Source organism: Ochotona curzoniae, unplaced genomic scaffold (assembly GCF_017591425.1).
Source record: "Ochotona curzoniae isolate NIBS_2020 unplaced genomic scaffold, NIBS_Ocur_1.0 contig_3498, whole genome shotgun sequence".
Classification (NCBI taxonomy): Eukaryota; Metazoa; Chordata; class Mammalia; order Lagomorpha; family Ochotonidae; genus Ochotona; species Ochotona curzoniae.
The window spans coordinates 42,499,411-42,642,921 of record NW_024465885.1 but is presented as its reverse complement, the minus strand read 5'-3'; the positions used below and the strand labels follow the sequence as shown (position 1 = coordinate 42,642,921).

Here is a 143,511-nt window from a genome sequence, read left to right as displayed (position 1 = left end):
AAACTCCACAGACAACTCCCCAGTGTATTTCCCCCAGCTTTCATTTTTTTTATTTTTTTTTTTTATTTTTTATTGGAAAGGCGGATATACAGAGAGGAGAGACAGAGAGGAAGATCTTCCGTCCGATGATTCAATCCCCAAGTGAGCCGCAACGGCCGATACTATGCCTATCCGAAGCCAGGAGCCTCTTCCGGGTCTCCCACGCGGGTGCAGGTTCCCAAAGCTTTGGGCCGTCCTCGACTGCTTTCCCAGGCCACAGGCAGGGAGCTGGAAGGGAAGCGGGGCTGCCGGGATTAGAACCGGCGCCCATATGGGATCCCGGGCGTGCGTGCAAAGCGAGGACTTAACCACTTGCGCCACCGCACCGGGCCCCCCCACCCCCACCCCCCAGCTTTCATTTTAACTCCAGGCTTGGAGTTAAGACTTTGGAACAAATCCAATCTTTTTTCTTCTATTTTTAAATCACCTTTGCGTGAAAATTTTCTTCTGACTTACTTAACTTTCCTGAGACTGTTTCTGTTGGTATGTCATTTTGGAGGTCTATTTCACGTGTATTTCGTATGATGTTACAAGATACATGTAGATAATAAAATGGCTATGGAAGTGGGGAAATGATCTGAGGACAGAAGTCTCACGTGGTGACCATCAGCCACGTTTATGCTGGTTTCATTGATCATTAATAACACTTCCATATTAGGAAGCCCGGTATTTGCCAAGAGAGCAACCTTGAGTGAAAAACAATAAAGCACTTTGATATTAGACACTTACTCTTCCCTGCAGCTAATTGCTCACACCCAGACACAGTCCTCAAAAGACCGGGCCGTCTGTCGCATGGCTTTATAAAAAAAAAAAAAGGTGAAAAATATCTAAACCTTCATCACGTTAAACAGAGATGGCACATGCAACCGGCTGTCTGCCATTTCAGATGCACTTGAGAAATCAAGTCATTCTTAACAGTGGTTGGTGCTGATATAAATGTATAAAAAGAGGGACATGAAAGTAGGCAGCAAGAATTTGTGTATTTACTTGAAATTCACAGTTTCAGAGAGAGAGGGAGAAAGAGAAGGAAGAAGCTCTCTGTCTACTGGTTCACTCCCAGGTGGCCACAACAACCAGGGCTGAGCCCATCCGAAGCCAGGGACAGGAGCTCCCACATGGGTGCCAAGAGCCCAAACACTTGAGCCATCTTCTGCTTTACCCAGACACATTAGCAGGGAGTTGTATCAGAAGTGGAGCAGCCGGGACTCGAACCAGCACCTTTCTGGGGTGCTGGCAGCAGCATTACCCGAGGTGCCACAATGCCAGTCCAACAACAAACACTTCCACAGCATTTCACAGCTTTCAGGCACTCCTCTATGCTTTGGCTCATAATTTCACAGCAGTCTCATAAAGTCCTTGATGAGGCAGAAGTTGCAGAAATAAATGACGAATGTGCCAGAGAAGGCAGTATCCTGGAACTTGGGGAGTTCTCAATGGCTGGAGAGCCATGACCAGAAGCTAGCTGGAAGGTCACCCGCAGTAAGACTGGCTGAAGGCCTCTGGCACCAGCCTTTTGTGCCATGAACTGAACAGTGATATGCATGGGCAAGCAGATTTGAGCTTTAGAGAATGTTCCAGAAGGCGTGTGTAGTGAACTAGAAAAAAGGGAAGAGACAAATTAGAGAATGGCCAATGTGGGAATCTCTTACAAGTGTTTGTAGAAATCACCAGATGCTGTACTGGGGAATCCTAAGTGGAAAAGTCAAATACAGAGTTATGGAAGACAGAGGGGAAAGAAAGAAACATGGCTGGGAGAAGGGAGGAAGCACGGCATGGATCCCTACCCAGAAACCCGGAGCAGTCAGTTCCATGTTTAATCAAGCAAGCAGCCACAGTACCTCTTGTACTTTTCTGCCTCTTCACTTTCCATTTTCATTTGCCCTGAGGGCTGCCTGGCTGGTTCCTGGCTGCCTCCAGGCCTGGGACCTATCCCAGTCTCAGGCGGGTGACATATAAGGGTCAACCAGGAACCTTAGTATCCCCTAAAGAACTTCTGAAAACTTCCCAGAGTCACTTTTTGCCTTCCTAAAATGGCTTAGCAAGGTTATTGGCATTTATGGGGGGGTGGGGAGAGGGAAGCAAGGAGCCAAGTGACCTGTTGATAGAATTCTACATGAGGCACGTGTGAATAATCTAGCCTCTGAGAGAGGTTCTACGGAGAAGCAATGACCACAGCTTCCCAATGGTGTCCATTGGCTTTCCCCCAATATTGCTCCATGTACTGGCTTCTATCTTACTTCTGCCCGTCTCTTCAAATGACCAGTGTCCACGGTACAGGGTTCCCTGGGGCTAGTGCCTGACCTTCCAGCTGCTGGTCCTGCTGCCCAGAGGTCATTCTCTCCATGCCTGTTGGATATTACCAACCCCCTTAGCATGCTCCATGGAAGATGTTCCGCCTCTGGTCACCACCTACCTTTTACCCACCCTGACAATCATAAGGGCTGATCCTGCATTAGTATTTTCCCATGACCTGTCTCAGCCCAGCTATCAGACTCAGATTTAGATCCCAGATATGTCCAAACTGCCCTGGTCCAGAACAGTTAACGAGAAAAACACGGCAATTTTCTGAGGCATGTACAGGCCAACATTTCCTGCAAAATGGCAACCACTTCTTGCTGTGATCTGAGTGTGAGTCTCAGCAGCAGGGTCAGTGATGTAGGGCCTGATGGGAAGTGTCAGGGCCATGGACCCAGAGCCCTCGTGACTAGACCAATGTCTTCCTTACGTGAGATCTCACGGCATTCAATTATTGACCACCAGACCTGGTTGTGATACAGCAAGGTCACCCCTGGTATTTTGCATCTTAGACATACAGCGTTCAAGCCACCTTCTTGCTGCCTGAGCTGAAGCCTCAAGAATCCCTCAGCAGAAGAAAGAAAGATGGCAGCACCTGCTCTTGGTCCTCTCAGAGTCCAGGAGCATGAGCCAGAATGAACTTTTCTTTACAAATGAGCCAGCTTCAGGCAACCTGATAAAGCAATAGGGAATGGACTGATTTCTCCCATAAACCTAAAAACAAAGGTTTTCACAGTGTCTGTAAACCCGGGGAGAGCCATGGCCCCCTCCTGTTGGATCCTCCCTGCAGATTTCCTTGGCCTTAGGACTTCTGAGGTCTCCTAGGAAGGAGCCAGTTGCTCTGCCCTAAATTATGTTCCTGGATCCCCTCTTCAGCTTCTTCTGTCCCACTGCCCAAATTTCCTTAAAGTTAGTGGAATATACTAGATAGACTGATGGTTCCCAGAGATGTTCATATCTCAGAACCTGTGGCTACATTGTCTTCCACAGCAAAAGGATCATTGCAGATGTAACTCAAGATAAGGAGGTTGAGATGGCAAGATTATGCTGGTGGACTCAATCTGACCTCTATCTTTTATTTTTCAATTCCTTTATCTTTATTTTTATTTATATAAAAGGCAGAGCTTTTCCCTTCTCTTAGTTCACTCCCCAAATGTGCACAACAGCAGGGACTGGACCAGGACAAACCCAGAAGCCAGAAATTCCATTCGCCATGAGTGGCAAGGGTTCAAGCATTTGAGGCATCACCACATCCCACAGCACACATTAGCAGGAAGCTGTAGAGGTGAATAAAGCCACTGCCTGTGATTTCGGCATCCCATATAAATGCTGCTTCAAGTCTCAGCTATTCCACTTCCAACTCAGCTCCCTGCTAATGGCATGGGAAAAACAGCAGGAGATGGCCCAGCTTGTTGGGCCCCTACCACCCACATGGATGACCCAGATGAAGCTTCTGGATTCTGGCCCTGAATTGGCACAGTAGTGGTTGGCTGTTTAGGTCACCTGAAGAGTAAACCAGCAGATGCGAGTGCACTCTCCTCCCTGTTACTCTTTCTAAATAAATAAATATTTTGAAAATGTATTTAGTTGCAGACACTTTGAAATAGGCTGAGAGTGCACTAAGTATCATCAACCATCCTTTAAGGAAAGATGGCAGGGCCCGGCGCTGTGGCCTAGTGGCTAAAGTCCTTGCCCTAAATGTGCTGGGATCCTATAGGGGTGCCAGTTCTAATCCCAGCAGCCCTGCTTCCCATCCAGCTTCCCTGCGGCCTGGGAAATCAGTTGAGGACAGCCCAAAGCCTTGGGTTCCTGTACCTGCATGGGAGACCCAGATGAAGTTCCAGGCTCCTGGCTTCAGATCAGCACAGCACCAGCCATTGCAGTCACTTGGGGAGTGTATCACTGGATGGAAGATCTTCCTCTCTGTCATTCCTCTTCTCTCTGTATATCTCATTTTGCCATAAAAATAAGTAAATCAGAAAGAAAGAAAGAAAGAAAGAAAGAAAGAAAGAAAGAAAGAAAGAAAGAAAGAAAGAAAGAAAGAAAGAAAGAAAGAAAGAAAGAAAGAAAGAAGGAAGGAAGGAAGGAAGGAAGGAAGAAAGAAAGAAAGAAAGAAAGAAAGAAAGAAAGAAAGAAAGAAAGAAAGAAAGAAAGAAAGAAAGAAAGATAGATAGATAGATAGATGGATGGCAGGATCAAGACTCAACTGCTCATGTTGACTTTGAACGAGAACAGGGACCAGGAGCCAAGATCCTCATATTTCCAGAGACCAGAAAGGGCGAGGAGACAGTGGCTAGGCGAGGAACTTGATTCTGCCACACCTGGGTGTGTGCCACACCTTGATGCTGGGCCCTCCAAGACCCAGATCAGGGACCAGCACTGCAGTATAGCAGGTAAAGCTTCCCATGTGAGCACTGGTTTGAGCCCCAGTTGCTCTACTTCCCATCCAGCTCCCTGCTAATGTGTCTGGGATGACAGCCAAAGTCCTTGAATCCCTGTACTCATGTGGGAGATCCAGAAGAAGCTCCTGCATGTTGGCTTCAGCCTAACCCAGCCTTGTTGTTGCAGCCATTTGGAGAGTGAACCAAGGGGTGGACAATTCTCTGCAAAATGTAACCTGAAGGCTATAGGAAGGTGGAAATCCTAAAAGTAGAGTCCTTTTTAAAATATTTAAAAGTTAGACCCACATCCTAATCCTCTGATTAGGATGGAGAGTGGCAGGGTCTAAGGGAAGGGCCATGGGTGAGATGAACGCTTCAGCTTTCCCTCCTGTGTTTGTAGGAAATAATGCTTTCAGGGTTTATTTGAGTGGGTTTGACTGTTCTGGGAGGTTGTGGGTTTTGTTACACCAGAAGTGTGGGATCCTTTCTAAGGCCTGTAAGCTGTCCTCTACCTCGGTGTGCTGTAGTAGACCCTGGCCTGGGATGTTGTTCAAACTGTGCTTTCCATTTTTTTTTAAAAAAGATTTATTTATTTTTATTGGAATGTCAGATCTACAAAGAGAAGGAGAGACAGAAAGAAAGAACCATCCACTGGTTCACTCCCCAAGTGGCCACAACAGCCAGAGCTAAGCTCTGATCTGAATCTAGGACCCAGGAACTTCGTCCGGGTCTCTCATGTGTGTGCAGGGTACCAAGGCCTTGGGCTGTCCTCTACTGCTTTTCCAGGCCACAGGAAGGGAGCTGGAAGGAAAGCAGAGCCAACAGGATACCAACTGGTATCCATACGGGATCCCGGTGCATGCAAAGTGAGGACTTCAGCCACTAGGCTATCAGACTGGGCCTCCTTCCCACCTTTGGCTGAGATACTCAAAAGTGTTTTATTGGTTTAGATGGCTGTCTTTTTTTTTTTTTTTAAGATTTATTTATTTTTATTGTAAAGTCAGACATACAGAGAGGAGGAGAGACAGAGAGAAAGACCTTCCATCCAATGATTCACTCCCCAAGAGGCCGCCAACTACCCAAGCTGAGCCAATCCAAAGGCAGGAGCCCAGAGCTTCTTTGGGGTCTCCCATGTGGGTGCAGGGTATCAAGGCTTTGGGGCATCCTCAACTGCCTTCCCAGGCCACAAGCAGGGAGCTGGATAGGAAGTGGGGTTACTGGGATTAGAACTGGCCCCTATATGGTATCTCAGCACATATGAGGTGAGGACTTTAGCTGCTAGGCTACCGCACCGGGTCCAGATGGCTCTCTTGTCTTTGTGTTCATCTTGGTATGCTTTCCACTCTTGCAGGAGGGTCAGCAGCACGTGCTCCAGGGTCAGACTGCCTGTCTATGTGATTTTCTCTGATGTGGTTGAAAGCCAAAGCGTAAGGGAAAAGCTTGTGACAATTTGCTCTATAAACATCAGCAGCTTCCATCACACAAGGCTTCTAATACCTCCATACATGTCTACAAAAAGAAAAGGAAGAGGCTGCGTTATAACTTCGTTCACTGTGAAGTTAGACATTTCAACATTTCTCTGATGTGGATGCTTACAAGGGGAGGACTAACCAAAAGAGCCATTACACCGGGCCCTGTTGTCCACCTTGATGGTGCAGTACGAGGAGGAGACCCAGAGGAGCCAACCACTTCCACTCACTTGAGGGGGCTCTGAGCATGTGACCCACGCAAGATCCTTCCCCAGGCTCTCATCTGCCCGTAAGACAGGATGATGCCTGCTCCTCAGCCCCGTGGGCTCCTGGCAGCCTTCTCCTCAGCAGGTGCACACTGCGGTCCCGTGCCGTTTCTGTACAGTCTAGCAAGGACTTTTCCACTAAGCACGATGCCTTGCTGCAGCCAACTCCCTCCTCAAGGACACAGGTGACACCCTTGGAAAGGAGATACGCAGTGACTTCTGAGCAAAGCCATCTGTGCTTTGCTGGGAGTCCTCACTCAGTAAACAGGGGAGGAACCAGCACTTAGTGCAGCAGGTTAAGCCACAGCCTGCGACACCAGCATCCTATATGACAAAAGGAGGTGGCTACTGAATCCATAGCAATCAAGAGGACAGCAGAGCAATCAAGAGCAATCAAGAGGGCAATCACTCCATAGCAGAGGGCCTGTGTTCAAGTGCCGGCTCTGCTTCCAGAGTCCAGTCTCCTGCTAACGTGCACCCTGGGAGGCAACAGGCTCAAATAGTTGGGTCCCCTTTACTTTCTCGGGAGGCCCAAGTGCAGTTTCCAGCTTCCAGCTTCTGCCTCGCCCAGGTCCTGCTGCTGCTGCAGACATTGGTGGGGAGTGAACCAGGGTCTGACTGCTTGGCTTCTGCCTCTGTGTTCAGCCACACCAGTCAGCCAGACCCTCTTTGTAGCACCAGAGTCAGAGATGCACAAAGCCAGCCACATCCCACACCTCAGGTCAGAGCCAACTTTTCTGCTTTTTCCAGCTGTCCATGGTGTGTTGACTGATGCTTCCTGCCCTGGGAACCTATCTGCTGCAAGATTCTCTCAAAAACCGTTCTGCCCCTCACCTGTCAATTTCAGGCCTGAGAGACACAACGAAAGTCTCAGAAGGCATATTTGCATCTTGTCTACACCAACAGGGAGCAAAGCAGTGGTTACAAACAAGTAGTTACAGGCAGAAAGTGTTGCAAAAAAAAAAAAAAGAGAGAGAGAGAGAGAGAGAGAAGGAAGAATTATCCAGACACAGCTAAATATAGATGCCACCTTGGGCACATGTTACAGAGGTGCAGAGGCACACAGCAGGTGTTCTGCTTTGCTTCATGCAACACCCGAGACTCAGTCATCTCAGCAAGGGCTCCCTTGGGAAACAACCACCCCCTGGCTTTGCAAATACACAGGACTTGGAAGCAGAGAGCTGAAGCAGGCCACCTGGCTAAGCTAGGTACTAAGCTCGCCTACGGCTGCTAAGTGCCAGGGCTGGGACTCGGTCCTGGAGCTCCCAACATCATCTCTCATCTTTTTTTCAATGACCCCAATGACATCTCAGCAAAACTGTGAGAAAGGGCAGATGACAGATCAGCTTGCGTAACAAACAGTTCTACCGGATGCTAATTAAGAAACAGGAACAGAAACCCGGGGAAAATGTGCTCACCTATCAGCAGCAGTGAAAAGAAAGTCAAACCCTGAAAATAGAAAATTTTGACCACTTGTGTGACAGAAAGCCTCATTTCCATTTTGAAAGTTTCGAGAGGCTGCTTGTCAAGAAGTGTCATTTTTTAGGCATAGAAACGTTGAAGTTGAATGTCAGCTTCCTCGGGAGGCTAGCATGGCCCTTCTTTGTAGGGCTGACTAGTTGGCAAGGCACCAGCATCCCCGGCCTTCTGTTGCTTGGTTTTCATGGGCATCTAGTGAGGAGGTCCGTGTCATCTGTACCCCCATTTCACACCTGAGAACACTCAGGCTCAGAGAAATTCATTGATGGCCAACCCTTGAACCTGAGCCTGCTGTACTCTTTCACCAGGGGCCATGGCGGAAGACTCCGGTTTGGAGTTGAGAAGTTTCCAGTTTGAAGTCTGACTGCCTGACTGCCTCATAGTCTGCTACTGGCCAGCTGCCATACCTCACAAAGCCGCAGCTTATTCACCTGGCATACAGAACAAATAGGAGCCCTGGGGCTGCCTCTGTAGTGCAGAGTTAAGCCACCACGTGCAGTACTGGCATCCCAAATGCCCACCATTTCAAGTCCTGGCTGCTCCACTTCCAATCCAGATCACCATTAATGGCCTGGGAAAGCAGCAAAGGAAGGCCCAAGCCTGGGCCCCTGTACTCATGTAGGAGAGCAGGAAGAAGTTTCTGGCTCCTGGCTTTGGCCTGACCCAGCACCTGCCTTTTGAGGAATAGAGCAGTGGAGGGAAGCCTCTTTTTCTCCAAAAACAAAAAGCTGGAGGGAGTATTTCAGTGTGATGGATCAATTGGTTAACCATCCACCAACAAGCACTGGCATCCCATATAGGTGTCGGTTTGCGTTCCAGCTGCTCCACTTCTGAACCAACTTTGTATGACTTAGGAAGGCAGAGGAGGATGGCCAAAGTCCTTGAGGCCCTGAACCCCTATGGGAGACCTAGAAGAAGCTCTGGCTCCTAGCTCCAGATTGGTTCAGTTCTGACCATTACAGCATTTGGGGAGTGGACCAGGAGATAGAAGATGTATCTCTTCTCTCTGTAAATCTGTCTTTCCAATGAAAATACATAAATCTTCAAAAAAAAAAAAATAGTAAGGACAACGCCGATGTGGCAACTCTTGCAAGGATTCAGCAAGAGCATGTCTACTTAGCACCCAGCTCGAGGCCTGGCACAATGCACATTCTCCTCCAAGGAGTCTTCATAGTTTCCAACACTCATCGGTATGGGTCATTTTATCCTTGTTTCACTGCCTTTCTAGGTACTAGTTGCATGATGAATGACTGACAGGCCTCAATCATAGATTCATCAGCTTGGTTTCTCACTAATCAGCTCTTTAAGCAGGGATTCACCTACCAAAACATTCAAAGGATTTCTAGGGTCACCAGAAAGTAAATGTGAAGGAGGAGATGGCCAGGACTTCACTCGTTCATGCAGCAAGTCAGAAACATCAACTGCTAGCCAAGCTTCAGGGAGCCGGCGGTGAGCTGCACAGGCAGTCGGCCCGGTCTCAGGGCTCTTAGAGCTGTGGTGAAGACAGGGCCCAGCACGATGGTTCAGTGCTTAAATCCTCACCTTGAATGCCCAAGATCCCACAGGGGCACTGGTTTGTATTCCAGCTGTTCCATTTCCATTCCAGCTCCCTACCTGTGGCCTAGGAAAGCAATAGAAGACAGCCCAAAGCCTTAGGACCCTGTACCCACATGGGAGACCCAGAGGAAGTTCCTGGCTCCTGGCTTCTGGCTCAGCTCCGGCCATCACAACCATTTAGGAAGTGAATCAGTTGAAGGAAGATCTTTATCTCTGTCTGCCCTTCCCTCTGTAAATCTTGCCTTTCCAAGTCTCAAACCTGACTGTCTTTGCAACTTTGTTTAAGATTTATTTTTATTTATTTATTTATATGGAAAGTCAGATATATAGAGAGGAGGAAAGACAGAGATTGATTCCATCCATTGATTCACTACCCAAGTGGCCACAATGGCGGGAGCTGAGTTGATCTGAAGCCAGGAGCCCAGAGCCTCTTCTGGGTCTCCCATGTGGTTGCAGAGTCCCAAGGCTTTGAGCACTCCTCAACTGCTTTCCCAGGTCACAGGAAGGGAGTTGGATCGGAAGTGGGGCTGTTGGGATTAGAACCAGTGCCCAATTGGAATCCCAGTGCATGCAAGGTGAGGACTTTAGCCACTACCATGCCAAGCCCATGTCTTTGTAATTTAAACAAGCATCATTTCTGGCAGAGGTCAAATCTTACAAATCCTTTCTCCAAAAGTCATGTAGAAGGAAAGATTCCATTTCAGTTTTGCACTGCAGATACTAGACAACACTTCCATCCTAGACAAGTGCATACCATGTGTGGACAAGTCTTTGGGTTGACAGTCAAGCCCATGTATCAGTTTGTACTTCACAGCCTGCAAAGGATTTCCATAAGCCCCATCTCCTAGGGACCAGGTAGGATAAAAACTGTAACCATCTCAGCTTCAAGAATGAGCACCTGAGGGTTGCAGAGGGTCATGAAGCTAGGGAGCAAGGATGGAGATGCCATTATTGGGTTTCTCACATTCTACTTCTCAATGCCAGGAACCTTCGGTTAACACACCCGACTCACAGCTGCCAAGGACTGACACCAGCTGGCCACTTTCCTTTTTAAGGATTTATTTGTTTATTTGAAAGTTAGAGTTACAGAGAGACAGGGGAGAGAAAGGTATTCTATCGCCTAATTCACTCCTCAGAAGGCCAAAACAGCTGGGACTGGACCAGGCCAATGCCAGGAACCAGGAACTAGGTTTCCCATGTGGGTGTAGGGTCCAAGCACTTGAAATGTCCTCTTCTGCTTTTCTCAGGCACATTATCAGGGAGCTGGACCGGAAGTGGAGCAGCTAGGACACAAACCAGTCCTCTAGGAAGATGACAGCATCACAGGCAGTGGTTTTACAGCACCACAAAGCTGAACCCTGATTTCCCCTTTAACAGATCTGAGCCCCAAGTGCTAACCAATGCTAGGCTAGGTTAAACATTCAATAGAAGATAAGGAAGTTGGGGAAAAAAGAGATAAGACTGAAGACAAACGTTGCCAAGCGCAATCCCTGCCCAGATCCTGTCTAATAAGTAACACTCCAGTTGTGCCTACTGCATGCCAGGGAATCTTCTAAGTATCTATGTCTGGAAACACCTTTAGCCCTCAGGAAAAATGCTCATGAACTGTCAATATTGTTTCTTTTTACCATTTATCTGGTTCATATATTTGGAAGGCTGAGTTACAGGGAGAAAGAGAGAGAGCGATTCTATCTGCTTGTTCCCTTGCCAAATGGTTACAAAGGCCATGTGACCACAATGGCCAGGGCTGGTCCAGGCTAATGCCGGAGTCTCCGACTGCATTGAAGTTTTTCACATGAGTGTCAGGGGCTCAAGCATTTGGACAATCTACTGCTGCTTTCCCAGGCACACTAACAAGAGAGTTGGATTGAAAATAGAGCAGCTGAGACTCGAGCTGGTGCTCATATGGGACTCCAGCATCACAGGTAGTGGTTTAAACCTCTGCACCACAGTGCTGGCCCCCAAGTTGTCATCACTATCATACATCCCCTTCCCCACTTGATAGATAAGAAAGCTGAGACACACAAATGTCAAGTTAACATCTCTAAGATAGAATTGGTAAGTGGTAACATTAGGATTCAAATTCAGGCAATGGAACCAAGACTGGAGGCAGACCAGGTCAGGCTAGGCTACAGCTCCCATCAGCATTCACGTGGGTCAGGTCTGAGGGTTGACCAGCTGGGCCAGTCTGCAATACCCACTTTCAGGAGCAAGAGCCAGGACAGGATGCAGGCCAGGCCAGGTTGGGACACAGTATCCACCAGGTCACATTAGGGCTGGCTCTGAGGGCTAACTGGGCTGGGCTGGGCTGCAATACCCCCTGTATGAGCTAGGACTTGGGACAGACGAGGCAGAGCCAGGCTGCAGTACTCGCTGACAAATTTTGAAGCAAAACAGGCCATGCCAGACTGGGCAGCAACACCCATTGGCACACACAAGATGCCAGCATAGGAGCAAACCCAGTTGGGGGGTGCGAAAGATGGTAGGTGGTTCCCCTCCTGAGCCACTGCTCCCACTGCTAAATATGAGAAGTGGGATTGGGGGAGGGCCAGGCTAGGTGCACACAAGGAGAAGTGCCAGCTAGATCCACTAGCAAGCACCAGGACAGGCTGTAAGTCATGTTAGACTGGACCATGGTATATCCTGGAAAAATGCAAGATCTGGGACTAGAAATGAGCCTAGTAAGAAAACTGGACACTTGTATGCTAGGCTGCAACTCCCCCTGGAATACATGAGAGCCCAGGGCTGGATAAGGCAGCAGCACCCGTCAGCATAAATGTACAATGGGCCATGAGATGAGGTATGCTGAGTCAAGCTGCATATCCATAAATGTATATAAGACCTAGATTGGGACGCAGCACAGATCAGACTAGTCTGCTGTACATACTAGCACATATAGGAAGTAGGGCCTGGGATGGGTCTAGTGGAGGTTACTGAAGATTGCCCCAACTATGCTGTACTTCCCGCTGGTGTGTGCAAGGACCAGGACTGTGGCAGGCTGGGTTGGGCTGGGCTGCAACACCCATCAGTTTGCCTGGGATGTAGGATTGGGGACTGAATTGAGCAGGTAACAACCACCAGTGTGTTCATAGTCTGATATGGGTGATGGACTGAACCAGATTCTGTGCTCACTGGCACATGCAAGAGTCAGGTCTGGGGTCATGCCAGGTAAGGTTTCTTGGGGGACTTCTTAACTGGACCACTGAACTCAAAACCTGGGACAGGGAAAACCATAAGATCTTTTTTTTTTTTTTTTTGAACCTAGAAAGCTTTTATTTTTATTTTTAATTTTTTAAATTAATCACATTGCATTATGTGACACAGTTTCATAGGCTCTGAGATTCCCACAACCCCTCCCGTACCCTCACCCCATGGTGGATTCCTCCTCCTTGGTGAAGTATTACAGTTCAAATTCTGTCAAGATCCTTTCATTGCAAGCATATACCAAGCATAGAATCCAGTATCTTATTGTCCAGATAAATTCAATGGCTTCTTGGGGAGACTATCTCTGGTCTGAAGGCAGAGCTGGCAGAATATCATCCCGATCAATTCAAAGCCACAACATAACATCAATGACAATTTACGTCATTATGGTATTGAGTAACCAATATGTTTTAAAAAAATGCAAGTTCTTAACCACATCCTGTGACTACTTCATTGACATTTCAATTTCAGTTTATACACCGAACTGGCTGCTATACACCTTAAAATGGCTATAGGGTACTATTCAGATGTCTCGTATCTATTTTCATTTTAGTATTTAGCAGTTTATAGTGTTGAAGCATAATTTTGCTGAACTTGGAAGATATTAGAATAATCTAAACTGGCTTATAACTCTAACAAGGCATATGTCAATAGTTGAGGTGCAGAACAGTTTTAGGAGGGTTGTGCAGAGAAATCTTCAATACCCTAGTGAAGAGTAACTAATCTTTATGTCCTACCTAGTAAGGTATGTGTGAGTCCACACTGACTGTTTCCTGTCTGGTTCTAAGCTTTCCTTGTTGTTCTCTGTCTAACTATTCTAATTTTTTGGGGGGGGGGAGGGGCCTCTGGAGCGACCCTGATGGTCATTGCAAGAGAGGGTGGGATCCAAAGTTGGAACTAAGTAAGAACCAGAGAAAGCTCCTCTCCCTAGGAACCATAAGATCTGTGATCCGACCTTGGAATATGATTCTGTCTCCTTGATTGCAGATACCTGTGCAGTGGATGGCATACCCAGCTGCATATGGGGGACAAGATGGCCAGTTCATTTAGGCCTGCACTGGATGTCAGCGCCATGTCAGAAGATGGAGAGCAGAAAAGGTTGAACAACTCACTCGGCCGAGCTTTGGCACCAAGTGTCTGGGTGAGTGGGTGCACTAGGGTAGACTTTTCAGCCAAAGGACCCTCAAAGGATTTTCTCAACCTTGGAGCAACAAAACCAACAGTATCTTGGAACTCTCAAAACCACTCAGGCCTGGCGTGGTGGCCTAGAGACTCAAAGTTCTCACCTTGAATGCACTGGGATCCTATATGGGCACCAGTTCTAATCCCAGCAGATCCACTAACCATCCAGCTCCCTATTTGTGGCCTGGGAAAGCAGTCAAGGATGGCCCAAAGCCTTGAGACCCTGCACCCGCGTGGGAGACCTGGAGAAGCTCCTGGCTTCTTGCCTCCGGATTGGCACAGCACCAGCCGTTGTGGTCACTTGGGGGGGTTAATCATCAGACGGAAGATCTTCCTCTCTTGTTTCTTCTCCTGTATGTGTATCTGACTTTCCAATAAAAATAAATAAATCTTAAAAAAAAAAAACACTCAAGCAGAACGCTCAGAACATACTTTTCCACACTGAGTTTCAAAGATGACATCATGTGGATACCCCCATTCCCAGGTACTGATGTAGTTTGGCAGCTGGGAGCAGCCCTCTCCCTTTCACCCACTCCCTGCACCCCTGTACAAAAGAAAAGGAAAATTGGAAACATTTGTCCCACCCACGTTCCCCCCATACCTCAATCCTCCCCACCCTATTCTGTGATCCTCATGGGTGTGCATTCTTTTTTTTTTTTTTTTAAAGATTTATTTTTATTATTTTTTCATTGGAAAGGCGGATATACAGAGAGGAGAGACAGAGAGGAAGATCTTCCGTCCGATGATTCACTCCCCAAGTGAGCGCAATGGGCCGATACTATGCCGGTCCAAAGCCAGGAGCCTCTTGCGGGTCTCCCACGCGGGTGCAGGTTCCCAAAGCTTTGGGCCGTCCTCGACTGCTTTCCCAGGCCACAGGCAGGGAGCTGGAAGGGAAGAGGGGCTGCCGGGATTAGAACCGGCCCCCATATGGGATCACGGGCGTGCAAGGCGAGGACCTTTAACCACTTGCGCCACCGCGCCGGGCCCCATGGGTGTGCATTCTTGCTAACTATGTCAATAATATGAAAAATCAAATTAAATTGAAAATAAAATCCACATAGCAGGTTCTAGTCTTCACATATGAGCACTACCTTTGAGTTTGCTTAAATTAATGCCTGGTTCTTCTTGCAAGAGAAAGCAGGGATCAACTTGCTGTGTGTGTGATATAAAATTAATACCACTGGGCAGGCATTTGGCAAAGCAATTAAGATACCACTTGAAATGCCCACATCCAAGGACCTAGCTTTAAATTTCTACTGCACGCTTGGTTCTAGCTTCCTGTTATGGCCATCCTGGGAGGCAGCAGGAGATGACTCAAGTCTATGGGTCCTGCTAGCCACGTAGAAGCTCCAGACTGTGTTCTTGGCTCCCGGGTTTGGCCTCGCCTAATCTCAACTGCTGCAGACATGAGGGGAGTGAGTGGGCAGAGGGAAGCCCCTACCATTCTCTCTTTTCTCTCTGCTTCTCAAATAAATACTAATAAATGAAGATAATACCAATAATAGAAAAAAAATTATCCTTTTTGTTCGTCTAGGGTTTTTTTTGTTTTGTTTTGTTTGGGGTTTTTGGTTTTTTGTTTTTTTACTATTGTACGAGGCCAAGAAGGGGGGAAAAGCTTAACACATATGCACACAAGCTTAGAAACATTCATTTTTGTTAAGTAGCTGCTGTGCTGCTTCCTAAAAATAGACCTCACCCACAAAAGTAAAGGAAGCAGTACTCTCCCAGCGTGTTTCCTTTACCCCGTGACCCCGCATACTCAGTTGGGGTCAACAGAGCCATAAACGGAATTCACAGAAAACTCCGACTGCCCAGTGGGGAGGGAACCTTGTAGAAGTGTTCCTCGTATTTCGCAGACTTCAATGCGTAATCCATGTCTCAGCCCTCCAAGCTTCTTTTATGTATATCCCGGTCCCTTCTTCCATTGTTTTCCATCGCCCTGGGCTGCTTCTGGACCTAGCTGGCACTTTGATAGGCCTGTCTCTCGAGCCTATAAGTGTGGGTGTGAGAAGTGACTCAAACATTGGTCCTGAAGGCCCCCACCATTTTGTACCTTTTTTTTTTTTAGCTGATTTGTGCACCCATGGGATGGAAGAAGCCCATACCCTGCCTTGCAGGATCCAAGGTCATCGGAACGACAACCAGGAGCACTGAGCGGTCCACAGAAACAGAACAGTAAACTTCCTGCGGGACTAGGGGGAGGAGCTTTCTCTGGTTCTTGCTTGGTGCCGACTTTGGGTCCCCACCGTCTCTCGTAATGACCATCAGGATCGCTCCAGAAGCCCCCCAAAACAAACTAACAAATAAACAAACAAACAAAAACCCTAGAATAGATAGAAAACAACAAGGAAAGCTTAGAAACAGGAAACGGGCAGTGGGGATGCACTTATAACTCACTGGGTGGAACAAAGATTAGTTACTCCTCACTAGGGTTTTGAAGATTTCTCTGCACACCCCTCCTAAAACTGTTCACCTAAAGTGTTGACTTATGTCTTGTTAGAGTTATAGAGTTAGACTACCTGAAAAACAGCCAGGTTCTGCAAAATCATGCTTCAACGCTATGAACTGCTAAATACTAAAATTAAAATAGACATGAGACAGCTGAATAGTAATCTATAGCCATTTTAAGGTGTATAGAACCTGGTTGTATATAAATTAATAATTGTAATGTCAATGTAGAAGTCACAGGATGTGGTTCAGAACTTGCACTCTTTCTCTCTCTCTCTCTTTTAACATGCTGGTTACACAATACCATGTCAACTAATTTCATTACGTTATAAATTGTTACTGATGTAATGTTGGGGATTTTAATTGATTGAGATGATACTCTGTCGGCTCTACTTTCAGACCAAAGACAGTCTCCCCAAGAAACTGCTGAACTTATCTGGACAATAAGATGCTGGACTCTATGCTTTGTAGATGCTTGCAAGGAAAGAATCTCAACTGAATCTGAACTGTAGTAATGCAACAAGAATCCACCATTGGGGGGAGAAGGGGTTTTGGGGAGGGAAGGGGAGAATTCCAGAGCCTATAGAACTGTGTCACATAATGCAATGTAATCAATAAAAAATAAATTTAAAAAAAAAAAAGATTTGAGTGCCTTTCAGGTTCAAATTTCATTGTCTGCCAATCTGCTGTAATTTCGTAATCTGGCACCCACAAGTCCATTGTAACCTCATGGCACCATACCTGACAGCCCTCTCCACCAGCCCCTCATGGCCATTCCCCATTATCCCTGCCCACCTACCAATCCCCTGCAGCCTTGACAGTCCTCTCCACCAATCTCTCATGGCCCCATGATGCCCCATTCCCGGCCACAAAACGGGCACAATGCCGCAGGTGTGCTGCCCATTCCGCTGCCCGGCCCTTCCCTGTCTTCCTTCCTCTTGACCAGGCCCTTTCTCCTTCCCTTGCTACCCTTGCTTCCCTCCTGCCACCATGGCACAAGACACTTCCCTTCCCTCTCTTGCTCCTGTCCTTATCCTGATGGAATGAAAGACCTCCTTGGTGCCTTACCGCATCTGGTATTTTGATGTATTGCGACAAATTTATGCCTTTCGGGCCCGGCGCGGTGGCGCAGTGGTTAAGGTCCTCACCTTGCACGCCCGGGATCCCATATGGGCGCTGGTTCTAATCCCGGCAGCCCCTCTTCCCTTTCAGCTCCCTGCCTGTGGCCCGGGAAAGCAGTCGAGGATGGCCCAAGGCTTTGGGACCCTGCACCCGTGTGGGAGACCCGGAAGAGGCTCCTGGCTTCGGATTGGCATAGCATCGGCCATTGCTCACTTGGGGAGTGAATCATTGGAGGGAAGATCTTCCTCTCTGTCTCTCCTCTCTGTATATCCGCCTTTCTAATAAAAGTAAAAAATAAATCTTTAAAAAAAAATTTATGCCGAAGAGAGCTTAGTTGCATGAAAGGACTAATTGTGGGAGTGTGGACTTAGACCATCCCAGCTCCACATTCACATGGACCTGCTGGAGATGACCCACATAGAATTAGGCTACTTTGTATAACCTGCTCCTTCTTCCTGGCATAGCTTTGCCCAGAATTCAGGTAGCCCTCCCAGAAGACAGTATTACCTATGAGCCGGTAAACTTGGGTAGAACCCAACTGAACTAGAAGCTCCTCCCATGTTGTCATTTTGTTTTTTTCAGTTTCACAAACTCACCTGAAGTTGCAAGATTCTTGAGGGCAAGAACCATCCAAATCTGTGTCTCTACTGCCTCTGGGTTAAGAAATAAATTCATGGGCTTGGCACAATAGCTCAACTGACTAATTTTCCATCTCCAAGCATTAGCGTCCCTAATGGGTGCCAGGTCATGTCCCAGCTGCTCCACCTCCCAGTTCGTGGCTTGTGAAAGTTGTAGAGGATGGCCCAAAGGCTCGGGACCCTGCACTTGTGACTCCTGGGTCATGACTCCAGATCAGCTCAGCTCCCGGTGGCCATTGTGGGCACTTGGAGAGTGAACCAGCAGATGGAAGATCTCTCTGTCTCTCCTTCTCTCTGTAGATCTGCCTTTCCAATAAAAATAAATAAATCTTTTTAAAAATTTGTAAATACTCAACAAAGCATGATGCAGACAGGGATTGGGACAGCTGCGTTTTTACTTGCTAGTATCTCTTTAATAAAGTGATTCCTTAAAGGAGAAATCTTTGAATCAATACTTTATGTAAGAGAGAGGGAAGAAGCTCTGAATGATTCTGACAAGCGAATGGAGGAAGGAAAAATCAGGAAAGAAATGTTACCTGGTCTGGGATAATAATAAAGTCACTTTGCAAAGAAAGTCAATGGAAATGTCACAGATAATAAGCCCCAAATCTGTCAGTCTGAATCAAAACATACATTACAGATTTATGAAACGATGTCACTGCATTAGCAAATGATGTGAGCCAGGTCTAGGGAGACAGACGACTAGAGAGGCAAAAACTGCTGAATACTAGCATCATTTCAAGAAGCTTGAGATTCAAACTGCCTGCAACCATCTTTGTGGATGGGGGTCCCTGGGAAAAGCATTGCACTGCAAGAACTAAGTGAGTGACAAGTCTGAGGCAACCGCTGCCCAATAGATCACTGTAGAATATCAAACATGAGAACAGCGTGGCCAGCCTTGTGGGGTGGCCAGTAAAGCCACTACCTGCAATGCCAACATCCCACAGGGCTGCCAGTTCGAGTCCTGGCTACTCTGCTTCCCATTCAGCTCCCTGCCAAAAGCCTAGGAAAAGCAGCTAAAGATGGCCCAAGTGCTTGGGTCCTTTGCACCCATGTGATAGACCTAGAAGAAGCTTTTGAGTCCTGACTTTAGCTTGGAACAATCCCAGCCATTGTAGCCATCTAGGGAGTGAACCAGTGAATGGAAGTGACTCTGAGTTTCAAATAAAAAAGAAAAAAATCCTTTAAAAAAATGCATACCTAGGGACTCACCTCTGTGCCAAGTTATTGCATTGCTTAGATATTTGTCATGCATCTCAGTTTCCCTCAGGGACCTGATTGTGACCTGATCTACCCAAATTCTTGACTTTTTCACAGGCATAGATTTAGGAGACACATGCCCACGAGCAAGGAAATGAAACATAGCTGTGAAAGAGTAGAAAGTGCTTGCTCGGTACACGCAAAACCCAAACCCAGGAGTTGCTGTTCTGCAGGTGGTTATCAGGGAGCTGGAGTGGGGACCAGGCAAGACCTAGGCTGAGGGGTTCTAATCTGATGCCTGAGGGTGGGGAAGGGAGGGACTCCTTTGAACTCCAAGGAGAGCCACACAGAGGAAAGTCCAGTGTGGGGAGAAGAAAGAGCCCTCCTCCAAGACAAAAAAAAAAAAAAGAAAAATAACTGAAGCAGGCCTGCACTGTCTAGCGATATCATGACAGATTAGCAAGAATACAATGATTGTCCCTTATCTGAGTTATATGTGATGTGGTTAAAGTGGGGGAAGAGTTTCATAAGAGTTGTCTTTGTTATCCAGTAAGAAGAAAGGAGATATTTATCTTTGCGTTTTACTACTTATTTACAGTTCAGATTTATTTACTTAAGAGGCAGAATTACAAGGAGAGAGGGAGAGACACAAAGAGAGAGATCTTTCATTTGCTGCTTCACTCGTCTAAGTGGCTGCAATGACTAGGCCAGGTCAATGCCAGGAGCCTGGAAAGACATCTGGGCCTCCCACCTGGGAGGCAGGGACCCAAGTCCTTGGGCAATTTTTTGGTCCTTTTCAGTGTGTTAGCAGGGAGCTGGATTGGAAGTGAAGCAACCAAAACATGACATGGCACTCATACACGATGCTGGCATCACAGAGTGCCTTAACTCATTGCACCATAGCACTACCCTCTCTTTCAATTTAAAAAGAGCACAGTGTACTTTCTCTTGAAGGTCTTAAAATTCCCAGTATGGTCCAAAAAACAAAAATACATATTTGAGACAGCGATCAGCAAATTACATGTGTAAAGAATTCAAGCTAGATAATGGATATTCACATTTTGTGAACTGATTGCTCTCTGCTTTTAATATTCAAATGATTCAGGTGTCTGTGTTTCAATAAAACTTTATTTATAAAAACAATATGTGAGATGGATTTGGCTATAGCTATATCAACCTCTGATCTACAATTCTGTATGAGGGAGTGGGGATTTAGTCCGGCAGTTAAGATGCCCACTTCCCATATCAGATATATGAGTTCTATGCTCTGTCCTAGTTCCAACTTCATGCTAATCCAGACCAAAGGCCTGGTATAGGAGGAGCAGCAACGATGTTCCCAAGTAACTGGATTCCTGCCTTTCATGTGGAAGACCTGGGGTTAAAGTCCCAGGTCCTATTTTTAGGCCCAACCCAGCCCTGCTACACTTCAGCTGCTGCAAGCATTTAGAAAGTAAACCAGGGCCCAGCGCAATAGCCTAGTGGTTAAAGTTCTCCCCTTAAATGCACCAGGATCCCATATGGGAACCGGTTCTAATCCTAGTGGCCCTGCTTCCTATCCAGCTCCCTGTTTGTGGCCTAGGAAAGCAGTGGAGGGTGGCCTAAGGCCTTGGGACCCTGCATGCATGTGGGAGACTCAGAAGAGGCTCCTGGCTCCTGGCTCCAGATTATCTCAGCTCCAGCCGTTGCGGTCACTTGGGGAGTGATCCATTGGATGGAAGATCTTCCTCTCTGTCTTTCCTGCTCTCTGTATATCTGCCTTTCCAATAAAAATAAATAAATCTTAAAAGAAAGAAAGTAAACCAGTGGGCAGAAGCTCCCTGCCTTTATCCCTGCCTATCTCAAACTAAGGAATTAAAAAACAACGACAGGGCCCGGCGCGGTGGCGCAAGTGGTTAAAGGTCCTCGCCTTGCATGCCCCGGATCCCATATGGGCGCCGGTTCTAATCCCGGCAGCCCCGCTTCCCTTCCAGCTCCCTGCTTGTGGCCTGGGAAAGCAGTTGAGGACGGCCCAAAGCTTTGGGAACCTGCACCCGCGTGGGAGACCCGGAAGAGGCTCCTGGCTTTGGATTGGCATAGTATCGGCCCGTTGCGCTCACTTGGGGAGTGAATCATCGGACGGAAGATCTTCCTCTCTGTCTCTCCTCTCTGTATATCTGCCTTTCCAATAAAAAAATAATAAAAATAAATCTTTAAAAAAAAAAAAACAACAATAAATACCCATGGTTTATCCTTCAGAATTGCCGGAGTCCAGCTCCAGCTGAGTTCGGAACTCGAGAAGGGTGCGTGGATGAGGCGCAAAGAAAGAAAGAGACCGACCACTAGGACTTCATGATCATAATGGACAACGCACAAAAGCTGTCCGCTTTATTTATACAAAATCAGTCAAACTCTGGCCCAGACTTTTTGCATCATGGTCAAGTGGGTGTTTCTAAAGATAACTCTGCCATAGTATTACCTAGAAGTTCCTGCTGCCAGTACCTAGAAGTTCCTGCTACAATTCTTATTCTACAACTCAATCTTGTATCACAAAGAAAAGGAGAACTTAAAGATCAAGGAAAGAATGAAAGCCTAAATACAGGTCCCTTGATTAGCATAGGTTCAATGGGGACAGCCAAGACAGTGGGAATGATAAAGGGCCCTTTTTGCAAGATATTGACCTCCAAGCTCAGGCTGAGCAAAAGGTTAACCTCACAGTAGCAAATGCCAGGATGGATTAGAATTATTCCACAGGGTGGTCCGGTGTCCATGCAAAACAAGGTGGAGCTGCATTCAGGTGGTTGTAGAGACATCCGCCGGGTGGGCCCTGCCAAACAGCGGGAAATTCCTTGTGGCCCTGCCTGCAATGGAACACTCTTCACCCACTCATGTCCCCCACATCTACTGCACGGACTCCAACACAGAATTAACATAAGGACGTGTTTGCGTTTTCACTCCCCTCCAATCTGAGCTGGCCTTGCAGGACCCAAGACAAGTCAAGCACCCGGGGCCTTGAAGGATGCTCATTTTACATTCTTGTCATCAAGCTTTTTCTGTGCTGCAGCTGATGCAGTGAATGAATTCCTCACATCTTGGGGGAAAAGCCTTAGGTGTCTTCTGCTGTCTTTACTGCAGCTTATTAAAAACTCCACGGGACAGGTAGGCACCACGGCATGCAGGTAAAGCAGCCCACATGGGTGCTGGTACATATACCAGTAGATGGAAAATCTTTCTGTCTCTCCTTCTCACTGTAACTCTTTACAGTAAAAATGAATGTCTTTTACCCCTGAATGAACTATGGGACATCCAGAAGGAGCTTCTGCCTCCCAGATTGGCTCAGCCATTTGTGGAGTGAACCAATGGATGGAAGAGCTGTCTCTCCTCTCTGTCTCCCCTTCTCTCTGTGTAACCCTGCCTTTCAAATCAAAATAAGATAAACTAAACAAAATAAGCAAAAAAAACATAAAAACCTGTTCTTTCACTGCTTTGACCTTTATGGTGATTTTTTTTTTCATATGTATGAGTTAATTTGAAAGGCATGGAAATTCTTTTGCAGACTGAAAGCCTTACGGACTCAAAGGAGGCAATATCACAAAGCTGTTCTGCCTCTTTCTGCCTCCTCATACTAAGGCAGCTCCCTGGGCGGGCAAGGGTGAGGCAGCAGAGAAGTGTGTATCATCCTGCTATAGTGGGTAAGTAATGGCTCTTTAATAAGAGCCATTTGTGTATATAACATAAACTGGAAACAAATTTAAACTTCTTATAGCTAAGGTTTATCATTTCCATTACTGAAACTATCCAATGTAATTATTCTTTCACTTAGTATTTGCTTGCTTTCCCATTGATGCTTACATCTGTTACCCAGCCATCTTACCCTATATTCCACACTTGATCTTAACCAATACATTTCCAGCCACACCCATATCTCAGGACAACAGGCCTTGTGACAAAGAAATATCAGCTCCAGGGAACATCATAAGGAGTCATAAACATAGAAAATTTCACCAGAAATCAGTTAGGATCCATTCAGTCCCAAATGCCAGAAAGCCCAGATCAAATCAGCACAAACAAACAAACAAAATCCATTGGCTATCCCTACTGCAAGGACGGAAATGGAGCAGGTCCTGGGGCTAGCCTGAGTCAGCAGATGGGTCTAGTTTTCCTGGGATCCTCCAGCCCTTCCCAACCTCCTGAGGCAGCAGCAAGCTAATATTGGTACCAGGAGGGCTGGGGTGTCACATACAGAAGATACGATTGTCTTTCTTTCCCCAGTTCTCTGGAAGGTAAAAAACTCAACACCCCCCTCTCTGACCCCATTCCCAATCCAAGAACCGCCCACAATAGACCATCTTGCTTGTCATTAGACCAAAAAGGATTAGTGCCTAACCAATCACTGAGCCAGAGAAACGCCACTGTTGATTGACTGGCTTAGGGAGGGCTCTCAACAAATCACTTAGCAAAAGGTATTGCCTTATTCAATTTGGCTTGGGTAAAGCATGGGATACCTTTGCCCCTGGCATTCCTCTCCTAAAACTCATAGTAGTGAAACCACAAGAGAGTTAGATGGATTAAGGAACAGACATTTTTCATTGCTTTTAGTTGAATGGTCTCAGAATCTTTTTGTATGTCTGGAAGAAAATTTTGGATTTACTGCCCAATTTTAAATTCTTGACCAAGACTGAAAATGCCACATGTGTGACATCCTGGAATGTTTTGCAGTTAAGTTATGGACAAGGCCACCACTATCACCAAAACTCAGGAGTCAATCATTTAAGGAAGTGGGCCTGGAATATAATCTGAAGAGTCTGTGTGCCAAGGGTCTTTTACCATGGCTGACTGATCAGGCTGTTAGGGCCTGGAATCATTAAGAAGCTCCAGCGGGGCCTCATAATCAGGCAGAGATTGAGCCAGTGGGCTGGAGAATCACAATTCCATGACCTTAATTAGATCATAGATCCAGAGCCTCCAAGTGAAAGAAGAACATTATTATCAGATCACAAATATAGACTGGAAATCTGCATCTTCATCCTCCCACCAAAAACAGCTGCCTCACTTAGTGTAAAAATGCGCTAGGACCAGGCAAACGCTTGGCTCTTTGGAGGATTATTACAAACGCTATCTCCTGTGGACTCTGAAGAGTCGGGGTTGTCCTCAGTCATAGAAGCGATTTATTGCAAAACTTTTGCCTATGCTTTGTCTTCATAAGGCTCAAAGAGCCCTCAAATCTGCATTTGTACCCCCAGCTTGTAAGCGTCCCAGTGGGAGAGACACACTAAACAGCAAATGCCCACCTTGGCTCTCTGTGGAATAAGGGCTCTGATGATTGATAAGGCTGACCACATGTAAATACAAGGTCGTCTAAGATACCGCAGCTCCCAGAGAATTTCAGAGCTCTGTAGACTTGAGGGATTCAGAGGATCTGATTGCTGTCACATTTGCATGATAACTCTAGCTGGGCCAGTGAAGAAAACCAAACAGGCCATAGGAAATAACAGTGAGGCATCACAAAACTGCTGTTACACTTGCTTCACTCAACGTGTGCCAATACACAGGGCTGCTGGCACTTGGTGTGCATGGAGGCATTTGCCAGTGTTCTTTAATCTAACACTCCAGGAACACCAGAAGCAGATTGTGTGTGTGTTTGCTTGCTTTATCTGCCAATGACAATTCTTATGTTATCCATCTGGTGCTGTGCTCTGGTGGGGTCTGTGAGAACTATGGTTGTCGCAACGGACACACAAGCAGATAGATCCCAGGGAACTGCAGCAGCAGACCCCAGGATGCCTAAGTGAGACCAAGTGCACCCAACGGTGAAAGAAAATCTTACAACCTTTCAGCAGATTGCAGACAGTGGCCTTGGGACAGGGATGGAGGACACGTTCAGGAAGCAGCTCATATAGGGCTTGCTCTTCAAGCTGCTAGACATTAGACCCTTTCACAAGGACTCGGGAGTGAGACATCGTGAACATCTATCATATCCTTGGGCGTGCTTTCTGACTTGATGGTTACGCCAATGAGTCTCAGTTTTGACACCCAAGAGGCCCAGCAGTGTTCAGGCCACAGTATTAGCAAGGGTGCCTAATAGAGTCTCCGGACATTTAGGACACGGTAAGGAATGCATGGCAGGTCCTGAGGGGGAAGCCAAAGTAGACAACCCTTGGATTCCAAGGGAAGTCAAAACCTCTCAGCGAATAGCAACATCCAGAGAAGAGCCCTTGGCAGCATGGCTGTGGGAGGCCCTTTGTATCTGTGTGTTTTGCATCTGTCATGGTTTGAGCATGGCTTCTTTTTTTTTTTAAAGATTTATTTTTATTATTTTTTATTGGAAAGGCGGATATACAGAGAGGAGAGACAGAGAGGAAGATCTTCCGTCCGATGATTCACTCCCCAAGTGAGCACAACGGGCCGATCCGAAGCCAGGAGCCTCTTCCGGGTCTCCCAGGCGGGTGCAGGGTCCCAAAGCCTTGGGCCGTCCTCGACTGCTTTCCAGGGCCACAGGCAGGGAGCTGGAAGGGAAGAGGGGCTGCCGGGATTAGAACCGGCGCCTATATGGGATCACGGGCGTGCAAGGCGAGGACTTAACCACTTGCGCCACCGCGCCGGGCCCTGAGCATGGCTTCTTGAACTCAGGTATATAATTACCTCCAGAGTCTTAATGTTAGCAGTTAATGGGTGCATGTGCCTTAGTAGGGCGTTGGAGAGCGTTTAGGTTAGATTAAGCTGCTAAGGGAGAGCCACATGACCAACTTTTGATGGCATTAAAAGGGGAGCATGGAGAGCAGATGGGGTGAACAACTTGGTCCCTGAATCTGCCTGCTTCCTGGTTCAGCATGGGACTTTCCTGCCACCGTCTTCCAGATGCCTGGTCCAGTGGGGATGCCCAATCTACAACTGTAAACCTCCAAACTGGAGGCTTGCTCAGAAGCCCCTCTTGGGTATTTTAAAGTAATGAGAAGCAAATGCAATGCTGTTTGATGTGAGGGACTTGGCCATCCACAGGCTTTGGTATCCAGAGGAGAGGGAGGAGCATCCAGAACCCATCCCCTGTGAATAGTGAAGGACGATGGTAGTGTCTAGGAAAGAGATCTGGGTTTGATTCTTGGCTGTACCACATACTAGCTGTAAGGCTCTGGTCCTTAGCCTATACTGCACTTTTGTATAAATGCCCTCAGAGCAGAGGCTTATTGGGAAGTTGCCCATGCTAATTCATGACAGGATTTGGCATAGCTTTGACACATGTTAGTGATTAACACACATTACTTATTGGGAACCAGTTTGTTGAGTGAACACAAATCATGCCACAAACCAAACCTGTTTCCCTCTTACAGTCTCTTCAGTGGACTCTGCCACAAGTCTGGCAGAAACCCTCGCAGGTCCTGAAGCTTTCTACTCAACTTATTGCTAGATAACAAAATGACAGTTTCAATTTGGTTTCTAATTTAGTAAATAGAATATCAAAACGCCAAACTCCACAAGTTTCTGTATCTTCTTGGCTGGGTGCCTGCAGTGGCAAAAATGTTCTGGCCTGCCTTCTTCCTTCTCCCGTGTTCCCCAACCTGCCAGTGGTTGGTGCAGTGGTACCCGAATAAAACAGGAGTGCAGAATAGAGTGAGTAGGGCCTAGGCCAGCTCTCACATGGCTGTCAGCTTCCACTTGGGTCTCAGGGATGGCGGACATCCAGCGCTGTCTCTGTCTCTGTCTCTTTCTGTCTCTCTCTCTCAGATGCTATGTTGAACTTTTCAGAGATTCTTTTCTGGATCCTTTTCTCCTCCCTATCTCTCTTTGACCACAAAAGATGCACTTTCTCTGGGTAGTCTCCTGCCATTCCTTCTTAAATCCTTGGGCAACCAGTAGCCAGTCTCTGCTGAAGACCCTAGGAGGCCACTCAAGGTTGAGTGGAAGAGTGAGCACAATGGCACAGTTCCTCAGGCAATACTCAGCATTATTTCTTGTGTTCACCATAGGTGCCAATGTCACAGCACTGGTTCTGCCACAAGCACAGGTACACATCTTTTCTTACTATCTGGATTTCCTAGGGTGCTGGGGCCCACACAGTGGCAAGGTGGGTGAAGCTGCTGCCTATGACACCAGCATCCATATAAGCACCAGTTCCAACTCTGGTCACTGTACCAGCTCCCTGCTAAGACACCGGGGAAAGCAGCAACAGATAGTACGAGTGTTTGGGCTCTTGCCACTCAAGTGGAAGACCTGGATGGAGTTCCAGCCTCCTGGCTTTGTCTTGGCCCGGCCCCAGACTATGGCAGCCATATGAGGGAGTGAACCAGTGAATGGAAGATCTCTGTCTGCCTTTCAGATAAATACATAAATCTTTTAAAAGAGGGTTGGAGGAGCATCCAGTAGACAGGTGAAAACTATACCTTGAAAGTCACAAGGATGGGGGATGGCACTGTGGCTCAATAGGCTAACCCTCTGTCTGGTAGCACCAGCATCCCATATAATACCGGTTCATGTCTTGGCTGCTGCACTTTGCATCCAGCTCCCTGCTTATGGTTTGGGAGGGCACAGTATGATTCAAGCCCTTAGGACCTTGTGTTCAAGTGGGAGACCTGGAAAAAGTTTCTGGCTCCTGGCTTAGGGCTAGCTCAACTCCACCTGTTGAAGCCATTTGGGGAGAGAACCAGTGGATGAAAGATACTCTCTCTTTCTCTCTCTCCCTCCTTTTCTCTGTAAGTCTATATTTCAAATACAAATAAATAAATCTTTTAAAAAAAATCATGAGGGTAACCTGGGTCCTGGCTCACACAGGCATAGACCTTGTCCTCCATGCCACCATGCACTGCCTGGATTTCAGGGATGTGGCATGGACTCTCATGTCCCTTGTTAAGTGTGGTCTATCATTTATAACAGCCTTACCATGACTTGCTGTAAAACGCACGGCACTTGCAGGTAGGAAAGCGGCTTGGACTCCTGTTAGTTGAACTGTCTGGGTCAGGCAGTTTTACCTTTGTGGGTCCTCATGGCGGCTTCCTTTCTCTTCCCTCCCTGTCTGCCTGTCGGTAGCCATCATCCTGCTGGCTTTTACCACCTCCTTGGGAATCTTGCTACTTTTAATCTGCTTGGACTTAGAAGAGAGACTCAGGGTGCTTGAACTGTCAAATAGTGATACTAAGAGTGAAGTGGCTATCTACCAGGTAACATGCGATCTTTATGTGTGGGCAAGAGCTGCAAAGGCCAATTTGTTTGCTTAAACAGGGCATAAGGCATCCTGTGTGGCTGCTTACAGAAGTTTTTGTTCCACCCTTCATCATTTAAAAAATATTTCTGGACCTGGCATAACAGCCTAGTGGCTGAATCCCTGCCTTGCATCTGCTGGGAACCCATGTGGGTGCTGGTTCATATCCCAGCTGCTTTGCTTCCTGTCTGGCTCCCTGCTTGTGGCCTGAGAGAGAAGTGAAGGTTGGAGCAAGGCCTTAGGACCCTGCACCCAGGGGAGGCTCCTGGCTCCTGGCTTCAGACTGGCTCAGCTCTGGCTATAGCAGTCACTTGGGGAATGAGCCAGTGGATGGGGGCTTTCTCTCTATATCTCCTTCTCCTTTTGGGGTTGCCTTTCAAATAAAAAAATAAAAAGTAAATGCAGGGCCTGGCACAGTGGCGCAAGTGGTTAAGGTCCTTGCCTTGTACGCCTGGGATCCCATATGGGCGCCGGTTCTAATCCTGGCAGCCCCGCTTCCCTTCCAGCTCCCTGCCTGTGGCCCAGGAAAGCAGTCGAGGACGGCCCAAAGCTTTGGGAACCTGCACCCGCGTGGGAGACCCGGGAGAGTCTCCTGGCTTCGGTTCGGCATAGCATCGGCCGTTGCGCTCACTTGGGGAATGAATCATCAGACGGAAGATCTTCCTCTCTGTCTCTCCTCTCTGTATATCTGCCTTTCCAATAAAAAAAATAATAAAAATAAAATCTTTTAAAAAATTTTAAAAAAGTAAATCTTTAAAAATATATGTTTTTGTTTGCATACAGGTGCTCAGCCATGATGCTGATACATCGCCAAAATGAACTTTATTTCAGATGAAGTTGAGATACCATTTTTAAATCAAATTTTGACAGTGACATATCTCACTCACTGGCTAACTGCCTAAATGCCCACAGTGGCTAGGACCTGACCAGGCCAGGCCAAAGCCAGGATCTAGGAACTGCATGGAAATCTTCTACAGGGACCCAATCATCCCAGCCACCACCTGTGGCCTCCCAGAATGCACACACAGGGTGGGAAGCTGGAATCAGAAACAGAGCTAAGACCTGAAACCAAGCATTTCCAGCTGAAAAATGGCCCTCCCAATCAGAAGCTTAACTGTTGGCCAAACACCTGTCCCAGTGGAGTTTATTGCTCTGTTTTTCATTATTACTTTGAAAGGCAGAGAAGCCAAGAGAGCTCTTCCATCTGATGGTTCACTCCCCAAATGCCTGATAACCACAGCTTCAGCCAGACAGAATGCCATGTCAGTCTCTCATGTGGTAACTGGTATCCAAGCACTTGAGCCATTTTCTGCAATCTCCTCAGCAGACATTAACAGGAAGCTGGATAGGAAGTGGAGGCAGGATTTGAACCAGGCACTCCGATATGGGAAAAAGGCATACCAAGCTATGATTTAATCACTGCACTGAATGTCCCCCCGATTAGTTTTTTTTTTTTAAAGATTTATTTATTTTTATTACAAAGTCAGATATACAGAGAGGAAGATCTTCCGTCCGATGATGCACTCCCCAAGTGAGCTGCAACAGCCAGTACTGCACCAATCCGAAGCCGGGAACCAGGAACCTCTTCCGGGTCTCCCATGTGGGTGCAGGGTCCCAAAGCTTTGGGCCATCTTTGACTGCTTTCCCAGGCCACAAGCAGGGAGCTGGATGGGAAGTGGAGCTGCAGGGATTAGAATCGGTGCCCATATGGGTTCCCGGGGGGTGCAAGGCGAGGACTTTAGCCGCTAGGCCACGGCGCCGGGCCCCTCCCCCTGATTAGTTTTAAGGAAGAGGTACCATGCTCTTTTCCTAGATTTAGGGATGAGCAGGTGGCTCAATTCTGTTCAATCAGAAGTGAGGATAACTGTGAAGAAGTTTCTGGAATACTTTTCTTTTCCACACAGACTTTACAGGTGCCACTTTACTCTCTTTATTCATGCTTTGAAATGGATTGTGATGCCTGTGCCTGTAGCAACATCTTGTAACCAGGCAGATACAAAACAGTCCAAAAATTAACACATTAAGAAAATTCAAGCAGAGAGCTTTTGTCCTGGGCTATATCAGCAGAAAACTAAAAACCACCTATTCTAGACTTTTTGTTTGTTTGTTTTAAAGATTTATTTCATGGAAGGACAGTTACAGAGAGGGAGAGAGAATCAATCTTTCACATCCTAGATGATTGCAGCGACAAGGACTGGGTTAGGTCAAGGCCAAGAGCTTTGTCCAGGTCTTCCATGTGGGTTTAAGGTTCCCAGCACTGGGACCATCCATCCTCTGCTGCTATCCCGGACATATCAGAAGGGAGCTGGATTGGAAGTGAAGCAGCTGGGACTCAAACCCGCACCTATATGGGTTGCTGGCATTTTAAGTGGTGGCTTAACACATTATGCCATAACAATAGCCTCTATTTATTTGGAAGGCAAAATATATAGAGAGAGACACACAGAGAGTGTCCATCTGCTGGTTCACTCCCAATATGGCCACAACAGGAGGGGCTAGGCCAGGGTGAATCTAAGTCTTCTTTCATCCAAGTCTCTCTGTGGGCAGCAGGACATGAGTACTTGGATCATCTTTCATGCTTTCCCACGATACATGACATTTCTGTCGATGTCTTTCCTAGGATAAACTTTCACTTTTTCAGCTAAAGAAAGCACTTGAAGTGTTCCCTTTGGCAGCCGTCAGCCTTGTCCTTCGGGCGCATTATTTGGTAAAACAACAGTTACCTGTACATGGGCAAGGTGACACTCCCACAGTGGCTCTGCCAATGGAACAGCTGTTGACTGTCCGAGGGACAGGTGACTTAGGCAGCATGAACATGATGGAGGAAGGCATGATTCAGGTCCCTAGTGGGTCGGAGCTGGATGGCATTAGATCCCATCACACAGCTGTTTCTGAAGCTTTACATTTAACATTTCCAGACTGCCACTGACTATCAGTAACTGAGATGATTGAGCTCACAAAACTGTGGTTGAGAGGAGACTCTGGATCACACTCTTGTTGGGAGAACGGAGCAGGGTGAGCTACTCAAGAGCAGAACTTGGGGTTTTTGGATCAACCAAGCATGAAAATAATCACAAACTAGGCCAGGGAGTCTGTTTTGCTTTGTTCTGACCATCATGAACACTAACCGGGAATCAGGAACCTCCATTCAAACACCAAGAGGGTTTGCTTTTCCTCCCAAGTTGACAAGCTTATGCTGAAGCATACGAAGAAGTGCAGAGACACCAGAAGAGTCAGCAGGTTGAATTAAAGCAAAGCTGGAAAATTTACACCCTCTGATTCCAAAAAGTACTGTAAAGATACAACAATGGGGTCCTGGTGGCCTAGCGGCTAAATTCCTCACCTTGAATGCGCCGGGATCCCATATGAGCGCCAGTTCTAATCCCAGCAGCTCCACTTCCCATCCAGCTCCCTCCCTATTTGTGGCCTGAATAAGCAGTTGAGGATGGCCCAAAGCCTTGGGACCCTGCATCCACGTGCGAGACCCAGAACAAGTTCCTGGTTCCCAGCTTTGGATCAGCATAGCGTCGGCCATTGCGCTCTCTTGGGGAGTGAATCATCGGACAGAAGATCTTCCTCTCTGCCTCTCCTCCTCTCTGTATATCTGACTTTGTAATAAAAGTAAATAATAAAGAAAGATACAACAATGAAGACAGGGTATTCCACAGTTTTGAGCTCAGACATAGGCTCACAGGCGTGCAGTTCCAGGAGTTGTGAGAGGTGCTAGCACAGGTGAAGAAAGGAGGAACAAAGCTTTTCAATGAAGGATAACAGGACAGCTTTCTGTCCTACTTTGCCTATACCTACTATGCTATGAAGGACTTAAATAGCAGGAAGTTCAGCTCATAATTGTTAGTAAAGGACTAGACTACTGTGATAATATGGAGGGAAATTGTGGGAGGGTAAAATGGGGAGGGGGAAAGGAAGCAGAGAGGAAGGGAGGAATCATTAAACCTACAAAACTGGATCATGGAAAATAATACTAATAAAACAAATACCTTTTTAAAAAGGATTTTTAAAGATTTACTTTATTTTTTATTGGAAAGGCGGATATACAGAGAGGAGAGGCAGAAAGGAAGATCTTCCATCCGATGATTCACTCCCCAAGTGAGTGCAACGGGCCGATGCTATGCCGATCCACAGCCAGGAGCCTCTTCCAGGTCTCCCACGCGGGTGCAGGGTCCCAAAGCTTAAAAAGGATTTTAAATAGTAATAAACAAATAAACCTCTGCATACACTACGTACATATACAAAAGTCAGGACAACCCAACTCAACATGAGCCATAAATCTGCAGAGGGCATAAAGACATTATAAAGACTATACATGAATATGAATACATACTTATTTGAAAGATGATCTGATGACTTCAAGCTGAAGACAGTAAGCCTTGGATCAATGGCTAAAAAGAGAGATATGGGCATTGAGCCGATGAAAAAAGCTTGGTGCCAGGGACAGGCCTTTGGTGATGCCAGTTAAGCAGTTAAGATGCCAGTGAGGATGCCTGAGTCCACTCTGACACATCTCAGTCTGAGTCTGGCTCCAGATTCGGTTGTTTGTTAGTGAATCTTGGGAGGCAGCAGGTGATGGCGCAAATAACCGCGTCTTTTTAGCTCCTCTGGGAGACGTGGGTTGAACTCCTGTCTCTCAGCTTTGACCCACCCAGATGTGGCCATTGTTTTTACATTGTTCTTTTGTTTTGTTTTTAAATTTTATTTTTTATGATGTTTCTATAGCTGATCAGGGTGGGAAGGGTCAGTTGATCAAGGAGGACCAGGAGATAGTAAGTGAGACTATTGTTTACACATTTTTTTCTTCTTCTTTCCGTATATGGGGGAAAGGAGATACAAGGGGAGAAACCACACCTAGCCTCCCAACTGCTTCATTCCCCGCGGGATGGGAAACTGCCACCCAATGCCATGCCAGCGTCCCCATAGTGGAGCATTTTCTGAAAGTTCTGCTCATGTGGCTTTGATAGTTCTAAGGTGCTACTGATATTGCTGTTCAGGGATGAGGAAATCCTTCCAAGGTCAACTGGCTATCATGGTCCACCTCCAAGTAGGCCCATTTTTAGCACTTTATTTTTTTAAATACTAAGTACTAGAAACTACTGTGCCAAAGGGAGCCAAGTAAAAAGAGAAAAAGGGTGCTGGCGTGGTAGCCTAGCAGCTAAAGTCTTCAACTTGCACCCACTAGGATCCCATATAGACACCAGTTCTAAATCCAGAGGCCCCATTTCCCATCCAGCTCCCTGCTTGTGGCCTGAAAAAGCAGTTGAGGACAGCCCAAAGCCTTGGGACCCTGCACCTGCGCAGGAGACCCGGAAGAGGATTTGGCTCCAGGCTTCAGATTGGCGCAGCACCAGCTGTTGCGCTCACTTGGGGCAGTGAATCATCGGATGGAAGATATTTCTCTCTGTCTCTCCTCTCTGTATACATTTGACTTTGCAATAAAAATAAATAAATCTTTAAAAAAATTTTGATCATATAGGAAAAATAGAAAACAAGCAGCAAAATAGTAGATTTAAACTCAACTGTACTGATAACTACATTAAACGTGAATGGTCTGAATAATTCAGTTACAAGTCAGAATAGTCAGATGGGAGTGAAATCCAAGGCCCCACTATGTGCTGACTATGAGAAATCTACCTTAAATATAAACCTATATTTATAAACCTATAACCTAACCTTGGGTAGGTTAAAGGCAAAAGGACAAACAAATATATACCATGCTAGGCCTGGCATAATGGATCATTGGCTAAATCCTTGCTTTCCATGTGCAGGGATCCTATATGGGCACAGTTCATGTTCCAGCTGCTCCACTTCCCATCTGGCTCCCTGCTTGTGGCCTGAGAAAGCAGCAGAGGATGGCTCAAGTCCTTAGACCCCTGCAGACCCAGAGAAAATTCCTGGCTCCTGACTCCAGACCTGTTCAACTCCAGCCATTATGGCCACTTGGGGATTAAACCAGTGGATGGAGATCTTTCTCTCTGTCTCTCCTTTTCTCTGTAAATCTGTCTTTCCAATAAAAAGCATAAATGAATAAATATTTAAAAACATATAAACTATATATCATGCCAATACTAACCATGAGAAAGTCAGATTGGCTATACCAGGAGCAAACAAAATAGATTTCAGAACAGAGAATATCAATGGAGATGCAGAGGACCTTTCCAAATGATGAGGGTCAAGTTCATGAAGGAGAAATAAAAATCCTAAATTCTTATAATCCAAATAACAAAACATTGACAATGCACAATTACAGCAGAGATGTCAAATCTCTGGAGTAACTGACTTTATAAGGAGGTAAAAAATGAATTGCCTAGATACTGTTATCCACCAATCTGATATGACATTAATAGAACATTCTACCTAACAAAATCTGGGTAAACACTATTTTCACACACATAGAATAAACTACTAAGCAGACCACAGGCAGAGACAAGTCTCAATAAATTTAAAAGGATGGAAACCATATGAAGAATAACCTCTGACCACAACAAATAAATTAGTGATCAACAACTGAAAGATATTTGAGAAATTTCCAAATTTTTGTAATTAAAATTCATTTTAGGTATTTATTCATTTTTATGTGAGAGGCAGATTTAGAGAGAAAGAAGGGGATGGGGGAGAGAGAGAGGGTGACAGAGACAGTGCTAACTTCCACTCAAATATCCTCAATGGCAGGAGCTGAGCCCTTCTGAAGCCAGGAGCCAGGAGCTTCTTTTTGGGCCTTCTATATGAATACAGGCACTCAAGAGGTTGGGCTAGTCTCTGCTGTTTCCCAGACCATAAACAGGGAGCTCATGTCAATGCTTCAGGTGAAGGATTAGCCTGATAAGCCACTGTACCAACCTCAAAAGAATATACTTCTAAGTAACTTACATGTAAAGGAAGAACTCACAAGGGAAATCACAAAAAAAAAAAAATGTTTACCCAAAAGAAAATGAAAACATAACACCAAAATTTGAGAGACATACTTAAACTTTTAAGTGCTTCTATTATAAAAAGTCTCTTAAAAAATGGTTTAGGGGCCCGGCGCGGTGGCGCAAGTGGTTAAGTCCTCGCCTTGCACGCCTGGGATCCCATGTGGGTGCCGGTTCTAATCCCGGCAGCCCCGCTTCCCTTCTAGCTCCCTGCCTGTGGCCCGGGAAGGCAGTCGAGGATGGTCCAAAGCTTTGGGAACCTGCACCCGCGTGGGAGACCCGGAAGAGGCTCCTGGCTTCGGATCGGCATAGTATCGGCCGTTGCGCTCACTTGGGGAGTGAATCATCGGACGGAAGATCTTCCTCTCTGTATCTCCTCTCTGTATATCCACCTTTCCAATAAAAAATATAAATCTTTATAAAAAAAAATGGTTTAAGTTTCCACTTTAAGAAATGAGAAAAGAAAAAAAAAAGAAATGAGAAAAGAATAAAATTAAACATAAAGCAAGTGGCCAATAGAAAATAACGAAAAGGGAAGATCAATAAGCTGAAATGTGCACAAACAATAGAGCCAATCAATGAAAGTGAAAGCCGTTTCTTTGACAAATAGATGAGTCTTTAACTAGATTGAACCAGCCCATTTTAAAAAGACAACAGAAATTATCAAAATCAGAAATGAACTCAAACAAGCGAGTTCACCAGATTAAAAGAAAACAGGCATCATGAAAAATTTCATGCCAACACATCAGCAACCTTTAAATAGAAAAATTTCTCAAAAGATACTAATTACCAAAGCTATCTCCAGAAATACAACACATGAAGAGCCATAGATTGGTTTGTAAAAGCTTAATTATTCACATGAAGCTTCAAAAGGAAAACTTCAGGCCCAGGTGGTTTCACTGGAAAATTTTAACAAAGCTTTAAGAAGAAATAATATTAGTTCCACAAAACTCTTTCCAGAAAATAATGAAAAACACCACAAATTAAGCTACCATGATATCAAAACCATTCCAACGAAAGAAACTATAAACCAGTATCACACATGAACATAAGAAAATATTCTTTAACAGAATCTTTGCAAATTGAATCCAGTAATACCGAAAGAGGAAAATACTTCATGTCCAAATAGACTTTATCACCGGGATGTCAAATGGCCTAAGATTCCTAAAGTAACCACTATCAGTCATCATGTCAATGGAGTAAAATTTTGTTTAAAAAGATCATCTCAAAATATATGGTAGCACCACTGGTAAAACTCAATATTCATTCATATTTTTTTCACCATTATTATCATTTTGTGATATGGTTCCATAGGCCCTGGGATTTTCCTTACCTTCTCTCCAAACCCCCCTCTCCCACACTGAGTTCCCCTATACTATTACAATAACATAGTTCTTCATAAACAGTTATAAGACCATCATTGTGGGCATGGACAATGGCAGAGTGTAACATGCTATTGTCAATATATATAGTTGGGTCTGGCATGGTAGCCAAGTGGCTTATTCCTCCCCTTGCATGCACCGGGATCCTGGTTCTAATCCCGGTGGCCCTGCTCCCCATCCAGCTCCTTGCCTGTGGCCTGGGAAAGCAGTCAAAGACAGCCCAAAGCCTTGGGACCCGCACCTATGTGGGAGACCCAGAAGAGGCTGCAGGCTCCTTGCCTCAGATCAGCTCAGCTGTGGCCATTGAGACTGCTTGGGGAATGAATCAACAGAGAGAAGATCTTTTCTGTCTCTCTTCCTCTCTGTGTATCTGACTTTACAATAAAAATAAAATAAATCTTTTTAAAAAAATAGTGTCTCTCAGTTCTTCGAGACTTTTAGCTTGACCCAGCTCTGCTTCTAGGTTTTTGTTTGTTTCTCCCTGGTGTCAGGCAATATCTCCTAATTTTGAGATTCTTTTTTCTGCCTCTTTCATTCTATTATTGAGACTTTCAATTGAATTTTTAATTTGCTCTATTGCATTCTTCATTCTCAATAATTTGGCTCAATTTTGATTCAGTGTTACTATTTCCTGTGTGACATATTCCTTAAGTTCCTTGAACTCCTGCATTTGCTTCTTGTTGATAAGAAGCTTCATAATGAGTTTTCTGAAATCTGTATCCCTCATTTTGTTGACATATTCCTCAGTAAACTCTGAGGTTGGCAAAGGCTTTTGCTCCTTTGCAGGGGGGTCTTCGGTAATATTCATTGTGTCTCTTCTTTTGCTCTTTGTCATTGTAGTTCTGGTTAGCAGATTCTTCTCCTTAGGACAGGTTTCTATGCTGTGTCACCCACAGGTCTACAGTTTGATTTTACTTATTGTGGTTGGTACCCAGTTCTTTGTTTGCAGTCACTTGTACCACTTGCTTCAGTGAGTTCCAGGTCTGGGTTCTTATGTCAGACATCTACCACAATCTTCGTAGACCCAGCTGGCTTACCACTCTGCACCTCCTGTGATACCATGCTGAGGCTGCACTGTTGTCTGTACAACCTTCTCCTACTTCCCGTCAGAGCAGTTTTCAGGATTAGGGAGACACCACGTGTCCTAAATAGCTATCTTGTTGTTTGTGGTGATCTTACTGGAACTTGCTGAACATTAGCTGAGAAGGCCACATGGACCTATTTTGACCCATACAAATCCAAAATCAGTATTATTTTCAATGTGGAGCCAGTGGAACGCACTGAGCTCAGTGTTGTCCCTTCAGTCTCAAAGCCTTTGCCACACTGTACAAAATGGCACCTGATGTACCACTACTAAAGTTCTTGATCTTTTTTTTTTTTTTTTTTTTTAAAGATTTATTTTTATTATTTTTTCATTGGAAAGGCGGATATACAGAGAGGAGAGACAGAGAGGAAGATCTTCCGTCCGATGATTCACTCCCCAAGTGAGCGCAACGGGCCGATACTATGCCAATCCGAAGCCAGGAGCCTCCTCCGGGTCTCCCACGCGGGTGCAGGGTCCCAAAGCCCTGGGCCGTCCTCGACTGCCTTCCCAGGCCACAGGCAGGGAGCTGGAAGGGAAGCGGGGCTGCCGGGACTAGAACCGGCACCCATATGGGATCCCGGGTGTGCAAGGCGAGGACCTCAACCACTTGCGCCACCGCGCCGGGCCCAAAGTTCTTGATCTTAACTGTTAGGTCTGGAGGCCTCTCAGACCTATTTTGTGTGGAACCTGTAGAATACGTTATAGACACAACGTAGGATACATTGTTGCAATTCACTGAGCCAGAAATGAGTTAGCTCCCAGCTTCGGCATGCGTAGTCCTGTCCCCACAACCTTTGCCTTCCTATACAAAATGGCATCCACTTTGGCTCTAGTGGGTGGCCTGGACTTTGAAATTCACCGTTCTCTACTGTCCATCTTGGATCTGCCATTCTGTCTCTGTTTCTGGCCAAATCAAATAAGCCAGCAGGATGGGCAGTCCTTTCTCTGGGTTCACCTTCTGAGCTCCTGGTAAATGCCCCTTCCCACCTTGTTGCTGGTGGAGTTCTGGCTGCCAGTGCAGTTCACATGGCTGCTTGCTGCAGCAGCTGGGGTACCTGGTCACTGCAGCAGCACACCATTGTGTCCATGGCTTTCCAGTGTCTGTCAGTCTCCAGACGCCCCTCTGCCATCAGTCTGTCCTCTCCTATCTCCTGGAATGTGTCCTCTCTGTTTCTCCCTGGGTATGCTTCTCCATCTATTTAAACGTTTGCTTACCCTATACTGCCATCTTAATTGTCATTCATAATTTTTTTTAAGATTTATTTATTTTTATTGGAAAGGCAAATTTGTAGACAGAAGGAGAGATAGAGAGAAAGATCTTCCATTCACTGGTTCATTCCCCAAGTGGCTATAATGGCTGGGACTGAGCTGATCCAAAGCCAAAAGACTCAATACTTACCAAACTTATCTATAATTTCAGTGGAAACCCAATCAAAATTCCACAGGCTTCTTGATTCATCTTGTTTTCACTCATCAGCAACACACTGATTCTAAAATTTATATAGCAATGTAGAGGTCATGCAATCAAAAAAACAAATTTTAAGAAAACAACGGGGCCCGGCGGCGTGGCCTAGTAGCTAAAGTCCTTGCCTTGAACATGCTGGGATCCCATATGGGCACCCGTTCCAATCCCGGCAGATCCACTTCCCATCCAGCTCCCTGCTTGTGGCCTGGGAAAGCAGTCGAGGATGGCCCAAAGCCTGGGGACCCTGCATCCGTATGGGAGACCTGGAAGAAGTTCCTGGATCCTGGCTTCGGATTGGCGCAGTACTGGCCGTTGCGGCTCACTTGGGGAGTGAATCATCGGATGGAAGATCTTTCTGTCTCTCCTCCTCTCTATATATCTGACTTTCCAATGAAAATAAATAAATCTTTAAAAAAAAGAAAAGAAAAGAACGTGTTGGAGATTTACACTAGCAGATATACCTGTTTGACTTGCTAGAGGAATGAAGACAGTGCAGTATTTATATGTGAGACAGATGTACAGATTACAGAAGCAGATCGAAGGATGCATGGCCAAGTGCTCAGCTTTCCCAATGGCTAGTGCTAGGACAGCTGGCTATCCCATTGGTAGGATGTGGGTAGGCCACAAAGCTGGGCATTCACTTCACATCATACACAATGCAGTGCATACCCTCAGGTACACGCTAGACTATGAAAAATGTGAGACAGTCATTCAATAGCCGGTGGCTAAATAAAAATTCTTCAGTATGACAGAAAAGCATAGATGACCAAAGCAAAAAGAAGTGATCTATTCATCAAAACTAAAAATATATGGCTATAGGTGTTCAGCGTAGCACTTAAGACATGCACATCCCACTGGAGAGTGCCTGATTTCAGGTCACACTTCCACCCCCAATACTGCTTCCTGTTAAGTGCACCTTGGAGTGATGGCTCAGGGGTTGGGTCTTTAAGGCCCAACTGGCAGATAGGGATTATATTTTGGCCTTCAGCTTTCAATTTCAGTCCAGCCTTGGTAACTGTGACCGTCTGGGGAGTAAACCAGTGAATGGGATTACTGTCTATGCCTCAAATGATGTGTGAGCATCTTAACTTGAATATGAACTCTAAGGCCTACACCATTCCCCAACCCTTCCCCTGCTCTGCTTTTTAAAATTTATATATATATATATTTTTTTTTAAAGATTTATTTTTTTATTATTTTTTCATTGGAAAGGCAGATATACAGAGAGGAGAGACAGCGAGGAAGATCTTCCATCCGATGATTCACTCCCCAAGTGAGCGCAACGGTCGATGCTATGCCGATCCGAAGCCAGGAGCCTCTTCTGGATCTCCCACGCGGGTGCAGGGTCCCAAAGCTTTCGGCCGTCCTCGACTGCTTTCCCAGGCCACAGGCAGGGAGCTAGAAGGGAAGCGGGGCTGCTGGGACTAGAACCGGCGCCCATATGGGATCCCGGGCGTGCAAGGCGAGGACCTTAACTACTGCGCCACCGCGCCGGGCCCTAAAAGATTTATTTTTATTACAAAGTCAGATATACAGAGAGGAAGAGAGACAGAGAGGAAGATCTTCCGTTCGATGGTTCACTCCCCAAGTGAGCACAATGGCCGGAGCTGTGCCAATCCAAAACCAGGAACCAGGAACCTCTTCCGGGTCTCTCATATGGGTGCAGGGTCCCAAAGCTTTGGGCTGTCCTTGACTGCTTTCCCAGGCCACAAGCAGGGAGCTAGATGGGAAGTGGAGCTGCTGGGACAAGAACCAGCGCCCATATGGGATCCCGGCATTCAAGGCAAGGACTTTAGCTGCTAGGCCACGCCGCCGGGCCCAAAATTTATATATTTTTAAAGATTTATTTATTCCTTCAAATTTCTATTTTTTTAAAGATTTATTTATTCTTATTGGAAACATAGATCCACAGAGAGAAAGAAAGAAAGATTTTCCATTTGCTGGTTCACTCCCCAAGTGGCTGCAATGGCCAGGGTTAAGTCAATCCAAAGCCAAGAGCCCGGAGCTTCCTTTGCGTCTCCCATATGCATGCAGGGCCCCAAGGCTTTGGGCCATCCTCCACTGCTTTCCCAGGCCACAAGCAGGGAGCTGGATGGGAAGTGGGGCCACTGGGACAAGAACCAGCGCCCATGTGGGATCTCGGCACTTGAAGGCGGAGGGATTAGCAAATTGAGCCCTTGTGCTGGGCCCCCAATTTCTATTCTTAGGGAAGAAAGGAAATGGTCAAGATAAACCACTTTCCTTTATTGTTTATGTACTCTTACTGGTGTACTCATAATCACAATTATTAATCTAGAACATCTTAGGTTTGCTGCACACTTGCTAAAATTTCTTTTTTAAAAGAAGCTACAGAAAGTATAAAATTTTTTTAAAAAAGGAAGCTACTTTGGCTATACAAGTCATATGTCTTCTATAGGGAGTCTGGAAAGTGCTGGAAATTTAAGAAGAAAATGAAAATCCTCTAAGAGCCCATCACTCAACTGCCACTGAGGTTGTCTCTCTTGGCATTTCTGCCCCTCACTAGTTCTCCTCCTTGGACATCAATGGGCAGGAAAAGGAGGGAGGCAGGCACCTGGGGATAGAGAGGACATATGTGGAATTTTTCAGTGGGCAGCTGGAAACAGTTTCAAACCAAGACAGAGTTGAGATCCCTAAGTGGGTAGGGACAGGAGACAATGAGGTGAGCAACGGAGAGAGGAGAAAAAATGGACCAGGTAGAAAGATGTCTCATGTATCAGCTTTCACTTACTCCATTTATATTTACTCCAGAAGGATATGGCAATGAGTAACAGGAAGAACTTCTTTTCTTCTGGGTTCTGATATATACATGCTTTCTTTCCACCTGTTCTCTAGACCTGTACTCTGTAGACAGTTCCTTTCAAGAAAAGGTTGATGACAAGCAAACGGCACAGAATATTCCAGAATTTTATTTCCTAAAAGCCATATTTCCCAGCCTCTGAGTATGGAGTTGATCAACTCTTCTTTGAAACACTGAGTTTGCTTAGAATAGCTCTTTCGTGCTATTTTCACATCCACATCATGAGCAAATGAATCTGTTTCAGTTCTGTAGAAGACAAGCTTGCACGTGAACAAATGTCTTGCTGATTTTTATTCTGTCACATCCATTTGTGAGCCTCTAGCCGCCAATGCAATAGGCTGCATCCCTACTGGTTCAAGGTCTGCCCGCGAAGGACAGTTTTCACAAGCTGGTTCATTTGCTGACCATTTCCCATAGGAAGGCCTGACTCATCTGCCTGGAAAGATAGAGGTGGGAGCCCAGCAGCAGCTAAGCAAAAGGTTGCCCGCTGTCCCAAAGCAGATAGGAGCACTGCTGTTTCCAGCAGGGAAAAATGCTAGCGAAAGCTGCCCAGGTGCCCAAAGTCTAGCTGATAACACATATTCTCCAATTACTTGTAAAAAGACTTTCTCAACACTATCACCAGAAAATCCAAAAAGAACCTCCTACATCTAGGTTATCAACCTTCAACACTTGGATCTTAGAAGCCACATCTTGATCTTTGTGCATTCAGCCCTCTACCAGCTAATCACCAGCAATGGATCCCTTGGAGACCATCATTTCTCATTCAGCAGCCATTATGGAGCTCAACAGCTATAAGGCCATGGTACACTGTCTCAAACGCAACACATCCAACACTGGACTCACGACCTTCCCAGAAGTCCATTTCCTACCTCAATTCAAGACTTCATCTTGGTCCTAAGCCAAATCCATCCCCTGACACACAAGAAAGAACACTACTTATTGTAGGAGGACATTGTGAGCCTGGAAGGTCAGCGAGCACAGGTTTGAAGTTCATTGGACAGTATTTGCATGACAACAACCTAATGGCTACCTTTGGTATAAACAGCATGTAAATGAGAACACCTGGTGGGATATACAAAACAAAAGGAATTCCAATCAAGAGAGGGAAAACAGTACGAACTCTCAGTGTATAAGGTCTGATGCCCCTAATAAACTTCGGCTTTGACCATCAGTCAGGGTCCACGCGTGTTATTATCGGCTCCGTGCACCAAGTCCGTTGCTGCGGGACAGCGACAACTTATAAGAATTGATTGTATGAATTGGTTTTGTGGGTTCATTTTCAAGATCCACCACAGTTCACAGGAGGAGGGTAGGGGCAGGTAGGAATACATAGTGTGAAAATGCTGCAACGCTTTTTTTTTTTCTTTTTTAGATAACAGCAATACAAGACACAAGGTAAGAAGTGCCACTGTGCATCATGGCAACACATATAGTGGGAACCCGACACAAGGTAGCTATACCTGGAAGATGAAAAGGTAGCAGGGTGTGATGAATGAATGCTACAAAGAGATGTCTGAACAGCAACTAGCTGCAAATCATGCCTGTGTACATGGAGAAGTGGGGGAGGGTCTTCCTTGAGAACAATGGCCCAACTGTGTCAATTTCCAGACAGATCCAGCAGATGATACAACTTGGACTGTGCCAGGCAGTAGGCTGGAAACATGTTGCAGGTGTCTTGGACTGTACCTGGGGGGAAGAAAAAAAGATTGTTCAAGAAAGGCCACATGCTAGGATGACAAAAACCTCCTCCTGTCTATGTTCTCCTTTTTTTGTTATTTATCTGAGGGAAATGGGACAGAGCGCATGTTCCCATCTGACAGTTCACTCCCCAGCTGCCCCCACTGGCTCCTGGCTAGAGCCAAAATGGAGTCAGGAACTCCATCCAAATTTCCTATCACCATGTTCTTTCCAGGGTCTGGGTGAGCAGGGAGCTGGAGCTGGGTATCACATCCAGGCACTCCACTCCAGGAGGTAGGCGTCTTAATTACGGTCTTAACCGCTAGGCCAGCTGCATTCTCTACTGCAATATGGGTAGTGCTTGTGGATGACAAAACAGACTTGGAAAACATCACGACAGCTCACTGGAAAGAAAGATGAGAATAATGAAGAGACATAAAGTGGATTTGAACACAAAAACCTGGGTCTGTTTCTTTAAAAACAAGCCAATTTTCTCTTCAAGCTGCCCTCACAGCCGTTTCTGTGCCATGTCTCCCACCTGCTCGTGTCCTCTGCAGTGTGCGCTGTGTCAGCCTCTGCCCCTCGGGTTGCCACTCTAGCACAGTGCAGGATGAGCTCCAGGAGGCTAAACCCACCTGGCACTGCCCCATGCCCACTCTGCTGTGCTTTTTCCAGGTCCTTCTGCATCCCTTCCACACCAGCCTTCCTGAGCGAGCTGCGCACCAGTGACTCCGATTTCAGTCCTACCCCCTCGCTCCACACCTGTTTACTCAACCGCCTCCTGGACATCCTTGCGGCTGGGTGCTGGGGCAGCTCACGTGGAAAATCACCAAGCTGTGTGGTTTTGGGCACGTCCGTTCACTGAGTCCAGCTGGGGTGTCACTCTCTCTACCATAAAATGAGGGCGGTACTAATGGCTGCCTCACCCAGAAGCCTGCTTGCAGAGATCAAATAAAATACGGAGCAACAGCACATCAGGGGGTAGGCCCTGGCACAGGGGTAAGTGGTCTATAAGTCAGAATCATTACTCAGCTTTCCCTCAAACCCACTCCTGCTGCTCCATCAGTTCCTGAATTTACCTCATAAACCCAACCAGCCAGGCCATTCTGCTTGATGCTTTTCCTTAACCTCAATTCTTCTACCGGGGTCTTTCCATTCCACTTCCTGTCTGTGTTCATCCTCCTGCAATTCCAGTGGTCCAGGGTCACTGTCCCCTCTAACCTCACTCTCACTTCGCTGGACCATTCTTTCCAAGGGGACACTGTGACTCCCCCACTGCCCTGGGGAATTCCAAACCCTGGCGAAAGGCAATATTCCTGAGCGTGTTTTGCCTCATGGCCACTGTCTCAATCCCCCACCCAGGCTGGGAGGAGGTCTTCTCGTTCTTCCTCTTCCTCCAGATGTAGCTGAGGGTCGCGCTATCTCCTCCGGGAAGCCCCTCTAGACTTACAGCTGGAAAAGCACTTTTCCGCTTTGCTCCCTAGGGCTGTTAGCCAGGCTCCGAGACCGGCAAGGACCCCTCTACAACTCCAACACCTGGCACAGCGCCCGACAGATAGCAGGAACTCAAGGAGGGGGAATCAGGGCAGTGTTTATGACCAGAAAGCAAGCAACTTGGGTTTCTTTGCCAAGAGGGAAGGAATCAACGCGACGATTTCACCAAGCCTCCACGCTCCCGAGTCTGCCCCGAGGGTCCCCGTCAGGACCTGCGTGGATGAACCCAGAGCCAGCGCGTCCCCGGGTCGGCGTCTCCACGTGGGCACCATGAACCATCGCAGCAGAGAGCGCGAGCGAGCAGACGCCACGGGGCTGGGACTCAGCGCTGGGACTGCGCTCTTCAGGCGGGCCGAGGTGAAGTTCCTGCCGGGCGCCTTTTGTTCCGGGCCGCCGGGGGCGCCGAGCGGCTCTCGCCCGGCCTGGGTGGAACGCGTCCGACGGGCACGCGGCACGCGGCACGGCGCGGCCGTAACAGCTACGCCTCAGGGCAGCGTCGGAGCTCGAACTCGGGTCTCCCCGAGCGGCCTTCCCGGGCCGCGGGCGCCGCCGGCGGGAACCGGCCCGGCCTCACGGCCTCACGGCCTGTCGGCGTCACGCGGCCGCGGCAGGGCGGAGCCAGGCGGGGCCTCGGCGCGGGCGGGGCGGCCGCCGGGCGCAGGAAGCGCCGGGAGGCCCGAGCCGTCCCAGGGTGCCCCGCGCGGCGTGCACTCGGGCCGCTGCCGCCATCCCGCTGGCGAGAGGCAGAGAGAGGCCCGCCCGCTCGCCGGCCGGGCCAGTGCGTGAGGGCGCGGGGGGCCGTGTCAGCGAGACGCAGGGCGCAGCCGCCGCCACCAAACGGACATGTTGGAGCTCAGCGCCGCCGCCGCCGCCGCCAGCGAACGGGACTGAGTGGAGGCCCCGGGACCGTCCGCCTCGGCCGCAGCCTCTGCCTGCTCAGCCTCGGGCTTCGCCGCGCCGCTCGTCGCCTCGCCGCCCCAAGCCCCTTAGGCCCGGCCGGCGTCCCGGCCCCGCTCCGCCGCGGCGCGAGGTCTATGTGACCGGCGGGGGCCCGGAGCAGCCGCCACCGCCGTCTGCCGCCGCAGCGCGAACATGGACGCCGTCAACGCCTTCAACCAGGAGGTGAGCGGGGCTCGGGGCCTGCGGCGGCGGAACGAGAACCGGGGCCCGCTTCTCCCGCCCTGCAGGGTTTTGGGGCTTGGCTGCGGGGTTGGGGTGGCTGCTGTGTCCGGGGGCAACGCTTCCTGTTGCCCCGGTTCCGGGGCGTCGGGGCCTGCGCGGAGCCGGCCTTGGTGGCCCGGCTGAGGTCGAGGCGACCACGGCGGCGTTGAGTGTGGGGGGGGGTGGAACTGACCCCCGCACCCCATCCCCCACCCCCGGGGACCGGGGCCACGGCGACCCCCACCTCCGGGACCGCTCCCGCTCCGTCGGCCGGCCTCGGCTTTCGTAACTTGCGCCCGGTGTGTGTGGGGGGGGTTCCCGGCGCGCTCCTGGCTCCCGGGAGCCGGCCCCGGGGTTGGAGCGCGGGCCGGCGGGCGTGTGGGGTTGGGGGCGGGGAAGCGGGAGCATCTGCCGGTGGCCGGGCCGGCGGAGCGGCGGTCGGGGGCTCTCCTGTTGCCCCGATCCGCGCCGCTGGACTCTGATCCCGGCCCGCGTCTGGTGTGCGACGTGCGCTTGGGAAATGGGGTGGCCGCCTGACCGTTCCTGAGTCCGGGAGCCTAGCCCTCCTGGAGGAGGCTCTTTGGCCCCAACGTGACACTTTGGAAAAAGTTGAACGGGAGAGGAGCAGTGATGGCTCTTCCTCAAGCGCGCGGGCGAGCCGGCGTGGGCCTTCGCTTCCCCACCCTCGCCCGTGGCAGTTAATCCTCAACCCCCCTTCCTAAGGGATCATTTACATGTGAAAAACCTCCCCAAACCGGGAACAAAGCTGCCTGCCCTTTCAAATTCCCTGGTTGTATCCCGATTCGTCCCAGGTGCCACTTCTGGAGGTGGGGGCAAGGGGGAGGGCTCCGACCTTTTTATCTCGAGTTGATTTGGGAGGAGGGGGTTTGATGATTGAAAACGCGTTTGCTGAAACTGTTGTCACGGGGTGGGATGGATTATGTTCCTCCTAGAAGTACAGAAGATAAGGCAGCCTTGGGGGAGATGGGGTGGAGTAGTTGGAGAAGCTTCCGGCAGCACTGAAAACTTGCTGCTGCATCCCTCGGGGAGATGCAGTTCCGCTGGCGAAAGTGAAGTTGCCGTGGTTTTCCCCGTCGCTTTGCAGTGGGTAGGTAGGGACCCTAGCTGGAGAACCTTGGAGAAGGTTTGTTGCCGTACACGCTACACTCGGACCCAGCCTCTTGAACGTCCAGGGAACTGGGGGAGGTGTCTCAGCGCTCACAGGTGGGACAGCTCTTGGGATTTGTGACCGCCAGGGATTTGGGGATAATATCTCAGGGGTTGAGAGTTGAGTTTGCTTTCTGAAGGTAAGCTTTCCTGGGATGTTGGCTTCCTGAGGGCAGGGAGTCTTTGCCAACCTGCAGCCTCCCCTCTGCCCCCCCAAGCAGGTAGCATGGCAAATGCTTGAATGAATGAGTTATGCAAATGATACAGGAGGTTAAATGATTTCAAACATAGTTTTCTCACAAGGCCAGAAACGATTCAATGTTTTCAATGAGTGAAGTGGCTTTTAAGTGTATCCTTTAAGACCAGAATTATTTAGTTCTGGTTGAGATATTTTTGAAGTTGGAAGCACAATGAACTAAGCATCTTATATTAATTTTGAAAAAGTCAGTAGTTTTTACTTTGAAAGTCTAAAATTAGGAATGTTATTTGCTCCTTATGAAAAAAAAATTTAATTTTTCCTTTAAATGCCCAAAATTAACATTTTATCAGTTTTTTTTCTCTTTAAGTAGTTTTCATTTCTATTCTTAGTCTTCATGAACTGCTGCTGCTGTTATGTTGGATGTATGTAGCCACTGCACCACTTCTGCTAAATCCTTTGGAACAATCTAAGCTTTGCACCTGTTGGGCTTTGTAGTGCTTTTTTCCTGCCTATTCGTCAAATACTATTGATTAGTTTCCTGAAACCTCAAATCTCCCACATCATCTTCATTTGACAGGTTTTCCAGTGCCTGCTCAGCTGCACAGCGTGTGCCGAGAGCTGTGGTGCTGCCGCTGTCTCACCAAGGTGCCTGAGAGGACTGAAGTTAGGCAGAAAACTGGAATACATGATAGGGCAGCTTCCTCTGGGCCCTTAGAATGGGCCATGGGCAAAAGAATGGATCATATCATGAATGCTTTTAGGAGATGTAATTTTGCTTTGTTTTGTTTTGTTTGAAAGGTAGTTAGAGACAGGTATCCACTGGGTAACTTCCCAATTGGCCAGAACCCGGAGCCTGGGACTTGTCTGTCTCCCACAGGTTGCATGGGTTTAAACACTTGAGCCATCCTGTGTTGCTTTCGCAGGGAGCTGGATGAAAAGTGAAGCAGCTGGGACAAACCTGCAGTAGCAGCCTGACTCGCTGTAGCCCAACAACAGCCCCACGGTTTCTTTCATTTAGACTGCATCCCAGGGACAGGGAGAGGTAGCATACGGTCAGCTTCCTGTCAGCCTGCTCACTCCCCAGAAGCTCACAAGGAAACACCATTAACACAAATCAGTTTTCAAGAGTGTATTTGATGGAGGAGAAAATATGTGTGTGAGTTCTTTTAAAGGCTTTTTAATTTTTATTTGAAAGGCCAGGTTACAGAGGGAGGAAGAGACAGGAGGGGAAATCTTCTGGCCGCTGGTTCGCTGTCCATATGGACTCAAGGAGTCTGGAGCTTCTTCCACGTGTCCTGTATGAGTGCTTGGGCCAGTCTACTGCTTCCCAGGTACCTTAGCAGGGAGCTGGATCGGAAGTGAACAAATTGGGTCCGGCACGGTAGCCTAGCAGCTAAAGTCCTCGCTTTGCAAACACCAGCATCCCCTATGGGCACTTGTTCTAATCCCGTCGGCCTTGCTTCCCATCCAGCTCCTTGCTTGTGGCCTGGGAAAGCAGTTGAGGACAGGCCAAGGCTTTGGGACCCTGCACTTGTGTGGGACACCTGAAAGAAGCTCCTGTCTCCTGGCTTTGGATCAGCACAGCTCCAGCTGTTGCAGCCTCTTGGGGAGTGAATCAATGGATGGAAGATCTTCCTGTCTCTCCTCTCTGTATATTTGACTTTCCAATAAAATCAAGAGGTGAACAAACTGAGTCTTTAACTGGCAGCATTTGGGATGCCAGTGTTTCAGGAGTCTGCACATACCATGGGAGGCCACCAACCCTGTATTTGATTTTTGAACAGGTTAAGTTTGAGTTGTGTGGCAGGTAGGCAGGAGGAAAGTTTTGACAAGCTGTTAAACACATAGGAATAAAACTTGGAAGTAGCCAAGAGAAAGAAGACATCCACAGATTACTGGAATGTACCTGATAGAAAATTGAGTCGGGGTGGGAGGATGGAAAATTTATGGCCTGTCAGACGTTTTGTGTATCCCCACAACTTTCAAGAAACTCAGTCATGGACGAGGGAACTGGTATTTGCTAATTGATGACAGAGCTGGGGTTTGTGTAGATTTCCCCAACGTGCTTGCACATGAAAGAGTTTTGCTTGATGCCAGGAGTGTCATCACAGGTTAAACACTTTAGAAAAAGCCACTAGAATTTTTGCAATTAATATAGTTTGGAGTTTAAGGTTAGAAGATGATGGGAAGTTAGTGACATGATGTGCTCTTTCAGAGGTTTGATTTTGAGGGAAAAACTGCTTCCAGGAGGGGGGGAGCAGTCTAGTGAGCAGTGGGCGGGGTCAGGAGGTTTAGGTGCCTTTCCTATGTGTGCAGGTATCCGTCATAAAGGTCACAGGAAAGTGGACCTAAAAGGTAAGTTTATTTTAATACAAAGGATTTGAAATCCTTGCACAAGGCTTTGTCATATACAGTGTCTGTGATTTGAGACCACTTAAGCTACAATGTTTCACCCTTCATGATGTTCAAACTCTGCTCTATATTATTCTGAGTAGAAACTTAACCATTTAGGAGAACAGGGTTTAGAAAAGCAGGGTAAAGCAAGTAGCAAGAGGTTGTGTTTAATTTGAAACATAACTGTCTAAAAGGGACAAGGGCTGGTGGTGGCAGAGCGAAGTGATTCTCAGCAGTGTCATCCCGTATGGGTGCTGGTTTGGGTCCCAGCTACTCTGCTTCCCATCCAGCTCTCTGCTTAAGGTGTAGAGAAGCAACAGAGGATGGCCCAACTTCAAATCTGCTTAGCGTTGGCCGTTGTGGCCATTTGGGGAATGAATCAGCAGATGGAAGACCGTCTCTAAAAAAATACCCTTTAAACAGAAATTAAACAAATAAAGATTAAAAATATGTAAGTAAGAGAAGTCTCTTTGATACAGAAGGGAGAGATAATTTAAGAGACAGAAAAGTCACTCCCCAAGAGGCTGTTGTGGCCATAGCTGGGAGCCAGGAGCTTCTTGGGGTCTCTTTTAGGGTCATCCTTTGCTACTTGCCCACGCCATAAGCAGGAATCTGGATTAGAAGTGTAGCAGCCAGGACTTGAATTGATACTCATATGGGATGTTGGCTCTGCGGGCCAAGCCTTAGGATATTTTTTAAAGGTTCATTTACTCTAAAGGTGAAAGTTACAGAGCTGGAGACACAGGGCGAACCTGTATCTGCTGGTTCACTCCCTAAAAAGCTCATTAACAGCCAGGGCTGGTCCCAGTTGAAGCGAAAGCTGGGAGCTGGTCTCCCACGTGTAAGGCAGTGTGCAAGTAATTGGGCCATCCCCTCTGCTGCCTTCCCAGTTACATTAGCAGGCTGCTTGGAAGTCAAGCAGTCTGCACTCAAACCAGCGCTCTGATGTGTCTGATGTGGGATGCTGGTGTCAGACCAGTGACACCTTGACCCATTGTCTCACGCCAGCCTCAAGAAAGTTGAAGCTGATTGTTTAAAGTACCTGTTTAAAGGGATATTTGAAGAATTTTGACAAGATGCTATTTGAAATGTTGTGAGAGATCAATAAATAAATAATAAAGAATATTGGATCAGTGATACGTGTGATGTTTGGTTTGCTGACCTGGAATATATGTAAGGGTAGTCTCATAAGATTGTATTGCCTAGTGGCAGCAGTGCCGTGAAGGTGGCTTTAATTCTGTTGTGTTATAAACACACTACAGGTGAAGGGTGTAGTTAGTGTTAACATTGATGGAATGAATAAAGGCTCAAGGTTTGGATTTAAAGCTGGTTGTAATTTTAGCTTCCATTCAGTGTTCCCTAAATCCAGAGGGATATGTCTTGCTCCTCCCACTGTTTGCACCACCTACAGTTTATTTAAGCCATTAATTAGAATGCAAAAATAATGCAGAGAAAAGAATTGACAGTTGTCCTGCAGTGCGCTTTTTTTGACTTAGGCATTATTAACATTTTAGATTTAGTTCCTCTTTTGCTGGCAAACTACAAGGAACTTTTCAAACTCCTTGTATACATATAAGAATTTCTGTAGGACAACTCTTCTCAAACTTCATTTTTTGACACCTTTAAATTAAAAAAAAATTCAAGACCACAGTTTTTTAAATTAATCACTTGAGGATTTTATCTGTTGATAATTAGCAAGCTTAAATTGAGGAATGTGTATTAATTTACTAAAACATTGCATGTTATCGCATAAAGAATAATGTGTAAAAAATTAGAGTGGCACTGTTTTCATGTTTTACAAGTGTTTTTGTCTTTGGGTTTTTTTGTTTGTTTGCTCATACCTACTTTTCCATTCCTTCTCTTGGACTAGGACCATTAGGTGGCCCTTGGAAAACACTGCATACCTGTGAGAAAATTATTTCAAAGGGCAAGAAATACCGTAGGTTATAAAGAGTTCTGACCTCACAGACAAGTGACAGGACTCTGCCCCTGAGCGTTTGTTGGGTTGGTGTTTGAGAACTGCAGGACTGAGGTGCTGAAGTGACACACACTTAATGCCATGGTGCAAAACAGGAACAAAATACACATGGTAGTTTATCTCAATAAATTATGCTTTATGAATATTTAATATGTGGTACACTTACCAAGTTGGGCTCTTAGTCTTGACCAATCCCCTTGATGGAAAGAAGAAAGTCCCACGTCTTGGGAGATGACGGCCTTCTGGTTTCTCAGTGATTTGTTCTCTGTTGCTGTTAACACGTGAATTGTTGATGACTCCCTTAGAAATTGGGGAAAGCTGATGAGCAGGTCTTGTGAGTATTTTTTTTTTAACCCACACTTTACTGTTTTTAAGTATGCTTGAGTGAAATTTTTTTTTTCAGAGAGGAGACAGATTTTCCATGCACTGGTTCACTCCCCAAATGGCTGCAACAGTTGAGAACCGAGCTGGTCTGAAGCCAGGAGCCAAGAGCTTCTTCTGGATTTTATTTTGAACATTCTTTCCCCAAGGGGTTTGTTTAGAGAAATGCATGAAAACTCAAAGTTTGTACTGTGATAGGGAATGGAAGAAATTTGGAGGGCCAGGCCAACAATTATGAAGTGAAAATTGGAGATTGCTCTTACCATATTTGAGCATGTTGTGCTGTTAATTCCGGAGCTTTGCTTTGCTTTGCCTTTTTTTTTTTTTTTCTTTTGCTTGAGAGACAAGACAGCTGTCACATCCTGATTGATGCCCAGATGTCTGTAATGGCCAGGATTGGGCCAGGCCTCCCCTAGGTATAGCAGGGACTCAGATGCCTCCCCTGCAGGAGTGTTTGGGATAGTTTTCTTCTTCTTGACTCAGGAAATTTTTAAATTTCTGCCAAAGGTAGAAATCTGATTTTCATGGAGAATGAAATGAGCTGGCTCTTTAGAGAAAGTCTGCACTGCTAAGAAGGGATTCAGAGAAAAATTAGAATAATGGGAAAATTTGGTTACTAAATCTTATGAAACAGATTCAGTATAAAATTATGCCCAGCAATAAAAGGTTAACAAAGTGTAGTGGTTTGATTTGTTATCCCCAGATAGACTGTGGGTGTTTTCTGCTATTGACCACAAGCCGATGTCATTTACTTCAGCATTCCAGGTGACTTTTGTCTAGATACCTGCACACATTCATAAGACATTTCAAATAAATCTTGGTAATATGAACTCCATGTAGTTGAACATTTTATTAACACTGATTTCCTTAGTGAGCATTCTTTTTGAGCCACAGAAAAGGTAGAAATGGGTAACTCCTAGAGTTGTTTTAGATCTTAATTAAGATCCAGTTTGACTTTAGGCCAAGAGCTGTGCTTATATATTAATATCAAAGGATAATTAGCATTGTGTTACTGTGATTTGAGAACTGAAAGATATTTTGCAAATAGTGTTATATTGTACCTTAATCACCTTCTTGTTCAGTATTTGTGTAGATTGATTATATTCCAGATAGCTCTTCATTCATGCTTGTCAAGACATAGATACATTTGTGCATAGTGGTCACTAGGGGAGTGAATCAGTGGACGGAAGATCTTTCTCTCTCCTCGTCTCTGTATATCTCACTTTCCAATAAAAATAAAATAAATATTAAAAAAATCTATTTTTGCATATAGAATTCTTAAAGGTTCAGTGGAGTGCCCTCAACACAAGGCTGAAGTTAATAAAAGTTAGGATATTGGGAGGGGTGAGGCAGGGCTCCATGGAAAATGTGCATCCATCTGAGCACCGTAGGAGTCTGTAACCCCAGTTAATAGGGACTGTGGAGACATAATACAATAAGTATATTTGACATCCAGACTGCATCTTTAAAGATTTTTTTTATTGGAAATGCAGAAACAGAAAGGAAGAGAGACATAAAGATGTTCTGTTCTGTGATAGATAACTCACAATGGGTGAGCTAAGCCTCCAAATGTGCAGGAACTGATCAGGCCACTGGGAGGCAGCATTCCTAACGAACTTCCACTCAGAATTGATGGAGTGTTGAATGATAAGTAATGAAAATGCAAATTGACATTTCTGAATTGAATTTAGCAGTAATCACAGCAGTGTTTTAGAACTTAGAGCCTCAGTCAACCAAATGTTATTGGGGGGGATATTTTATCCGTTAGGTTGTTTAGAGTTGTCACTGCTTGAGGATCCAAGAATAAACTGACTACAGATTTAATTGTAGATTGCCCAGTTACTGCCTGCTGTTAGCCTGGCAAATCCTATTACCTTGTCTAGGTGTGCCATTCACCTGGGCCTACCATATGGGGAGCTCCAATATATCTTTATGCACTTTATCATAGGTTTTGTGCTTTATTTTCTGCTGGTTTGTCAGTAGTATGTTTTTTTTTTTTAATTATTTCTTTATTGGAAAGGCGGATATACAGAGAGGAGAGACAGAGAGGAAGATCTTCCGTCCGATGATTCACTCCCCAAGTGAGCGCAACGGACGATACTATGCCAATCCGAAGCCAGGAGCCTCTTCCCGGTGTCCCACGCGGGTACAGGGTCCCAAGGCTTTGGACCGTCCTTGACTGCTTTCCCAGGCCACAGGCAGGGAGCTGGAAGGGAAGCGGGGCTGCCGGGATTAGAACCGGTGCCCATATGGGATCCCAGGCGTGCAAGGTGAGGACTTAACCACTGCGCCACCGTGCCGGGCCCAGTAGTATGTTTTTTTAACTAAAATAGAATTATAATACTGAGACATGTAGGGGCTGGTGTTGTGCCCTGGCACATTAGTTGGCATTGCATCTGAGAGCCAATTTGAGTTCCAGCTACTCCACTTGTGATCTAGCTTTCTGCTGATGTGCCTGGGAGACTAGTAGGAGATAGCCCAAGTACTTGCAACCCAGATGCAGCTCCTGGTTTGGCCTGGCCTTGGTAGCCGTTTCAGGAATAAATCAGTACTTTTTCTCCCGCTCTCCCTTCCCCCTTCTCTGTAACTCTGCTTTTCAAATAAATAATTTTAAAATGTAATACAGAATCCCTTTAGGAAGCAAATAAAATATTGTATAAATTCTGGTGACCAGGATATCATCTGGCACACTGTGAACTAAGATGGTGAGTGACAGGTTGATTTGGAAAGGACAGAAAAGGTTAATGTAAATAAAAAAAATAATTTGTAGAATATGAGCTCTCAGATGGTCAAGTCCATGCGAACAGTAAGTTACTGGTGGGAAGGAGTCAGGCAACAAGGGGAATGGTTGGTCATGGATGATGAAATGATGCCAGCTGCAACAGTTGATATTTAAAACATGTTTTTTTGTTGTTGGGGTTTTGTTTGTTTCTGTTTTTAAAGATTTATCTATTTTTATTGGAAAGTCAGATACACAGAGAGGAGGAGAGACAGATCTTCCATCCAATGATTCACTCCCCCTAGTGAGTGCAATGGCTGGAGCTGCGCAAACTCAAAGCCAGGAGCCAGGAACCTCCTCCAGGTCTCCCATATGAGTGCAGGGTCCCAAGGCTTTGAGCCGTCCTCAAATGCCCTCCCAGGCCACAAGCAGGGAGCTGGATGGGAAGCAGCCTGCTGGAATTAGAACCAGTGCCTATATGGGATCCCAGTGCATGCAAGGCAAGGACTTAGTCACTGGGCCACCACGCTGGGCCCTAAAACATGTTTTAACAATTTGAATTGTTGGTTATGGATTTTATAAATGTTAACTTTAAAAAACATATATGTATTGGAGAAGCAGATTTACAGAAAAAAGGAGATAGATCTACCTTCTGCTGGTTCACTCCCCAGGTGGCTGCAACGGAGCTAAGCTGATTGAAAACCAGAAGCCGGGCCCGGCGCGGTGGCGCAATGGTTAAGGTCCTCGCCTTGCACGCCTGGGATCCCATATGGGCACCAGTTCTAATCCTGGCAACCCCGCTTCCCATCCAGCTCCCTGCTTGTGGTCCAGGAAAGCAGTCAAGGACGGCCCAAAGCTTTGGGACCCTGTACCCGCATGGGAGACCTGGAAGAGGCTCCTGGCTTCGGATTGGCATAGTATCGGCTGTTGCGCTCACTTGGGGAGTGAATCATCGGACGGAAGATCTTCCTCTCTGTCTCTCCTCTCTGTATATCCGCCTTTCCAATAAAAATAAAATAAGTCTTTTAAAAAAAAAAAACAGAAGCCAGGAGCTGCTTCCAAGTTTCCCACGCGGGTGCAGAGTCCCAAGGCTTTGGGCCACCCTCTACTGCTTTCCCAGGTCATAAGCAGGGAGCTTGACAGGAAAGTGGGGCATGGGGCAGCCAGGACATGAACTATAGCACCCATGAGGGATCTTTGCTTGTGCTATGCAATGATTTAGCTACTGAGCCATTGTCTGCACCCTATAAATGCTAACATTTAAAAAATTTGTCTTACCACATCCTTTCCTATCCTGGAATCATTTTCTTTTCTTTGTATTAGGGCTTAGGAACAAAGGTTTATTCCACAAAAATATTTGACAGCCAATTTTGAGGGTACGCAAAGTTCACTGTCTTGCACTAGGAATGTGATCTTGAGATCTGGACGCCTGTGCTAATAGAAAGCACACAACCCTTGGCCTTTCCCACACTACTGCTTATTTCTTGAGCAAGTCTAAAAGGGAGGCGCTGTGGATGGTTAGCAGAAGGAATGGAAAGTGAACCTGTCCTTACAAGCTGTACTAAATGAGTTAAAGCTCTTGGGAAGGTGGAGCCCTTGGGTCTTAAAGTAAGAAACTTGACTGAAAATCATAGGGGGGAACCCAGTAAAACTGTTGGACATGTGTAGACAATGGGGTGCTGGACTGTCTGACATGGTCTGTACCAACAATGTCGGGGTACACTTAAGAGACTTACAGAATTATGATTCCTTATGAAGGACTGCACTATTGTAACAAAATGAGAAAACTCTGATGGCTGGTGGCAGTTAGGGGGGAATCCAGCCTACACAAAATTGTACCACACAATTCATAATTCAAAATAAAAATGTACTGAAAAAAATGAAAGATAAAAAAATCATAGGGGAAGTAGTTCAGAATGAGTATGTTAGAAATAACGTTGAAATAGCAAGCTTTCCTTCATATTACATGTTTTAGAAGACTTATTTATTTTTATTGGAAAAGCAGATTTACAGAGAGGAGGAGAGACCAAGAGGAAGATTTTCATCCACTGATTCGCTCCCCAGTTGGCTGAAGCTGACCCAATTCAAAGCCAGGAACCTCTTCCGGGTCTCCCACATGGGTGCAGGGTCCCAAGGCCTTGGGCTGTCCTTGACTGCTTTCCCAGGCCACAGGGAGGGAGCTGGACGGGAAGCAGAGCTGTCAAGATTAGAACTGGTGCCCTTATGGGATCCCAGTGCATTCAAGGCAACGACTTTAGCAGTTGGCCTACCATGCCAGGTCCCACTATAGAAAATTTGAGAACATCTGCTACCTTTGTTTTCTATTAGTAGAGTTATTGGTTGAAAAGTTTTGGACAGTTAGGACTGTCATTGTGGTGTTGCAAATTAAGCTGCTGCCTGTTTTCCAGCTCCTTGCTATGCTCTTAGGAAAGCAGAAATACTTGGGCCCAAGTCTGTGGGGTCCCTGCATCCAATTGGGAGATAAGTATGGAGTTCCAGGCTCCTGACTTCAGCCATGGCCCAGTTCTAGCAGTAGCAGCCATTTGGGAAGTGAGCTGATGGGTAGTAACTCTGCCGTTCAAATAATTAAACAAACATTTAAAAATGTATAGGTATTACATAACTGGTGTGATAACCTAGAGGCCAAAGTCCTCGCCTTGCAAGTGCCATGATCCCATATGGGTGCCGCTTCTAATCCTAGCAGTCCCATGTCCCATCTGCTCCCTACTTGTGGCCTGGGAAAGCAGTCGAGGACAGCCCAAAGCCTTGGCACCCTGCACCCACGTGGGAGACCCAGAAGAGGCTCCTGGCTCCTGGCTTTTGTTGGACTAAGCTCCATCCTGGCCTTTGTGGCCAAGTGGGAGTGAACCAGTGAATGGAAGATGTTTTTGTCTGTCTATCCTTATCTGTGTAGATCTGACTTTCCAATAAAAACAAATCTTAAAAAAAGAAAAATTGTAGCTTTTATTTTTTGCATAGTTTTAAGTTTCTCTCTGGGCTTAAAAATCACATTAGGATTTATCAACAGTATCCTTTTTGCCTTGTATTAAATCAGCATTTGTGTCAGCTTGATGATTATGTCTGTTGTGTACATCTTTGATTTGCTAATTTTAAAATTTTTGTTATTTAGCCGTTGGGATTTCCTTTGTTAGCTGAGTTGGCTCTCCACATGTTTTCATTTTGCTGTGTCTTTCTTTTACTGTCTGTACAACAGTTCATTAACTCAGACACGGTGTTCTTCTTTCAAGCAGAATAGCATGGAGATTCTTACTGTAATACGTGAATAGTTTTCCTTCCTCCCCTCACTGCTTTATATTGCCCAATACTGAGAAAATATTAACCCAAGTGCCCCTTTGGTAAATTACATTTTTAGGCCTAAAAATATCAGTTTAACCTCATAGTTTTAGTCGGAAGTGTTTAATGGAGTTGTCTCCAGGCCATAATTAGGTGGATAAAGCACCTTTTCAGAAAAATCATCATTATCTTTTGTTAAGATTTAGTGTGGGGCCCGGTGCAATAGTGTAGTGGTTTAAGTCCTCACCTTTCACATGCCAGGATGCCGTATGGGCACTGGTTTTAACCCCAGCAGCTCCACTTCCCATCCAGCTCCCTGATTGTGGCCTGGGACAGCAGTTGTGGACAGCCCAAGGCCTTTGGACCCTGCACCTGCGTGGGAGACCTGCAAGAGCTCCTGGCTTCAGATTGGCTCAGCTCCAGCCGTTGTGTTCACTTGGGGAGTGAACCATTGGACAGAAGATCTTCCTCTCTGTATATCCGCCTTTTCAATAAAAATAAATAAGTCTTAAAGTGTTAGTGTGTACTTTTATGAAGGATTGATATGTGCTAATAAACATTAAAGTTGTGCTCTTGATTTAAACTAGTGTGTCTGATACATTAAATCAAATCTTTGAATGTATTAACATGTGCATGTAATAAGGAAATTTGGGTACCAGCCTGTGAGTGTACGAAGTTTAGGAAGGATTCCTATTTTTTTTTTCCTTAAATGGAACGTTGTCATTAAACAGTAATAACAAGAGCTTAAGGGAAAATTGCCTTGTCATCTTGGAGTTCATAATAACAACTAATGGATATGATCAGTATTATCCATTACAAAGTAAATTTGAGCGAAGGAAAGATGGATGAGTATCTCATTGGAAGAATACATTAAAAGCCTTATTTCAAAAGCAGGGCAAAGCAGATTCTGGAATGTGCCACTTGGTAGTTTTCGGTTAGTTCTATTAAATGGTTTGTTTTATGAATTTCGAGAAACTGCTTCTCACTAAGAGCCAGAGCAGACTCATGAACACTTTATACCGGACTAAATTAAGCTTCTTGCTGTTGTAAAGTGTGTTACGTCTGATGACTGTATAGTTGATGTTTCACAAATTGTAGATGAGAATGCAATGGGAATCAGAAAAATATAGACTGAGAACTATCCGTTAAGTTAAGCCTACTTGTGGGGCCATTTTCTTGATTTTTTTTTGACTATTGACTTACAGGATGGCATACAAGGTGAGTGCATAAAATTTATAACGTGATCATAAAGGATACACTAGCAAATACCAACAACTATTTACACAATGTGTAAATAAATTGAGAGGACTATCAAACGCCAGCACAACGTCAGCAGGAAGATGTAGTTTTGGTAGGTACAACTAAAAAAATCGGACAGTTTGATTATGCATGTGAGTTAGTGTGAAGCAGTATTTAAACAAAGCATTACATATTATTGTTACCCCTCCAAAAAGATCTATGGCCTGAATGTGATATCTCACCTGGAAACTTGGGAATGTGATTAAGGGTGTTGGATTGGGCTGGTTAGCTTGGATTTTTTTTTAAAGATTTATTCATTTTTATTGGAGAGGCAGATCCACAGAGAGGAGGAGAGAGAGAGAGAGAGATATCTTCCATCTGCTGATTCACTCCCCAAGTGGCCACAACGGGCTGGAGCTGAGCCAGTCCAAAGCCAGGAGCCAGGATCCTCCTCCGTGTCTCCCACATGGGTTCAGGGTCCCAAGGCTTTGGATCATCCTCCACTGCTTCCCCAGACCACAAGCAGGGAGCTAGCTGGATGGGAAGCAGGGCTGCCGGGACATGAGCCAGAGCTCATGTGGGATCCTGGCGCTTGCAAGGTGAGGACTTCAGTCACTAGGCTACCATGCTAGTCCCTGAACTGGGGAGAATTTGGTTTCTTTCTTTTCTTTTTTTTTAAAAGATATATTTTTATTACAAACTCAAATGTACAGAGAGGAGGAGAGACAGAGAGGAAGATCTTCGTTCGATGATTCACTCCCCAAGTGAGCGCAATGGCCGGTGCTGCGCCGAACTGAAGCCAGGAGCTAGGAACTTCCTCCAGGTCTCCCATGTTGATGCAGTGTTCGCCCTAGACTACCTTCCCAGGCCACAAGCAGGGAGCTGGATGGGAAGCAGCCTGCTAGGATTAGAACCGGCTCCCATATGGGATCCCAGCGTGTGCAGGGTGAGGATTTTAGCTTCTACCCACACCGCTGGGCCTGAGATTTCGATTTCTAGGAAACCTAATTTATTATGGAAGTAGGAAACTGGTTTTAAGAAGCTGGTTTGCTTTGAGTTCACATGGAAACCAGAGTATGTCTGAATCCTGATAAAAAAGCATTACGAAGACAGATCCAGAACTTTAGTATTCAGTTAATAGGTGAAGAAGGCTGTGCTGGCTTATGTCTGTCAGCTTCACTTTGGATTCAGCTTTCTGCCACTGTTCCTGGGAAAGCAGTGGGGAAGATGGCCCAGGTGCTCAGGTCATTACGCCCACAGGGGAGGCCTGGCAAAAGCTGCTGGCTTGACTGAACCCAGCCCGGGATGTTATGGTAAGGAACCAGCAGATGGAAGATTGGACCTTCCTCTCTCAAATAAATATTTGCAAAGATATTCAAAAGAGACAAGAAATACAGGGACACATGTTGATTATCTTCCAGTATTTTGTTATATAACAACTAATTCTTAAAGGATAAAAATAAAACAGAAAGGGTATCAGAAGGAAAATTTGGAATCGATAGTTAGCCTAGGTTGGAATGAGTAAGCCTGTATAGCTGGAGGATTCTGCCAGATACTGAAGTGGTTCTGATTTTGGTTCAAGTACTAGATTCAGATTCCATAAAGCTCTTTAAAAAACAGATACTTTTGTACATTTACAGTGGCATTTGAATAGATACAGTAAGAAAGAAGGTTTCAGTAAACCATAATAAAAATATTTATCTGTGTGTATGGACGGATGAGAAAAAGCTTGCCCAGAGAGAGCACCGTAGTGCTTGGTTACTTGCTGAGCTGTTAATGTGTCCTAGGCCAAAAGATTGACATGTGTTCACTATTCAAATTTAAGGTGAAGTGAGAACTTTGAATCCACATTTCTTTTTCAAATTTAAAATTCCTGGAAGGTCAGCAAAGTGGATTAGGCTATTGCTATGGTTTGAGTGCATCCCCTGAAGTTCCTGTGTTAGAAATGTATGTGGGAAGGTTAATCCCCAAGCCATGGTACTAAGACTCCCTGAGGGGAGATGAGGTTCCACAGGGCCCTCTGGTAAGTGAGCGAGCGAGCGCTATGGTAGGCTTCCACTCCACTTGCTTGCCCTTGGACCTTCCACCGTAGGATGACTACACACAAACACAACAAGAGTGAGAAGCTTGTCTCCTTGTTAATTTACCTAGTTGGTGGTACTCTGATAACAGCAGCACAAACCAGACTGAGGCATTTGTCACATTATACACTGTTAATAAAACATGGTTTCCTCGGGCATCAAAGACCAGCTCTCATTATTAACAGAAATTCGGTTTCCTCGCAGGGATTGGACTGGATGGTTCTTCATCATTTTTACAGTGCTTTGTAATCTGTCCTGTGCATGTCGTGCAGCAAGAGGCCCACTCATGTTTAAACTTTATTACGGTCATTTAGCTAGTGACAAGGCAAAAACCCAAACTCCCATCCTGCTGGCAAGGACTGGCTTAGGCCTCCCGAGAGGCTCTTGTTCCTTTTGAGGGCTGTTGGCACTCTGTGTAGGAGTTTCTCACATTTTCCCTGGCTGAATGGTGAGGGAAGTGCTGTACCAAGCCATATTGATTAAACATATACCCTGTACTGAGTGATACACTGGTAGTTCCTTGTGTAAAATGACTTGCCCAGCCATTCATTTGTGCAGAACAAAATTCTAAATCAGGTCTTTAGGACTCCATGATACCACAAGGTAGGGTTTTTTCACTAGTAGATTTAGTTGGAAATGTATTTAGTTTTATGGTTTTCAGGCTTGTTATGTAAAGCTGATAATCGTTCTCCCTTGAGGTTTGTCAGCTGAGCTGCAGTGCTGGTCAGAAATAGTTAGAGCCTGCCTTACCATCACCACTGGCGTCTGCAGCTGCTGTAGACTTTGATGGAAACGTGAATTTTTTTCCAGTGTGGCAGTGCTGCTCTCTTGCTTGTGCATAAGCTATAAAAATCTGCACGTTACTGAATGGTTGCTGGCAGTCAGTGTCAGTGGGAGCCTTATGTTCCTCGTTTCTAAAATTTTTTAAAAAATTCTTGAGTTACTGGCTTTTTTTTTTTTAACCATGATCCGTACAGTAAGAATTGTATTTTATATTGAGAAGTTTCATAAACAGTACAGTCAACCTCTTACTCGGAGATACAGCCAATGGTAGATTGTAGATAATCAGAAAAAGAAGAGCAATTGGTCTCTAGAGACCTTGTGCATTAGGAGGCAGCTGTAAAGGCACTTCCATTGCACTTGTCATGGGACGTTGTGCACCTCAGGTCATTTGTTTGCAGTGTAGTTAAAGCACACGTAAGGTTATACAGAAACTGGACTGTTGATGTATTTAACATAGATTTGACTAGCCACATGAGTTTACTAGTTTTGATTGCTGGGTTTTTGTTTTGTTTTAAAGGTTTATTAATTTGTTTGAGGGCAGCTACAGAGAGAGGAGAGAAAGTCCCTCTGCCAGTTCACTCCCCAAATGGCCACAACAGCCGGGACTAGACCAGGCTCTAGTTGGGAGCCTGGGATGTGGAGTCATGCATATGCTGCTTCTCCAGGTGCATTTAAAGGAAGTGGATCAGAAATGAAAGAACCAGGGCTGCAGCTCAGAGGATGCTCATTGCAGCTGGTGGCTTACCACACTGCACCACCTCTCTTCTGATTTCCTCAGGAGATACTGGAACCACATCCCAAAATACCAAGGGACAACTAGACTTGTCCTTATACTGTGTGCGATGCTGGTTTGCTTTTTACGCTAGCTCTGTACGAACAGAACTTTCCAGTCTTTAAATGGCTTTCATTTGGCTCAGTTTGAAAAATACTGCTATAGAATGTCAAGAATTCTTTTTCTTTTTTTTTTAAAAGATTTATTTTTATTATTTATTTATTTATTTTTTGGAAAGGTGGATATACAGAGACGAGAGACAGAGAGGAAGATCTTCCATCCGATGATTCGCTCCCCAAGTGAGCACAACGGCCGATGCTATGCCGATCCGAAGCCAGGAGACTCTTCCGGGTCTCCCACGCGGGTGCAGAGTCCCAAAGCTTTGGGCCGTCCTTGACTGCTTTCCCGGGCCACAGGCAGGGAGCTGGAAGGGAAGTGGGGTTGCTGGGATAGAACTGGCGCCCACAGGGGATCCCAGGCGTGCAAGGCGAGAACCTTAACCACTGCTCCATCACGCCGGGCCCAAGAATTCTTTTTCAACAAAATTATTTGTCATAGCAGCAAGGCTTATCTGAAAGTTTGTGAAGATGTTTATTTTGTTGCAAAAACAATCTTGAGATTCATGCATTTCTTGTCATGATACTCATTTTTTGTGAACTTTTTAGAAATTCATACTAATTAGTATCTGCTGTATGGTTACCCTGCTGCAGGGTATCCTAAGTATATGGTTAATTATTCATAAATGATTATCCAAAGTATATGGATAAAGAAATAAAACTTTGTAGCAAGGGGTAAAGCCAGGTTGATTTTTTGCATCAATTGTATTACAGAAATTGCAATCCAGACTTAGATGCCAACAAGTTTGTGTACCATTCCTACTGACCGTGATAATTACCTTTGTAAGATTATTCAATTGTGTTTTGTTTTGGTTACAGGTATGAACTTAGTAGTAGTAGTAAATTATTTACAGCTAACAAAGCTCGTTTTTGTTTTAGAATTGGGAGGATAGGGCCAAGTGGGCTGGCTCATTGGCTTAATCCTCGCTGATTCGTTGATCCGTGTCCTGGCTGCTCCTTTTCCCATCCAGCTCCCTGCTTCTGGTCTGGGAAAACAATAGAAGAAGGCCCAAGGCCTTAGGCCCTTGCACCTGCATAGGAGACCCAGAAGGTCGTAGGTCCTGGCTCCTGGCTTTGGAGCAGTTCAGTTCCGGCCCTTGCAGCCACTTGGGAGTGAACCAGTGGATGGAAGACTTTTAAGGTTTATGTTTGATAGTGCTTATGTAATTGAAAAGGATGAAGCCCATGTGGACCACTGATTAGGGTGGGAAGGATCGAGGATGTAGGGGAAAGTGGGTGAGCCATTGTTTGCAATTTTCATTTTCTTCTTTATGTGGGGAAAGAGGGCAAAAAAGGAAAGAAGCCACACCCAGCATCCTAACCGCATCAGTACGCGGGGATGGGTATGGCCACCTGATGTCATTCCAGGGACTCTGATGTGGAGCATTCTCTGAGGGTTCTGCTCAAGTGGCTTCAATAGTTACGAAGTATTGTTGATTTTGGTGTTCCAAGGGTGAGGAAAATCTTCCAAGGTCTATTGGCTGACATAATCCACATTCTAAGGTCTCCATTCACCCAGGTCCTTGCTCTCAACACTTGGCTGGGAGAGTTGTCCAATTTGTTCTGCCATCCGTCCTCTGCTGTGGTACTAGATGTCCTCTGCAGGCCCCAATGGACTGACTGCCACATCCACCACGTGCATCTGAGCATGCTTTCCACTACGTCTTCAGCAACTGAGAATGCACAGATCCTGCAATTCTGCCCATGGTTTGAGTTTTTACTCCAATAGTTCAATTGGGGGTTCTCCAAAGAAATCTCATCTGAGGTGACCCCAGACCTGACTCTTGTGTGCTAGCCAGTGTGGGATCAGCTTAGTTTTACCCACTTCAACCTATATACAGTTGCTGGGTCTGTTCTGTCTCTAGCCCTGTCTCTTAATGCAAACCAGTGGATACTGCAGCCCAGCCAAATACTGCCCACTACACACTCAGCACTCGTGTACACCAGCAAGAACTCTAGCCCAGTCAGAGCGGTCCTTGATAACCCTCACCAGGCCCATGCCCAGCCTTTGTTCCTGCACATGAGGGTATGTTCAGCAGACTGGTCCATTCTGTCCCATATCCCTTTCAGCTTTTGTACACACCAGTGGGTGCAACAGCTTAGCTCAGCGCAACCGTCCCCATTATCCAGCCCCTACTTATGCTTGTGGGTATCACTGCCTGTCCAGCCGGGACCACTCCAGCCCTGGTTCTTATGCTCCCTGGTAGCAGTTGCAGCCCATCAGAGAGGTGCTCATAGTTTCCTGTTAGACCTACTCCCAATCCCAGATCTTGCACTTTCCAGGTGGTTCTGTGGTCTTGCTTGACAGGGCTTCTCCCCCAATTCCTAGCACTTGCCAGCTGATGTGGCAAGGCCCGACCAGCTTGCCCTTACTCTGACTCATGCATGCGCCAGTGGATATAGTCAGTCAGCCCAGCCTGGCTCTCCATCTAAACCAGTTAACATACAGGCCAATGGGTATTGTAACCCTGCCTAGCCTAGCCTAGCCTAGCCTAGTCTGTCCCTGATCGCAGTTCTCATGCTTGCTAGTGGAAGCAGTGGCCTAGCAGGGGAGTTCTTGCTTACCCTTGCCACGCTTACCTTCTCATCCCTGGGTCTTAAGTGTGCTGGTGGGTGCTTTGGCTCTGTTTGGCATGGCCTGCCTCACCTGGGCATATCTAGTAGATACTTGAGCCTGGCCTAGCCCAACCAGTCCCCAGTCCCATCCCTAGTGTGAACTGGCTGGTGTTGCAACCCTACCTGGCCTGATGTGGGCTGCTCCCAGTCTTAATTCTTGTGCTTACCAGCAGGGACTGCTCTTAGTGCAGATCCTATGCACCCCGTGGGTGCTTGGCTCAGGCTGACTTGGGCCAACTTCTGTCCTGGCAGGAACAACAGCCTTGCACAACTGACTCACACCACTCTGGCTCTTACTGTTGGGTGCTACAGCCCAGCCAAACCTGGTCCACCCCCACACCCAGCTCTCGTGATTCAGCCCTGTCAAGACCTAACGTACCCTGTCCTAGATGCACCCTGTCTAGCCAAATCTGGCATGCCCCAGACCCAGCGCACACCAATGCAGTCATGTCCAGCCAGATTGCTGCACCCATTTCAGCTCTCATACTCACCAGTGGGAACCACCACCCAGCTGGGGTGGCTGCTTAGCAACCTGACCAAGCTGGCTCTCATCCACAGATCTAGCCTATGCCAGTGGTTGGTGTGACTCAGCCCAGGATAGCCCATCCCTCATTATCCTGACCTGTCCCAGCCTACTACAGTCCCAGTTCTTATTGCTGGTGCTGCAGCCTATCCCTGCCAAGTCTGCCCCCATCCCTGGCTTTCATGCAAACTGGTAGGTTGATAGCATAATCCATCATGGCTTGCACCCCATCCTGGCGCCTGCATATATCAGTGTGCCAAGATTTGGCATGGCCCTGCCCATCTACCTCCCACCCCAGAATCAACCCACGCACTTGTCAGTGAATGAAGCTGTCTTGCCTGACCCGACCAGCATCCAGGCCTGAATCACATGCTCACCAGTGGGAGATATAGCCCACCAGGGAAGTTTCCCAAGTTCTTCCAGGGCCAGACCCAAACCTCACATGTGCAAGTGGGTGCTAGGTCTTCACCTGGCATATTCTGCCTCCAGTGTCAACCTTTGTGTGAGGAAGTGGAAGTTATGGAAAGGCCCGCCCCACATCCTGTTCTTGGGTGCTCCTGCAGGTATTGCAGCCTGGACCAGCCCAGCCTGTTCCCAACCCCAGTACCCATGTGTGTTTGGTGGGGATGGGGAGCGGGAGGAGAGAGGTTCCATGGTCATGTGTAGCTCAGCAGATCACTGCCCCCAGCTCTTAAGCAAACCATGGAAGATCTCTGTCTGTCCTCTCTGTAAAATCTGAATTTCGAATAAAAACAAATGAATCTTAAGAAAAAACCTAAAAAATTTTTTTAAGAGATTTTACTTATTTTTATTGGAAAGGCAGATTTACAGAGACGAGAGACAAGAAGTTTTTCCATGCAGTGGTTCACTCCCCAAGTGACTGCAATGGTAATGGCAGGGACTTCTTCCGGGTCTCCCACGTTGCTGCAGAATACCAAGGCTTTGAGCTGTCCTCTCCTGCTTTCCGAGGTCACAGGCAGAGAGCTGGATGGGAAGTAGAGTGGCCAGGTCACAAACTGGTGCCTGTATGGTATTCTAGTGCATGACTTTAACCACTAGTCTACTGTACTGGCCCAATGTATACCTGACTTTCTAACAAAAATGTTTTTAAAAAATCGTTTTAAAAAATGCCTTTCGGGCCCGGCGCGGTGGCGCAGTGGTTAAGGTCCTCACCTTGCATGCCCGGGATCCCACGTGGACACCGGTTCTAATCCCGGCAGCCCTGCTTCCCATCCAGCTCCCTGCCTGTGGCCCGGGAAAGCAGTCGAGGACGGCCCAAAGCTTTGGGACCCTGCACCCACGTGGGAGACCTGGAAGAGGCTCCTGGCTTCGGATCGGCATAGCATCGGCCGTTGTGCGCACTTGGGGAGTGAATCATCGGACAGAAGATCTTCCTCTCTGTCTCTCCTCCTCTCTGTATATCCGCCTTCCAATGAAAAAATAATAAAAATAAATCTTTTTTAAAAAATGCCTTTCAAATAAAAATAAATCCTAAGAATTATCTAATTCTTTTTGATAAATACCAAATGTTTCACATGTATTTGATTAAAAATAAGAATATAAGAATCAAGATTTAGTGTCAGTATTTTCTGTTTATAACTTGTGGATTCTGATTAGATGTAAATCTTTGCAGAAAGGGGTATAAATATATGATTAGGTCTCACAGGAGCTTCAGGTTGCTGGATTTACTGTTAAGAATAGGTGTTCATTTAATGTGAGCAATTGTAGTTATAATTGAAATATAAATTTCTGTGCTAGTGTCACAAATTCTTGAAACTTTTTGATACCACTTTAAGTTCCTTGCCTGGTAAGAGCCAATGTAGTTAAGTCTGCCCCCCATATGGGCACTAGGTCAAGTGCTCACTGTTGCACTTGCAGTCTAGCTCCCTGTTAATGATCAAGCAAAGCTGCAGTGGATGGCTCAAGTATTTGCGACCCTGACACCCACCTGGAAGCCCTGGAGGTGGCCATTGCAGCCAGCTGGAGAGTGAATCAGAAGATGGAAGCTCTCTAACTCTGGCTGATTTCAAATCATTTTACTGATTTTTTTTTTTTTTTATATATATGAAGGAGTTACGGAAGAAGTTAGAGAAAGAGATCCTGTATCTAAAAGAGAAGTTATAGAAAGAGGTCATGGTTCACTCCCCCAGCGGCCACAGTGACCCGAGCTGGTCCATCCTAAATCCAGAGTTGGGAACCTCTCCCAAGCTCACAGCAGTACAGGGGCCGGAGCTGGTTCAGAAGTGAAGTAGCATGTTGGCTTGAATTTATACCGATTTGGGATGTAGTGCTGCAGACAGAGGCTTAGCATACTAAACAATGGTGCCAATCCCCTCAAATCTTTTTCTTTTTTCTTTTCTTTTTTTTTTTTTTTTATTTCTTGCTTAGTTTTATGCAGCTTTGTTCAAAAGGACCTTAGGATTTTTTTCTACAAAATTTCAGTGAGATTTGATGTGAAATTACGTTAAATGCTAACAGAGGACCAAGATATGTTGGCTCAAAATAATTTTTTTGAGTTTTGGGTAGAGTTTTGTCATTGCTTATGGTTATATCTTTTACATACTTATTTTTACCTCTAGGTTTATGATTTTCTTTGCTGGTTTAGTAGTGTGATAGTTCCGGTTCTCCAAGTGGTGAAGTACGTAGGGAGGCTCTCAGTGTTTGCCATACAGATTGTTGCAGTTTCAGTTCAAGTGTTTTTGTGTCTGTCTTCTAGCTCTTCTCACTAATGGACATGAAGCCTCCAATCTCCAGAGCGAAAATGATTCTCATCACTAAAGCTGCTATTAAAGCTATTAAGGTAAGAATAAAAGAAATATATTTAATTTGAGAAATTTTTTTGATTTTAAAAATGTTATGTTATTCAAGTTGAGACTCTTATAAATTGAAATTTGACTCAGTAATAAACCAGCTTCTCCTAGAATCCCCACGATAATATCATGCATTTGCATTGTGATGTTGCTTTAGATTTTTTTCCCCCTCCATTTAATTCTGGTAGTAAATCAAAAGAGTTAATTTTATTGAAAGAAAAAAATTTGGGCTCCATGGGATTAAATGTCTTAACCAAGATCACATTTTAATAATTGATTTCTAAAGCTATGTTGCTTATCTTCCATAATATTGCCTGACGATGTTGCTTTATGAAACTATTCATTAAAATGTCTAAGGAAAGGAAGGAGCTTGTATGTGGAGCAACTTCTTTCTGTTTTAGATAGATAAGATTTGTTACTCCAGTAATTTTTCCATCTGTTGATTATAGGTTGTTTTTCATGATTCAGTAGCAGGAATTAAACTAAATTTCAAGGCATTTGGTAATTTCTAATTGTAGAGAAATGTGTGTGATGGAACATAACTTTTTGTTTTCTTTTACAGCTTTATAAGCATGTAGTTCAGATAGTAGAAAAGTTCATCAAAAAGGTAACTATTTCATGATTATTTTTCATGCATATATCTAATGCTACAAATTGTGATAATGTTATAAAGGCTGTCCATGGTCATGAAAGGTTTATTGTAATTGCTAGGAGTTTAAACATGAGTTTACAAGTAGTGCCATTGACGGAGTGCTTACACTGATATTGAAATAAAGTGTCGTGTTGCACAACTTTTGTCTCAGGCAGGACCAATTCTCTGGGCTGACATGCCTGTTCTCCCCATTGTACTATTTGCTGACATTCAACTCACCTTTGAGTATTCTGCACAAAATTACTTGAGAAGTAATTTGATACTTCTCCCATCAGAATTGGGCCGTTATTCAGTTCTTATTTGTATGTTGTTTTGTAACTGGGTGTCAGTGTCAGTAAAGAACTGAAACTGGAAAGATCTTTGTCTTTCCTTTGTCTTTGTCTTAGCTCCCTGAAACGGTGGATAGTACATTTATTTTTTAAAGATTTATTTTTATTGCAGAGTCAGATAGATTTTCCTCTCTGTCTCTCCTCCTCTCTATATATCTATCTGTTGATTCACTCCCCAAGTGACTGCAATGGCCAGAGCTGCACCAGTCCGAAACCAGGAGCCAGGAACTTCCTCCTGGTCTCCCACATGGGTGCAGGGTCCCAAAGCCTTGGGCCGTCCTCGACTGCTTTCCCAGGCCACAAGCAGGGAGCTGGGTGGGAAGTGGAGCTGCCGGGATTAGAACCGGCGCCCATATGGGATCCTGGCATGTTCAAGGTAAGGACTTTAGCCACTAGGCCACCATGCAGAGCCCAGTACATTATTATTATTATTATTATTATTATTATTATTATTATTATTATTATTATTCACAAGGCAGAGTTACAGAGAGGAGAGACCAAGAGTGATTTCCCATCTGTTGGTTCACTCTCCAGATGACTGCAGCAGCCGGAGCTGAGCTAATCAAATGCCAGGAGTCTTCTCTGGGTCTCCCACATGCGTGCAGGGGCTGAAGGAGTGTACCTTTTTTTTTCCTATTAATATATATATATAGGAATGTTTCTTTGATATGCTTAATTTTTGTCAACTTGGTGGCCCCAGATGAACTCTCCTCTTTTTTGTTTGTGAGGCAGGGTGCTAGGTGCTAGCAGAGACAAATCTTCATTCCCAAATACCTACAGTAGTCTGAAGCCAAAAGCCTGGAGCTTTACCTGCTGTGTGGGTAGTGGGCCACAACGCTTGGACCATCTTCTGATACTTTCCCAGGCACTTCAGCAAGGAACTGGTGGAAAGAACAGCCGGGACTCAGGCAGCTCTCTGACATTGGCTGTAGGCATCATTAAGTGTTAGCTTAACCTGTTGCACTGTGACATCCACCCCTCTTTTAATTTTTATTTCTTGAAGCTAGCCTTGTGACATAGCACAGGAAGCTGCCGACTAATGCTAGCATCCCATAATCACCTTCTCACACAAGCACTTGTTGAAGCTCTGGCTGTTGCACTTCTTATCCAGCTCCCCCCTCGTATCTGAGAAAGCAGCAGCAGATGGCACAAGCACTGAGAGTACTCTTATGTCGCACTGTAATAGAGTGAAAATTGCTGTGATGTTAAGTTTAAAAAGTAAAAATTGTTTTTTTTTTTTTTTTTGAGCAGAATAAATTGGAGTAGGGACTATAATTGTAAGGTTGCTTAATGAAAGTGGCTTCGGGATTCGAAGTGTTGAGAAATTCTATGTTGGGAAGTTGAGCCCTCCAATCTTAGTGATCTGGGATATCAAAGAATATATTTGTGTCGTTTACACTTTTGGGTATTTGGCAAGTTAGCCAAACAGGTAACGGAAACATTTCATCGTTTCTAGATAGTCATTAGATTAATAACACATGATGTTTCATAAATGTGAGGTTAATGGATATCACATTGCCTCTCCCTTTCTTTGCAGTGTAAGCCAGAATACAAAGTTCCGGGATTGTATGTAATTGACTCAATTGTGCGACAGTCTCGTCATCAGTTTGGAACTGATAAGGATGTTTTTGGTCCAAGATTCTCTAAAAACATAACTGCCACATTCCAATATTTGTATCTTTGTCCATCTGAGGATAAGGTATGGTCATTAATTTTTAATTGAGTCTTGTGTTCTTACAGATTTAGTAAAAAAAAAAAAAACCTTTTGTTTTTGTTCTTATATTCATTTCAGCATATGAGATAGTTGAAACCACTGGAAATTACTAGAAGAGGTTTGTGCTAAATTCCATGAATTTGAAAGAAAGCCCACCCAGGTTTTTCTGAAGTGATCATTTCATATTTTATCTCTTTCCTTTTTCATTGTAAGAATCAGAGTTAGTGAGGGACAGGTTTTCATTGTTCTGGTTCACTCCCCAAGTGGCTGCAGCAACTGGCCTTGGGCCAAGCTAGAGACGGGAGTCTCGAGCCTCTGCTAAGTCTCCCGCATGGGTGCAAGGACCCAAGCACTTCGCCGTTCGCCAGTGCTTTCCCAGGCCTTTTTACCAGGGACCTCGACAGAAACTACACAGCATTTGCCTGTCACACTGTCACTTGAATGGAGATTACGGCGCTGCAGGTGGTAGCTTTTAAGTAGGCTTGCCACAGTACACATGTTTTCTTAAGTGGTCTGAAAATGTTAGTGTCAGGAGTTAGCAGACTAATTATAGGAATATTTACTATATTTTTGTTTTCTCTCACACAATAGAGTAAAATAGTCCGTGTGCTGAACCTTTGGCAAAAAAATGGAGTGTTCAAAATTGAAATTATTCAACCACTTTTGGACATGGCAGCAGGAACCAGTAATGCTGCCCCAGTAACAGAAAATGTTGCCAATAATGAAGGTATGATCATATGTATTTGTGTGTTTGGTTCATGATACAACTTTTAATACACAGAAGATTTTGAGTCTGTCTATATTTTTGGAGTTTTCCTCTGAAAAGAAAATTTCTAATTTACATCTTGAAAGCATGAATTTTTTTTTTATATAAAATATTCTGATACTTGTCATATTTCAGAACCATGCACTACACGTATCTTTTACTGTGTGTTAAGCTGTTGAAATTTTATTTTAGCAAACAAAGTTTTTAAAGAGGGAAATGTATAGATGAACATTTTCTTGGGCCTTAACGCCCTTTTCTGCAGGCTCACCTCCACCTACAGTGAAAGTTTCTTCTGAACCCCCACAAGCTGCTCCCAACTCTCTGCCAGCTGTTCCACAGTTGCCCAGCTCTGATGCTTTTGCTGCTGTGGCGCAGCTGTTTCAGACCACGCAAGGCCAGCAGGTAAGTCACCTACTCCAAGGCGAAATCATGGCTAGCTGCTGTTGACAGTTTTGTTTCCATTCCTCAAGAATGAATACAAGGTGGGAAATGCCGCCTTTTCAGCTAGAAAGCCTTTGACTAAGGCTAATGACAAAGATAAAAGGGGAAATGTGAAGATGACAAACGAGAGGAAAACATGTTTAGCAATAGCAGTACTCCTTTGAAGAGAACTTCAGAGCTGTAAAGTGGCCAGTGTTGTTGCTCATAATGCTAGTATTTCAAGTTGAATTCAAAATCGTTGGGGTTAGAAAGAATCTTGTTTTCTAGAAAGTGTACTTGTTCACAGTCCAGTGTTTTCTCTTCTGCTTGACTATCAGTATCACTGAGATTATCAGTATATGTTTTTAAAGCTACACTATGCACCTTGTATTTATAGCTAATGTTCGTTCACAGCAAACTTAACCATTGGAAATGGCTTGATTTTTCTTCCAAGTTTGTATCTGTGAAAATGAAGTTGTTTTAAAGGGTTTTTTGTTTTGCTTTTTCTTTTTTTGTAGATTGACTTTTAATATTATGATTATACTTTGTTGTTGTGGTTTATCAGTTTTCCCATTCTTTAAGCTTCAGCAGATCCTTCAGACTTTTCAACAGCCTCCAAAACCACAGTCTCCCGCCCTTGACAATGCTGTGATGGCTCAGGTTCAGGCTATCACAGCTCAATTAAAGACAGCTCCTACACAACCACCTGAACAAAAAGCTGCTTTCCCCCCACCTGAACAAAAAACTGCATTTGACAAGGTATGCTTCTCTCACATAATCCATCCCACTGTTTGTATTCCTCAACTTGGAATGCGAGAGCTAATCCCTTCTAGAAGCTTCTTTAGATTGTTCATTTCGCTTGTGATTTGAGGGATCCCCCCCCCATACCTTGACATCAAAGCATTGACGATTTTTTTGTAGTTATGAAAGTAAACATGCTCATTTCAGAATTTTTTTACCAGTAAAGTAATTAAACAAGAAAGCTCTTTATTAACTCCCATACTTGGAGATTATTACTGTAACATTTTACTTTATATCCTTCTGATTTCTTTTTGGATACATGCTTTTCTTCAATTTGGTTGCAGTCCACACTTGCCTGTGTGGATCTTAACACTGCTGTTTCCTTTTGTTGTTCATACTGAAGTTAATGGATCTAGAGCTGCATTTTTACTGAATGCATATTCATTATATGGGTGTGTTATGGTTTAAATGACATTTTCCTGCTGATAAACATTGATGTTGCTGTTAGAAACTCGGTTACCATTTCTGTAATGGATTGGGTCAGTATCTTTCAGTCACGCTGTAGGGCCTTCTGATTCTTCCATGTGCATGAAGCCCTCCTTGAGGAAATGGGTGTGCACAACCTAGATCATCTTCCTGTTGATATTTTAGCCCAAGCAGAAACACTCTTGTCTGCTTTATGATTATTCTACTTCTGAGGTTTTATAATTTTGTAAAATTTATTTTTCAAATTTCACTGCAAAACTACACAAAAGTTTGAAAATCATAGAACTGTATCTTTGGTTTCATTCATCATCTCTAAAATTTGAAACTTATCAATATTCATAAGATATATGAACTTTATTGACCATGATCCAGTTTATTGGTGGTTTTGATTGTATCTTAGTGATTTATGGATGCTGATCAAAAGAATGGATGAATTTGTCACATGCATTCTAGTGGAGGGTACCAAGTTACAAAGTGAAAAGAGAAGTAATTCTGCCTACTTTGAATGGATTTGTTTGTGTATGTTCTTTCACAGCTATTTCCGTGCATGTGTGTATATATAGACTTGTTGATATTCATTCTGTGTCATAAGTAGAACTCCCTACTTGTATTTTAAAAGAACTTTATTTTCTTTCAGTAGTTTTAAATTGTTCATGCTTGTCTGTTTGTTTCCTCTGGGCTTTATTTTAAAATATTGCTCAAAATCTTTATCAGATCTTCCATGCTCTTTTCATGTACCAGACGTCTGTGTTTCTGTGTCTGGATGTTCTTTCTCAATCTGGTAATATCTGGTCATGTATCGTCATGTATCATGTATCGAGCTCCAGGGTAGCAGAATCAGTGTTTGTGTCTCCAGGTAAACAGGTCGTCAGTCAGCCCGTCAGTCGGGGGCCCCAGGGAAACCGAGCACGTTACTGAGGGTTATCAGGGAGGCAACCGGGATTTAAATCTGTGGGTAGAATGAATGATGGTCAGGAGGAAATTAAGGAATTAACTTATAAATGTCAGGACAAGCAAATTTGATATTTGTAGGCCAAGTCAGCAGGCTGCAAGTTCCAGTAAGAGTGAGCGTGATAGTCCTGACTGCCAGTTCCTAGGGCAGATGGCTGAGAGTGTGGGCTCCCTGATGTGCAGGCCACCAAGCTCCTTTGCTGGGAGCTCTCACTTCTGTACCCGGTCCACCAGCTGGCTGATGAAGGCCCACCCGTAATGGTGAGAAATCTGCTACAGCTGTATCATAAATGAAATATAAACAGGCATTGTGCTTGCAAGGTGAAGACATTAGCTGCTAGGTTACCATGCCAGACCCAGAAAAAGGCCATTGGTTTTTTGTTTTATCTTTTAAGTGTTAATGTTGATTCTGTTTCGTAGGTAGCTACCAAATTTGAATTTTAATTTTAGATTGCTTGTTGTTTTCCCTTATTGTGTTGCTGGCTAAGACTTTAAATAATTGAGTAAAAACCATGACGGGGGAAATTTTAGCTTGTTAACTTGAGTTAAAATACTACTATTTTACTTTAGGGGATTGGCCAGTATACGTTACACAAACTTTAGGGTTAATTTTTTTTTTTTCCTTTTAACTGAAATGATCTATTTTAAGCGAGTTGCTGGTAATAATTTCTCTGCTTTAGTTGTTTCACAGATTTTCAGTTACCTAAAGAGCTTCTGAAAGGGCCTGGCATTGTAGCACAGTAGGTTAAGCTGCTACTTACACTGCCAGCAGCCTGTATCAGAATAGTGGTACGCTTCGGTCTAGTTTTCTGTTGCCTGGGAAAGCAGCAGAGGAAGACCCGAGTGCTTGGGCTTCTGTCATGTGGGAGACTGGCTCAGCCCTTGCTGTTGTGGCCATTTTTTTTTTTTAAATTGCAAAGTCAGATATATATATAGAGAGAGGAGGAGAGATACCATCTAATGATTCATTCCCCACATGGCCACAATGGCTGGAGCTGCGCTGGTCTGGAGCCAGGACCTCTTTCAGGTCTCCCATGTGGGTACAGGATCCCAAGACTTTGGGTCATCCTCTACTGCTTTCCCAGGTCACAAGCAGGGAACTAGATGGGAAGCAGAGCTGCTGGAGTTAGAACCGGCACCCATATGGGATCCCGGTGCTTGCAAGGTGAGGACTTTAGCCGCTAGGCCACCATGCTGGGCCCTGTTGTGGCCATTTGCAGTGAATGGCAGTTCTGTCTCTTTCTCATTGAAACAAATAATTTAAAAAATTTTTTCAAGATTTTCAGTTTTTAAGTTAAAGTTTCTGATCCTTTGAGGTAAGCTGTAAAGTTTTAAAACAGACAGTACTGTGCAGATGTGGCATTTTTCATGCCTGTGTCCTATCCTTTCTTGGTATATTCTTGAGCAGCTGTATATTTTTCTGTGTACATTTGTAGTGATGGAATAAGTCATACCTTTCTTTGTACGTTTTAGAAATAACTGAAAATGCCCAACTGTTTTCATGTGTATAGCTTATATTCTCTGTAAGTGAATATGATAACATATTGTGAAATAAACAGATAGATAATATGTCAGGGAAAAGTGTACTGAATTGAAAGAGGAAAGTAGAGTTAAAATTATATCTTTTAAAATAACACTTGTAAAATGTATTTTTGTTTGAGTCAGCTTTCTCTGAGGTGTGTGAGAAAGCGAGGCTGTACACGACAACGTGATGGGAGTTTGCTGTGCTACGAGTTACAGTCCGAGTTCTAACACGAAATGTTGACGTCCCTGTTGCAGAAGCTGCTTGATCGATTTGATTATGATGATGAGCCAGAAGCTGTTGAAGAATCGAAGAAAGAGGATGCTGTTGCTGTTGGCGCAGCTGCTACTGTCACTGCTGCTGCTGCTGCTGCTGCCGCCGCCACCATCACCCCTGTCCCCACTGCTGCAGCACCTGCTGCCGTGGCACCTCCTGCGCCTGCCACCACAGCCCCCGCTGCCGCGGTGCCTGCTGCCGCCTCTCCTCCTCCACAGACAGCCTTGTGAGTTTATTTTCTTAGTTTTAATTACTGGACAGAAGCTAATATGTTGACGAATACATGATTCATGTTAATTACCAATGCCTTATACAGCTGTAGTGTACATTTCATGATTTCATATTTTCAGTGGCTTTCCTGGAGATGCCATGCAGCAGCCAGCATACACACAGCATCAAAATATGGATCAATTTCAACCTCGAATGATGGGAATGCAACAGGATCCAGTGCACCACCAGGTACAGGCACTTTTTTAACCTGAATTTCAATAACTTAAGATCTGTTCATTTTAGGATGTATGATTTATATTTCACACATTAGTATTATTTAACTATGACCAACTAAGTAACATGGCTCTGGTAAAACTATTGAGTTTGAGTTACTTTTTTCTTTAGAGCAATAATGCTAAATGCTATGACCTCATATCATAGTCTTAGATACTTGGTTACAGTTGGGAGAATATGGTTCTGTTTGTCCAAGCTGATGAATTTGGTTACAAAGCTTTTTCTTGCAGCAGCCTTTTTTCTGTATTTGTATAAATGGTCTCAACATTCAGGTTTATAATGTGATATCTGTAATAGAAGGAGATTCAGGAAGTTAGTCATGACTTTTTCAAGTAGAGTTTGTTAAAACTGATTGCATCTAACTGGGGATAATGAGAGGGTTTTTTTTTTTAATTTTTATTTTTGAAGTTTATCATATAATTCTGTATAGTCTGGGATTCCCCTGTCCCCATTTTCCACCTACTGATTGATTTTTCCCATAATGTCACAACTCTTCATAAGGAGAGAAATACCATATATTCTCCTATATAAGGTAAATAATAGTAATCTGTGAAACATAAATCATATATCCTAAAATGAACAGATGTGCCCCGACATTGCTGGTACAGACAATGTCAGACAGTCCAGCATCCCATTGTCTAGATATATCCAACTCTTTCATTGGGAGTCCATCTTTTGTTTGGAAGTAGGAATGCATATTGCATTGTGTCTTCACATCTGGATATGGTAGTCTCCGTTACTCCACTACTGTACATTCCAATTTGCATGATGGATTCCTTATATTGGAGAACATATGGTATTTCTCTTTTTGTGATTGACCTATTTCACTGAGCGTAATGGTCTCTAGTTGGGACCATCTAGTTGCAAATTGTATAATTTCAATGTTTTTAAAGGCTGAAATAATATTCCATGGAGTAAATGTACCACCGTTTCTCTAGCCATTCCTTTTTGGACAGATATCTGGGTCGTTTCCCTGTCTTAGCTATTGTAGATTGTGTTGCTGTAAATAAAGTGTTACAGATCCCCTTCTCATATATAGTTTTAATTTCTTTTGGATGTATTCTTAGCAGCGGGAGAGCTGGGTCAACAACAGCCATTTTTTAAACAATACTATTATTGGCTCTTCAGTGCTACAGTTATAATAAATATGGTTTTGAATTATGTGTTGCTTATATCTTATACAACGACCCATGGGAAATAAGTCTTGTGTATACTTAAATTACTGAAAAATCTCTTTACAGTGTACAGTGTATTCATTTTCTTACTCTGCTTATGTTCAATCCATTCCACAGAGTAGATAGTATGATTGACGTGATGATATTACTAACTTTTTATAAACTCATTTTCTAAGCCTCTTTAAAATATGAAGAAATCCCACTGAGGTGTTTCTAAGCCATTATTACAAGTTTGCAACTAATTTAAGAATGTTGTGTGATATTATAATTAATATAATTAACTCTTTTTTTTTTTTTTTAAGCCTGTGTAAGGTTTGTTCAAAGGGTGAAGAATACAGAGGCATGTGGGCCATGCTCAGGGGGATTGGGCCAGCAAGAGAGAGGATGGGGGAGAGAGTTTTCTGCCTTCTGTGCTGTGGGGAATGCAGGGAGGTCTACTCTACTAGTGGGGTTTGAGTTGCACTTGCAGAGATGTAACCTGTGGAAGATGTTTTGGTAGTTGAGTATATAACTTGTTTGAACAAAGATTGTACTTCTAAAACGTTAGTGCTTACTATCATTGCTTTTTCCTGTTAAGAGTTTACTAAAGACACAGTAACAAATTAGCTAAAAAGTTTCTAGATTAAAGTTTGTGAAAGCTAACACTTAAGTCTACTCCTATACTTTGTTTAAACATGAAAGGTCTCGCTGCCTCCTAATGGACAGGTGCCGGCTTACGGGATTCTTCCGGCACCGTTTGCTCCCATGGCTCAGCCTGTGATGCCGCCAGCTCCGCCAGGGCAGCAGCCTTTCCAAGCTGCTGCTTTTCAGGCACAAAGTGACCCACATACACAGAAGCCTCATCAGCAGGTGGGTTTCCTTATGTTACTGATGATCATTATGGCTGCCTTGACTTCAATGTTAAGTTCCTGTTTATTTTTTCTTTTTCTTTCTTTTCTTCTTTTTTTTTTTTAATGCAAAATCAGTCCTTGGGCACATAGTAAACCTCTGTGCTCCAAGTTTTTTCCTGAGGAAGTAATATACCACTACCAATTTCTAGATTCTGTAAGGATAGTGAGAAAAGCATAGAAGGCTTAATCAGTACCAGCTCCCCATGGTAGGTGATGGCTTATTGGAATGGGCTGCAATTTACCTAATTTCCAGAGATATCGCTTCCAATCCCATGAGCCACATTAAATTTTGTTTTTCAGTGATGGTCAGGTGATTTGGTCCCGGGTATAATACCAAAAGAGAATTGCTTTAGGGAAGATGGAGGATGTTTTTACCAGAGAGTTTGTTTAGTTAAATATTTGTCCTCTGACCTAATTTCCACATTTCTTATCTAATGATTTGTTTTGTTTAAGGAAATGGAAGTAGAACAGCCTTGTATTCAAGAGGTTAAACGACATATACCTGAAAACCGAAAGTCGAGATCTAGGTCAGCATCCAGGTAATTTATAGAAAATATGTTAAAACCCCCTATGTCTTAAAGACATGGAGGTTTAAATCGGATGGTATTCTTCAGATACTTGGAGTCTTAATAGGTAAAGAATCCAAGGTCAGTCTTTACCCTTGTTTCTTCCTTTTGTTTGAATGACATATGTGATATTAGAAGAATTACATGTTCAGAGTTCCTGTACAAGCAGCAAAAGTGGAAGAATAGCAATGCTAGTTTGGGTTAATTTATTTGTTACTTATATAAAAAGAAACTGGTGACATAGTTGGATCTGTGCACTTCATGTAGAGACAGAAATTGAATCTTTTCTCCATTCTTTTAAAGTTTTTTATTTGAAAGACAGAGAAACAGAAAAGAATGGGATCTGCCATCCACAGTTTCATTCCTCATGGCCAGAATGGCCAAGGTTGAGCCAGGCTGAAACCAGAAGCTTGGAACTCCATCTGGGTCTGGCACGTGGATTGCCAGTCATCTTCCACTGCTTTCTTTTCCAGGCGCTTTAGCAGGGCGCCACATCAGAAACGGGACAGCCAGAATTCTGACTGCTGCCTTGGTGCTGGCCCCAGAATGGAGTTTCTGGCTTCTACTTTTGCCTGAGCCTGGTATCAGCTATTGTATTCATTTGCGAAGTCAACAGCAGCTAGCACATCTCTCTGTTGTCTGCCTGCCTAACTCCTTTCAAGTAAATAAATAAATTTTTAAAGTGTGTATTACTACAGAAAAGAAGACTTGACTGAGCAGAAAGATAACGGTAGCAGCATGATGTCTCAGCAATGGAAATTAGCAGCTAACTCTGCAAGGGAGTAATTTTTTTTTAAAGATTTATTTATTTTTATTACAAAGTCAGATATACAGAGAGGAGGATATATATTCCTCCTATGTTGGGAGGAAGATCTTCTGTCCTATGATTCACTCCCCAAGTGAGCACAATGGCCAGTGTTGTGCCAATTCAAGCCAGGAGCCAGGAGCTCCTCCAGGTCTCCCACATAGGTGCAGGATCCCAAGGCATTGGGTCGTCCTCAACTGCTTTTCCCAGGCCATAAGCAGGGAGCTAGATGGGAAGTGGAACTGCTGGGATTAGAACTGGTGCCCAAATGGGATCCCAGCGTGCAAGGCGAGGATTTTAGCCGCTAGGCCACGGCAGTGGGCCCAAGGGAGTAATTCGATGGAGTACCCAGGATGGCAGTGTTACTTATTTCATTTAAGTTATGCTTATGCTTTCTAACTTGAGACATTTTGATTACTTTCCAGCTGTTATTGTGTTACATAAACGTTAAGTTGCCTATTTGTATTTTTTAAATTGATATATACTTAATATTTTCTACTTTATGTGTTATCTGTTCTCCTTCATAAAAACACCAGGTCACCAAAAAGAAGGCGATCTAGATCCGGTTCTAGATCTCGGCGGTCTCGCCATCGACGTTCTCGATCTCGCTCCAGGGACAGGCGCCGACACTCTCCTCGCTCTCGGTCCCAGGAAAGACGGGATCGAGAGAAGGAGAGAGAACGCAGACAAAAGGGCCTTCCTCAGATCAAAGCAGAAACTGCCAGTGGTAAATCAACTTTAAGAATCAAATTGCCTGCATTAAATTATTTTCATTTCATGGGCTTAAAATATTTTATTGCTATTAGAAATGCCATAAGTTAAGTGTATTCTCAGTACTGCTCAGTTGGATTTTGTTTGATGCAATCATGTAGAGCTTGAAAGGTAGGCCAGTAGGCGGTGTGTACATATAGCCAGCTGTACATAAAGCAAGGAGAGAACCAAACCCACAACGATGAGTGGCAGCTTTTGCCACTATCTAGAGGTTGTATTGTGGCACAGCCAGTACACCAACCACCTGTAATCCTGGCATGCTATAAGAGCGCTTTAGCTCTCTGCCAGTGGCTTGGGGAAAACATTGTAGGGTGGCTCAAGCACTTGGACCTCTATTATCTACCTTGGAGACCAGGAAGAGGCTCCTGGCTCCTTGGCTGAGCCCTGTCCCTTGTGCCAGTGTAGGGAGTGAACCAACAGGTGGAAAGTGTGTCTCTCAAAGTTTAGCTTTCACATAGTCAATCATTTTTGAAGAGTGTGATGACCTAGTGGCTAAGTGCTTGTCTTGTATGCACTGCAATCTGTATGGGCTCCCGTTTTTATCCCAGCTGCTCCACTTCCATCCAGATCCCCTTTTGTGCCCTGGGAAAGCAGAAGAGGATGGCCCAAAGCTGTGGGAGACCAGGAAGAAGCCTGGCTCCTGGCTTCATATCAGCTCATCTTTGACTATTGGGGCCCCTCAGGGAGTGAACCAGCAGATGGAAGATCTTTCTCTCTCTCCTCTCTGTAAATCCAACTTTCCAATAAAAATAAATCTTTTTTAAAGAAAAGATTGAAATGTTTTAAAAAAATCATCATCTAATTTTGCTGTATATAATGGATAGATTATTTTTCTAAACTAGTTATTATGGATTGACCGTTTGCATAGTATATCATCTCCTGAATCATGAAAATGTTTTCTGAATATAGATAGATGTGTTAAACATATTCTTGTTACAAATACTGTTTAAATCTTAACTCATAATATGAGTGGTTCTTCAGATTATTCATGGGAGTCTGTATTATGGAAAAAATTGCCTGGATTTCTTTCAGGTTATTTTTTATTTATTTATTTATTTATTTATTTATTTATTTTTTGCTGTGTGTGTGTGATTCAACACCAAAGTAACATACATGAATAGGATCTAATTTGAGGCATTAAGCATCAGTTTGGAAATTATTCCAATCAGAACAAAGTGATCTGTGCCAACATGGAAGCAAGAACGAACGTCAGATCTATGTTTGGAAACTTGGGTGAAAGAATGTTGGCACTTAACCAAAATTGTGGGGACAGTTGCTCAAAGAGATCATCATTTCCGAATGTAAAATTCATTTCAGCAACAGATTATGACATCAACTTGCAGTTTGCTTGTGTTTTAATTGAAACTGGTAGTTAACGACAGTAACAGGAGCACACATCAGTAGAACTCTTGGCTGCTTCAATGTACACAGCTCTTAAAAAAAAATTAAAGACCCACAAACTTCTGCTCAATGAATGGTAGAACTGTCCCGCACAATTAGCTGTGGACAAGAGCAGAGCTTTGAATGGAAATAGGCAGTTAAGTGAGGTCATGTTTGGTGAAACATAGCTAGTTTTGTTTTTTGCTTGCATTTTAGCACCTTAAAAATATATATATGTATATCTGAAGGATCTTCCATCCAATGATCCATTCCCAAATGGCCACAGTTGGCCGAAGCTAAGCCAGTCTGGAGTTAGGAGTTAGGAGGTTCTTCCAGGTCTCCCGTGTGAGTACCAGGGTCTAACCATTAGAGCCATTGTCTGCTGCCCTCAAAGACATGTTGCCAGGGAGCTGGACTGGAAATGGAGTAGGGATGCAGCCAGTACCCATCCAGGATGCCAGCACTACAGGGGGCAGCTTTACCAAATATGCCACAGCAGCAGCCAGGAAACATGACTTTTAAAAGAAGTAGCCCCCAAGAAGGAATTGGTCTGGTTGGAGCAGAGGAAGGGCCATCAAGAATGCATGTCATGGTGTTTATTTATTTTGGGAGAGGCTCCAGGCATTTTGTTATTGAAGGACCAAAGAGCAACAACATTTGCCCAGTTAGAGTTTAGAGAATGTTGGCTAAAGCCATCCAGGACAGCTTCCCAGGGGAGCCCGTCTCTAGCATGATACTGCTGCTCAAATAAAGGCAGTTTTATGAGAATTTTGACAGCAAATTACTAGGTATCTACCTTGTACTCCTAATTGGGCACTTTCTGACTTGTTTCCTAATTTTATACTCCTTTATTTGTTTATTAAAGAGTTTATGTATTTATTTGAAAAGCAGAGTTAGAAGAGACGGAGATCTTTACATCTGTTGGTTTACTCCCCAGATGACCAGAGTGCTCTGGACTGGGCCAGACCAAAGCCAGGAAGTCACAGATCCTCCCTTGAGTGCCTGGAACCAGTTGCTTGAGCCAGCACCTCTTCCCTCCCAGAGTGCATGCACTTTAGGAGGAAGCTTAAGTGGGGACTGTGAAGCTGGAAAATCCAGGAGTTCACATCTGGGTTGGTAATCAAGAGACTTAGGCTAGTGTCTGCTGTTGACTGGTGGAGTGACCTTGGGCCATCTGCTGCTCCTCTGGCCTCCGTTTTTATGGGTTATATCTTTACGTCTGCACAAAAAAAATCAGTTTTTCCAACTCATGGGTAACTTTAATGAACCTGGTTCCATTTCTGGAGGTATAAGCAATTTTCAGAATGTCTTAAATGTGTGTGATTTACTGTATAAATGCTTGATATCATAATGTAATTCATGTTACGGTTAATGCTACTTATTAAATGTGAACATCTCTGTGATTGTAATTTATTTTTTAAGTTTGCAGTACTACACTTTGGGTAGGACAGCTGGACAAAAGAACTACTCAGCAGGATGTTGCCAGTCTCCTAGAAGAGTTTGGTCCAATTGAATCGATCAATGTGAGTATATGGTAACTACATAGAAGTATAAGTGTCATCGTGCTTGAGACCTGGGCTTATAAAACATGTGGCTACAGTCCAGTGTTCTGAGACAACATTTAGTATTTTCTGCATTTAACCTTTTTTTTTAAATATTTTTTATTTTAACAATCTTTACATGGTTAATTTGTGCATAAAGGGTCAAGGGCTACAGGAAAGTGGGTAAGACTATTATTTCCATATTGTTTCCTTCATATATCTGAGGTAGAGGGGGATATTGAGGGAGAAGCCCCACCTGATTTCCCACCCACCCCAAGTCCTGCATGTGGGGCATGCTCCGAGATACTTGTTGAAGTAGTTTCAATAGGTCACCAGTTTTGAAATTGCTGCCAATCTTGCCTCTCCAAAAACGATGAAGTTGTTGAAAAATCCATTAATTGACATTGTGCATCATAGCGTCTCTATTTGCCTGGTATTTTGTTGCCAACCTATAGCTGAGGTGGTTGATTAACTTGTTCCATCTTCTGTCCCTTCATGGTTAGGGTTCTGAGTCTGGCATTTCAATTGGGGAGATCACCAAAGAAACTTCGTCTGAGGTGTTCCCAGGCCAGATACTCGTATGCACCAGCAAGCACACAGCCCAGCACAGTCCATCACCCGGTCAGCTGGTAGTTGCAATTGCTGGGTTGGTTCTGTTTTCAGCCCCGCCTTCTACTGGAACCGATGGGTGATGCAGTCCAGCCTGGTTCTGCACAGCACATACTGCAGCCTGTTGAGAGCGGCCCACAATAACCCCCACCAGGCCAACCCCCTACCCTGGTTTGCCAGTATGTGTGGCAGACCAGTCCAGTCTGACCCACATCCCCCCAGGTTCTCGTACATGGCAAATGGCATTGAAGCTTGGATCCATCTACCCAGCTCAACAGTCAAGCCTTCACGGGTGTGGTTGAGTGCCTCTCTGTCTAGCTACCCCAGCCCCTGTCCTAGTTCTCGTGCCTTCCCGTGGCAGTGGTAACCCAAGAAGGGGGAACCCACTATTTCCCTCCCAGGTCTCTCACTCCCGGATTGTGCACTTTCCAGGTGGTTCTGCAGTTTAACTTGACAGGGTTAGCCCCCAGTGCCAGTTTCTGCCAGCTGATGCTACGGCTATGCCCAAACAGCCCTCTCCCATTCTAATTGTAGGTTGCACCCATAGTAACAATCAACCCATCCTGGCTTTTCCCTGGTCTAGGCCACATGAGGCGCACAGGTGTTGTAGCCCTGCTTAGTCTGGTCTGCCCCCATCCCAGTTCATGCTCTCCAGTGGGAGTAGCTGTCCAGCAAGGGAACCTCCTATTATTCCCCCGCTGGCTCTGTCCCCTCCCCTCTTGTTTCTCACGTGTGCTGGATGGGCACTGCAGTCACATCCGGCACAGTCAACTTCCTCCTGGCATTCTGTAGTGTGGACTGGTTTTTATCGCAACCAAACCTGGCTCGACCCTTACTCTGTTCTGGTGCTCGGATTTGCCAGTGATGATGTTAACTGATTACTGCATTTAACTTTACTTGGATATCCAAATTTAACTTAAAATCCTTTTCTAGGAATAACTTTATTCCTAGAATAACCGAACTTGGAGTAGTCAAATGAAACAAACATTGAATTCCGTGCTTATAACATGAATTTTTTAACTTTAACTGTTGCAACACTAGGACGTAATTACTGAAGATCATGTCTTACTGCTCTTTGATTTTGTTCTTTTGTACTACTAAACTGTTCTGGATCAGATGATTCCTCCCAGAGGTTGTGCCTACATCGTGATGGTTCACAGACAAGATGCGTATCGGGCACTGCAGAAACTGAGTCGAGGGAACTATAAAGTGAACCAGAAGTCCATAAAGGTAAAGTTGGTAAACTTGCAAAATAATTTTGGATGACATTGGAAATTATTTATATGGCTTTTTCAAATCCCATATGGCTGCCTGCTCGTGTTGCTGTGGCTCTGCTTCCCATCCAGCTCCCTGCTTGTGGCCTGGCCAAACAGCAGAAGATGGACTGAGTCCTTGGGAATCTGCACTCATATGAGAAACCTAGACGAAACTTCTAGCTCCTGACTTCAGATGGCTCAGCTCTGGCCATTGTAGCCATTTAGGGAATGAGCCAAAAAATGAAAGATCTATATATATCTCTCCTTTCTGTAAATCTGCCTTTCCAGTAAGAACAAATCTTTTTTAAGGATGTAATAAATCCTTAGGCGGTTAATTTTCCAGTTAGTGAGTTTGATTGGACTATGAGTGATGTGAGAATTATACAGATGGCCTTTGGCAGAGAAGTGACTCCCCATCTCTGCCTTCGAAGAACTGTCTATTAACTAACATGAAATTGTAAATGTCAGCATGCCAGATTCATCCTCCACTACTTTCCTGATTAAAATTTTAGACAAGGAGCTGGTTGGGAAGTGGAGCAGTCAAGACTGGAACCTATGCCCATTGTAGGTGGATTAGCCTGTTGTGGCACTGTGCAGGCCCCACCAAATGCTTGTTTTGTTTATGTAAATAGTTTCCTCAAACATGCTTAATTTGTACATTAAAATAATGTCATTTAGTAATATCTTTTGTCTTATTAAAAATACTTGCCTATTTCACATTTTGTTCTTAGCAATAGCTATCTAAGAATTAACTGAAAATAGTTAACCAAAGATACAGGGGCGAATATGTAATATCATTGGTACTCTTACATTAAGGAAGCATAATTCGTGCTTGCGCTGTGTTCTTAATGAGCTTTTCCCCAAGTTATTGGGCTATAAGACAAACTTCAACCTTTCACTGATAGACTTTTTCCTTTTCTGAGTTTCTTACTAGATGAGTTTAGGGATGGGATGTTGTAATTGGTCAGGAACAGATGCCAATGAAATCTTCATCCTAGAACAAAATGGAAATAAGGAAACCAGTTCCATGGCAAGATAAGGCTTTGTGTGCGATTCCAGGATAGGAGTGATTTTAGTTCTGCTACTGTGCTGCTTTGCTGTCAAAGTTGGATAAGTGTGATACAGAATAATGAGATATCAGATCTTACAACCATCTCTCTTTCATTTTATATTTTCATGAATGATGAAATAGATTGCCTGGGCCTTGAACAAAGGGATAAAGGCAGATTATAAGCAGTATTGGGATGTGGAGCTTGGCGTTACTTATATTCCATGGGACAAAGTCAAGCCGGAGGAACTGGAGGGTTTTTGTGAAGGAGGCATGCTGGACGGTGATACACTTAACCCAGGTAAAGCACTGTTTATAAGATTTTATAGCATAGAAGAAATGTCATGTTTAGTGTTTTCATTGGAAAGCTCATGATATAAAGTGTGAACTATATGCTGGTCTCTCCATTGTTAAATAACGATATAGTGATGAATAAGGTCAAGATAGTGGGAGAAATGTAAACACATATGAAATCATTACTGCTGTGGGCCTGGCACAGTAGACCAACAGCTGGAGTCCTTTCCTTGCACACATCGGGTTTCCATATGGGTGCAGGTTCAAGTCCCGGCAGCCCCACTTCCCATCCAGCTCCCTGATTGTGGCCTGTGAATACAGTTGAGAACAACCCAAGGCCTTGGGACCCTGTACCTGCACTGGAGATCCGGAGGAGGCTCTTTGCTTCTGGCTTCAAATTGACTAAGCTCCATTTGTTGCAGCCACTTCAGAAGTAACCAGCAGACAGAGGATCTTCCTCTCTGTCTCTTCTCTGTTTATCTGATTTTCCAATAGAAACAAATAAATCTTGTAAAATAATAATATTACTCGTGTGGGTTTAACTGTTCATTTCAGAATCAAGTAGGCTGGAACTGGACTTTTCCTGTGAGCACTGAACAGATCTATTTGGTTTTAAACTGAGCATATTTGTGTCATCATTTTAACCCAGTGCTTCATAGTAACTTTTGCAAATTCTAAGTATGCAGTTATGCTTATACTTGTGGGCAAATGTTAGATTGAGAGGTTACAGTTTGGAAAGTGGCAGAACATACAGGTACGACTGGGAGAATGACAGCAGGAATATTACAGGATGGCATGGGAAAGTATATGAATATTTAAAAGAAGCTTCAAGCAGTAGTTGATGGTTGGAAAGCAAAAGGAACTGACGCCATGCTATGCTGTCCCCTCGTCTCACCTCCCTCTCTCTCTGACGCCTTCACGTGTAGCCGGAGCTAAGTTGGTGTGCAGGCATCAGCGCCTTGCTCCATGTGCCAGGCATCTGGGAGCCTGTGTACTGGGGGATCCTGGACCTCGTGGTCCAATGGAGGGTTTCTAGAACAAGTTGGGAACATAAGAGAATCTGATGAAAAGCAGACCCAGAGGACAGATCAGAAAGTTTTCTGTTCACTTGAGCACATGGTAATGTAACAAAAAATTTGCAGTTTACCTTATTCTTTAGTATTAGGGGAAATTTGTTCAGGAAATGCTAGGTGTTTCTTGTTCTTTTAAAAATATTTAAATTGAAATAAGGCATATTTGTGGTGAAGAATGTAGACTGTAGAAAAATAGATGTATGCAGGTTGAATTTGCCCCTGCCACTTATAAGAAAGTTGACCTTCGACATGCTATCTTTGTAAAGTGGGAATAATAAAACTGCCTGATTAAAGGATCTTAATAGGAGTGCCTGACACGAGGGAAGAGTTCTATATGTTTTATAGTGTCACTCATGAAATAATCGCTATAAGTAACATTAGCATAGGACCTTCTTTAATAAACATTAATGGAGCGCTTTTCATTTCTGAATTTAAAAGTATAAGCTGAAGTAGTAAACACTTATTATTAAACATTTTTAATTTCTCTTAGACTGGAAAGGAATTCCCAAGAAGCCTGAAAATGAAGTTGCTCAAAATGGAGGTGCAGAAACATCACACACAGAAGCAGTATCCCCCATACCTAAACCTCTACCTGTGCCTGTCCCTCCAATGCCTGTTCCTGCACCTATAACAGTGCCACCTCCACAGGTGAGGTTATTTACACTGAAGGGATGGGTACCCTTAGAAAGCTTGTTGTCACTGCATGCCTGTATTCATAGCCAAAATCAGGAGGATATAAACGTCCTTATGGCTTTTCATATTTTGGTATATCAGGTCTGTTACTTACAAATTCTTACTGTTCATGAGTGTTTACAGAGCCAGAACATATCAGCTTATATCTGGCTTATTCAGTATATTACCCGGCAATGTCCTAGACATGAGATGCAAACTTACAAATCATAACACATTTTACTCCCCTATCATCCCCTGGACAGCTTTTTCTTTTTTCTTTTTTTTTTTCTTTACAATCTTCAGCTTGTGTGGTACCATCATGATGTATGATTCATAGATGATCCAAGGCTGTTCAGTAGCCTGGAAACCATATGACAAAAAGATATATTTAAATAGTATCTGCTCTCTGGTCAACCAATGAATTTCTTCCAGAGTGGAAACAAAGTTCAGATTCTGGGAGATGTGGGTTGACGTTCTAGTTCAGAGCTTCTGTTGGTGTGTAAATTCCCTTTGCTGATACTGGCTGTAGTGTTTGTCCTGTGTTAGCGTTGTTTTGAGGATAAAATGAGGTACTGTATTGAGCATGTTTCCTGCTAAATAATCAAGGACCTTATGGTGAGAATTATAATAGATGTCCCATAAAACAGCTCTGTTCTGTCTGTGTGCTGGAATTGATGTAATCTGGCAGTGATCTTCACTGCTGCGAGCTGCAGTGGTGTGCCTGAGTTCAGCTGCTGCCCATCCTACTGGGAGTTCAGGTGGCTCCCCTAGCTCACTAGCCCCAGGCTTATCTCAGTCACCGCTCTGACTGTCTCAAAAAGAATCAAATCTGAGCTATCACAAAGCTGAGTTGCGTATCTTGATTTTTCTCAAGAGGAAAGTGATAAGGTTTTTTACGTGCTTACCTGTGATATTTTAAAAATAAACTCCCCAAATTGGCAGACTCTTTAGTTGGCCTTCTGGATATGCCCCTTGCAGTGCAGGTTCCAAGAAAAATTCGACACATATCAGCACTCTTTTAAAGAAACCTTAATAATCTTTTTTAAAATTCATGTGTTTTTCCCCCTTTTCAAACAATATTTTCTGTAAATTAAGTGTGTTAGACTTAAACACTTCAAATGTGTTACCATTTAAACTCCTGTAATTGTGAGGTTCACACCACTTTAGAGTTGAAAATACTTGATTGAGGTCAAATAAGCAGCTAGGAGAGAAGAGAGGCAATTGGGTGCTCTAACCTGGGATTCTGGTCACTTACGTCGATTGGCAGGTGGTTGGCCTATAGGTGTATTTCCCCAGGTTATTTCAATAGAAGGTGTCATGCATGCTTCATTGGTACATGCTGAGGAAATACACTGCAGAGCTACAGAGCTTTGATTTCTGTCATTTGAAGTAGATTTAAGCTGTTACTGGTATAATCACCTATTTAGAAGCGGCTGTTTTTAAAATAAAATGTTTTGTTCTGCCCTCACTTTGCGAGTGGGGAGAATGGTTAGATGTGTGGTTTCATTTTTCTCTCTTCTCAACTTTATAGGTCCCACCTCCCCAGCCTGGTCCTCCCGTCGTCGGTGCTCTGCAGCCTCCCACTTTCACGCCTCCTTTGGGGATCCCCCCTCCAGGCTTTGGGCCTGGTGTCCCTCCTCCTCCCCCTCCTCCACCATTCTTGCGCCCAGGATTCAATCCGATGCATTTGCCACCAGGTACACTAAGTTGTTTGAGGAGACATTCTTTGAAAGGCTCAAGTCCAGAGACGGCGCCAAGCCTGACACATTTTCTTATTGTAGGTTTTCTTCCTCCTGGACCCCCACCTCCCATAACTCCACCAGTGTCCATTCCTCCTCCTCACACTCCACCAATAAGCCTCCCAAACTGTAAGCATATTTTTCCTTTGTGTTCACTTGTCCTCTGGAACCAAGGTGGGAGGGAACTCAGGTGAACCAGGATCTTTAGTATGGCAGAAGGATGTTGACGGGGGCCAAAGTAATTTTTTCAGCTTCACATGTCGATGTAATTATATTCCTTAGCTACTATCGCTGGTATAAGTGAAGACACTACAAAAGACTTATCTATTGGAAATCCCATTCCAACAGTGGTGTCTGGGGCTAGAGGAGACGCCGAGTCTGGTGACAGTGCGAAAATGTATGGCTCTGCCGTGCCACCTGCTGCACCCACGAATCTACCCACCCCTCCTGTCACTCAGCCTGTTTCACTTCTTGGTAAGTTCATTTTGCTTTTGTCGTTTTTATTCCCTCCCTGCTTCCCAGTTACGTATTTTGAAAATAATGTGTATTTTGATAGTGTTCTCCAAGGCCAATATTTTTCTTTGAGGAACATCTTAACTATGTACATTTGGTCCTTACCAAGAGATAACCTCAAAGATGAAAAATCATGTTTGTACACCTCTTATTGTGGCATAGAGCATGTTACTCATGCAAGGGATGTGCTCCCAAATGTCTGAGTAACGAACCCTGACTCTTCCCACCTCTTCAGCAGAGCTGGTTTGGGATTTTGTTATTGTTTTTTGTCTTCTTCCCCTCTCTATCTCTCCGTCTCTTCCTCTCTCTCGACCAATTTTTTCCCATCTTCAAACCCTGGACTTTGGCAGTGTCTTGGTGGACTGGCAGACAGTCTTTGGCACAGTGCAGTGGCTGACTTGCTTTGCCAGCTCACAGACTGCTTTGCACTCGGCCCAGCTTTTTCCTGCTGCCTTTTCTGTTGCACTCTGTGCCCCACAGTCTGCTGCTGCCCATAAGGAGAGTGTAGGTTAGGCCATCCAGACCTTTGAGAAGGCTTCCCCTTACTTGCTTAAATTACAAGTGAACACGCCAGCTCAATCAGTAGTATGTTTGAAGTTGTAGTTGTTAGTACTTCAAGTCTTCTGATGCTGAGTTGCTGCTTCTGAAGTGTTACAAAATTTTGTGAGCCCACTGTGTTTTTCAGGGATGTATGTATACCCACATTTGTTTCTTTAATCTCAGGGTTTTTTAAAGGAAAGAATCTTGGTTATTCTGAGATATAGGACTGAGGGATGGTTGTTGTTTTGTGTAATAGAGGGTGTTCACTCTGGCTTTACTGTTAGTACTGTTGGAAATTTTTATTTTTGTGTATGTACCATATTTATAATAAAAATCTATTTTATTTTAAATGGCGCTGTATTCTACCCTCTTCTAAGACTTAAATTAGTCTGATAATAAACTGTTTCCTAGATTAAGCAGTGGTAAAAAGGATTTGAGACTAAAATCTATCAAAAGTATGAGCAGTATTTGTAAGATGGGAAATAAGTTGATTAATGAAGTTACTTGGAAGCTCTGCCTTGTCGTAGAAGCAGCGTGGGCTCCGAACTGTGAGCCTTGGATCTTGCTTTGTTGTTCCCTCCCCCTTTTTTCTGGTAATACTGATAATAAGATTATCCACATAAACTGCGAAGTCTGAATCAGATATTTCTGATTAGTGCATTTCCTCCAAGTCCCTTCGATTATGATTCCACTTCTGTTGAAAGTTGTTGGTCAGGGGACTATTTACAAAATTGCATACATTTGTGTTTTTCCTCTGCGATTACTAAATTCATTGAAGATTTCATGATTCCAAGAGTGTAATATCTGATACTTTAAAGTAACTCCAGAGAGTAAGTAGTCCCTTGATATAAGTCTTGAAGATTCTGCCTTTTATTTCTACTGAACATGTAATTTAACATGTGAGATGAAATAAAACAAGGATGAGAAGTTGATAAGCTTGAAAAATAAATTAGTAAACTAGGTACGGCGGAGAAAATCATCACGTTACAACCTTTGTTGATGGTTCTTGTCTGTAACATAATGTCCAGGCGGCCCTCCTCTCCGCGCTAGATGGACGTTTCCTGAGAGAGGGACATTTACAGTATGTGTTGAGAATGAAAGGGTAATTTTTAGTGTGGGATCATTTATATTTTACTTTTGACAATTATTTTTACATATGACTTCAAAAGCAAATTCTAAAGGTGAAAGTCACTCCAGATCCAGAAAGTATTGTTTGACGTAAAATAAAACTTAAAACTGTTTATTAAAGTGAATGCTTAAATTAAAATGCAGCTTAGTCCCAAGCATGAGAATATCATATACATGTGGATTGCATAGAGAAATAGGCTTTTCTAAATATGTGTCTGTAAGTAAAAGGGCACTTGTCCCTAAGGCCGACCGCAGTCCCATCACTTTGCTGAGAGTGCTGGTTGCATCGCTGCGTCACGGTAGTGAAGGGCCGAGGGCCGGGGTGGGCATCTGCAGTGCTGCTTAGATGCTGCTCCTGTGCAGTGGCACTAGGGCTGCAGCTCTCAGCTGCCTTTTGGCACTCTCCTCCTGTTTTCTTATATGATAAAAAGAAGTGGCAAGTTAGAAGATTTTAAGGCTGGAAGTTGATGATAAAATTTCAGTTTCCTCAGCTGTAAAGGGAATAAAAATGAGGCTGACACACCAGGGTGTTGTGGTGACTCGATGGGCAGCACGTGAAACACCAGCCATGAAGCCTGCCCCAAGGGGGGCACTTAGTGAACAGTGGGTGCTCACTGCAGGTAAGAAGTGTCCCGGCTGCACTAAGACTCAAGAAGGATGTCTGCACCTCCCATCCACCTGGCTGTGGCTGTGTTTCATTTAAACAGTATTTGTTGGCAGGAAGGACGCAAACTGAGCAGGAAACATATCTGGATATATTTGCCTATGTTGTTTTCAAGGTAGATTAAACCAGAACGTGAGTTCATGCATGTTAAAGTTGGCTTACAGAAAATACAGGTGTGTTGCTCCTAGTGGGGTTTCATTTTAGATAACACATACTATATCTATATTATTTCGATCAATGATATCCAGTAGTTATCTTACAAAGGGAGTTAAATATATCATTGGGACTTGAGTTATTGAATATTTTAAAGTCCCTAGCCAAACACCCACAAGTTCACTCCTCAAAGAACTTGGTAGTTGAAGGCCCGGTTATACTGGAAAGAGGCAGTGGCAGCCTTAAGGATGGGTGGTGTGCAGACTGATTTATGTATGGATGTTACTTTGAGGTGACAACAACCAGCTTCTGGACCTGGCCTGATCCAGCCCCTGTGGTTGAACTTAGAACTGAACTTCCATCGCTTAGAGATTTTGATTCCTTTAGAAAGACTGGCAATGTGAAAATATAAAGTTAGTTGATGTACAGTAAGAACCAACTACTTAATTTTTTTTAAAAAAATCTGTTCTTAGTACCTCAGAGACCAAAATTGCTAGAATAAAGGTTTTCATAAAACCTTCATTTAAAAAAAAGATTCTAGCAATTCAGTTCATTTTCTTTACTATGTGTCTGTTATCTCCAACATTTGTATGATATGTATCTGATATGTATACAGTATATTTTCATTAAGAAGTTCATGTAAATGTGAATTTTGGGTTACTTTGGTGTTGCAAGCAATAAAAGAATTTTTAAAATGTTTGTTTGTGTACCTATCTCTGCTGTATTACCAGGTTGTTATAAATAAGAATTGGGTATTTGGGAGAGTATTTCTTACTTATTGGTAGTTCTTATTACCAAAGGTTTTGAACTAAGAGTCACACATTAATGACCTCCATGCTACGCGGTGGTGTGACGCACTGAAGTTCCTTCATGGCCGCAGTAATAGGCATTTAGGTTGGTCGTCCAGAGTCAGAAGCCTGTGGAAATGATGTGAACAGAGCTGGTTATTTCAACAGATGTGCTTGCTTTGCACTCAGTGCCCTGTTGTAGTAACAGTTGACCTCTCACTGCTAGAAAATAACTCACAAGTTCGGTGTTTCCATTAAAATAGATAATTGAATTTTTAAATAATTTTTGTTGACTGCTTTATTTTTCTACCTTGTTCCTAAAACTTTCATTTTTGAAAGGTTGTTATCTTTTTTTTTTTTTAGCATTTATTTTATATTTTTATTACAAAGCCAGATATACAGAAAGGAGGAGAGACAGAGAGGAAGATCTTCCGTCCAATGATTCACTCCCCAAGTGACTGCAATAGCCGGTGCTGCGCCAGGAACCAGGAACTTCTTTCTGGGTCTCCTACAAGGGTGCAGGGTCCCAAGGCTTTGGACCATGCGCGACTGCTTTCCCAAGCCACAGGCAGGGAGCTGGATGGGAAGTGGAGCTGCAGGGATTAGAACCTGCGCCCATATGGGATCATGGCGCGTGCAAGGCGAGGACTTTAGCTGCTGGGCCACGGCGCCGCCTGCTTGCAATCTTTTTAAAAGATTTATTATTTATATTGAAAAGTCAGACATAGAGAGGAGGAGAGATGTACAAAAAGATCTTATGTCCGCGGATTCACTTTCCAAGTGGCTGCAACAGCCAGAGCTGTGCTGATCCAGAGCCAGGAGTTTCTTCCGGGTCTCGCACACGGGTGCAGGGTCCCTAAGGCTTTGGACCCTCTTGACTGCTTTCCCAGGTCACAAGCAGGGAGCTGGATAGGAAGCGGGGCTGTGAGGATATGAACTGGCAACCGTATGGGATCCCAGCGCATTCATGGCAAGGACTTTAGCTACTGGGCTACCATGCCAGACCCAAAGCTAGTAATTTTTTATTATTATTATTATTATTATTTTCATTGGAAAGGCAGATATACAGAGAGGAGAGACAGAGAGGAAGATCTTCCGTCTGATGATTCACTCCCCAAGTGAGCGCAACAGCAGATACTATGCCGATCCGAAGCCAGGAGCCTCTTCCGGGTCTCCCACGCGGGTGCAGTGTCCCAAAGCTTTGAGCCGTCCTTGACTGCTTTCCCAGGCCACAAGCAGGGAGCTGGATGGGAAGCGGGGCAGCTGGGATTAGAACCGGCGCCCATATGGGATCCCGGGCGTGCAAGGTGAGGACCTTAACCACTGCGCCACCGCGCCGGGCCCAAAGCTAGTAATTTTTAACATTTAGTTTACCACATGGAAGCCCTAATCCACTACTGTCATTGAAAGGAAAAAAATTCTAGAAAGTAGCTTAAAAAATATGACTGATACCTACCCCCTCCCCCCAAAGAAGTTTTGAGTTTTATTACACTCTTTTGTAACATGAAATGACAAGCAGGAAAGGTATTGTACCTGGGTTTCATTGGTATCTGAAAGCCTGTGGCTCTGCTGTGGAAGTCGTCTTCAGAAGCTCTGAAGTCTTGAATTAGTTTGAATATGAATTAACACATTGCATCATTTTATTTCACTAGTGTTACATAATCAAAATGATTCTCACATCTCGGGGCCTTTCCCATAATTGAGCAGGGCTCAGTATATAATGCAGAGCCGTGAGTAGTTCACAGACAGTGTTGGCTTGGGAATGGATCTGTGTATGCATGCACCATATTAGCTCAGAAGACCAGCACATCGACAAGATTGGGAAGAAACTTGTGAAATGCTTTCTTGTCTCCATGACCTCCGACTGCTATAGTGGAAGAGCTACAAAGAAAGGGAAAGACAGAGCTCTCCCATCCACTGATCTGCTTCCTCAGATGGCCACAACAGGTCTCCCACTTGGGCTTGGGCCCCTTTGCTTGGGCCATCCTCTGCTGTTGGCCTAAGTGCATTAGCACGGAGTTCTGTCAGGCAGAGTAGCTGGGACTTGAACCAGTACTTCTAGGAGATGGCAGCCCCGCAGGCCACGTCTCAGCCAGCTTCACCACAATGCCAGTCCCTGAAGACACTTGTAAATTTAAATCTGAGGCGGGAGGGAAAGAATTCTAGGTTGATTTTGGGTAAACAAAGATGTGAAGAATTAACAGGTAAGACTTTTTTCCCCCAGGTGTCATTGCAAAAAGTTTATCTGCCTTCAGATAGTCTGAGTGGTAGAAGGTTAACTGTATTTCTTCATGTGTAAATTGTTACTGAAACAATATGCCATAATGCTCAGAAGAGAAGAACACTATCATAAATTACTGAAAACTCCGATAACTCTGGAAGGACTTCTTCCTGCTGTTCTGAGCATATTTTGGTGTATAATCTTTACAATGAAGTCTGAAATGTGATTTCTGTCATTTGAAAATTAGATCTTTATTGTGTTGTTGCCACATCTCAGGGTGCTTATTGCAATAAGACCCATGGGAATATTTTCAGAATATGTGTAAATACTATTTAGGCAGAGAAAATAACGTATGTTGATTTTGGTGTTAATTTCGGAAGGTGTGAAGTGAGAAAAGGGAAGCACCTTTTGCTGATTAGCAATTATATTTTTGCCTTAGGATCTCTGTATTAGTGGAGGAAATTACTAGATTGATGCAAAATGCCATGATGACATTTTTTGGGATCAGATCCAAAAAGGTGGAAAGAACTGTAGCAAAGAGCAGAAAAGAAAGCTGTGAAAAAAGCAACCTTCCTCAAAGGTCCTAGATTTGCCCTGGAAGAACTGCTTGAACCGAATCTGTAGCTGCCAGTTTGTGTATCACCCCTGCAGCCAACCACTCAGGTTCAGAGTGTGTGTACAGATGAAATCTGACTCCCTGGAGTTTATGTTCTTAAAGGAAATAGTAGATAGTAAGTAAATCAATCTCACATGCGCTCTCTCCATGAAGAGACGAAAGCAGAACATGGTTAGGGGTAAAGGGTGTCAAGGAGGCAGTAACATAAGTAGAGAGGAACTGGGTAAACACAGGCATTTGAGTTAGAGCTGAGAACAGAGGCCTCTGGAGTGGTTGGGACCTGGCTTGTTCAAACGGCTAATGTTGGGAAAAGGGTCTTCAAGGGCAAGGGTATCAGGATGTGGCAAAGGTTGAAACTGTTGTCATCTGATTTGCCTTTTTCCGGAGTTCCCATGGCTATTGTGTAGTGCTAAGAGGGCGGTGGGGGGCTGGGAATGGTGTGGTGTTTGGCAGCGGATGAGATGCAGACCACCAGCTCATGGGGGACTGGTCGGTGGAGGTGGTAAGTGCTTGGGCTCTCGAATTGCTGCATTGCTTAATACAGAATGTAAAAGATGAAAGGACTCAGTAAGTTCTCTACTTGAGCAGTTTGTAGAATGTAATTTCCATTTCTGATATGCACAGATCTGTGAAATAGGTTTTTAAGAAGTGTGTCAAAACATTGTGTATTTTATTTACCGAGGAACAATTTTCATAGAAACAAATAGGTAGAGATGCAAATTCTGGTATGATCAGCAGATAAGGGAAACATCTAAAACCATGGGAGATTTCCTAAAGAGGGAGATGCTAATGACGTAGGCCTTGAACAGTCCTCTGAAGTGACCCTCATTTTGTAGCAGGGGAAACTAAGTAGCCTTCTTAAGATCACAGAGCTGAAGGGCAAAGCCATGTAAATCCCTCCAGTGGGAGCCCCTTGTAATCCACCTCCTGTGCTGCCTTCCCCAGCCCACAGGCTAGGACGCAAAGGTATTGGAAGAAAAGTTCCTAGGAACAAGAGAGGGATGGCAGGTGACATAGGTGGGTTAAAAAACAAAAAAGTCAAGACTTGGTGAAAGGCACCCATTGAGCTTGAGGAACTGTGAAAGGCTGATGGAGTCATGGTTCAAAAGGCTAATGGTGCAGGGGTAGGTGAGAATGAAAGATGGAGAAATGGCTATGATTATGATTTTGAACACTGCTGAGATTTTTTTTTTTTTTGAGGTGAAGTCTTTTTAAAACATGGACTAACAGCATTGGGAAGTGAATAGAGGGGAGTTCAAGAAAGGGGATATAGGCTTGGTACTGTTGGAAACAGGAAAGGAATACATGATTTGATTCACAGATCGCAGAAGGAGTAACATGGATATAAGTGTTAGTCAACTAGTAGCTTTGGAAGTAGGTGGCAAAAACATTTTCAAAAAGAAGGTCTATTAAAAAATTCCACTAGAGTAAGTGTGATGGGAGGAAATGAAATGCTTCCACGTGCTCCAACATGGATGACTCACCAGAAGAAAAGCCACATGAAAGAAGCAGAGTCAAAGAGGATCACATGTCATTATGGCTCCACTTGTGTGAGATGCTGGCAGTAGGCAAGTGTGTGAAGATAGAAAATGAGATGGTGGTGTAGGCTGGACTGGGGCTTGGTGGGGGTTAAGTGAGGAATGATGGACTAATGGATGCAGGATTCCTTTTGTAATAATGAGAATGTTCGAAAATGCTTGTGATGGTTCAACAGCTGTGAATAGACTAGAAGCCATTGAGTTGTACTTCTCCCCGGTGTAGTATAGGCTGTATGTATTTTGTTAAAGTTCTTTGAAAATGAAAACCAGCTAAGGGTAAACAGAATTAAGAAGCATATCGGGATACCTAACATATTAGAAAAGAACTGCTGCCCAGGATTAAGGGCATACTTGTGATTGTAGTTACAGAAATTTGAACAGAAATAACTCAGCATGCTGGGGGAATGCATGGCCACCCCCTCCATTCCAATGGGATTATGTAGGAGTGCTGTGATCAAAACCCATTTCGAGGTTCTTCCAGACAACTAAGGTGAGGGAAGAGCCATGGATTCCGAGTCAGGTAAGGAGGAACACAGGGACATGGATTCTGTGGACATGAGCCTAGTGGGATTGAAGATGTTTGGGGTCAGGGTTTCCAAAAGAGAAGGATCTAGAAAAAGGAAAGGTGGGGGATTGGGCTGGAGGTAGAAGGACTTAGAGTGGACGTGTCAGGAAGTAATGTAGCAACTGGTGAGAATGTCAGGACCTAAGGTGGAGCTGGTAGGACAAGGTCATTGGCCAACAACAGCTGACTGTACCCTCAGGTTGCAAGCCCTTTGTTTTTTTCTTTTAACATTTCTAGCATTAGTTTTCTTAGCAGCCAGTACCCTTCATGGCACACAGAGCTGTGTGTTCAGCTGGCAGAGCTTTCCCGTTTAGCTGCCTTGCCAGCTACTCCATCCCTTGGGTACTGTTAATAGCTGTGTAGTTTTTCATAACTGTGGTGGAATCTCCAAAAGATGGTAGTACTTTCAGTTTCAGTAATTTAGAATTCTTTTCCCCTCGGATACATTTTGGAAAAACCATTGTCCCATTAACTGGTCTCTTTTTTTATGTGGCACGTAACTACGTGTCATGAGGTATAACATGATTTGTGTAATAATGTATGTAATCAAATCATACTGCTTAGCATTTGTTTCCTTAACTTTGTATTAAGGAGTCAATGAACTCCTTTTATTTAAGAGATCCCAGTTGAATTTCACCTCTGAGAAATCAGTCCACAAGCCGACGCAGGAGCTGCTCCCAAGGTCCTCCGGGTTCCCTGTATCCCCGTCACAAGCACTTCTGGTCCTATACATAGCCACATTGGACTCCAGCCTGAAGATCAGCCCACTCTCCCACAGCCCATGCATATAGTTCCATCTGCCTTCACCATAGATGGCAGTACCTGACCCTTACCTCTCAAACTTTTAGAATCTTAAGTATTTGAGAAAGAAGGGGTGTGCCAAGCACTGGTTCATTCTCAAAACCTGCTGAAGCAGAGGAAACGGTAGGTTTCCCTTTCAGATGGCAAGAACCCTCAGTCACTGAATTCATCACTCCCACCACATCTGTATTAACAGGAGGCTAGGCTCAGTAGCTGGAGCTACAGCGTGGTGCAGGTAGGCTAACCAGTAGGCTAAATTGCCACTCCTCCCTCTACTAGGTTTTATTTCTGAATTTTGGGGGTGGGGGGTGAGGGATGTGGGCATCATTATGAGCAATGTAATTTTGAGTGTATTAAACTTCAGAGTTGAATTTTGGACATTTGGGGCTGTTCCTTTTGGTCTGCCTTAAGCCTTGCTGTATTAGGAATGTCCGAGTCTTCTATCCCATGTTTCCCAGGTCTGAGCTTTTGGGTTTTGTGGATGCACTGGGTGATTTGACACACAGCTGTTGTAAGCACCTGGCAGCCCAAGCCCCTGTGATTCTGCATGGTCATGTGACACTTGGCGCCTCCAGCCGTTCGGTCCTGCCCACCTCACACCTCGCAGCCCCGGTGCTTCGTGCGAGCGGCTGGAGGAAGAACCCAGCTACTGTCCAGACTCCTCCCCCTCATTGGCTGGCTGCACACTACTCTGGGAAACAGGATGGTTCAGGCAGGCACAGCTCAACCCACCACATCAGCCAGAGCAGCCCTGGCCTCTGTGCTTGGCCCCCCAGTCTTCAGCAAGTCATTCTATTGTTTTTCTGAATACCTTTCGCCTTGTACAACCTTTTCCAAAGCCACTCTGGTGGTGGTCAAGTTCGTCTGTACTTGTCTTACTCCGGGATGTGAGCCCTTTTCCTCTGAGACCCAGCTCCCCTCGGATGACACAGCACCTTGCATTGCTTCTGCCTTTGTGTGGTTGTCATAGTCTACTGTCTCCTACAACATCTGGAATCCACTTTTACTAGACTGCCTCTGAAGAGAACAACCAGGGTTTTTGCAGCTTGTTAAGTCAGTAGTGTGGACTTAAAAACATGAATTTTTATTACACATTTTACCTCCAGATAAACTGGAAAATTACTTTGAATGCCCTTTTGACTGGGTAACTCGCTGAATTCCACTGATACTTATGTAATGCCAGCTTCCCTAATATTTCAGCTAGCTTTAGTGCCAAAGGCTTCTGCTACCTGATACATATTTAATTAAATATTAACTTTAATTAGAGAAGTAATACATGCTTACTACAAAAGAAGGGTGAAAAGGGATTACAGATAAATCCCTAGTTTTAAAAAGTGATTCCCTTAGGTCTTTACTCATTTACATCACTGTTGACTCAGATAATTAATGTCTTCTCTATCTGTAATCCAATATTGTTTCTATTTATGTAGCTTATTTTTCATAATTTGTCTGCCATGTGGGTGCAGGAGCTCAAGCTCTTGGGCCATCTTTCACTGCTCTCCCAAGTATATCTTCAGAGAGCTGGATCAAGAGTGTAACATTTGAGCCAGAACTTGAACTGGCACTCACATGTTCACATCGCTGGCCCCCAAGTTCAGTCTTTGTGGTTAAGGGCCTGTTGAAAATAGGAGAATATCCTGTCAGAGAATTGTGTAAGTTCTGGTGTCCACAAAGGATTGAAAGGAAATCTAGGCTGATAAATCTTTCAAGTGTTTACAGTGCAAATGATTTTTGAGTGCAGAATATTTTCAGCAAGTCCCAAAATAGTTTTTCTTTCTTTGTGAAAATTGTAATGCTTTATAGAAGGTTCAAGCATGTGATTCTAATGTTTAACCCTGTAAAACCGATCTGCAATACCCTCAAGCTTGTCCTGACAAAGATGGGCTGCTACTTTCCCATTGCCCTGCCCAAGTCGCTGTTTGCTTTTGAATAACCATCTGAACTCAGTTCTGTTGTAAGATGCGTTCAATTTCTCTACCCCATCTTTTTCTTGCATTATTTAAAAAGGACAGGAGCCTTGCCCCCGTAGCCTGTAGGGAGGTGCCAGGATGAGCTGCACTGGCCTTTGTAGTAGGATATATGCTATTGTTTATCTTATTTCTGGAGAACAATTCTTTCCAAGTAAAAATTAATGGGAAAATGAAGTATTGTTGGGACTGCTAGTAAAAGAGGTTGTACCTGGCGTGTACAGTGTCTCATTGGTTAAAGTCCATGGATATTGGGACTTGATTCCCTTTAAAAAAAAAAAATGGGAGCAAGGACCTGTCTTAGCTGCTGTGACCATCCAAGGGAGTTTCCTGACCACGGTCTAGAGAGTGTCCTGGGCTGGAGCTGTTTCCTTGGTGTCCAGCATTGTGCTTCAGTAATTAGTAGTTCTCAACCTTGAACCTGACATTTGACTGCTCAGTGGCTTTATGGTTTTCCCAGCTGCCAAAAGGCTTGACTTTTTTTGTTTTTAAGACTTATTTATTTTTATTGCAAAGTCAGATATACAGAGAGAGAGAGAAAGGAAGATCTTTCGTGTGATGATTCACCCCCCAAGCAACCGCAGGGGCCAGAGCTGCGCTGATCCAGAGCCAGGAGCCAAGAGCCTCCTCCGGGTCTCGCATGTGGGTGCAGGTTCCCAAGGCTTTGGGCCATCTTCGACTGCTTTCCCAGGCCACAAGCAGGGAGCTGGATAGGAATTTAGGGCTGCCAGGATTAGAACTAGCACCCGTATAGTATCCCAGTGCATGCAAGGCAGGGACTTTAACCACTGTTAGGCCACCATGCCAGGCTTACAAGCCTTGACTTTAAAGTATGCTAGTTATTGGTGTAGCTGGAGGTGCTGACCTGCTAATAATCAAATGAAAAATGTTACTTGTTTTTGCAAAATCAAGTTGTTAGTGCAGAATACAGACCACCTTTCTAAACGGATGTGTGCTGCAGCAGTTCGTCAAGCCGCACACGGAGCTTAGTCTGAGGGATTTCAGCCTGTGATCCCAACAAGTGACGGGCATTTTAACTATCACCACTTCCTGAGCCACATGAGTGAGGCATGTGCCCGGGATTATCCCCTAGTGAGGTTAGACTTCAAACATACTTTGGCTTTTAAGAAGATAAATGTTTAATTAATTGCCAAGCTGGTGAATCCTGCTGAAGTTAAAAGCTGGTACACAGTTATTCTTCAGGAATGTTAGTGGTTACATCTGACAGAATAATATTGAACTATATATATATATATTATGAGCAGCAAAACTGAAATAGTCTTGTTTATCGAAGTAATACAAATTGTTTATCCAGAAACTCCAGAAGTAAACAGGACTTGTTCACTACATCAGGAGGTAGGAAGTCCCAAAATCCCAGTGGAAGAAGCTAGGGCAGATGAAAGTGGTTGCTGCCTGAGCCCAGAGCCCCATCTGCTCACCTGCATGTGGAGCACCTTCCAAGAATATCTGGAGCATTTGAAATGACCAGAGTCTCTCCTTTGGGTCTTTGTATTAGTCTTATCAGTAAAGGGGACAAACAGACGTTGACACCTTTGTGTTATGTAAGGGGTAAACCGCAGCAATTCTGTAGTTAATGACAGGTTGTTGAGCTTATGCTAAATGAGCAAAAGCCTTGTGGAAACAGGAAGGGAAGACCAGTACATCACTGTTTAGCTTTAAAGAATGAATCGAAAGTAAATGCATGGACTGTCTGTATTATTCTGCAGTCACATTGGCCTTGCAGGCTGCATGCAGGTAGTGCTGTGTGCTAAAAGGATCTGTCACGTTGGCATGGAGGGGTTTTTTGTTTTTTTATCATGTTCATCTTAAGTGATGCATAGTAACTACATGTGTCGCTTGATAACGGACTGAGTGCAGCATGGAGTCACTCCTCCCTCCTTTCTGGGCTTTCTAGCTCAAGAGCTTAATTTTTCTATTAGGAAGTAAAGGTGAGACGTGAAATCAAAGGTGGGCATTTGGCCAGCCAATTCAGAGCTACTGCTGTTCAGAATGCTCACATAGCGTAAGTTCCTGGTTCGGTTCCCAGCCTTAGTCATTCCAGCTTCTTACGGACCCTGGGGGTGAATTCAAGTGTGAAGTGCCTGCCCTCTGCATAGGAACCCTGGAATGAGTTACCAGCTGCCAGCGTAGCCGGTAGAGCCACTGCAGGCAGTGCAGACCTAGAGTGTACAGGTTGTAGGAGTGTGGAGAGAACACCCTTCAGTCGGCTCGGTTCCTGCTGGCCTTTTTTCCCCTAGGGACCTCTAACACACTGTTTCTCAGGTGTGTCAGATGTTTGGGGCAGGTAAGGAAAGCTGCAGGACAGTTTGACTTACTCTTTTTGAAAACTGTTGCCTCTGTCTTTAGAAGGTACTTTAAAAATGAGTCTGGGGGGCCCGGCGGCATGGCCTAGTGGCTAATGTCCTCGCACGCGCTGGGATCCCATATAGGCACCAGTTCTAATCCCGGCAGCTCCACTTCCCATCCAGCTCCCTGCTTGTGACCTGGGAAAGCAGTTGAGGACAGCCCAAAGCCTTGGGACCCTGCACCCGCAAGGGGAAACCTGGAAGAAATTCCTGGTTCCCAGCTTTGGATCAGCGCAGCGCCGACCATTGCGCTCACTTGGGGAGTGAATCATCGGACGGAAGATCTTTCTGTGTCCCCTCTCTGTAATCTGACTTTCCAATAAAAATCTTTTAAAAAAATGAATCTGGGGCCATTACTGGACCCTCACACTGGTTCGATGACAGATCGGCAAATAATGAGATGGGAAGAGACGAACACATTTTGTTTTCATTTGAGCTCCTCCACTGGAAAGTACAAGTGGACTGGAATTCTGCACTGGCATTGACATGTTTGCTTCTGTTGTCTTGTAGGGACGCAAGGAGTTGCACCTGGTCCCGTGATGGGGCTCCAGGCACCATCGACTGGTCTGCTCGGTGCCCGCCCTGGCATGATCCCGCTGCAGCGCCCTCCAGGGATGCCACCACCTCACTTACAGCGGTTTCCTATGATGCCACCTCGCCCCATGCCACCCCACATGATGCCCCGAGGCCCACCCCCGGGACCAGGGGGCTTTGCAATGCCTCCACCTCATGGAATGAAAGGCCCCTTCCCACCCCATGGCCCCTTCGTTAGGCCTGGAGGGATGCCAGGGCCAGGGGGCTCGGGCCAAGGGGGTCCTGAAGACCGAGATGGGAGGCAGCAGCAGCAGCAGCAGCAGCCGCCTCCACCCCAGCCCCAGCCCCCGCCACCTGCACAGCAGCCGCCCCCAGCGCAGCAGCCGCAGCAACAGCAGCAGTTTAGGAATGATAGCAGGCAGCAGCAGCAATTTAATTCGGGTAGAGACCAAGAAAGATTCGGAAGAAGATCTTTCGGAAATAGGGTGGAAAATGACCGGGATCGGTATGGGAGCCGTAACGACGAGAGAGAGAGTAACCGTGAGAGGAGAGAGTGGGGAAGGAGGAGCCCTGACCGGGACAGGCACAGAGACTTGGAAGACAGAAGTAGACGCTCTGGTGGGCATCGAGACAGAGAGAGAGACACCAGAGATAGGGAGTCTCGTAGAGAGAAGGAAGAAAACCGGGGGAAGGAGAAGTCCGAGGTGACAGACAGGGCCGGCAGCAACAAAACCCTGGAGCCTGCCGTTAGCCAAGTGGGGAAGGTAGAGGCCGTCTCAGAACTTGGTAAGGGCCAGTGCGAGGCGGCCACCCTCAAACCTCCCGAAGAGACACCTGCTGAGGCTACCTCATCGGTGGAAGCCACCAAGGATCCTGGCTCGGCAGCCGAGGCTGCTCGTTAGACTGGAGTTTGTCCATGTGACAGGGACACTGGGAGTGGGCTTGACGTGTACAGATGCTGTATTATATCGGCTCCGCTATATCACAGCCCCACAGTAGTTGGTGGGGAACTGTAAGCAATTTGATTGCTTCCCTTCTATTTAAAAATAGCCACAAAATAACAAAAAATACTGAGAATATGAATAAAATATTACCCCTTTTGCTGTAACTTTTTAAAAGTTTTGACTTTAAAAAGTTTACAAATCATAATTAGAAGTGCTCTATTTTTTTTTTTTTAATTTAAGACAAGGTAACGGTGAAAGCTCCTCAAACAATAGGGATGTTTTTAATAAACTCTATTTTCGTAACAAACTTTAATGTGTGCTATTCTTCTACACTGCTTGAATGTGGAAAAGCAGTTGTTTTCCAGTAGTCAGCTGTTAATACTGTGTCGGAGTCTAGACTGACCCGATTCAAGTATTGTTGTAGTTACTCCCAAAACACTCATTTGTAATGCTGTTGGTTCTCTGTGTTTGGTGCTCATTGAGAAGCTTGTGTTGGCCATTCAACCGAGGTAGGTTTTTCCCCTCTTGGCTGTGTACCAAATGCTGCCCTCATTGCTTGCTAGTACGGACTGGTTGTGTGGAATTGGATCTCTTCCTCATGCCCTAAATGATCACCTGGGTGTTACATACATAAAATGGGTGATTTTGTTTATGCCATCCCATAAAATCTAAAGGGCAAAAAACCAAGGGTACCGGTTTGAATTCTGAAATGTTTAAAGACTTAAATGTCACCTTCCTGGGAGCCTTGCCTAATGCCTTTCTTTACCAATGACTGTCCTGCCTGGCCCCAGGAGATAATTTGAGTCTGTTTTAGTCAGACAGGGGGTTAAAGTAGGATCAAGATGCCTACGAAGTGTCACATTCAGGACATCAAAGCACAGTCAAGCTTGTACAGCAAGCTGTCCCCCGCACTTGGCCTTGCTCTTCTGTGACGTCGTCAGACTCCTACTGCCAAACAACCAGCTGGTTTACTGCCTTGGGTTTTGATACGTGTCTGCATCCAAGGGGAAGGCGTCTCCTAGGGCAGTATGCTGCTGCCTTTAGAGGGGGTGTGTGGACTGAAATGCTGAAAACCTTAACCAGGAAAGCCTGAACTGAAACTGCTGCTGGCAAGCAACATCTCATGTGGAGCCCAAGAATTCCAAGCCACCACATCCTGCAGAAAATGTGCACATGAAGACAGTACTACTGGTTGTGGGATAACAGAGGCAGCAGATGACGAATGTGTCCATATCCGAACGATGGTTTTAACCACTGTGGGTATATTCAGCATTTTAGTAACAATCCAACTTAGCTTTTCTTCTAAGTGGTTTCCTGAACAGTCAGGTTGCACGCAGGTTCCTGCAGCAAACTTGTAAGAGGACATGGGCCTCTGAGGCAGGACAAAAGCTGCAGCTGGGCCTCCACTGATCCCAGAATCAGCTAAGGGCTTTCCATCTATTTTGTAAAATAAAAGCAAATCCTTGCACAGGAATGCAAATGCTAAGTGGCCAAGCATTTCCTTAGGTCAGCTCTTACCCAGATAGGCTTCAAAGGACAGCCGGGTCCATTTTTTGGGTTACTCCTGGCTCAAAGACCAGCTGCTAAACAGATGACAAGAGTGCCAGCAGACAATGTGACTGGCCCTGCTCCCCGTACATGAATGTCAGAGCCGACTGATCAGTCTGCATCTTCAAGTTGGATTCTTAAATGGGCTCCAAGTGTGTGCCACTCAGGAAGCCTAACACTCAAGGGGGCTGCATCCTCCACAACACACAGGTCCTTCAGACTCTTTAACTGAATATGAGCTTTATAAAACCAGACAAATCTTGCAAGGAATCAGAAATCTGTTCTCATTATGAGGTACTGAAGACACATCACTCAAACACACTTGAAGATTACAGTGTTTAATGTTCATCAAGCTGCATTTCTACAACTAGCAGGCTAACAGGTGAGCGAGCTACTGGGACGCACGCCCCGCGGCAGGAAGGCTCACGCAGCGATCCCAATCACGCCACAGGCCAGGCGACTCCCGGCGTTTCCAGTCTTCGTACTTTCATCATTTCCACCTTTGCCCAAGTCGTCTTCTTTCTCGTGTACCTTTAAATAATATTAAGAACACGTCACTGGACTGTCAAGAAATTATCACTTCCTCTCAACAAAAGACTTATGAACTTTGTAATAAGCCCTGGAAGAATCTGACCGGCAGAGCAGTCTGTAAACAGAGACGAGCAGCGTCAAGGCAGGCACTGCTCTCCGAACCTCCTTGACAACAGGCGCGCCGTCTGCAAGCCGAGAACTCCAGAAAACCCACAGCCGAGTCTCTGGCTGCAGGGAGCTGGTCCTAGTCCTCCACAACCACATCAAAACCCCAACTACAACAGTCACTCTTGACAGAAGAGTTAAAATTGCCTTTAAAAGCATGAAAGTAAGCAACCTATCAAAATTCCATTCCCACGGAATTTAATGAGTCTATAAGAACCCTAAAAATAAACTATTTAGCAAGAATAAATTTTTCAAACATTCGTGACTTTCCTGCTTTACAACCACAGCTGAAAAAAACTCCAAGAACAAAAGGTGAGCCGAAGGACATGACAACCGCAAGATCCTGTCCTCAGGAGCAGGCGGGATGGACCCGGCTGCCACCCGCGGCTGCCGCGCACCGAGCTGCTGCCACCCGCGGACACAGTTGAGCACTAACCCTAACAGCCATCCCAGATTGCAGACCTAGCAAGATGTCCTGCTGAACTACAAGAAACTTGTAACAAGAGGGGGCCGTTTTAACACTAGCTGTTTCCCGTTCAGATACAGCATGATCCAGTACGATCCACGTGCTGGCAGCATGGTGTTAATGACTTCAGACTCCCACTCCACCATATCCTAACATGAACAGGACAAGTCACCTGGACCTTGGAAACCCAGTACTGCCACGACAAAGGACTGACTGGTGCATGACCCTGGGCCCAGCCCTCCCCAGGCGCACTCACCACCAGTGTGCGGCCAATGACAGACATCTCTCCTGAGAGGGAGATCACAGAATCCTCGATGAGCACGTCGGCCACGCCATTGCTGCCAGCAGTCACGTTGCCCAGGTCGCCCACATGCCTACCGTTAGAAAAGCACCAGATTAGGGCTGCCTTCCACTTGGCATCAGGACCCCGCAGGACCTAATGTACAGGTGTGAGAGGGTGGGGCTGACAAGCACACACAGCACCAGATAAGACCTGCTTTGTTGCAAAGAAAACCACACAGGCATCAAGGCTTCTGTTCCACAAGGGACCTCTGCCCTCGTGCTCAGGAGCCAAAGGATAACTCACTGGCTCGCGTTCAGAAGCGCCAGTGGAGCTACAAACGCTCCATCTCTCAGGCCTCTGCCACAAAAGTCAAATTCACCCCTGTCCTGCAGTGCTTTCCTGCAGGGAGTTCGGACATCCACGTACAAAGGCATTCTCATCAGCTTTCACGATCACATTTGTATCTGCAAAAGCTTGTTTGAGAATGTTGGTTTTGTTGCTGGCTGACAGTACTGTTCTCACGGGACTTCCTGTATCAGCTCCCCTAGGCACCTGTATCAGTTCTGTATTCAATAAATGCTACAAACCACCGAGTTCCAAGAGTCTCCATCTGTCAACTCCTGCAGCACCTGGGGCAGGTGAGCACGTGGGAAGCATCCCTCAAGAGCAGGAGTGGGTGACCACTTCATTATCTCAACCTGCCACGGGCCAGGAGCACCCACGCCGTGTACGCAGCTTCCTGCTCACCTCTCTTCATCCTTTGGCCCCCCGTGTTTTTTGGCCAGAGGGTTGAAGTGAGGGCCTGCACTGGTACAGCCTATAAAAGAAAAGGTAAATAGTGGGTTAGAATTCCAAACTTTTCCTCATCGCCCAACTCCACAGAGAGCGGTAACTTCCGCTGTGACTTCAGGACCAACGAAAGTGGGCAGCAGCACCTTGGCAGACACACGGCAGGCAGGGAGGGCGCAGAGACCAGTCCGAGCTGCAGGCTTCCCTGGGCAGCATGCCTTAACTGCACCGCACGCCCCCAGGCAGCTGAGCCTCTGCCCTGTGTGGCCAAGCGCCAAGGCTGCCGTACCACCTGCCTGGGGGCGGGGGGGCACGACAACATTGCTCTAAGTGGCACTCGAGTGTTCCAGGGGATGCCACACACGCAGGACCCAGCACTGCATGCCCACGGGGCAGGTCTTTTCTTGCCACAGCTTCATTTAGCAGCCAGTGCAAAGTCCTCGTTCACCCACAGCTCAGGTCCACGCGGGAGGCCAGGCAGGCCCCAAACCAAGAAGCAAGATAGGAGGGTTCGTAATTACTGAAACGGAGCAAATCTCCTCAGTCACTCCATGAAACAAAATGAGGGGACAGAAAAGTTTCAGCAAAGTCAATCAAGTTGTCAGTGTAGACTGCAGGCTATTCCTCGCGCCTGGCAAAGGCCACTGAAGGCGATGAAGGCCCACTGACTGTGGTAACTTGCTTCGGATCCCCAGAGAGGGAAACTTCCCGCGCCCAGCGGCACACCAGGCTGCCTGTCCCACCCAGGCCACACGCCGAGGTGTGCAGCTGCCACTCAGAATGCCCCTGAAGCAGCCAGCCAGCTTCAAACCCCCAGGACTGGGGGAGGGGAGGATTTTTGTCATCTTTGGTTTTGTTTTTCACTGCATTGTGTGAAAATAAAAACACTAAAAAGAGCTCATCACAAAATGTAAGTACAGCTTAACCACCTCAGGACACAAACAACTCCTTTCCCTTCCCATGATGCAGAAGCTGAAGATGCCTGGGGCTGAGCTTTTTAAAGACTTACTTATTTTTTTGGAAAGTCAGATTTAGAAAGAAGAGACAAGTAAAAGATCTTCATTCTCTGATTCACTCCCCAAATGGCCGCAACAGATAGAGCTGAGCTGATCCGGAGCCAGGAGCCAGGAGCCAGGAACTTCCGGTTCCCTCATACGGGTGCAGGGTCCCAAGGCTCTGGGCCGTCCTCCACAAATTTCCCAGGCCACAAGTAGGGAGCTGGATAGGAAGTGGGGCTACCGGAACTAGAACTAGTGCCCACGTGGGATCCCAGCGCATGCAAGGAGCCGACTTTAGCTGTAGGCTACCGCACTGGGCCCAAGGGGGCTGATCTTAAAAGTTGACTTGTGTATCAATTACCACACACACACCAAGGATGAGTGTTCCTGTTGCTACGGGTGCACTCGGCTCAGGCCTGCTGCTCCTGCTGGGTTAAACACGAGGAGGGGTCACCAAGGCACACACTCACCTTGTGTGTTATCTCCAAACTGGTGGACATGGAACCCGTGGCGGCCTTCGGTCAGTCCTGTGATGCGTCCCTTCACCATCACAGGCCCTGAGCCCTGGATGCGAAAAGCAAAGTGCGGGGAGTTGGAGAAGGCAGCTGCAGCTGACCTTTAAGCAGGAATGTGGGTGCAGCCCCTAGCCCACCACTCTGCTTATCCACTGCAGGCCTGTGTCTCCACCCCAAGGGAGGGTGGCAATGTGCCAACACTCATGGCTCCACTGCCCGTTGGCCAGGTCAGCTGGCAACAGCGGGTGCAAAGCTCCCAACAGGAAGCACTTCATTGCAAGCCTTTCCCAGGGACCGGGTGCTCTCACACGGTGCACGCGGGACGAAGCACTGACCGAGGGAATGCTGCGGGCGGTCAGTGTGCGCCTGCTGAACCTACGTGTCTCTATCAAGCTTCTTTAACCAAAACGCCTGCCACATCACACACCCACCCCTAGCTTTCCTCATGGACACTCCTCCATTCCCCAAACACCGCATACAAACAAGCCTTTAAAAGCTAAAAAGCAACTTTGCAAATGTCCAGCCAGCTACCCTGGGACCGTTCCCCACTCTCACCCAGGGGGTACTGACATTTGTGATAAGCAGCCAGAAAATACCGGCTCCCAAAACTCCCCAGAACCCCATTTTCTGGAGGAGTTTTACACAATAGAGCCAGAGGAAAACTCTAATGCAGGGGGACAACCCGCACTCCCAATGCTGCGGGGCCACGTGTGGGCCTACAGCTCTGCCAGGAGGCCAAGGACTGGAACACAGCATGCACGCACCCACAGCGCTCCGTCACAGCACACCTGTCTGATGTTGGGTCGGCTTGTCATCCACTGCCTTGAGTCAAGTTAGAAGAGGGATCAGGCCTTAACCCTGACCCAGAAGAGACCCCTGCGCCAAGTGTCTGCACAGCTGGTCCCTGTTTTCTTTCTTCTGGAGAACACGCTCCGATTCTTCCAAGGGCAGTCCTGTAGAAGCCGCCGTGCTATCAGCAGCGGCCAGGGCATGCCCAACCTCCCCACACGGGCAGTGCAAGGGGCACGTGGGAGTGAGGCATGCAAAGCTCCATGGGTGCGACCCCACAGGGACCTCGGCCGATCCCGGCATACTTGCAAAGCTTTCAAGGAGGCGCCAGGAACTTGGACTGACCCACAAAACAAGTGCCACTTGTGACGGCGGGCAGCTCCTAACCTGGAACACCGTGCAGAACACACCCCCGCTTCCAGGCCAATGTACTTCCTGCGCCTATGTACTGCCCTCCGAGACCTGAGCAGCCAGGGGGCTTTATCAAGTACAAAGGGCACCACCACCCAAGTGAAGCTGGCAGCTCAAGCTGGGAAGCATGCCAGCCGCTGGGAGAAGGCGGCAGACGCCCAGGCCACCTGCCTCCCAAGTCCCCTTCGCGCTTGGGCAGGGCGCTCAGAGGCGGGAAGGACCCGAGGCTTGTGCAGGGAAGCGAGAGGAGCTCCAGCAAGGCCTGCCCAGTGGGAGGCCACTTGAAGGAACACTCCCCAAGGTGCCCACGCCCACAGGCAGCTGCCACCCTCCCGCCTAACTCACCCCTTAAGGACTAAGCACAACAGTCACCCGCCGAAGGTGGCAGCACCGACTTTTCACACACTTCCCCTGCAGCACCTGGGTTATGCAACGTTTCTGCACATTCTATTCTACAAGATTCGCTCAGAGGCGTGTCTGGCAGCCACTCGGCCACTTCTCCCCGTGGCAGAACAGCGGGACAGCCACTGCGCAGAGAAATGGCCGGAGGAAGGCTCCCCAAGAATAGGCGCTGACTGGGTGCAAGGCAAGCCCCAGCTCTGCCAACTTCCAAATCCATCAGAGTGGCCTCAGGAAAAACCATTCTGGAAACTGGAAACTTCCCAGTTCAGGCTGCACCAGCACAAAACGTGATAGCATTGGGTTGGGGCCCGTATCCGCCCTTTTTTTGTGCGGGGAGGGGGTTGGGGGGCTCCCCAAATGAAGTTTTTGCGCATCTAGCCCATGTCCTGCTGCTGTACTTTTGAAAGCAAAAAAAAAAAAAAAAAAATCTTTGTCCTAGACCGTCATCCCGCCTGACCATAGCCTGGAACAGAGGCCAAAAACACCCTGCTGTAAATACACGGTCAGAGGCGAGGCGCGGTGGCGCATTCTTGTTTTGGGCTTTGGTTTTTCCACGAGCCTCCGAAGCGGGAGAGCTGTGCGCAAAGCAGTATCGTCAGTCGATCGGGCCGTGGCCGGCGGACCCCGGGACCTAAAGCGCGGAAGGCGGACACCCCGACGGACCATCCCCCAGCCACTCCCGGGTCTCCAGGAGGCCGCCAGCCCAGCGGCCCGCGCCCGTCCTCCCGTGGGGTAGGCCCCGGGGTGCTCGGCCCGCAGTCCCCGCCCGGTGACTCAGCAGTTGGCGGCCCGGGACCGGGAGGCGGGGACTCCCGGCGGGCTCGGACCCGGGCCCCGGCGCGGCGGGGGCGTGGCGAGGGCGGCCCCAGGGACGCGGGCGAGAACGCAGCCCCGCCACACGCACGTCCTCCCCGGCGCTTGCCTTCTGCTCGAAGTGGATCGTGCCCTCCACCGGGCCGTCTCCCTTCAGCACGCACACGGCCTTGGTCGCCATGACTCGCGAGCGGCGCGCTCCGGTCCGGGCTGCGGAAGGGGCGGGAGCCGATCCTCGACACGCCGGAGAAAACCGACTGATCCGCGGCGCAGCTACTTTATAGGCTGCTCCGCCTGCCCCGCCCACCCAGAACTGCAACCAATCGCCTCCCGCGCACGCGGCCCGCCCCCGACGGCGGCCTAGGGGCGCGAGTGGTCCGCAGCCACCGGGGGCGGGGCCGAAGAGCCGCGTCACAGAACGTGCCCGGGGCGCCGCAGTTCCCTCCGCGGGGGCGCTGCCCGTGTTCTGCAAACCCCGAGGCGGGAGAGGAACGGCCTTCCTCCCCCGCGAATGGTGTCTTCCGCGGACTGCGGGCTGCGGCGCGGAAACGCAGCTTCCCCCGGAGACGCCGGTTCGAATCCCAGCTGCCGCACTTGCCACCCAGCTCCCTACTTATGGCCCCAGAAAACAGCGGAGGACGGCCCAAGACTTTGGGTCCCTGCACCCGCGTGGAAGACCCGGAAGAAGCTCCTGGTTTCTGCTTAGCTCGGCAGCGTTGGTCGTTGTGGCCATCTTGAAAGTGAATCTGCGGATGCAGGATTTCGTGTCTCCGTAGCCTTGACTTTCAGATAGATCTTTTTTTAATGCGATGGACAAGAAGTAATGATTTTTATACTTTTCATTTATTGTTTTTAGCTTTTTAAGACATTCTCGCTTATTTGGAGGACAAAGTGACAGAAAGCTTCCAGACGCTGGCTCACAGCCCCGGTGACCAGCAGGCACCAGCAGGGTGGTGGTGACTCCTCTTGGCTCATCTGCTGCTTCCCTGGATGTGTTAGCAAGGAGCTGGATTGGAAGTGGAGCGGCTGGGGCTTGAACCAGCGCCCCTTTGTTTCTGGTTTTTCTCATACTGTCTCAAGTCAGTACAACCTGGCCTGACACGTAGTGGCTCTTCATTAGAATTTTGCCTTCTTGGGGCGGGGGGCAGTGCTGTAGTGCAGCACGTGAAGCCTGGGTGGGTGCTGATTTGAGTCCCCACTACTGCACTTCCCATCTAGCTCCTTGCTAATGACCTGGGAGAACTGTGGAGGATGGCTCAAGTCCTTGGGCCCTTGACACCCACGTGGGAGACCCTGTAGAGGCTCGTAGCTCCTGGCATCAGACCAGCTCAACCCCAGCCAATGCAGCCTTCTGGGAAGTGAAGCAGCAAATGGGAGATCTCATTCTTGTGTGTTCTCTAACTCTGCCTTCTAAATAGGCAAATCTTAACAACAAAAAAGCTCTACATTTTCAGTGGCCCTGTTTTGCAGACCACACCCTGGGCACTACGTTGCCAACTGTTTGGGTGTCTACACACTTCCTTTTGGCTAAGAACACACCACTGAGGAGAAGGGTAGATGGTTAAATGACTCACAGTACCTCCATTCAACGGGTGAAACAGCCTGTCCCTTTTCAAGCACAATACTTCCAAGGCATGAAGCAAGGAAGCAGGTGTTACCACACAGCTAATTAAGCCACAGCCTACAACACCAGCGCCTGACAGCTTAACACCTGTGTGAGTCCGGCTGCTCCACTTTCAATCCAGTTCCTGCTCTTGCACCTGGGAAAGCAACAGACCAGGCTCCGTTATCTGGGCCCCTGGCAGCAACGAGGGAGACCCAGATGCAGTTCCTTGCTCCTGACCTCTGCCTGGCCCAGCTAAGCCATTGTAGCCTTTCAGACAGTGAACCAGCAGTTTTCACTTTTTACTCTTCCTGTCACTTTGCCTTTCAAAGAAATCAATAAAAAAAAAAAAGGCATGAAATAAGCAAATAAGAGAAGCTACTTTGGTTTAAGAATGAACGTATGTTTACGTATATGCTTAAAAATGTTTGCATAGGGCAAGTCTTACCAATGTTCTTCTCTTAGTTCTGCAACAGGATGATTTAGGTTTTCTTAGGCAAGCATCTTCGCTGCCAGGGCCCGCGTTGTGGCACAGTAAGCTCAACTATAGCTTGTGATGTGCATCTCCCACACATGAGTGCCACTTCAAGTCCCCACTGTCTCACTTTGGATCCAGCTCCCTGCTAACATGCCTGGAGAAGACAGCCCAAGCACTTGGACCCCAGCCACCCACATGAGAGACCCAGATGGAGTTCTGGGCTCCTGGCTTCTGCCTTGGGGAAGGAACTGATGGATGGAGGGTCTGTCACTCACTCACTGCATCCTCCACCCCCTTTCTAACACAGGCTTTTGCTGGGAAGCCAGAGGGGCAAGAGAAGAGAGGAACTTCATCCTCTGTCTTCCACAGAGAAGGGAAACAGCAGAGGTGGCGGGGGGTGTTGTGCCAGGGAGAACCACTCCCCCTGCCAGCAGTAGTCCTCTCACCCAGAGGGCCTGTTCAGCTGCAGGTGGCTGTGCCCTGATCCGAGAGGTCTGAATGAGCGTTCCTGTCCTTGGCCCGGGTGGCCTGGTGCTGTGCAGCCTGGGACCTCCCTTGGAGCCTGTTCACTGCTGAAGGTTTCCCTCCCTGGTGCCCTGCACAAACTGGGAGTCTGAGCCGAAAGTACTTGACCCAGAAAAAGATGACGAAGGTGTCTGATGGAGACGAGCCATGCCCCCCGGCATTCCTGGTGTTTGCTTAGTGAGATGGACATCAGCCCCGTGAACCCAAACATATGCTGCACCAGAGTGGCACGATGCGGGTGTTTCATCATCCGCTGCCAAGTGCCTGTTTGTCATTTGGCCTGTGATGGCTTTCTGGTGTGATCCAGCGGCCTGGAATATACTAGAACCTTGCATAAGCACATACATGCCTGCCAAAGGGCCTTTGCTCTGGGCTGAAGTTTCTCTGGGTTCCAGGAAGTTCAAAAGACAGATTTCAGTTGATTGTCAGAACCAGCCTTGAGACATTCAGACCAAGGTGCCGGGATCCTCCAAGAGGTTTTGCCGCCTGCAGGAGCTAGGTCTGCCCTCACCCCTGGGCAGGGGAACTCGCTGCCCTAAACACCTGGCACTTCTCTGCCCCTCCTCCCACAACATCTTCCATGAAGTCTGCAGAGCCACTGGACGCCTACCCAGAACCTCGCCTGTTCTCCAAGAGGCAACCCTTGGTAGCTGTGGTGGGGTGGGCTTCAGGACGCCTGTGGGCAGGAGATGCAAAATGCTTCCATGCTAAAATATATACATTAATCTATACTGCTGTAGTATTTGCCCATAAGCTCAGCTTGTATAGTTGAAATCATCTCTATGCTACTTAGAACTCATAATAAAATGTGTTACGGCGGCTGGTGTTATACTGTGTTGTTGAAAAAAAAAAAAAAAGAGCTAACTTAGTGCTGAATTTGCACGCACTTTTCTTTTTCCCGGCTGTAATTGGCAGACTCTGTGGCTGTGGATGTCCATACAACATGTCCCCCTACTTATTACGGTGGCGCCTCCTGGACTATGTTAGATTGGCCTCTCTCTGTGGGCCCCAGGCCCCGAGTTGCCCCCAGTTGAGAACTATCGTTCTAAGAAACCAAGTGCCTAAGAACTCAGGACCCTGGAATTCCCTGCCCAAATGACCCTGAGCTTGAATAGGCTGACAGAGGACCGTGCCCCAAGCCACCCGACCTTGGGCCCCTCCTGTGCCAGGGTGAAAGGCAGGGAAAGAGGGGAAGGCCGGGGACCGGCAGCCTCCTCCCACCACAAAACTCAAAGTCCAAAAATTCCAAATGTGACCCTGCCTTCTGGGTTCTTGTGAGTATATGTTTATGAAAGCAGGAAGATAGGATCCAATGTACTTGATTGTGTTACCTGATCTGTGAGGTCTCAGTTGCCTCTTGGAGAACTGGGGCCAGCAGTACCCTTCTGGGCACTGATTCGGGTCTGGGCTGCTCCATTTTCTATCCAGCTCCTTGTAACGCACCTGGGAAAGCAGTGGAGGATGCACAAGTATGTGGGCCCCAGTACCCATGGGGGAGACCTGGCCCACCCACAACCACTGCAGCCACAGCAATGGCCACAGTGACCAGCACTGAGCCTATCTGAAACCAAGAGCCAGGAGCTTCTTCTGGGTCTCCCACATGGGTGCCAGGGTCCAAGCACTTGAGCCACACTCTGCTACTTTTCCTGGCCATTATCAGAAAGCTAGATAGAAGTGGAGCAGCCGGGGCCCAGCAAGGTGGCCTAGCAGCTAAAGTCCTCGCCTTCAACGCGCCCGGGATCCCATATGGGCACCGGTTCTAATCCTGGCAGCTCCACTTCCCATCCAGCTCCCTGCTTGTGGCCTGGGAAAGCAGTTGAGAATGGCCCAAAGCCTTGGGATGCTGTATCTGTGTGGGAAAACCTGGAGGAAGCTCCTGGCTCCTGGCTTCGGATCAGCAGAGGTCCATCTGTTGTGGTCACTTGGGGAGTGAATCATCGGATGGAAGATCTTCTTCTCTGTCTCTCCTCCTCTGTATAACTGACTTTTCAATAAATAAATAAATCTTTAAAAAATATTCAACTATAAAAAGGAAAAAAGAAGGAAATGCTCTGAGACTACCTTGGATATTTCCTTCATTCCTCAACAAATGTTTGAACACGTCATGAGATCCGAACAAAAGAAAACAGACAAAGTCTCTGACTTAATGGATCTTAAAGTACTATGACTTACAAAGGACTAAGTAACTTATAATTCAGGGAAATAGCCAATCAAATTCAAGGCCCAAGTAAAGGGCTTGTAAGCATCAGAAGTGGTAGAACTATTGCTTCAGAAGTTCCATAATAGCATCAGTGCTGTGGCCTAAGGCAGTTAAAGCTGCCACATACACCATCATCCCATATGGAATCCCAATTGGAATCCTGGCTGCTGTACTTCCAATACAGCCCTTGGCTTATAACCTGGGAAAGCAGCAGAGGATGGGCCAAGTGCTTGGGCCCCTGCACCCATGTGGGAGACCTGGATTAAGCTCCTGGCTCCTGGCTTCAGCCTGGCCCAGCCCTAGCCATTCCAGCCATATGAGGAATGAACCAGATAAAGATCTTGTTTTCTCTCTCTCTGCCTTTCAAATAAGTATAATAAATATTTAGAAAATTGGTAATAAGTCCCATCAGTAGGGTAGGTATTTGTCATAAAAGTCAAGAAGTCCCCATGCCATATCAGACTGAAAGCAGAGACCAGCATGAAGCATTGTCAAGCCGAGAAACACAACTTTTGCTGGCAAAAGCCACCAAGGGAAAAAGGAGCTGGGTGACTCTTCCTCTCAGGCCTCAGGAGGAACCAGCTTCGTCGACTCTTTGCTTTCTCTTTCTCCGATTTACTTATTTATGGCTTTTCAGCCTTTTGGTTTATCAAGGGAAGATTTTTGTTTGAAAGGTAGAGCAGCATAGAGAAAGGGAGGGAGCGAGCAAGTTGGTTCACTTCCCAAATGTCTGGGGCTGGACAGGTCTGAAGCCAGGGGCCAGGAGTCTCCTCAGAGTCTCCCACATGGGTTTAGAGACACAAGGACTTGGGGCCATTGTCTGCTGCCTTCTCGGGCCATTAGCTGAGCGCTGGATCAGAAGTGGAGCAGCCAGGACTAGAAGTGGCGCCCATATAAGATGCTGGAGTTGCAGGCAGAGCTACACTGCGGTGCTGGCCCCTCAGTTGTGCCTCTTACAGACAGCTTAGAGTTGGAGTTTGCCTTTCTAATCTAATCTGGAGATCTCTTTTTGTACCAGCCAGCAGAGCCAGTAACGTGGGCACCGACAGGAGACCCATGATGCTGGAAGCCTCTCCAAAGTCTCTCCTTTGCCCTTTCACCTCTACTTTTTTACTCTTTCCCCCACACCCTCATTAGCGCATGTTGGATACAGCTGAGTCCAATTAGACCCGGTGCTTCTAGCCCCAAGCCCACTCCCTGTAATGCTAGGCTGAACGAGTGCCAGTCAACTCCTTAGCCCACAACATCCTTTGAAATTAGAATGTTCACACTTTGTGGTACTCTCAGTTGCTGTGGAGTCACAAACAGGAAGCCACAGAGGCAGGTGGCTTGTGAATCACCTGGTAATGCTGACCCTCGCTACGGCCACTGTGGGCTGTGGCCCACAGGAGAGGCCGCAGGTGCAGCGGAAGGCACAGGACAGGTGGCACACTGTGAACAGTCCTGACCAACGTGGGTAGCAGGTAAAGCTCCTGTCAGATGACCCAGGCAACCACCTTGGCAGTAGCTTTCACGGCATCTTCAGAACAGTTACGCTCATTGCCATGGTCAATTTAGGCAGACCAGCATTCTAATTTGGAAAGCCACTGACCAACTTTCCCAAGGCAGTTGTGCCACAGAAAAAGTGTTTTTGCTAAACAATGATATAAAACAAGTGTTTGGAAGTAAAGTTTGTGTCCTCGGGTAAGAAATAAAGTTCAGACTGTAGAAATAAAACAGTACTTAATAATGCATAAAATCCTCAGAGTTTGTACTGTTTCCTCTCTTGAAAATTACTAAATTGTGATGCCTACATCTTTTAGATTTTGCTTGTATTGTTAAAAAAAAAAAAAAAAGAAGAAGAAGAACTTACATGTTCTGGGCCTGGGATGGTTCATTGGCTAATCATCCACCTACCGGCGCCAGGATCCCATGCAGGTGCTGGTTCATGTCCAGCTGTCCCACCTCCCATCCAGCTCCCTGCTTGTGGCCCGGGAAAGCAGTCAAAGACAGCCCAAAGCCTCAGGACCCTGTACCCGTGTGGGAGACCCAGAAGAGGGTCCTGGCTCCTGGCTTCGGATCAGTTCAGCTCTGGCTCTTGCGGCCACTTAGTGTGAATCAGTGGATGGGAAGCCTTCTCTATCTCTCCTCCCTCTGTAAAATCTACCTTTCAAATAAAACAAATCTTAAAAAAAAAAAAAAGAAGTCCATGTCCTAAATCATGGGTAGTCACATTTCAAGGAATGGGCATGAGCAAAGTGATGGAAATTGGATGTTAGAGGGGCAGAATGTCAATTATAGACAGCAAGACAATAAAGGAATAGATGTTCTGAATAGTCCTGGTGGCACAGCACATTAAGCCTCTGTCTGAATGCTAGCATCCTGTATGGATGTTGCTTCAAGCCTTGGCTTCTCCACTTCCAATCCAGCTTATATACCTGAACAAGCAGTGGAGGATGGCCCAAGGGTTTGGACCCCTTATGTAGGAGACTCAGACGGGCTTTGGTCTTTGCCTCACCCAAGCAGCCATTTGGGGAGTGAACCAGCTCTCCCCCTCTCTCTCTCCTTTGGTTTTGTAACTCTGCCTCCCAAAAAAGTCAATATATCTTTTATAAAAGATAAAAATGTTGAGAGACACGAGGACACTGTATCTGCAGGACTGCCTTAGTCCTCAGCGTGCTGCCAGCACAAGGTGTCTGAGATTGGGCGACTTTTGAGGAAGAGGTGGGACTGGGCTGAGATGGGGAGCTGGAAGCGTCTGCTTGGGATCTGGGCCAAGAAGGGACAGGAGAACCCTACATGAAAAAGAGGAGTCAGCTGCCCACAGCATCACAACCTACTGTCTCAATAACCTAGATAAATCCAGAACCTCGTCCAGTGTGGAAAGAACTCACTCTGGAATTATGACTCCTTATGAAGGACTACACTATTGTAGCAACATGGGGAAAAAACCTGTCAGGGGTGGGAGTTTGGAGGGGTGGGAAATCCCAGTTTATATGAAATTGTACCACAAAATTGAAAAATTCAAAATAAAAAAACAATTCACTCATCTCTTAGGAAATGCACAAATTCATTCACAGGAGTGGTTCCCCTGTGGACCTGATCAGCCTTCCACTGAGCCCTACCTCTCAAAGGTTGCAGCATCTATCAGTGGCCAAATGACAGGGACCACGTTTTTCATCAGTCAACCCCTTGTTGGGGGGCAAACCCCTTGTTGGGGGGCAAACCGTTTAACAATACAAACCGCATGCAAGTGCCAGCAAAGCCATTTTCAACATCTTTCATTTCTTCCTTATATTGCAATTATTATCTGATGTCCCTGAAGGACCCCCCCCCCTTTTTTTTTTGGAATTTTATTTGAAAGGCAGAGTCACATAGAAGGAGAGACAGAGAGAAGTCTTCCACTCACTGGGTCACTCTTCAAATGGCCACAATGAACAGAGCTGGGCCAACTGAAGCCAGAGCTAGGAGCTCCTTTTAGGTCTCCCACATGGGTGCAGGGACCCAAGTGGTTGGACCATCCTCTGCTGTTTTCCCATCACATGGGCAGGGAGCTGCATTGCAAATAGAGCAGTCAGGATTTGAACCAGTGCACATATGGATGCTGGCACTGCAGGCAGAAGCTTGACGTGATAGACCACAGTGCCAATGCCTAAAGGGCTTCTTTTAGCTAAGTCTTGTTAGACAAGACTGACAGTCCCGTGAGCGTGGGTCTCACACGCCAGGCCAACCACAGCAGCAGCACAGCTTCCTCTGCTCCCGAGCTCTGCTGCTCTGTCCACACCTGTCCACAGGCTGTCTCCACACCTGTTAGGGTGAGGGAAGCAGAAGTCCCAGGCAAGGATGCCTCCAGCACCTGCTGTGCTCCCCAAAAGCCAGCAGGCTTTCACGCTGAAATGCTTCTCGTTGCATGCACTTGGTTGTCTCACAGCACTGCACAGACTATTCTTTGCTATTTTGGCTTGACTTTCGCTTTGTGAAAGACGACTGGCTGGCTCTTCCACTCAGCTGTGACCAGAACCTGCTTCCTCTGCAGGCGATTCTGGAACATTTCAAGGTTTCCAGGTGGTAAAACCACTTGCTCAAATAGGGATTTGTGGTGAGTCCTTACACAGTTGTGTTTTTAGCAAAGCCATCTGGCAAAGGCAGCTCCAAAATTTCTTTTTTTTTTTTTTTTTACTTATTTTGTCTCAAAGTCAGAATTACAGACAGCAGAGATCTTCCATCCACCGTGGTTCCTTCCCCAAATAGCCTTAATGGCTGGAGCTGAGTCAATCCAATCCAGGAGCTTCTGCCAGGTCTCCCATGCAGGTGCACGGGCCCAAGGACTTGAGTCATTTTCTGATGCTTTCCCTGGTACATGAGCAGGGAGCTGGCTGGAAAGTAGAGCAGCCAGGATTTAAACTGGTGCCTATGTTGGTCCTGCAGGTTCTGGCTTTATCCCACTACCCCAGGGTATAGATCCTAAGACACCTTTATTTCTATCAAACATTGCTGCAGCATGAATTTGGTCTAGTGGTTAAAATGCCAGTTAGGAAGCCTGGGTCCCACGCCTGAGTGCATGGGTCTGATCCACAGTGCAGGTTCCTAAGTCCAGCTTCCTTCTGCAGTACACTTTGAGAGTTGGGCAGGTGATGGCCCAGACAATTGGATCCCTGCTCCCCATGTGGGCAACTTGGATGTACTTCCTGGCTCCTGACTTCAGTTGTCCCAATAATGGGTGTCCCAGTAGTGGCTGTCCCATTTATGGGTGACCTCTCCCTGTCTTTGTCTCCGAGTTGTTTTGTTTAAAAGGAAGATTTACAGAGAGAAGGAAAGATGGAAAGGGAAAGGTTTTCCATCTGCTGGTTCACTTCCAGAGCTGAACCAACTCAAAGTCAGGAGCCAGGAATGAAAAGCCACTTCTGGGTCTCCCACATGGGTGCAAGGACTCAGACCATTCTCCTCTGCCTCCCCAGGTCACAAGCAAAGCGCTGGATTGGAAGTGGAGCAAATGGGACGTGAACTGAAGCCCAAACTGGGATTCTGGTGCCTGAAAGCAGAGGATTAGTTTGTTGAGCCATTGCACTGGCCCTGTCTGTTTTGTTTTGCTTTTCTTTATCTCCACTCTCAAACAAAACACAATTTAAAAATTTACTGGACCCAGAGCAATGGTTAGTGCCTAAATCCTCACCCTGCACATACCAGGATCCCACATGGGTACCAGTTCTTGTCCCAGCAGGTCCACTTCCCATCCAGCTCCTTGTTTGTGGCCTGGAAAAGCAATTGAAGACAGCCCAAAGCCTTGGGACCTGTTGGCAACGCCCATGTCGTGGAGTACCCCGAGCCAAGCGGAGGGACTAGGGTTATGAGACAGACAGAACAGACAACACACCAAGGCTCATTCTTGTGAAGAAAATGCCAGTTTATTCAAAGTCAAGCTGCATCTTTATAGTCTGCTTGGCCCCTCCCAGCACTTTCCCAATGCTCAAGCAACACCTAAGCTCCCCTAAGGGCATGTAAAGAGGGGAAGCAGGAAGGAGGGAACTTGCAGTCAAGCCAGGGGCTAAATGTATCAAACCAAGATTGCCCATCCTGTTACACCTTGAAAAACAAGCTAAGCTGTGGAGTTAACCCTTGGGAGACCGGGGCCTATAGGGACCCTAACCGACATGCAACTATATGGAAGATCCAGAAGCAGCTTCTGGCTTTGGCTTCAGCTCCGGCCACACGGCCACTTGGGGAGTGAGCCAGTGGACAGAAGCTCTTTGTCTCTCCTTCTCTCTGTAAATCTGCCTTTCCAATAAAAATAAAGTTTTAGAAAAAAATCCACCATGGGGCCAACATATAGTGTACTATTCCTCTGTCTGCAGCATTGGCATTGCACATGAGAGCTGGTTTGTGTGCTGGCTGCTCCTCCTCCAATCCAGGTCCCTGCTACTGCACCTGGGAAAGTACCAGGAAACTGAGTCCTTGGGCCCCTGCACACATGTGGGAGACCCAGAAGAAGCTCCTGGCTTCAGTCTGGCCTAGCCCTAGCCATTATAGTCATTCAGAGAATAAACCAACAGATAGAAGACCTGTCCTTCAATTTCCCTCCACCCCATCCCTCTCTATCTCTGCATCTCAAATAAATAATCTTTATTTTAAAAAAGGAATCAAAGTGCCTGGTAATACAGTTAATGTTGGATTCAAGCGGGGCCTGTCCAGAGAAGGGTTACGTTCAGCCCCAAGCAGAGGGTCTCCATCCAGAGTGTCAACTAACATAACAAGCAGCCCGAGAGAGAGAGAGAGAGAAAGAGAGAGAGAGAGAGAGAGAGAGAGAGAGAGAGAGTAGCCGAGCAGTGCTGTGGGGAGCTGTGGGGAGCTATGGGTGCAGGTTACCATGCTGAGATGGGGAAATAGCCAGGACAGAACACTAGATATCTTGAAACCATCATTTCTGGCCGCAAGAGTCACCAAGCAGGGTGAGCAGACAGCTGCCGGTTTGTCCACTGGGAAGAACCACCTGGTGCTTCAGTGGAGTTTTTTGCGCAGTTGCCATATGCATAAGAACATTTTCCTTGCAACCTTTATTCACCTGTCTTGCTGTAGTCCACCCCACTTTGATTCCACTTCTACATTCCTTTCCTGAGAGTCCTGACCACACTGGCATCTTCCCAGCTGCTTGCTTCGGACTCTCATCACAGTCTTCCCAGAGGAGTGGCCCATCACCCCAGCCCAGCAGCTTCCCTCCCGACTGCCGCCCTTCTGCTCTGGCTTCTTTTTTTTTTTTAATTTTTTTAAATTTTATTTTTATTGGAAAGGCAGATATACAGAGAGGAGAGACAGAGAGGAAGATCTTCCCTCCAATGATTCACTCCCCAAGTGAGCGCAACGAGTGATGCTATGCCAATCTGAAGCCAGGAACCTCTTCCGGGTCTCCCACGCGGGTGCAGGGTCCCAAAGCTTTGGGCCGTCCTTGACCGCTTTCCCGGGCCACAGACAGGGAGCTGGATGGGAAGTGGGGCTGCCGGGATTAGAAACAGCGCCCATATGGGATCCCAGGCATGCAAGGCGAGGACCTTAACCACTGCGCCACCGCGCCGGGCCCCTGCTCTGGCTTCTTGTTCCCAGCTACTGACTCCTGGGTCTCCTCCATTTCCCACTGTCCCACTCTGTGCCAGGCCCCTGACATGGGGCTAGCGGAGGGTGCACAGCAGTGAGGAATGGCACCTGCTCTCCACACTGGGTCACCAGCATCCTTACTGATTTCTGTGGCAAAGATCTGGGTCAGTCTGGTTATAGTTGGTGACTGCCACTGACCTGTGCTCTGACCATCAGCCATTGGCCTCTTCTATATCCCCACCTCTTTCCCTCGTCCTCCAGTCAACACATTTGTATCCCAAGGGTTTTTCTCCCAAGCACTAGGCCCATGAGAGGGACTTCTGTATCTTGACACCTCCTTCTATTGCTAAGCCAGCAGGTGCCATATTAAAATGTCCCATGTGGACAGCTCCTAAGGCTCTGTCCCTCCTGCCCCTGCCTTCAGAGCTCCAGAGGCTGGAGGAGGGGGGAGCTGTGTGGCCCAAGCCAGCTCTGTAGCTCGCTCTCCAGGGAGCTCACACTTGTGCTGAATCAGGACTCACAAAGTTGCTAGGCGCCCACAGGTGACTCCGCGCTTGCCCTGGAGTTTGATTTAGCAGCTCTGGGATTTGTGGCTTTCTTTTTTTTTAAGATTTATTTATTGTTATTGCAAAGTCAGATATACAGAGAGGAGGAGTGACAGAGAGGAAGATCTTCCATCTGATGGTTCACTCACCAAGTGAGCACAATGGCCAGTGCTGCGCTGATACGAAGCTGGGAACCAGGATCCTGCTCCAGGCCTCCCACACGGGTGCAGGGTCCCGAGGCTTTGTGCTGTCCTCGACTGCTTTCCCGGGCCACAAGCAGGGAGCTGGATGGGAAGTGGAGCTGCCGGGATTAGAACTGGTGCCCATATGGGATCCCGGCACATTCAAGGCAAGGACTTTAGCCGCTAAGCCACGCCGCCAAGGCCCCAATTTGTGGCTCTTAAACAAGTCCTGCCTGCTAACCCTGATTTACAAACGTGATTGTTTTTTTGTGAGACTTGACATTTGTTTTTTTAAAAACCACTGCCTCCTAACAAAGGGTGATTCTAAAATGTATTGCCCAAACTGGGGCACTTCTGAGGGTGAGATAAATGGCCACTCGTGGTAATACAAGGCTCCCAGACCATAAACAGGGAGCTGAATCAGAAGTGAAGCAGCCAGGACACGAACTGGCAGCTATATGGGATGCTGGTGCTTGAGGTTGGAGGATTAGCCTGTTGAGCCACAGCATCAGCTCCAAACTCATCTTTTAATTCCATTCTCTTCTGAAGCATCCTCACATATTGGGAATCATCCATCTTGAATCCCAGGGACTCTGAGCGGCTGGTAACTCCAAATAAATGCAGTTTGTCTTTTGCTCCTTGTACCAGCTCTCCCCCCATCCCCAGGTGCCCTTAGTTATTTCTGGCCATAGTCAAAGTGGCAGCTCCCAAGTGCCCACAGACCACAGAGCCAGCCGCAGCCACACAAGGCATCTGTCTCACTCTTCCTCCTTCTGCTCTGGCTTCTTGTTCCCAGCCATGATTTACAGGACTATGCAGGGAAGTTCCACTATTGCCCCTGCCAGTCATGGAGAAATCCAATTCCATACCCAGGCGACTGACAATTACCATATGGACCTGTGATTTGCTATTTCTAATGGGCTCTGCTATTCCCAAGCTTGATTAATAAAGACTCCTCATAGACCTTAGACTTGTCTGGAGTGACCTTGCTTGTACCCTGCAATAGTTCACTCCCTTCTTGAATGAAGCACTTAGACCCTTCCCAGTTCTATCTCACGTTTAACCAAAGTCTCTTACTGTTAGGAAACATGCAGAACACAGAAAGACAAAGACAAGGTGGGAATTCACAGTCTAAGATTCATTATCAAAGAGCTGTGGCCTAGAGGCTAAAGTCCTCGCCTTGAACGTGCCGGGATCCCATATGGGCACCGGTTCTAATCTGGCAGCTCCACTTCCCATCCAGCTCCCTGCTTGTGGCCCGGGAAAGCAGTCGAGGACAGCCCAAGGCTTTGGGACCCTGCACCCGTGTGGGAGACCCAGAAGAGGTTCCTGGTTCCCAGCTTCAGATCGGCACAGCACTGGCCATTGTGCTCACTTGGGGAGTGAATCATCGGACAGAAGATCTTCCTCTCTGTCACTCCTCCTCTCTGTATATCTGACTTTGTAATGAAAATAAATAAATCTTTTAAAAAAGAGAGAGAGAAATAAATCCACAGAGGGTGCAGACTGCCCTGTGCAAGGGGAGTGAACAAAGGGTAGGGTGATTGAACTGGAGGGGATAGAAGGAGACTGGAGGAACTTCAGCAGGCTCAGCTTTTTATAGCTTTTTATCTTGAGATGGGAGAGTTTAAGAGATGGGGAGGGAGGTACTGAGTGGCTTTTCACAGGCTTTTCAGTCTTGGTCAGGTCTTGCTCCCTGCGGGCACCATAGTTGGAAGGAGATGCAGGGTGAGGCGAGGAACAGGTTAGACTGGCCTTTTAAAATGTGGTCTAGGAGACTGATGGAAGATGCTCTATTTACTAACCTGAGGGCACAAGGTGCACAGCTTGTATACTTGCTCCCTTCACTAAGGCACCTGGTACCCAGGGCGGCAAGAGCCGGGAGCGCTCAGTCCTTCTGGTCCTTCTCCATCCCCTCCGGTTCACTGGCCCTCATCACTGAAGTCTGGAAGCAGAGGAAAGGCCTGGGCGTAGGAACCCTGCCCAACCTTCCCTGTCTCTGCAGGTCACAGGGGATTTTGTCCTTTAGTGTTTCTCTGCCTCTGTTTCATGATAGATTCTGCTGTCCTAAATAGGTTTTTCTGCTGATAATCAAATCTTGTCTTGCTCTGTAGTACCTAGGTAAATTCATGTGTCCTCGGGAGGATTTTTCAGCTTTATTATTATTTTCCATGACACAGTTTTATAGGTATAGTTGTTAGTTTTTAGACACATTTAGGTTCTTATGCACAGATAATTCCCGCAGCCAAGTCCTCTTCTCACAATGTATACTGCAAGCCAAAATGCCAGATGCAGTGAGGTGCTTAGGAGGTCCTTTATTCCAGCAAGGTGGGAACAGGAGCGGAGGTGGAGGGGTGGGGGAGTGGGAAGGTGGAGCAGAGGTTGGAGGGGAATAGGGAGAAAAGCTGTGAGATGATGGGTAAGGTTCTCAGGTAAGACGTCATTGGTGGATAACCAGAACGTCACAAAATTTGCAAGCCCTAGGAAGAGGGAGCAGGAGGTGGCACTGGGTCCAAAATGGGATGTTCGAATCATTCCTCACAATATTGGTTCTTCTTCCCCTTTTCTTCCTCCTGCCCCAATTTCCTCTCCCATGATTTTCCCCATATGACTGCAATCAGTGCCCAGGAATGGAGACGGTCATTTGGGGATGTCGTGTTAGAGACCAACCTCGATGTCCTCTGTTGGCTTACATGACCTGGCTGTTGTGTGTCCTGTGTGCATCTGGGTATTTCTCCATTGCACAGGCGTCGATATCTGAGGAGGCCCAGTTCTGATACATGCATTCCTGGGTGCAATCACATATCCCGTGATTTTCCCTGTAGCTGAGGTCTGAGTCCAGCCATCTAGTTGGGGTATCTCCCAAGAACCCTCACCTGGGGTGTCCTCAGACCTGATCCCAGGGTGCACTGTTGCAAGGTGCTAGAGAGGTCATGTCAAACAAATTTAGGATGTATTAAGGAGTCTTAACTAACCAAGTTTGGTGATAACAGGGCCTACTAGAAATTAGTAAATGACGTCATCGCAGCAATACAGTCTGAATTGAAACCCTAAGAGGAACAAATGGTCATTACCCCGAAGTCTATCCGCCATACTGAAACCCTGTGTCCCAGCTTCCCCAGCAATCTAAGTCATCCTGTGGCATGCAGTGAACAACATGGACATACAAAGCTGCAGACATGCCCCTTTCGCTGGCTTCTCTGCCCACATTCCAGCACTGCTAGGCCTCAGCTCTCCTGGAACTCTTGAAAGAACACAATTTAGAAATACAAAGTATCTTAGCTTTGAAGTTCTTAGAATTTCAAATGTATTTTTAGAATTCAAATATATTGAATTCTCAGCAATGAATTGAAGTCTTACAATTCAAATATAATTCTTAGAAATACATTTGCATCTTCACTGACTCACCCAAGCAGTGAACAGAGGGTGAGGAATACAGACACACAGGGACACCTGTCCTCCAAGTCTGTCCATGGGAAGTCTGTCACGGGAAGCCAGAGAGTAAGTAGGGACTGGGGAGGCCAAGAGTCAGAGTGCCAGAGTGATGGGAACACAGACCAAGAGAGCGAGTACCTCCGCATCATGGGACTTCCCGAGGGCTTGAGAGGAGAGTGGTTATGCAACAACTCAATACTGCCCCTCTCAGGTTCCAAGTGATGATGGGTGACCATCAGACGGGCAGAAAGCACCATGAAGGTGGGGTTGGCATGGCTTCCAAGCTCATGACCCTGAACTAGCTGCCTAAGACTAGAACAGCACCAGATAATATAGGGTGAGAGTCCGTCTGTCACCTGCACTAGCCAACCCACATACTGGTGGATGTGGCTATCTAGTCAGCAATCTCCCACATGAACCACTGGGTGCTGTGGCCCAGCCCTACCCAGCCACTACATGCCTGGCCCTCATGTACACCAGCAGGTGCTGGGGCCTACTCGGGGTGACTCTCCAAAGCCCCACCACACCTGCCTCCAGCCTTGGCTTTAGCCTATGTTGGCACAGGCTGTGGTCTAGCCTGTCTAATCCCACATCTCCTCCAGCTCTCAGGCACACTCATAGGGCCAGGCTGAACCCGGGAGTCAGGAGCTTCTCCTGGGTCTCCAATATAGGCACAGGGATCCAGGCACCTGGCATGGAGTCCGGAGGATGCACCCTTTGGGAGTCCTCACTCCTGAGCAGGACAGCTGCATCTGGGACAGTGCCTTATCTAGCAGGCATGTGTTGGGCACCTGTTACTCCAGTCTCAGAGACCCCAAAGCTGGCTGAAAGGGAAAACAAAATAAACTAAAAGAGCACTTTTGTTACACCCAAGCCTGCAGGCTTACAGGTCAGAGGACTGACCGGCTCAGGCAAGCCTGCAATGACCAGCCAGACATCACTAAGCCAGGTCAGAATGCAGAAAGAGATGTGGCCAAAAGGCATGGAGGGCACCCACATAGACTTAGGGACCACTGGAAACCAGTCACATGGCAGATGCCAGATGACTGGATTCCAGGAGCCCAAGAAAACTCTAGTAGCCATGGGCTGAATGGTTAAGAACCTGAAGGCTCAGAAGACTTACTAAATTCAGACTCAAGTTTTCATTGACATGGTAAACTCTAGTGCTTGCACCCAGCAAGGGTGTTGGGTTGATGCATGAAGTAGGATGCAGACTCAGGTTAAAGTTTTCAGTGTGGAAGAACAAGAGGGCAGTGGAATCGTCCAGGACAAGAGGTCCCGAAGTCTGGTTTTTCTATGACTTTACTATCATTAGTGATGTAAGCGATCAATCATCAGTGTTCGGTTTTGTGAAAAAGGATCTTAGGGAAGTTTAAATGTAGTGAGACAGGGAAAGTTGGAGTGGTTTTGTGTTTACAAGAACATAATTTGAACACAGATATCATTGATTAGTGATAGAATAGCAAAGATAACAGTCACAAAGAGGGGAAACCTTAAGGGGATATATTATTGTCAACTAAGCATTAACTCGGGTCCGTGAGATGTTCACCGGGACTTCCTTAGCTGCTTCAGCATACACGCTAACCTGCCCTTCACCACTGTTAACACGACACACTTCACTAGTGCCTTTGCAGTTCAGCCCAATATGCTTCAGCAAAATATAGTGGAGGCGGGGTTCTATGAGGTTTAGATCTTCATTTAGCCTATATGGTGGTCCCAACACTCCAGCATAAGTGTATGGGTTACACAGTATTGCTAGTGAAACCTGACAAACCAAGTCCCTAGTCCACTGGCTGCATGACCGCAGTCCACAAGTCCAAAGTGCAAGTCAGTAGTAACAGTGAGATGTCATTTCTGTTTTCCTTCAGATGGGATGCCACCTTCCTCATCTTGTGACTTACTGCATTCTCCAAAACTGGACACTGTTTGACGCCCAGGTCTCATTTTCCTATGTAACACCACCTGACTGCCACAATATGAAGCAGGTGACCAGGAAACTGGCCAGAAAAATGAGACTGTAAATAATCATCTTACAACTAGATCTATTCTGCCATAGTGAAATTGACAGAGACCTTTACAGCACTAAGAAAAAAAAAATCATGATCTCTATAAAAGTTACAAACCGGACTTGGCTACACAAACTTTATTTGACCTATCATCAAGACTCTACTGAGAGGCAAAGCTGAAATGGCTGCCACCACAGGATATGTCCCTGAAAACACCTGAATGTCACTCTCCCTTCAGCTTCCTGACAAGCCAGCTGCCTCCTCTTGCCCAAAGCATCAACCCTCAGCTCCAAGCACAGCAGCCATTGGACTGTCCCCTATAGGACATAGGGGGACCCATTAAAATACAGGTGCCCCTTTACAATGTAGGATTTCAATCCCATCAAAGGGAAGTGGGAAGCTTCACCGAGGACCCTAACAGATGGCTAGAGGGCCAATATAAGATAATGGGCATGTTTGAACATACTTGAAAGGACACAGTATTCCTTCTAAATGCTACCTTGACTCATGTAGAAAGATAGTGTTACAGCAGGCCAGTGCTTCTGTCAATGCCTTACACTGGCAAGATGAAGGGAACCCAGTTGCAGAAGCAGCCATACTCTATTGGAACCTCCATGGAACTCGAGTGCGCCTGAGGGAAGGAAGGAAAGGCATCGCCTGCTGGCAGGACAGCCAGCAAGAACAGGAGCCGCAGGGGAGCCCAGCTGGCTTTCCAGAAAGGTCGAAGAAGGCCTTGATGTGTGTGTATACTGATTTAGATCCTGACTGCCCTGTAGGGAGCACAATACTGAGGCTATATTTCTAGCCCAAGCTGCCCCTGATATTAGAAGGAAGCTGCAGAAATTAACGTGGGGACCAGGCAGCACCCCCCTGGCTGACAACCTGAAGGCTGCTTTACTGTTCATTTCAACAAAGACTCAGAGGGAACAGAACACGTCAGACAAGAGGAACAACACCAGGCCCAGTTAATAGCTGCTTTAGGTGGTGATCGGCCAGAGACCCAACAAGGCCACACTGTCAAATGATAATTATTTTGGGGAAATCAGAATTACAGAGAGAGACAGAAAGATCTTCCATCTGCTGGTTCACTCCAAGCGGCCGCAATAGCTGGAGCTGAGCTGATCCGAAGCCAGGAGCTTCTTCTGTTTTCTATGCCAGTGCCAGTGCAAGTGCAGGGTCCCAAGGCTTTGGGCCGTCCTCTACTGCTTTACCAGACCACGAGCAGGAAGCTGGATGGGAAATAGAGCAGCTGGGACACGAATCGGCACCTATATGGGATCCCGGCACAGGCAAGACAAGGATTTTAGCCATGAAGCTACTGCACCAGACCCCAAATGATAACTTTTAAAGCTGATACAGGAAGCCAGCAACTATTATGCAGCAGGTTTCAAAAAAAAAAAGTCATGTCCATTCTGTCAAAAACTGAACCACTGAAAGCAAGATTTCCCCGCCTGGCATATCTGTGACACATCAGCTCAATTATACCTGAGCTTCTGCCAGGAAAGGCCCATGTTGTGTGGACACCTTGCTGTGACGGCCAACCCCTATGGGAGCAACGTGGGAGTGGACCATTGCTCCTTCACTCATGGAAATGAGAAATTGGCCTGGACTTTGATTGACACCTCTAGACATGTGATGTTCTGGGAGGACCAAAGAGCAACTCCCATAGTAACATCCCATGCTTCAGCTCTCTTGCAATAGCTTCCTTTGCTGCCCACCGCCTCCTTTCTCAAATACACTGTTACCAGAAAACCCCAACGTATTACGCACCTCTCTGATGCCTTCCTCCTACAGCCAGTAGGTGCTTTGTGGAACTCCTGCTCATTACTGTTTACCTTCCAACTGGACTGGGCTCTGCACCTGAGCCGATGTTTTTCCTGCAGTACCTGTTGCTGATGCTTCAGCCCCAGATCCGTTCTTTTGCAGTCTGCTTCTCAAGTCTCCCCCAATCTCCATTCTGGTAGGGATTAGCACCATGGCTGGGGCAACAGGAGTTGCTACAGGCACGACAGGAGTAGTTTCAGCAAATACCTTGGTTAACTTTGCCTCTGAATTAGCCAGTATTAATGAGCTCCACCCCTCAAAATCAGACCAACCTCTGGCTTCAGTTCTTTAAAATGGATGCAGGTTAGATACGCTAACAGCTACCAAAGCAGGATCTATGCCACACTGCAAGGACAATGCTGTTTCGGGATCAATCAGACTGGACAGGTACAAAAGCAAACTCGCACTTTGTTGGACAAGGTTGGAATGCGTGGCCTAGTATCTGGTCATGGAAATAACGCCCGTTGCCCCTCCTTGGCCTTTTAATTTCAATACTGAGTGATGGAACCATGGGAGGAATTTGACATTCACACTCAGCAAACCCTTTCTCCAGGAGAAAGGGGGAGGGGGAGGAGGAAGGGGAAATTTGGGAAAACTAGGCTCTATACAACCTTAAAAAATACACAAACCCAGCCTGGAGGTAAACTAAGAACTCTCAGATTCAGCCTGGAGAAGTGCCGTCTGTTCTGATGGATGCCCTTCCCCACTGCACCTTGCTCCCTTGCTACCCACTGCCCCGTCTCAGATCTGAATTCTTAGAAGAATCTCTCCCTCCCACCCCTGCTAACATTGTCAGCTCAGGCAGGCATCATGAGCCCCAGCTCTAAACCAGAAACTTCAGGACAGACTCAGATAGGAGCTTACTCTAGAAACAGCAGTGGCCACAATTGAACTCAGCTTTGCTGAATTTAAGAATCTAAAATGACATTGGCAGGCCGGTGTTGTGGCATAACAGGTATGGCTGCTGGCTGTGACAATGCCAGTGTGCCAGTGTCCCATATATGTGTTCCGGCTGCTCCACTTCCATTCAGTCCAGTTTCTTGCTGGTGGCCTGGAAAGGTAGCAGAGGATGGTTTGAGTGCCTGGGTCCTTAGGCTTCCATCACCCATTCGGGAGAGTGAAGAAACCCCCTGGCTCCTGGCCACCGCTTAACTACATGTGGGGCAGTAGACCAGCGGATGGAAGGTCTCTCTCCGTTCTCTGACATTCAAATAGACAAATCTTCAAAAATATGCAATGACAGCCAATCCATTCTGGATTATTCTTGTGTCCAGACCAGCGCTACCAGCGCCGGGGCAGCAGCAATCACCATAGCAGTGCTGCAATCCTGAGTTCCCCAGATGAACCACCAAGAGTCGAACATGGATGCCAACACACAAGGGCGGTTTATTCAAGCTCAGCATGTTCAAGCTCAGGACCCGTCCATCACAACCCCAGCGATTCTGGAGCGAGACCCCGAGGCAGAGAATTGTAGGGATTTTTATACAGTTAGCCAGCCAACCAGAATGACAGTTAGCCAGCCAACCAGAATAACTGTCAGCCAACCAGAATGACAATCAAAATGATAGTTTTTCACAACCTCATTTGCATAGAGGCAGTGGCTATGGGGGACACACTTTAACTGAACAAGTCTTATCTAAGAGGCACACGAGGGTTTTTTTCCTTGAGAAATGCTCTGTCATCAGGACTTGTCCTATGCAGGCTGCGAGGCCTATGAGCGTGCTCACACAGTTCCTTAGCCAAGCAGGATTCTGAGGTTCCTCATCCTCCCCTTTTTAGTAACTATGGGAGCCAGTCATGGCTCCAAGGAAGGTATGTGTGTTTTAATTTTACAAGGTAGTTCCACTAGGAGCCAGGAACCCTGTTTATCATCTCATCTGCCTTCTCGCATTTCCCAACAGATGAATGGGCACCAACTGACGTTAGGGACAGGGACAATGACTGCTCTATCTTCTTCATGCTGGAAAGGGACACTGAGGAACAAGAGCAGTGGAGGGGTCTATCCACAGGTTCCCGGTAGAAGGTAGAAGTCATCGGGTGTCCAAACTACTGCCTGGCACTTGAAGGCTTCTACAATAACCCATCATTTTATAATATTTTAACAAGATTTTACAGAACTTTATACACTTGAGGCAGAGGTATGCCATCTACTAGCTTATAGACTAACAAGCCATGTACTGGCCACTGAAGAACATTGAAATCTTAAGTAGATGAGCACAGAAATCCCAAATAATTTGGCAAGTGAGAAAGGCATGAACTCTGCTTCACAGCACTCAAGGTGTCAAGCCTAGCAAAACTGAAGAAGCAGATGGCAACCATCTCTGTAGGGAGCCTAGTCAGCGGTCCTGGTTGAGCAGTTATACGCCAGCCAACGTACAGGCCACTGGTAGCCACAATATTCTAAGCTCTTCCTGCTAATAAGACTTTTCAGATTCACAAGACACTACTTGGAAAAGCCTATAAATATTAACAATATATAATTCAAGTATAATTAAGTGCAGAAGTATTTATGACACCGGAAAGAAACACTACACTTCATTATTCAATTGCATTCTTATTGAGAATTTGTACCAGTATGTAAACAGCAACGTTAATCCCAAAACATAAAATTCTATCCATTAATAACCAAAAATTTTCCTATATCAAAATGGATATTATTTACAAGCTTACACATAACTAAATCTAGCCAGTTAGACCACTGGTTGTGGAAGTGTACAAAACTTCTGAACAAGCGTTTCAAAGCAAAGGAGCTAAATATTCAGACATAACCAAAACTGAGAGTGATAAATCTTAATATACTAAAATACAGCAATGTTGTGGGCTAAGGAATTGATTCGTGCTCATTAGCCTGGGCAGGAAAGGGAACTGGGCTTGTGGCTAAAAACACCTAGACTAATTGGACTCATCTGTATTCAATATCCTGCTAAATGAGGATGTGGGGGAAGAGTATACAAGGAGAAGTGAAGGAGCAATGAAGAGAGACTTTGCAGAGGCTTCCACCATCACTGCCGGTGCTTCATCCCCAGACCCTCTCCCTGTCCACGTTACTGGTTCTGCTGGTCGGGGCACAGCAAGGTTTACTATTAACTCCAATACAACTCTGAAGATACAGATCCCGCATGGGAAGTCAGTACACAGTGACTCTGGTGAGTTTAACAAATTAGCACTCTATGTGTGACATCAGTGATCACCTGAGGCTCCTGACTCACGATGCTTAGGCTGTGGAAACCTCTTGAATCCACAACAACCCCACTAGTCATTAGACAAGGCCACACACAAAGTGGAAGTTGTCTCTTCCATTAAGAGAAGAGCACAACCGTCTTTGATGGCTGTTTCTTTACACCAGGGCGTGGACCACTGAGGTCCTTCACGGAAGAACACTCTTGGCAGCAGTGTCCTGACTTTGCACACCTGATATGCTTACTCTTTTGTTGGCTCTCCTGTCAGGCCAGAATGCCTTTTGGGCTGATTCTGAGGCCACTGAGTACTACTCAAGATTGTCAGTCTATGAGTCAGCTGTGAGAATTGCTCCCCATGTTGGAGTACTTGAACACTGCTTAACATCCGAATTATCATTGAACACTTGCACACATATACTCATATCTTTTACCATCTAGCTCATGGGGGTTTGGGGTCCCATGGCCAGTTTTGAAACTGTACCCTTAGTAGTATGTCCATTTGAATACACGCAGAGCTATCCGCTGAATGGCCTTTCTAGGGCCTGAGAAAAACAGAAACAGACATGACCCTCCAAGAGCCTAACCATGTATCTATACATTACCTATGCCTTACTATATTCAAAGCTATTCCTCAGGCATTTTACGATGGGGGATTTCTCTGTGGCCCCAACTTCAAGGATTTACTTAAATCAAAAAATCAAAAGGATTTAGCTTAGCAATTTTTCACGAACATTTTATCTATAAGCCAATTAACATAGACTACGTAGCTTGTCACATAAACATGTATGTGCATACAGCTAACATTAACAAAACAGTTTTTGTAACAGCGTTCTGATAAATCTCTTAAGTGTTTTAAAGTTATCAGTTATTTAGAATTATATCTTGTTCTTAGTCACCCGAGTTAAAGATGTTTTCAATCGGAATCTATAGTTTACTGTTTACCTTTTAGCTTTATCTGCAATGGATGCAATAGGTCTGTTGAAACCTGGAAGAGGATACTTCATAATTCTAATGATGAATGCTTGAACAAATATAAACATCTGTTTACTTTACACAGCACCCTGTGGAACCCCCAGGAGGACCCCAACACACACTTGTACTGTTTAGGCCTCTAAGCCTTGTTCATTAGGATAACAATCATGACTAATAATGCAATAGGATCATTAGGCTTTAGCTATGTTTTGACATTTGTACCAATAGCAGTGTATAATGTTAACATTTCATGATTATAACAGTTTATACCACTTCACATCTTAACGGTACCTTTTAACAGAATCTAAATACCCTAATACATGACATTAAGGCAACAGATGTGGCACAATTTCATAACCTCACAATGTACTTGGCATGATCTAAACTATCATCAATGACCATCATAATCATCCAAGTTTTGTCTCGTTCTTTGAGAGTTCCAGGGATTCTACTGGAAGTCCCAAAGTCAGGAGACTCGGTTTAGAATTCTGAAGAATTCAAAGGTCCAAATTAAACAACTCAGTTATCCTAGAGTTAACCTCTCTAAAATTATTTATCAGGAGAGAAAAAGGGATAGTCATGGTTTGTCCCATTTCTTCCGTCAGTCACACATGCACCCAATTCACAAGAATAAGACAACAACAACCCAACAGTTTAAGACAAAAACAGAAGAACGAAGTTTAAGAGATTTTTAGTCTGGTTCATACATGCCCGTTAATACTAACTCGAACACCAACAATAATGACCATGCAATCACCAAATATTTCAGAATAGAGACATAATCATTTAATATCACACATTAATACAACAGCAATAGGGCCCAGCGCGATAGAGCAATGGTTAAGGTCCTTGCCTTCAACACGCTGGGATACCATATGGGCTCTAATCCCAGCAGCTCCACTTCCCATCCAGCTCCCTGCTTGCAGCCTGGAAAAGCAGTCGAGGACGGCCCAAAGCCTTGGGATCCTGCACCCGTGTGGGAGACCCAGAAAGAAGTTCCTGGCTCCTGGCTTTGGATCAGCGTAGCGCCAGCCATTGCAGCCACTTGGGGACTGAATCATTGGATGGAAGATTTTCCTCTCTGTCTCTCCTCCTCTCTGTACATCTGCCTTTCCTATAAAAAAAATAAGTAAATCTTTAAAAAAAATACACCACCAATAAAGCAAAAACAATAAATTAATAGCACCACATTAAGCTAACATCTTGTCAAAGAGAAACACCTGAACTGGAGGGGATTTGAACCCACTCCCTAGGCGTAAGGAAGAGAAACACCTGAACTAGGGGTTACGTACCCACTCACCAGGTGTACCGAATAAGAGAGCAATCACCAGGCACAGGCACTCCCACTGCCTAGACAGGGACTCTACTTTGCATAGGGGCCTGGGACGTCTCAGAACCCCCAGGCTGAAGGCCTAATTACACACCTGCCTAGACCCTGTTTTAGCCTTTTTAAAACTTCGAGCTCAAAAAAAGCACCTGAACCAGAGACCCACTCCATGCAGAGACCCACTCCTTGGATGTAAAGAAACCAAAATTTAATTTAGGGGTGTACCCTGCCACAATCCCAATTTAGGTTAAAATTTAATTCCCGTGGGCCCAGCAAGGTGGCCTAGCAGCTAAAGTCCTTGCCTTGAACGTGCCAGGATCCCATATGGGCGCTAGTTCTAATCCCAGCAGTTCCACTTCCCATCCCTGCTTGTGGCCTGGGAAGGCAGTTGAGGACAACCCAGGGTGTTGGGAGCCTGCACCCGCGTGGGAGACCTGGAGGGAGTTTCTGGCTCCAGGCTTCAGATTGGCACAGTACCAGCTGTTGTGGTCGCTTGGGGAGTGAATCATTGGGCGGAAGATCTTCTTATGTCTCTCCTCTCTGTATATCTGACTTTGCAATTTATTTTAAAAAAATAAATTTTTTAAAAAAAATTTAATTCTCATCAAAGGTGTAATCCAATTAGGTAAGGGGCTCATTCACAGTCCCTTGCAATTCAGAATTTAGAGGACTGATTAAAAATTCAGCAGCCCAATTTAATATTCAACAATTGGTCACAAACATGGACACTGCAAAAATTAAGACAAAACAAGACCCAACAATTAGCTGGCAAAGAAACAATTAAAGAAAGGTAAAACTCACCACACATGCCCTTCAGTAGAGTCCTGCTACAAGGGTGGCTTATTCAAGGTCGGCATGTCCGACTCATCACCTGTCCTGCTCATCACCTGTCCATCACCACCCCAGCAACTCTGGAGAGATCCTGGAGCAAAACCCTGAGGCACAGAATTACAGGGTTTTTATACAGTAGCCAATCAGAATGACAGTTAGCCAGCCAATCAGAATTATAATCAGAATTACAGCTAACCGGCCAATTAGAATGACAGTTAGCCAGCCAATCAGAATGACAATTAGCCAGCCAATCAGAATGATAGTTTTTCACAACCTCATTTGCATAGAGGCGGTGGCTATGGGGACACACTTTAAGTGAGCAAGTCTTATCTAAGAGGCACACCAGGGTTTTTTCCTTGAGAAATGCTCTGTCATCAGGACTTGTCCTATGCAGGCTGCGAGGCCTATGAGCGTGCTCACACAGCTCCTTAGCCAAGCAGGATTCTGAAGTTCCTCAATTCTGATGATGGCTATTAAATATAAGTGAAGTCAATGCATATCGTAAAGTTTGATTCGGATAAAACACTAAGTGCCCAGGGTCTCTGAGGCCTCTCTGATTTTCATGTATTCAAAGGGGCAATGTTTTTCCTGTGCTGCTTGATCAGGACTCTGATATTCTTGACTCTGAGTTAACGTGCAACACATTGTAAAACAGGGTTCAAAATCCCATGAATCCTGAAGCGATAGTTCCATCACTCTTGCCAATGAACTTGTCTTGGCAATGAACAGTCCATAGCATTGCTGGGTCTCTTGCATTAACCATCCCCAGGATGGAATGCTACCTTTCTCTTCTTGTGCAGCTCCTTGTTTACCTGGGAACAAAAGCTGAATGGGTTTGAAGTGCAGGCTCTAATCCATTTTTACCGAAGGCCATGCACCTAACCGGTTCAGCAGGGCTCAGGTGTGCGTCTTAATCTGCTGATTCCACAGTGGAATATCCTGTTTGTGTTTAAAATGAGGTTTGTTCAAGAAATGTTGTCAATAAGCAAGTTTTTTCAAAGAGAAAACCATTGTTCAAATGCGTTGGGGGTTTGACTACAGCAATGTTCATCTGAGGTGAAAGGTCATTTCTCCTCCACTGCATTCTTTGGGTGAACATTTTATAACTAAAAAGTAACTCTCATTTGGGCCATCTGCTGCTCCTTTCCCAGGCTCATTAGCAAGACTAGAAATAGAAAGTAGAACAACCGGGACTTGAACCAGGAAACTTACAGGATGCCAGCGTTGCGGGTGATGGCTTTTACCTGCTAAGCAACGATGCTGGCACTGATTCAGTGCCCTTTTTTGTTATAATATTTAGTTATTTTTATTTGAAAGGCAGATTTAGAGAGAAGAAAAGACACACACACACACATCTTTGGTTTGCTGGTTCACTCCCCAAATGGCTACACCAGCTACAAATGAGCTGATACAAAACCAGGAACCAAGGAGAGGCTTCTAGGTCTCCCACATGGACACAGGGGCCCAATGCCTTGGGCCATCCTCTGCTGCTTTCCCAGGCCATTAGCAGGGAGCTGGATCAGACTGGAGCAGCCAGGACTAGAGCTGGTTCAGTGGGGGGGCCGGCCCTGGCAGGTGGATGATTAGCCATTCTGGTCTCCCACCTGGGTGGTAGGGATCCAACCATGTCAGCTGCCACCTACTCTTTCCCATAATCCTCTCAGGCATGTTGACCTCTAATCAAACAAACATCACCCCAGGCCCCAACTCCAAACCCTGTAATTGACTATTTCTCAAAGGAGGCTGGGCCCATTCTTTGGGTCCTACACCCAGGTGAGAGACCTGGAGGAAGCTCCTGGTGCCACTGGCCCAGTTCTGGCCATTGTGGCTATCTGTAAGGTGAACCATTGCGTGGATGCTCTCTGTCTTTCCTTCTCTTCCTGTCTCTGTTACTCTGCCTTTCAAATTAATGAATAAATAAATCCTTAAAAAAATAAAGACTTTGGAAACCAAGTTTTTAACACATAGAAGACAATCTTTAGAATAGGAACATCCAAATTATACCACATACCAGTCGGAAAGGTGAAAAACAAATCTCATTTTTAACTTCTTTTTCTTTGCTTTTTCATGCATTTTTTCATGTGCTTATTTATTTATTTATTTATTATTTTTGTTGCAAATTCAGATATACAGAGAGGAGGAGAGACAGAGGTAGATCTTCTGTCCTCTGGTTCACTCCCCAAGTAGTCACAACAGCCGGTCCTGCGCCGATCCGAAGCCAGGAGCCAGGAACTTCTTTCTGGGTCTCCCATGCAGGTGCAGGGTGCTAAGGCTTTGGGCCATCCTCAACTGCTTTCCCAGACCACAAACAGGGAGCTGGAAGGGAAGTGGAGCTGCCGGGATTAGAACCAGCACCCATATGGGATCCTGGCGCATATAAGGCAAGGACTTTAGCTGCTAGGCCACCTTGCTGGGCCCTCATGTGCCTTCTGATCCTATGTCATTTGTGGGGTCAGCACTGTGACTCAACAGGCTAATCCATCACCTGCTAGTGCTGGAATCCCTTATGGGTGTCAGCTGGTTTCCTGGCTGTTTTACTTCCCTTCTAGCTTCCCACGTATTGCCTGTGAAGCAGCCAAGGCT

At 46.0% G+C, this 143,511-nt stretch overlaps 2 protein-coding genes across 8 annotated transcripts; one reads left to right on the top strand and one right to left on the bottom strand.

The window, feature by feature from the left end:
- Positions 1 to 46,046: 46,046 nt before the first annotated feature.
- Positions 46,047 to 107,353, top strand: SCAF4 (SR-related CTD associated factor 4). 4 transcript variants are annotated; one of them, XM_040980725.1, is made up of 20 exons: positions 46,047 to 46,417; positions 69,435 to 69,518; positions 70,091 to 70,135; positions 72,047 to 72,208; positions 72,815 to 72,950; positions 73,252 to 73,391; positions 73,992 to 74,168; positions 77,367 to 77,611; positions 77,736 to 77,844; positions 79,746 to 79,913; positions 80,408 to 80,481; positions 81,862 to 82,052; positions 84,899 to 84,999; positions 86,743 to 86,856; positions 88,075 to 88,231; positions 89,788 to 89,945; positions 91,501 to 91,666; positions 91,751 to 91,837; positions 91,991 to 92,182; positions 106,079 to 107,353. In XM_040980725.1, exons 1-20 carry the CDS (start codon positions 46,388 to 46,390, stop codon positions 107,002 to 107,004), a joined length of 3,462 nt encoding a protein of 1,153 aa, XP_040836659.1. In that variant the 5' UTR covers positions 46,047 to 46,387; the 3' UTR covers positions 107,005 to 107,353. The 4 variants fall into 4 exon arrangements, with proteins under 4 accessions (XP_040836659.1, XP_040836658.1, XP_040836661.1 ...); XM_040980724.1 differs by having other exon boundaries at positions 80,408 to 80,493; XM_040980727.1 differs by having other exon boundaries at positions 46,048 to 46,417; positions 92,057 to 92,182.
- A 1,563-nt stretch (positions 107,354 to 108,916) lies between these two features.
- On the bottom strand, positions 108,917 to 116,356 carry SOD1 (superoxide dismutase 1). 4 transcript variants are annotated; one of them, XM_040980732.1, is made up of 5 exons: positions 116,336 to 116,356; positions 112,297 to 112,390; positions 110,787 to 110,856; positions 110,013 to 110,130; positions 108,917 to 109,125 (listed from the first exon to the last, which is right to left on the bottom strand). In XM_040980732.1, the coding sequence occupies exons 1-5, from the start codon at positions 116,339 to 116,341 to the stop codon at positions 109,018 to 109,020; spliced, it is 396 nt and encodes a 131-aa protein (XP_040836666.1). In that variant the 5' UTR covers positions 116,342 to 116,356; the 3' UTR covers positions 108,917 to 109,017. The 4 variants fall into 4 exon arrangements, with proteins under 4 accessions (XP_040836666.1, XP_040836664.1, XP_040836665.1 ...); XM_040980730.1 differs by lacking the exon at positions 116,336 to 116,356 and adding an exon at positions 114,848 to 115,010; XM_040980731.1 differs by lacking the exon at positions 116,336 to 116,356 and adding an exon at positions 114,860 to 115,010.
- Between the last annotated feature and the right edge of the window lie 27,155 nt (positions 116,357 to 143,511).

Excerpts from the sequence above, each read along its gene's own strand:
- SCAF4 (XM_040980724.1), top strand. The coding sequence starts at position 46,388 with ATGGACGCCGTCAACGCCTTCAACCAGGAG. Across the intron at positions 82,053-84,898 it reads CAAAGCAGAAACTGCCAGTG|TTTGCAGTACTACACTTTGG; the intron begins GTAAATCAACTT and ends TTATTTTTTAAG. Across the intron at positions 91,667-91,750 it reads TCCGATGCATTTGCCACCAG|GTTTTCTTCCTCCTGGACCC; the intron begins GTACACTAAGTT and ends TTCTTATTGTAG.
- SOD1 (XM_040980730.1), bottom strand. The coding sequence starts at position 114,937 with ATGGCGACCAAGGCCGTGTGCGTGCTGAAGGGAGACGGCCCGGTGGAG. Across the intron at positions 112,391-114,847 it reads AGGCAAGCGCCGGGGAGGAC|GGCTCAGGGCCTGTGATGGT; the intron begins GTGCGTGTGGCG and ends TTTCGCATCCAG. Across the intron at positions 110,857-112,296 it reads GTTTGGAGATAACACACAAG|GCTGTACCAGTGCAGGCCCT; the intron begins GTGAGTGTGTGC and ends TTTCTTTTATAG.